The sequence below is a fragment of the Balaenoptera musculus genome, chromosome 4 (assembly GCF_009873245.2).
Source record: "Balaenoptera musculus isolate JJ_BM4_2016_0621 chromosome 4, mBalMus1.pri.v3, whole genome shotgun sequence".
Lineage (NCBI taxonomy): Eukaryota > Metazoa > Chordata > Mammalia > Artiodactyla > Balaenopteridae > Balaenoptera > Balaenoptera musculus.
Genome location: NC_045788.1, coordinates 64,308,029 through 64,452,207, shown reverse-complemented (window position 1 = coordinate 64,452,207; position 144,179 = coordinate 64,308,029). Strand labels below are relative to the sequence as shown.

Below are 144,179 nucleotides of genomic sequence, written 5' to 3'. Positions count from 1 at the left end.
TCATCGCGGTGCGCGGGCCTCTCACTGTCGCGGCCTCTCTTGTTGCGGAGCACAGCCTCCAGACGCGCAGGCTCAGTAGTTGTGGCTCACAGGCCTAGTTGCTCCGCGGCATGTGGGATCTTCCCAGACCAGGGCTCGAACCCGTGTCCCCTGCATTGGCAGGCAGACTCTCAACCACTGCGCCACCAGGGAAGCCCTAAGCAACAGTTTTTGAGCAACGTCAGAGCTAGCAGGGAGCCTTCAGTTCACCTTATCTCTTTGCTTTACAAATGAAGAAACTGAGACCCAGGGGAAGGGAAAGGCTAGATCATCCAAGGTCAGCAACCTACATGCCTGGATATTGGCTAAGCCAGGGCTGAAACCCAGGTTTCCAGCCCTCAGGCCAATGAGATTTCTATACCGCAACCACCAACCCACCAGGCCTCACAAGGCCCTGTCACAAAAGAGCCATACAGCAGGCGGATTTCACTTCCCTGATGCATGTGGCAGTACCCACGCAATGCCGAAAATGATCCCAAAGGAAATTTCTTAGCTGGGAGTCCTGCAGAGAACCAGAATGGGACTTGGAAAAGAACTAAATTCCTTCTGGGATATTCAGCCAATGGGAATGGAGCCCAGAAATCACTGATGTTTTCTGTTTGGGGAGATTTTTTAAATACCTATCTTTGAAGAATGAAAAGTGGCTACCATGCTGCTGGGAAAATGAAGTCATTGTTTTGCAAGATATATGAGGAGAAGAAAAGAAACGATGCTACATATATTAAAATAAACTAGTTCTAACTCTTGGGCTGGGAAGTTAACCCTTGCCTTCCATTTTTTTCCTAAAGTATTTACCAACAGAACTGAAATCACAAAGAGAAAGCCCTTCAGGACTCAAAGGGGAGGCTGCCAATTGAAAGGAAAAGGAGAAGAAAGAAGAGGATGAGCATTCAATCTCATCAGAAAGAAGAGAATGAATATGGGCTTTGTATCTGGAACGTCGCAGATAGTGTATTATTTATTCCTTACAATAGCCCTCCGTGGCAGATCGATTATTCCCATTTCAACGAGGAGGAAAACTGGGGCTCAAGGAGCTTAGCTAATTTGCCTAAGGCCATACAGCTAGTAAGTAGCAAAACTAGGACTCAAGTCTTTCTTAACCCCAGATTTCATGATCTTGCCTTACTCCACGCTGTACAGTGCAGCTCAACTTTCGTACTTTCTCTAGTACTTCAGTTTCTTCTCCATAAAATAAGGGCATCAATCAAGACATCTCTAATCTGTCTCACAGCAAATCATCCTTAGTTGGTGATCTTCTGGGTTTGCAGGACTCCTGAGCCCCAAGAAGAGTTCTCCCATTGAGCTGTTCCTCCGTCCTGCTGAGTTTGAAGGAAGTGATCAAGGCAACACTTCTTGCTGACCCTACACTAAGGATTGCAGCCTCTGGAACACCAATTCAGTGCCTGTAGGTCTCCTCCTGGCTTGAACGTCAAGACCAATACACAGAAGCACCAGTGGGAGAGGCCTGGGATCCTGGAATGTCCCTGAGGAGTTTATTTATAAAACCTAGGGTACATCTAACAAGTTCATCATGTGGCATGTGGCCATGTGTACAAAGAAAGAACTGCCCTAGAGAAGCCTCTGCCAAGACAAGGGCTAAGCTGTGAGCAAGCCTAGCAAGTATAAGGGACAATAAGGGAGACGGAGGAGGTGTTTGTAGATCGTAGACATCTTCCTACAGAGCAGGAAGAGGCTTAATGCTTTAGGAAAGAGTTCCGGAGTAAACCCAGTCGAGGGTTGGACCCTTGCTCTACCACTACCTGGCAGTGGGGACTGGAGTAAGTCACTTCCAAGCCGTAATCACACTCTAGCAGGGAGTATAGCTATAGACAAGTAATTACAACCAAGCTTGATAAGCAACTGGCAAGGGTGGCGGAGCTCAAAATTGGAGATTCTCAGAATAGGATAAAGCCATGCAGCAGGTGGTCAGGCAGGAGCAGGGAGGTTTGAGGGAGGGTCAAGTCCCCAGGGAGTGAGTGGGAAGCTGTGCCCAAGTCCTAGAGAATCCAAGGCAGGTCATCAAGGAAGATCTCTGGGTTCATTATTAGAAGCCTGGGTGCAGAAGGAAGCCTATTCCTCAGTTAGGAGGCATTACACCAGGCAGCTCAGGTGGATCACCTGGGGGTCTTATTCTAATTTCAGATGCTCAGGCCCCACACCCAGAAATTCTGATTCTGCTGGTCTGAGGTGGTGGTTGGGCACTGACATTTCTTTAAAGGCTCCCCAGGATTTCTAAAGTACAGCCAAGGCTGAGAATATCTGAAGTAAGCAGAGATCTCTGAGAGACACGGCCTACCCCTTAGTGCCCGCTGGATCCCAGCACCCAAATCAGGCCTTGCCAGAGAGGAGGCACTCAGGATATGCCTCCTGGATAAAGGAATGAATACTTGTGTACATGAAGCAAAGGAAGTCACCAGCCAGTTACTAGAATCAGAGCGAGGGCAAGAGTAAGACTAATCTTATGCTGAGTCCCCTGGATGGCTGACCAAGGGCTGCCTGAATCCCTCCTGACTGTGTGCACGGTTGGCTCAGACCTTGAAGCTGGAGCTAGATCAAGCTGTATATGGGGACCCCAGAAAGGGGAGAGAGGGGATGGGAGGGGTGTCCAGCAGCCCATTACAGATCAGGGACACTGGTGAATCCCAAGCACACAGTTATGACTACTAAGCCTGATTGAAGAAATCCCATCTTTATTAAAGTACTCTGTCTTTATATAAGTGGCCCTCCTCCCTCCACCACTACAGATGGTGGGTGGTGACTTTCCATTAGAAAGGGGAGCAGTGGGGGAAGGAGGAGGAGTCAAGTTATTAACAAAGGTGAGGTGAACGAGGACCCTCAAAAGTACAGGGTGGCGTCCCACTTCCTGCTTTCTGCCTCCCCTCCCCAAATCACACTCTGTACCCCTACCATCAGAAAGTCTCCTCTCCTCCCTTTCTAAACCATATGGCATCCCATTTGAAGGCGATTAGGATTCTCCCACATATCTATGCACTTCTCTAGGGCAAAACACTTCACGTCTTTCATGCTCCCTCTGTTGCTAATGGCCCTCCATCCCTGTGGTTCTAGGTGGACAGCTGATCTTTGGTGAGAGGGCCCATGCCTGGCCCATATGGGAAAGCCTCTCAACAAGGGTTTCAACAAATAGCCCAAGAAGCCAGGCCCCTCCTCCTGTATTCTGACCATCAGAACCACTGAGAATCAGTCCGACTTGGTCTCTGAACTCTGAAGACTCTTCATTATAATGGAGAGTCATTATATTTGTTTCCTAGGGATTTTGTGCTTTTCTTCTAACATTCTACCTTCTGAACCTCTCCTAAATTCTCTGATGGTTCATATGCAGTGGGTGGGAAGACTAGCTCTATGGCACTCCACCCCAAGCACCATCTCTGCACCAGACAGGCCCCAGAATCCACCCTGAGTGGAAGGAAGCTGGAAACTGGGAGTGTGGAAAACAGAAGCAAGGGACCCCGCGTACCCAGGAACAAAGGGGCAGCCTAGTGCCTCCATCTCTCTCCCTTCAAGAGGAACCTCTGCTGTGTGCATGGAGATGGAGCTATGGATGAGACACACACTAGGCAGAGGCTAATAATGTAAGGCTGCAGCTCCAGATGTGGGCAATAATGAGGGGTAGGGCTGGGTTAATGAGAAAACAAGGAGGAGCTCATTGCTGTGGAAAGGCCCCTTGAGATCACACCTAGTCCTGTAATTTTCAAACTTTTTAAACGCAGTTGGACCTTTTTCATACAAAACTCTTAAATAAACTCCATCTAACGTGGAGCTGCTCTAGAGGAGGAGGTAGGAGGTGGGGATGGGCGGTTTGACCACGATGGGAAACCCACTCGCTCACCCCTTCCAAATCCAAAAGCCCCGAGGCACCTATGCAGAACGTTGGGGTCCTGGGCCTCACTTTGAAAAGCCAATGATCTAGCCCAAACCCTTACTTTTATAGATGGAAAAGCAAGGTGATTTATCCTGGGTCCCCACTGAGTCAGTGGTGGCACCGGCGCTAGAACTTATCCCCACTCCCAACCCAGGTCTCTCTTCACCCCCTCCCACCAGTTGGCTGGCCTCTCAGGCCTTGGGCCCCTAAGCATCTGCCTGGGCCCAACCAGGGAATCTTAGACGGAGCTGTGGAAGGAGAACTGCAGGTAGATGATCAGCAGCAGGACCGTGGCCCAAAACAAGCACCAGGGGATGGAGCAGAAATTGCAGCCAGAACCCGCCTCGGCCCGCGACTTGGTGGGGCTGGGAGCCCGGGAGAAGGTGTAGGTTGTCGCCTCCTCCTCCAGCAGCTTCTCGCTGGGCTTCCAGTGCACGATGCCCTCCTGGCAGGCCTCGCAGAACTCGCCGCGGTGACGCCGGTTGTCTTGGCGGCTGGCCACGTGGATGCGGTACTGGCCGCCGCGCTCCCCGTAGCACTGCTCGCGCAGGCTGGTGATGAGGTTGTCCACCAGGCTCTCGATGTTCTCCTCCAGCATGCTCCACTCGTCCGGCCGCGCCGCGCCGCACTCGTAGCACAGCTGCTTGAAGACGCGCATGCGCACCGAGCCCGCCCGCTGGGCGCGGTCCAGGTGCATGTGGAAGAGGATGACCACATGGGGCGACTGCCAGGTGTGCCAGCACCAGGAGCAGTGGAACCTGTGGAGACGAGGAGAGGCAGGAGGAGAGGACGGAGTGGAGGCGGTGGAAACAGATCCAGGAAGGAGGTAAGGGGCGGTAGGCAGAGCCTGGAGGTAGAGGTGTTGTGTTTACGGCCCCCTGGGTTCATTAGCTTTCCCCAGGCGGCTTCCCAGCCCGCCCACTTGTGTGCTCTGCTAGAAACAGAGTAGGTGCCTCAGGAGGCAGCTGGCATCCAGCAGCGCTCTGCCATCACTGGGCCCCCCTCTGTGCTCTGCAGGAGCCTCCGTGCCCTCCATTTCAACGCCCTCAGGCCTTGCCTTTGGGCCTTTGGCTCTGGGCACCTTTCCTCATCTGTAAAATGTGCACGTTGCACTAAAAGAGTCCTTCCTGCTCAAATATCCTTTGAATCTGATAGCAGGGATGGCCCGCACCACAGAGAAAACGCAAGCTCCATCCACACACTCTTACCTGTCAACGCTGACTATGAACTGGCTAGACCCAAATCCAGAGAAAATGACACCATTATCAATTCTCAGCCTCTGGGCCGGTGCCAGGATTAACGTATCTGAAGGCCTGGAAGTGGAGGCAGTTCACGCCCAGAGTGAGCTAACTGGGCTCTCAGGTCATCAGCCAGGTCGGGAGGATGCACAAGCCCTCCCCACTCAGCCCCACGCACCTTCCAGGCCTTTGAGAAGCTCCTGGGCCCTCACAGCGAGTGTCCAGTCCTTCACATCCCTCCCATCAGCTGGTGAAGGGGTTCCACATTTCCATTCTCATCTCTTCTCGTTTACTCACACCCTCTGGGGACTGTTTCCCCTCTCCCAAACTAGACTACAAAACTTGGAATGGAAAATGTCAAAACTGGAGGGACCTTAGAAATCACCTAATTAAGCTTTGTTTTACTCTGAGGCAAAGAGAGTAAGAAAGCTGTATACACAGTGAGTTAGAGGCAAAGCCAGTATCCAACACCTAACAGGGGCCCAGTAGATGTTTCTTGTTGAATAAATTGAACTAGGGAAGGAAGGAAGGCCTTGCTTCTGACCCCCAGGCTGCACCACTCAGCCTCCGAATCTTATGTCCCAGAGGTCTTTACATAATCCACCCACGGACAAGAGTGCTGGAAAGTCATCTCAGACATTACTGTGCATATGAATCACCTAGGGACCTTGCTGAAATGCAGATTCCGATTCAGCAGGTCTAGAATGGGGCCCAAGATTCTGCATCTTTAACAAGTTCCAGGTGCTGCTGCTGACGCTGGTCATGAACCGAGAGGCAAGGATCTATGCTAACCCCTCCTTCCGCAAGTGGGGAAAGTGAGGTCCAAGAAGGAAGAGGAATTTCTCAAAGGTCATAAAGAGTAGAGCTAGTTTCCAGCACACCTCACGTGTTCAATATTTTATATTAAGTCAAGCTGAATTAAATAGATTGAAACTGAACTGTTCCAGGACCGGAACATAGGTCTCTTGACCCACAAGCCCCCCCTTCTCTTGGCTTTCAATTGTGTTAAGAGGTTATTAAAATATAAAAATATGTAAAATACCAGCGTTTAGAACTAATAAAAATATTCCACCTCTTTCTCCAGAAGGGGAGACTATGACTCAGAGAGGGAAAGTTACCAGGTGCTCAGCGGAAGAGCTGGAATCAAACTTAGATGTCCCAACTCCCAGTAGCTACTCTTTCTCTGCCTCCCAGTCTGCACTGGGCCAACAGCGAGACTGACCCCTAGCACCTGGGTTCCCCATGTTTCTGTCTTTTCTTGGAAGGTGTCCCAGGGGCTGCCTGCAGGGCCCCTACTTCCTGGGCTACTCACCTGCCTGAGGCATGCAATTCCAGGTACTGCTTCCAGCCTGGGGCTAGCACATTGTGCTTGAGGTTGGGATCGATGATGAGGTCCCAGCTGTCAGCCGGCTTTGCCTCCTCCATCTTCTCGTAGAAGATTTTCTTCCATTCACCTGTGGTCACACTTTTACACATGGTCTTGTCAGTGGCGAGGGAGGGCAAGCTCCACTTGAGTGAGAACACGGGAAGTGAGGGCAGGTGCAAGGCAGGGCAGCGCAGTCTCCACGGTCTAAAAATCCTCATCAGTAGGACCGGGAGGAAGCAGGACCGAGCTCCCTCCTTTGTCCGCAGTGGAACCTGTTTCCACGGCAACCAGGCAGGGAGCCAAGAGGCAGAGGTTGGGAAGGAGGGAGTCTCTGAAGGGGTGTTTCAGGGCCCCCAAACTGAGGCTGCAGAGGCAGGGTTTTTGGATCTGAGTGACCCTAGTCAGGGTGGGGTGCCTGAAAGGAGGCTGAGCTTCAGACCATCTCACTCTGGCCTGCCAAGGGCATGCACGAGGACCTGGGAACTGGCTCAGCTTTACCTTACTGCCCCTGGAGGTATCATCAGCATCTGGCTGCTATGGTAACCATGATGCCTTAGGGAGCCAAAGAGAAATAAGGGATGGGAAGATGTAGACCTGTTAATAGATGCAGCAATAATAATAAACCCTCTTTCTGCACCCTCACTCATCTTGTGACCAGCACTTTGCCATTTACGAAAACTACTGGAGGTCTCTTGACCCACAGTTGTTACTGTCACTGTACAGATCAAGAGACTGGGACTCACCTAGCTTATAAATGGCAGAGCTCGTAGCCAAATGCAAGCTACTGAGGCCCTACCGATTCATTAATTCATTTGTGTCAAACATACCCGTGTGCCAGGCTCTATATAGGCCAGATGGTTGTAACTGGGTATGTACCCAGTAACCAGAATGCAATAGGATCCATGCTGTGACAGCCATGTATAAGAGCAGCCACCTGTGCACAAAGGTGGGAGCCATTGCATCAGCCTGGAAGGAATAGAAAAGATAATTTTCAACTTGATTATAGAAGAGGAACATAATATCCATGGGAAAAACAACCTTTACTATTGGTGCCTCTTTGGCTATTTTTTAATACATTATTTTTCCTTTATAAAAGTCATACAGGTTTATTTTAGAAAACTTGGAAAATATAGATAAAATAAGACAAAAGTAAGACTCTTCCTAATACCCATGCTCAAGATAGTCACTGTTAATATTATGATGTACACACCCTGCCTGCTATTTTCTGTACATGTGTGTATATATATATATATATATGTGTGTGTGTGTATGCATGTTTGTGTATATATACACACACATTCTACATAGTACACTGTGATCTATTTTTTAAATAACAATATATCACAAATATTTTTCTAGATCATTTTCTAGGTCTAGGTCATTAATTATTCCAACTTGGAGGCTGCCTATATGCTGTTATATGGTTGGGCATAATTTATTTAGGCAACCTTCTATTTGGGAGCATTAATTTTTTTCAGTCTCTCACAGTTACACTCTTGCTTCCTATTTGAGTAAAACCTATTGCTGAAGCTCATGGACCTGCATTTCAGGCATCAGAGATGATGCTTCCTGCAGTTGGAAAACACACTCTTGACTCTACTCCCTGCAGAAGCCTGGTGCGGCTAGCAGAATCTGAGCAGCCTCTTCAAACAGTATTCACTTGCAGACAGCCTACAGATTCTGAGGTTTAGGGATGAAAAAGAAGGGCCTAAATCTCCCATCTCATTCTGGAGACTATCTTCCAAGTTCTCCTCCTGCCTCTGCATGAATGCTTGATGCCTTAGCATCCTTTATTATAGCCTCAGTTTATTCAGATTGGCAGTGGGATAAAAAAGAGGCAGTGTCTCTAGTGATTAAATGCAGGAGCTCTGGAATTACTTGCCTGGGTTCTTTTTTTTGGAATGCTCTTATATCCTCATAGGTAGCTATTCTAATATATTTAATATGTATCATTTCAAAATGTATGTTGATGTTTTATGTGAATATTTTAATTTGCATAGTAACAGCAATCACTACATAGCACATACTGGGTATCAGGCATTTTTCTAAGTGCCGTATACATATTAATTGAGTTCATCTTAATAATAATCTCTATACATAGGTAATATCAGCAGCAGCTCCATTTTGCAAATACGTAAGCTAAAGCAGAGAGATTAGATAACTTGCCCAAGGTTCAACAGCTAATAATGAATGGAACTGGGATTTGAACCTAAATGATTGTTTCCAAAGCCCCAGCTTAATCACTACACTGCTCAGCATAGAACATCAAAACAAAACATTTGCTAAATAAATGTGTCTTTCTACCTTCTCATCACTGGATATGGTCATTCCAGACTCAGAGAATTGAAATTCATATCCTTTCGGCAAATAGTTCAGTAGGCCACGCTGAGGCCATAGCCCCTCGAAAGAGAAGTGAGTGTATTTAACCCACCAGGTTCCCTGTTATCACTGCGGATGGCTCCTTTTCTGCTGACCTTTGTGGAGCAAGTGTCCACAGACCCCTGATGCCCAGTGTAAAGATTTTAGAGCTGAAAGAAAAATGCAGCTTGAAATCTTACCAAAGGAAATACAGTGCAGAAAGCCATTTCTAGGAGCACCATTCCTGTGAAGCTGTAATCATTTGATGACAGGCACCCAGGTTCAGTGGAGAGAACACTGAACTGGAAGGCAGGATATGTCAATATATATCCCAACCCTGCTACTGGCTGGCTTTGTGACCATGGGCAAGTCACTTCTCTTGGCCTCAGTTTGTTCGTTTGTTCAATGAAGAATTAGACTAGATGGCAAGGCTGAGGTCCCCTCTGGCTGTAGCCATGTATGAATTGAAAGAGCTTTATACTTAGAAACCTGAATCCTTGGAGGGCAGGAGGTCGGATGGAGGCCACTGGATGGAAGAGGGATGCTTCTAATGAGGCATTGCAGGTAGTGCCTGGAGTCAGGGTCTGTCTCCTTGGGGGCTGCTACATAGTTGAAGATCTCTGGGGAGGTGTCACTCCACTAGCTTTGTACCGGACACAGTAAGGACAGAAAATAAATCGGAGCCACTGAACGTTAACACTAGAAGGGATTTTAAAGTTCATTAAACTTTTTATCCTTCAAGTCAGTATTCTTGCTTCTGAATTAAGGCAGTCAATACTCAGAGACGTAAACTGACTTAACCAGTCTCAGAGGTGTGATGTGAGCTGTCTTACATTGCAGCCACAGGCAAGGAGAGACTGGAAACTGAGGACATTTCCAGAAAGTATGTAAAGCTGATAGAAGCTTTTAGAACTTGCCCTGGAGCCAAAGTGTATTACCCAACACCAGGAACAAATTCTCTAGAAATATTTTGCAGTCGTTGCTACAATAAACATCATGATGAAAAACAAGAACACAGAAGGTAAGAATCACCAGAGGGGTGTGTGTGTGTGTGCGTGCGCACGTGTGAGCGCACATGTGTGTGCATAACCAGCTGATGCAATTCCCACTGGCACAAATTAAGTTTAATTTAGAACCTGAGCTTACTATGCAGAGAGCAATGTAATACATCCTTCTGTATAGCAGAATGTCTTCTCTAATAAAATCATATTTTTATCAAGACAAATAACCCTATGGTATTGCAACTTGCTCTCTATCAAATGAACCCTGATGTCATGATATCCACAATTTAGAGATTGCCAATCTGTTATTGACAGGGTTCTTAGACTCTTTAGTCAATAGAAATTGATAAGAGGCCAAATGAGAAATTCAGGCAAGGCTTTACTGGGACTTGTGCTGTAGCAGGAGCGAGTGAAACAAGTAACAGTTTCCCTTGCTCACTCCCCGAGGGGGTTGATGAGCTGGTTCCTTATATGGGGCGAGGGTAGGGGTGCATCCAGGGGTCACGCCAGAGGGGTAGCTTAGGTGGTTTGCCCACCCCTTTGGTGGTGTTGAGTGCAGGGGGCATGAGCAGTGCCCTGCTTTTGCTCTGGACTCCTCAGAAGTGGCAGTTGGGTTTTTAGTCTTTTTGTATCTTGTTGTTCATAATTTGCCCCAACTGCCCATGCACGCAGTTATTTTTAGTCCCTTATAGTTTCTTCATATTTTGTTGCTTGAGGAGACATTTGTCCAGGTGCAAACACTGCAGCAGAGGGTCCCAGGTCCCAGCCTGTCTCAAATCTAGACATCTTTAAAGCCAATGGCCTCACCTTGGCCAGTTTCTTAAAGTTTGTGATCACAATTTAAATCCATAAAATGGTTTAAAACTAAATCCCCAACTAGAACATAGAGTGGTAGGGGAAAAAAGAGAGAAGAGAAAGAAAACCATGTCTCTAATTTGTTATTTGGCTCAATAAGAAATATTTTATGAAGTTTATTATTCTATTATTGCTTATCAAAATGTTATAAAAAATAAGCATTGTCACTCTTGAAACAATGCACTAGTGACAAGTGATTCTCAACCAGGGACAATTCCATATCCCTAAAGGGCATTTGGGAAGGAAGGGTATGTTTGGGGGTTGGATCAATGACTAGAAGTGTCTGCTGGCGCACAGTGCCTGGAGACCTAGGATCTAAATGTACCTGACAGCTCCACAACAAACAATTTTCCTTCCCAGAAAGACCTACCTTTGCTGAACCCAAACAGTAAGCCCCTCCATGATCTGTTGATTTACTGGTATAAAGAGCCCAGGTAGTAGTCTCAACTTCCAATTTAATGAAACCATTGTTTTCTTCCTTGGTGGAAACATTCCTCCCTTGGGAACCAAGACCTCTACACCAGCAGAGTCCAAAGTTGTCGGGGATAGGAAACAAAGAATAAACCAAAAAAAGAAAAAAAGTAAAATCACTACCATCAGAGGTAATTTTGAGAGAGCTTTTCCACCTCTGAATTCTTGGAGCTGAGGAAAACAGCACCAAACCTTGGCTGCTAATTCAGAGTTATATGCCACATCCTGGAGAACAATACCCCGGCCCTGCAAGGTGCTGTCACCTAGATGGCTGCATAACTGAGTCTTCCAGAGGCCTCCCCACTGTTCATTGGGGCCAGCTGCTTCAGCGTGACGGGAGATAGAGTAAAACAAATGAACTCCATGAGTATGAACCCATTGCCAGATTTCATTCGCTTTAAAATCAGCTCCTGGTCAGAAGGAATGCTATACAGAATCTCACAGTGGCAAATAAGTTATTCTCCAAGTTCACTGCTGAGTGTCCAAATGACAATAGCAGAGATCGACAGTGACCCCTTGACTGGGACATGATTCCATGGGGAACCAGCCAACCACCTGGTAGCAGTTTGATTTTATCGGACCATTTCCATGAAGGAAATGGAAATGGGCAGAACTTTGTCCTCACTGGAATAGAAAATTATTATGGATCTAGATTTCCCTTCCTTCTTCACAATGCTCTGTCATTTGCGGACTTTCAAAACGCCTTTTTCACTATTATGGTATTCCTCAGCTGCTGAGGCTGCCTCACTGCATGGTGGATGGTTTCCAAGAAGGAGCATTCCAAGAGGAAGGAAATGGAAGCCATCAGTCCACTTAGGGCTGGGTCAGAAATCCTGGAACATCACTCCCATCATGTTCCATTGGTCAAAGCAATCACAGGGCCAGAGTTAAGGAGCTGGAAAATAAACTCCACCTTTTTTTTTTTAATTGAAGTATAGCTGATTTACAATGTTGTGTTATTTCAGGTGTACAGCAAAGTGATTCAGTTATATATATATTATATATATATATATATGATATATATATGCACATTCTTTTTCAGATTATTTTCCATTATAGGTTATTACAAGATATTAAATATAGTTCCCTGTGCTATACAGTAGGTTTTTGTTGTTTATCTGTTTTATATATAGTAGTGTGTATCTGTCAATCCCAAACTCCTAAATTATCCCTCCCCCACCCCTGCTCTTCCCTTTGGTAACCATAAATTTGTTTTCTATTCTGTGAGTCTGTTTCTGTTTTGTAAATAAGTTCATTTGTATCATTTTTTTAGATTCCACATATAAGTGATATCATATGATATTTGTCTTTCTCTGATTTACTTCACTTAGTATGATAATCTCTAGGTCCATCCATGTTGCTTCAAATAAAGCCAATAATGCTGGAATTATTTCATTCTCTTTTATGGCTGAGTGATACTCCATTGTATATATATATATATACCACATCTTCTTTATCCACTCATCTGTCGATGGATACTTAGGTTGCTTCCATTTCTTGGCTATTCTAAATAGTGCTGCTATGAACATTGGGGTGCATGTGTCTTTTCAAATTAGAGTTTTCATTTTTTCCAGATATATGCCCAGAAGTGGGATTGCTGGATCATATGGCAACTCTATTCTTAGTTTTTTTTTGTTTTTTTTTTTTAATTTATTTATTTATTTTTGGCTGTGTTGGGTCTTCGTTTCTGTGCAAGGGCTTTCTCTAGTTGCAGCAAGCGGGGGCCACTCTTCATCGCGGTGCGCGGGCCTCTCACTATCGCGGCCTCTCTTGTTGCGGAGCACAGGCTCCAGATGCACAGGGTCAGTAGTTGTGGCTCACGGGCCTAGTTGCTCCGCGGCATGTGGGATCTTCCCAGACCAGGGCTCGAACCCGTGTCCCCTGCATTGGCAGGCAGATTCTCAACCACTGCGCCACCAGGGAAGCTATTCTTAGTTTTTTAAGGAACCTCCATACTGTTCTCCATAGTGGCTGCACCAATTTACATTCCCACCAACAGTGTAGGAGGGTTCCCTTTTCTCCATAACCTCTCCAGCATTTATTATTTGTAGACTTTTTGATGATGGCCATTCTGACTGGTGTGAGGTAATAACTCACTGTAGTTTTGATTTTCATTTCTCTAATAGTTAGCGATGTTGAGCATCTTTTCATGTGCCTGTTGCCCATCTGTATATCTTCTTTGGAGAAATGTCTATTTAGGTCTTCTGCCCATTTTTTGATTGGGTTGCTTGTTTTTTTGATACTGAGCTGTATGAGCTATATGTATATTTTGAAAATTAAGCCCTTGTTGGTCATACTGTTTGCAAGTATTTTCTCCCCTTCTGTGGTTGTCATTTTGTTTTGGTTTTGTTTATGGTTTTGTTTTGTTTATGGTTTCCTTTTCTGTGCAAAAGCCTATAATAAACTCCACCTCTTGAAGGGGAAGTGGCGTATACCTACAGGGAGGACAGGAATTGGTAGTGGCCACCTTTGCAGACTATCCACCAAAGTGCCCAATCGTTTGTTCTTATCCTCCAAAGCTTAGTGTCTTGAAAAAGCTATGTCAAATTCTATGATGTAAGTAGAGGTTGACATTATTTTGCAAAAAAGGAAACTAAAGATCAGAGAGGCAAAGCAGTCAAATAGTAAACTAAATCCAGCAAGCCCAACCTCAAAACATAACCAGAAAGGGACAGTAGGGCTGCTCACCTTGAAACCCAGTAAAGGAAACCATCGCAAATACTCAGCCCACTACTACCACCCACCCCTGCCTGCCCTATCACGATGTATAGGAATCCTTTCCTCTCCTTCCCCTCCTGCCCTCACTACCACCACTGAGCTTCCCTTCTAAGCTCTTGCTCAATTTTGTGAGTCCTATGTGCCACTATCCTCCAGGGCACTATCAGAGGACAGGGTACAACTTTCTTTTACTTTTCCGTGAAGTCACCCATCAGTCCACTGAAAATCCATCTAGGATGCATGTCTAGAACTTTCCCTTCTCTCTCTGATCTCCCTTCTGATGAGATCAGGCACTTTCAGGGTGGTATGGCCATAGAATCTGATCTCCCTTCTGTCTTCTCCTCTTCTGCTTTCTCTTCAGGGACCTGATTCAGTCTTTAGCATGAAGCATCTACAAGCAAATAAATGTTCCTCCTACTAATAGTGACTACTTACCATTGCATAACTTTGATTCATTAGCAAGGTTTCTGTCCCTTCATTCTCTTATATCAAAGATCCTCTACTCAGCAAGGTAAAGGAAGAAGGAATGGAGGGAGTGGAGGAGAAAGAAAATTCCATCATACCACATACTATCCTCCCTCCAAACATGACCTTTCCAAGAAAAGCCATGAAAAGAGAAAATATGGTTCTCTCCTTTGGAAGCGATGGGAAACTGCTCTGGACAGCGAATGTGTATTTCACGGCAGCCACAGAATAAACCTGGATCAGAGTTACATTCAATTACTTTGGCTCAGCCTCTACCACATGACCTGAAAAGACAGAAGTGTATATAGAACAGAGTCAAGGAGTGGAAGAGGTCTGGGAGTTTATCTAGTCCAACCCTGATCAGATGTACCAGTGACTCTGATTTATCACATGTGAGGCTTTACACAGACATAAGATGATCAGTTTTTAATTTAGTGTGAAGGCAACTCTTAGCCCAGAGTGAGGAGACCATTCACTGTCTGTCTTCAGACAGACCCAGTGATCCAGGATTAGGGTTACTACTGAAATCCAAGTAATCACAGAAGCCCATTGACTGTCACGCAGTCACCCAGCCTGACATGAACACCCCCAGTGCCACGGAGCACACTCTCTCCAGAGGCAGCAGATCTAGCTAAGCTCTGGCTGTTGGAAAGCTCTTCTTGACTGTATGCCAACCTCTCACTCCCCGAAACCTCAATTCACTGCCCCTTGCAATGTGGAGCGCTTAACAAAGTCCTAGCCCACAATAAGCAGTCGATAAATTAACTACTTTTAGAGGGGGGGGAAATGTGTTATAGTTTTTCTGCTGGAAGCCTCTATTTAAATAATTTGTAAAAATCTATATTGTCAGAGCACCACTGCTTTTTTTTATTCTTTAAACTTGAAAGCTTTTATTAAGAATACCTTATATTGAAGCTGAAACACAACTTTAGGGGTAAGAGTATTATTTATTCTATTCTCTGACATAATTTTCTGTAATGGCAAAAGCAAAACAGTTCCTATTTTTTCATCGGTGTATCACGGAAACTTTCAAGCACATATAAAAGTGAAAAACAACAACAAAAAATGGAACTCCATGTTCCCATCACCCAGCTTCAACAACCAGCAGGCTTCTGCCATTCTAAAGCATTTTCTTTCACATAATATTTGAGATTTCCTTCAAAATATTATGGGTGGCGGTATAGATGAAACATGATTAACCACGAGTTGATCATTTTTGACTCTGTGGGTACATGTGCATTTATTATACCATTCTCTCTACTTTTTTATGTCGAACCTTTCCATAATAGAAAGTAAATAAGCATTTTTTCTTTTGCTCATCGTCCTCTTCTAATTTTTTGCTTTGAAACCATGAACCCATGCTTCTTGTAACTTGTAACTGTAGGCGTCTAGTTTAAGCCTTTGTGGTCTGAATTTTTCCATACATCTTCCTATCACTATAATGACAACCTTATATGTACAAAAATAGTCTAAACATGTTCCTCTTGTAGCCTCAGATGCACTCACCAACGAATGTCTATGTTTGAAATACATGGTGTATACATAACATGCAGGTAATTAGCAGTTCTGTTATCCAGAGGCCTAGCTTCTCAGGACAAAAGACTTTTCTGTTAAAGGAGTTAAACAGTCTTGATGAACCATAAAAGTTAAAGTTCCCTTCATTCAACATCCATCCATTGAGTAACTCTTATATGCTAGATGCTCTAGCATGTAGGTAATGTAACATGGCTGTGGGACACAAAGACAAATTATTCTTTACTCTCTTAGACCAGTGTTCAGGTGAATTTTATAGTGTTGATCAAAATAAAAGACCACAGGGATCCCCAGCATCTAGAATACTGCTCGACATGTAGTAGATGTTCAATGTCTGTTGAGTGAGTGATGTATGAGTGCATTGCTGGATATCAGGTTATAATCCCAGCCACTTAACAATGACTTGATTATTGAGAGAAGACCATTGACCTCAGTGGAAAAAATAGGAAGGATTTACTCTCCCATATTCATCTTTCTAGGTCCTCAGTTTTTGATTGGCTTTGATTTGGAGGTGAATTTGGAAGTTTATATGTAACTTTTGGTTGCAATATTTGATTTAGGTGAATGGAATTGGAGAGTTATGTGCAGCCTGCAAACAGGACAAAGGAACAGTGAAAAACCCAGGTGCATCCTTCATAGCAAGTCACATTGGTTAAGTCTACTGTCTTACCAAAAATTGCTCTCATTTTCTCTTAGAAGCCAGTATTGATCTTTCAAGGGTCTAAGTTAATTCCTTTGTAGATCTGATTCAGGAGCAGAAGAGTAAAGGGGTCCTCACTTCTTAGCCACTTGGGAGCTGAAAATCTTCAGACTCCAGATTCTCTCTTCAGTGTCCCAGAGGAGTTATTTTCTTCCCTGGGACCAAAATCTAGGCCCAGACTGACTCCTCGAAAAGAGTGTGACTCCCGTATGAATGAGAGAGAGAAAAGTTCCAGGGAGAGAGAGCCCTTTGCCTGAGATGGGAACAAGCTATGCTTTTCTCTGGGTTGGGTGGCAGGATGTTTAGTACCAGACACAGATAAGAAGAGAAGTAGGAAAGGGAAGCCTGAGGCAATAGACCGGGACTGGGAGACTGGCCCACAAGGCAGGTGTGAGGCCAGCCTTCCTGCCAGCTGTCTGGGGCACCAGCTCCGGAAGCTGCATTTCTCCTCTATGAGCTTCCAGGAGCCAAGACCTGCTCTAGGAGCCCTGACAAGCCCCACCAGAAGGAAGATGGCTTTCACACCAGACAGAATACCAAAGAGCCTGAAGCCCCTTTTCTGAGTACCCGTGGGGAACAGGTCCAGAAGACTCAAATAGATGAACAACTCAGCCCAGAACTAGCCAAGTCTGCACCAGAGTAAGCTCATGGGTCATAGTGACCTGGGCATCGCCCAGGCAACTTGTGCCTGACTAGTCTTAAGACTTTGGCATCCATAGCCTTTACGATTTAAGTAGTACCTTTACTATATATTTTCTTTGGACTCTTTGCCATTGTTTGACTGAATTGCACGTTAAACATCTGTGACCCATGCTTCTGGAAGCAACTGGCATCTGGTCTGATTATGTGGTGCCACCTACCCCTGCATTTATATAAGGCCTGTCTTAGGTGTAAATATGATACTCAGTACATGTCTACATATATAAACTCTCAGAAACTACAAGAGAGAGAGAGAATTAGCAAGAACTGTGGAATGAATGAGAGCAAGGAAAAATAAGGGGTCTGCATTCTGTCACTGACTTGCTGTGTGATCCAGAGAAGCTGGTCTCTGGGTCCTACATTTCTGTGACCTTAAAACTGGTAGATCTATACCACATGTCTATAAGTTTCTTCTTTGTGCTAACAGTTTATGGGCCCACAATTATATGAAGCACCTATAGCTTTGGCAAAGGCAGGATTTCTCTCTTCAAACCACCCCCGCCCCCGCCAGATACTCAGAAACATACATAAGGAGCTACTTTCTATTTTCCCAATGAATAGATATGGCTATGCCAAAATTTTTCTTTATGAAATATTTTCTGAAGAAATAAGGACTGATGGTTATTTAGAAAACCCGTCAAATTTTTAAATAACCAAAGTTATTAAGTAAGCACCCCGTCATCCAGATAGCTCAAGGTTATATCTTTACCTGAATTGGTGTATCTTCCAGGTTTTTTCTGATTCCAAGCAAATTCAGCAGAGTCTACAAAATAAGGGTATACAAGTATGGAAATCATCCCCCGCCTCACACTTGAGGGCCACATCCCAGGGTTAATTACTCAGCGTGGCACTCAGGTTCACCCATGACCTGCTCTCTATCTAACTCACCAGACACAGCTCCCACCACATTATCCCTGCTCAACCCACCTGGCCAATGCCTCTCTTCCCAGAACAGGACCTGGAATCCCCCCTCCTCTTTTGTTCTCGCTGTTTCTTCTGTCTGAAATGCCTTGTTCTCAGAGCACCATCTTACCCAGCCTGGTATGCTTGCTCCCCTATACTGCGGCAGGGGCGGGAGTTCCTATGTTCTCCGTCGCAGCCCACATTTTCCCTACTGCAACATTTATAAGGATTGCTAGCATTTACTGAGCACTTACTGTATGCCAAGCAGGCACCCTGCTAAAGGTTTACATTTTACTCTCATATCAGTCCTATAAAGTAAGCTCTTGTTTTTCTGCCTTTCATGGATGACTCAAATAAGCCTTGAAATGGTTCAACATCTTGCCCTGAGTCACTTGGCCAGCAGGTGGTGAAGAGGAGATTTGAAGTCTGATGGCAGTGCCATCACAGTCTCGTAACCACTGTGCTGGGTAATGGCAGGATGATCTGTCTTCCCCAAGAAAAGAGGAGCTCTCTGAGAACAAGTTCCTCCTCTGACTTACTCACTGACATGTAAAGTACAGCATCTAAGAAAGTTGGTGTTGAATGAATGAGTTAAAATCCTGCCTGCCCTGGGAAGATTCCCCACTGTTCCCTGTGAGAATACGCTCGCTGTCTTCTAAGCCACTGCAAACCCTTTCTGGTGCCTCTGTTCCACTTGCCATGTTATTTTGAGTGTGAGCGAGCTGTGACTGTGACAGCAATTCTGATAGTTCACAAGCCCCTTAAGGGCATGGCTGTGTCCGCCAGAACCACATGGGCTCAGTGCTCTTGTCTGGGAATCCAGGCTGACTCGCAAGAGGCGAGAAGGGATCTGCTGGGCCCCAAGAAATATGTCTACACTTCGTGCCCTCAAGGACCTCCACTCCGATAGGAAAACTAGGACACACATTCTTGGTCCCCCTCTAACCTCACAAGAGAAGCAAAGAAACACATTGCAAACTTACTCTCCACTTGCTGAGTAACCCATCACTTAGAGACTGTCAAGGGCTTGATTATCTCATTCCTGCCTGAGGTAAGAAGCAGTGATGTGTCCCTTGGGTAACATTATTTGTAGACATTTTATAGATTACTGAGCTAAGTAACTCACCAAGTGGAGGGGACATTTGCTAACACATCAGAGTCTATCACTGTTGTTCTGGGCTCTGACTACTGACTGTCTCTGCATCACGTGGGCTGGGCAATGATGCCACAGGTTCTGACATCCCAGTCTCACAGGAGATGAAGACCAGATTCTGGAGTCAGCCTGTTTGCATTCAAATCTCAGCATCACCTCTTCCTAGCCGGGTGACAATTGGCTAAATGACTTGATCTCCCTAGTCTCAATTTTCTATCTATAAAATGAACAGAATAATAGTGCCCACTTTATAAACTTGTGAGGAATAAATGAGGTAATATGTTCACAGTGCTTGGAATAGTATTTGGTACATAGTAAATGTTGAATAAATGTTAGGCATTATTATATCACCTCTGAGCTGGAATGGGCTTAAAGTTCATCTAGGTCAACTGTCAATTCCAAAGAATCTTCTCTCTAATCTTGTTTCTATCTTCTTCTTGAATACCTCCTCCTATAGTCAACTCACTACTTCATAACCTGCCTAATTTTGAAAAAGCACTGTCTTCCATTAAACTCTTTCTTTCAATGAGCTGAACCATCTGTTTTCCTGTTTCATCCATATAGTGACCTTAGGTTTGCCTTCTGAACCCACATTGACACCCACTCTCCCCCACTTCATGGCACCCTTCAGATATTTAAAGGCAGCAACAGTTATGATTCTTGGAGCTTTCCCAACCCTCACTTCAAGACTCAAGCCTCAGAAAATGGCTCTGTGAATAAACTTCTACTAAATACAAGATACTAAAAGTCTTTGGGGAACACCTCCACACCTGTAGCTTCCTGATATCTTCGAGGTGTTAATATATGAAAACATCTCCAGGTCAAGGTCCCTTGGGCTTCTCTTCCATTCCATTCTATCCACTCTATGCTTTATCCAAAGTAAATGTCTTTAAAAGACACTTACTGTGAGAAATTAGATCTTCTTTATTCACAATCACATGGGACTTGAAGACCTGCAAAGACTTAAAGTGCTTCCAAATAACTCCCTGCCTACATTCTTGCTACCTACCCCTCATCTCTACCTATCAAAATCTGGCCTATTTCTCAGGCCCAGTTCAGTGCTGCCTCCTGCAGGGAACCTTCCCACATCATCCCCCAAAGATGATATCTCCCTTTCTTGGTCTTTTTCTTACTCCTTTGTTATTTTGGTCATTATCTCTTTGTACCTTGAATGAAGACCAAACCCACGTCTGATAACCCTCTGTCTCATTCATCACTGTGGCTGCAGAAGAAGGAGTGTATTGGATGGCTGAAGGTAAAACAGCCATATTGTGTCTGTCCCCAGGATATCACTCCAGCTCTCCACCCAAATTCCCAACTCTCTGCCGATGCCCCCATCCCTCAACTAGGAATACTGGAAATGCTGATGACTCACTGGGACTTGCCCTTCACAGTAGGCTCCCAAAGGCCAATGACTAGCTGATTCAAGGATCCAAAGACCTGCCCCTCCCCCCGGCCTGATTTGAGACAACTCCAAAGGGCTATCTCACTTCCAGAGTCCCCCATAGGGTAGACTGAGGCTCAGTGGCAACCATATCACATGTTCCTTTCTTGTCTATCCAATTCTTCCTTCCTAACCTCCCTACAGGTGTAACTCCTGAGAGCACTTCCCAATAAACTCTGCACACAACTCTCCATCTCAGAGCTTGTTTCCAGGAAACTCAATCCAAGGCACGCTTGGACTCTACATAGGGCATCACCACTGCCACACACCTGATGCATCTTGGCTTCCTTAACAAGTGAACATAGAGCTAACGGAATCTGATGTAAGACATGCACTTAAACTCTGCAAAGGAGGGAGCCACAGGAAGAGAGATTTCCCCCATCCCAGGTGGCTCAGGGACTGAGAGGACCTGGAAGTTCAGATCCCAACACGCCTCCCATGACACAGGATGGAGAATGAGGGGGAGATTTAAAGATGCCCACCATGTCATCCTTAGCAAGGGCTATGGAAACTCAAAAGGATAACTGGAAAATAGGGAAAATGAGATGCAGAGGGAGGAAGAAAGGGAGAGAGGACATGTGGAGAGGGGTAAAGAGAAGAGAAAAAGTATGCAACAGTGAAAGACTGGGAGAAACAAGGGAGCCACAGGAGGAAAGAAACAGAGTTGGAGGAAAAAGAAGGAAAGCAGATTGCTCTAAAGCATGCTTTTGCTTCCTATAGTAACTTCTCTTAAATTTGTACTTCCTTTGCAGCTGTAGAGTATTACTATGCTTTTTTGTGGCTTAATTGTTTTTATAGATTCCATTTGGATTGTGTTTTTATTTTTATTTGGCTTGATTTGGGGTTTGTTCATTTGTTCGCCTATTTGCTCAAATTTGAAAGAAGATCCATGAAGGCTCAACGTTTTCCAGCAAACAGGTGGCATGGATGCCCTCTTTCTATGCCTGCCTGGGTTCCCCTCGTTCAGGTCACACCCTGGAGGGAGGTGATTGTCCTATAGACAGGCATCAGGAGTGACTCATTCAGACTAAGAAGGAATCTTTCAATTCTTCCACTGCCCATTTGTCTGACTGTGAAGGGGAGATAACTTTGGACCACCTTAACAGTCATTCATTAAACAGCGCTACAACCGAAAGAAGCACAATCCAAAAAGGCAATGGAAAATTATTTATATTTTTATTGACATTTCTCACAAAGGTGCCAGATGGGGAATTACATTGTATAACACAAAGCAACATGTCCTAAACTTTCTTTTCACCCATCCATTTCCCATTTCCCATAGCACATCCCTCTAAAATCTTTTTCTTTTTCTTTCTCTGAAGCAACATAGAAGCCTGTCCCTTACTGGCTGTCCTGAGTGCCTCCTTCAACAAAACCTGGTAACTTACCCCCTCCTCCTGCCTAGATCTGTTGAGTTCCTTCCCAACTGGCCCTATGCCCAATTTTTTTCCAATTCTCCCCATCTATTACTTCTCTTGGCACAAGAAAGGCATGTGTGGGGAGGGAGGGACAGGGCAGTGCTGTCTCAGGAAACAAAGCCCCGGAGTGCACTGCCCCCAAGGCTCTGCTTCTACGTCTGGTTGATTTTATATTTTGTGCCAGGAAGAAACTAACACAGACACTTCCTCTGTTTCCCTCCCACCCAGGGAATTGCTGTCCAGTGGATGTGATGACTTAGAGATGAAGGGTTGTTATGGCCTGGAGAGAGGAACTGCGGGAGGGGAGTGTCAAATCTGCTTTCCAGCATTATCATGGCTAGTCCTGCCGTACTGTTTCACAGGTCAAAGTGAAAAGTTTGTCATTTTAAGCCCCTCCACATCTCACTTAGTGGTAAATTTCCCAGACACTAGCAAATAGTCCATCACCATCCTTAATTCCCAGTGCTTTTGCAATTGTGTCCTTTGTGGTTTTTTGTACATTTTGGTGGGAAATATGGAGATGGCATGTCAAGGATGGTTAGACTGGTGCTGTCTTAGCCATGTTCCAAAACGGACAGTTGGTGGGCAGCACGAAGGGTGGATTGCCATGAAGAGAAACAGCAGAGTGGCTGCTTGAAGGCCATGGTCCTAGTCCCCCCCCAGGAGGAGTTGGCAGGAAGCAGAGTGGTTAAGAGCATGCATTTTGTAGTCAAAGAGACAAGGCTGAAATCAAGGCTCTGCCACTTACTACGAGTGTAACTTGGGAAAAGTTTATATCCTCTAAAGCCTGTTTCCTCACTCGGCTGATTTGGGGTGGGAGGTGGGGACAGGATAATGATTCCTACCTCACAGAGTGCTTGGGAGCATGAATGAGATAAAATACATGGAAATTTTACATTCACTTTTAAAACGTTGAGCTGAAACTGGTGGTAGGCAGAAAAAGGGAGAGTTGCCTTCAGGGTAAATGCCAATATCAGTGCAATAATCCAGAGCTAAACTTTGAGCAAAAGTAAAGCAGAATGAACCCAGGTTCCCAGATGAAGCTTGGGACAAGGAAAGAGGCTAAAGCAATCGCAGATCTGTGACTTCCCCAGCCTGCTGCAAATAGTAGTTTAAAAACTAAACTCTCTTTTTTTGTTTTTTTGTTTTTTAAACTAAAAATAGAACTACCATATGACCCAGCAATCCCAGTACTGGACATATACCCTAAGAAAACCATAATTCAAAAAGATACATGTACCTCATTGTTCATTGCAGCACTGTTTACAATAACTAGGACATGGAAGCAACCTAAATGCCCATCAACAGACGGACAAATGGATAAAGAAGATGTGGCATATGTATACAATGGAATATTACTCAGCCATAAAAAGGAATGAAATTGAGTTATTTGTAATGAGGTGGATGGACCTAGAGTCTGTCATACAGAGTGAAGTCAGAAAGAGAAAAACAAATACCTTATGCTAGTGCACATATATGGAATCTAAAAAAACTGTACTGATGAACCTAGTGGCAGGACAGGAATAAAGACGCAGGCATAGAGAACGAGCTTGAGGACACAGGGGGAGAAGGGGAAGCTGGGACGAAGTGAGAGTGTAGCATTGACATATATACACTACCAAATGTAAAATAGATAGCTAGTGGGAAGCAGCCGCACAGCACAGGGAGATCAGCTCGGTGCTTTGTGACGACCTAGAGGGGTGGGATAGGGAGGGTGGGAGGGAGACACAAGAGGGAGGGGATATGGGGATATATGTATATGTATAGCTGATTCACTTTGTTATACAGCAGAAACTAACACAACATTGTAGAGCAATTATACTCCAATAAAGACAAAACAAAAAACAAAACAAAACACTAAACTCTCTGGAAGAAAGAATCCTGAATTCGGACCCCAGGTTTTCCACAAATGGAGATCAACTAAATAGAGGATTACAAGAATGCTACCCTCAGGGAATGGGTTCCAGTCAGCCCTCAAGGCCATCAGGGACAGACCCAGAAGGCTCATTTTCCATGAAGGAATCCTGTGCAGGGCAGATGTGACAGCTCCTCGGGCATTGATCATGGACAACCTGACTTCAGGTGCTTTTTAGATGACAGCCACACTTGCCAACGTTATGACAACCTGGCCTATCCTGTTTAGCTAATACACTGGCTGTGCTTAGAGTCAGGCTTTATTTTCTGTTGCTATGGTTTTTTTCTTCTTTTTTAGAAATTTTGCCAGTGATTCATATAGTTTCATTCCAGAAGAACTGGATTCAAGCATTAGGATGTAAGTGGACATCTGGTGTCTGGTAGGACTCGGCCTTGCTTTATAGGTCTGCTCGTAATTAGAAAGAGACATACCTACATTGCAAGTATGTGGATGGGTTTCAATTAGTACATAGCTGGTCCATATATATTAATTCATACATAACTGATTTCACACTGACAGCCAACTAAATCTCAATCTAGTGTTATCTGTAAACACATTAGGTGTTTACATTATGAAGACTTGGTGCTATAGTCCATAAAGGTCCATCTCTACATGGCATTGTGTTCAAGATGCATATTATGAGAGCCAAATAAGAAATTATAGAAGAATTTTATTCACTTGCTTTTCCAAAAGGAGACAAAGTGGTCAAGTTCACAAACTTAAGCAACACTTCTCATATACCTATTTCATCCCTTCCACTTAATCTTTGTGTCCTCTAGCACCTCTCATTTGCTACCCCCATCTTTCCACCACATTGCCCATCTCCAGCCTCTATAGCCTCAGTTTTCTTATGTCCCATCCTTCTACTTTTCTCCCTAGGTCATTTCTTTCTGCCGTAAAATCCTTCTTGACCCATCCTCACAAAAGTGTAGAAGCTGGACTGGCAATGCCAAGTTTACAGTGCAAGGGATGGGGAAATCTGGGGGAGTAGGGAAAGATTGGCCTGGTAGTTATGAGGTTGGCTTTGGTGGACTGGGGGGAAGAGGGAAGTATATAGATAATTCCTGGTTAATATCAATTTTCACAACAGAAAATTATGCCTATAAATGATCGATATACATACAATCATAAATTTATTGCCTCAAAAAGTATTATTATAATAATGAAAATAAAAATTAATTTATGCCCCCAAGTTCTTGAAAAAAAGTTTAAAATAGCATTCAAAGATGTACAAAATATTACAATATTTTCTATATTTTAAAACAGCCAAAAATATATAACAGAATAATATATGCATTTCCCTTCAACCCAGCAATCCAAAGTTTAGAAATCTAGGCCTAAAATATAATGGCAAAAATAGAAAATGGTATACACAAAAAGTTATTCACTGCAACATTATTTTTAGTAGCCAAATATTGAAAACAACCTAAATACTTACTAGTAGAGTGCTAGATGAATAAATATGGAACATCCACCCAATGGAGAACTATGGAGCTGAACAAAGGAATGAGGATTGTCTCTATAGACTGTTATAATCTCCAGGATATACTCTTAAAAAAAGAAGAAAAGAAAAAACCAAGGGGCAGAGCTACATATAGAGTTTGATCTACCTTTGGTCTAAGAATGAGAGATAAATATTTGCATATATTAAAAATAAATGGAATAATATACAAATAACCAAAGAAAGTTCTTGCCTATCAGGGAAAAAGGGAACAGGATGAATCAGTCACAAAAAGAAAGACAACCAGGTGTTATGTGCCTCTTGATATAATGCTAGAGGAATTGTACCACAGTAATCATGAAATATTCATGTCAAAAAATTAAATCTGAAATGGATCAGGCCTCAAGATAGTGTAGAGGAAATGTAAGGTATGGGGGAATATCTCAAACATCACTACAGAGATGCTATCAGCAAAGTCCAAAATGTGGGAAATCTTACAAGACACATGATTTTTTTCCCCCAAATAAATAGCAAAGGAAAAGTGAGGAAGGGGTAACTATTATAAATTAAAAGAGAATTGAGATGTACAACCAAATGTGATATGTGGACCTTCTTTGGATACTGATTGAATTAAATAGACTATTAAATATATTTGAGATAACGTGAGAAATTTGATTATAGATTGAATCCAAAATTTTTAGAGATGCATACTGAAGTATTTAAGCTTGAAATGACAAGGTACTTGGGTCTTGCTTCAGAATTCTCCAGGCATGAACCAATAATGCAAATGTGACAAAATCTTGAGCACTTTAGTCTGGGGGATGGACGTGTGGAAGCTTATTATACTATTCTCTCTACTCTTAAGTGTGTTTGGAAATTTCATACTAAAACATTTTTAAATCAGTAAAAACAAAACGGGGTAAAAGAGAGTAAACTGTAAGAAGGATCCAGGGCTGGAGTTGGTGCAGAAATGAATTCCATGTACTCCTACACACGTGTTACAGGTGTGGCCACAAATCTGGCTCAATGTTTGTAGCCAACACTGTAAAAAGGAAATAGGAAGAGTGGGAAGGTTCTCAGTGTCTACACAGCAAAAACAAACCAGATATTCCGGTAGAGCACCATCCTCGCTGCTGAGTCCTAAGCAAAACCTCTCCTATGGGTCTTCATTAGAGAGCCACTGAGAAGTGCCATGAAAAGCACCATCCTCAACAACACATTCAAAACAAACCCAGGAAGGATTCCCTGGGGCTGTGACTGACCTCCCGGGCCACGCTTCCCTTCACAATCGAGCTCTCTTAGTTCTGTTAGACTGTGACTCTCAGAAACAGCTAGAGCTCAGGCCAGAGAAGCAGTGTAGGCGTATCACCCACGCTTGCACTCTGCTTTCTCTGAAATGTTCTGGACAGAGGATGGCTCTCTGATCTTCTCCTTTGGGAAGTCTCTGCAGAGCTGGGAGTTGGCCCTTTGTAATACTCTCTGAATGAAAAAATGAGGACCAGGTTATTAAGAAGCCTCCTCAAGGACTCACATGCTCTGAGCTATTGATTTCTCAGTGGTTTCCAAACTAAGCCCCGTTTTACGTTGAACATGATCTATACCCAGAGTAATGTGTCCAGCCATATTTTCTGTCTTTAAAAATACAATTAAGATTCTGTCTCTTACGAGATACTACAGAATTCAAATCTAAGTGGACAAATTTTCACCGAACTTAGATAGTATACTTGAAATAGTCCGATCTAAATTCGAGGCTGTGTGGTATATATAAAAGTTACAAAGTTTCCTGAGTGATAAAGGGAAGAAACAGTCATCCTCCAGGGTGGCTGAAACAGAAGTATAATAAAAAGTCATGATGAACACTAATCTGGAGAAGCACACCGTGCATACAAAGACTCGACTCAGAGAAAACATTAGTGTCACTCAGAAATATGACAGTAATTTGGAATCAAAGGTACATTTACTTAAGGATGATTGAGGATGTTTCCAAGAAACGCTGGACAGGTCAGCCAGATCCAAACTCTTCACTTCCTGAACATGACCTCTAAATCCACACCATGCCTTTGACTGTGCTCTTCCCTTCCCCCAATTTTTCCTTAGGTGAGGAAACTGGCATCCTGGCATTTTTCCTTAAGTGAGGAAACTGGCACCAAGCAACTAACCAAGGTCACAGAGCTATTACAAGGCAGAACTAAGATTCAGACCCTAGATCACCTGACTCTGAGCACAACACTCTTTACACAAAACCAAGACAATTCTGGAAGGAGAGGGCTTGAGGGAGAATGAAGACAGGAGGGTGAGAAATGCTGTACAAGGTAAAAGGGGCTGAAGAGAGAGTCAAAGGGCATCAAATATTTTGCCAAGTCCCAAGTTATGAAAAAGCCTCAGCAGCATTCCCCATGAGTCAGGACCAGGGATGCTTCCTGAGGGAGTAGGAAAGAGGGCTGGAGAGAAGAGTAACACAAGCCTACTCCAACTCCCTAAGTTGGACCCAGTGATGTGGCCTCCCTTGTCCACTTTTTCCCATATCAGTTCCGGAGTCCACCTGTCACTGGCCGTTGAGGGGTTGGAGCTCTGATATATCTGCCCGCATAGAATCGACCCAGAGCTTTCCTATCCTCTGTAGTGGAGTGGGGGCTCTGGAGGGTGAAATCAGGAGCGAGAAGCCTGGGTAGACTCTATTTGCCCTGTCTGCTTTCCAAAGACTACAGCCAGGCCCTTTCTGATGTCAGCCAGGCTTTCTGAGAACTTCCCTCCCCCTCCAAACACTGAGGACTCCCTCTTTCATGGTTTCCAGACATGGCCCCTCTGCTCTTCAGTTGCTCAGCAGTTTTCAATCTGTGTCCTGTAGCTGGGCCCCTATTACCCACCAACTGGACATTCAGCCCTGCCTCTGCTTCTAGAATCAATCTTTTGCTCTTTAGGAGGCAGGGCAAGGTTGGCGGGGGGGGAAATTTATAGAGGCTTCTACATTATTTCAAGTAATAGAAATTCTATTACTCAATATAGTATAAGCAATTAAAGGAATTTACTTAAAAGTCAATCTTTTAGGTACCTTCAACCAGGGGTAGGTTGAGTTTCAAGAAGGCTTGACCACGTGGCTCAACAGAATCACTGAAATCCATTTTATTTTGTTTTTTCCCTTTCATCTTTCTGTTCTATCTTTTGGGGCAGGAACTTAAACTAAGTCTGGCTGCCCTGGTAGTTGCAAGATGCCTGCCAGCATGAACCAGACAATGTATGTTTCTTTTTTCACATCCAGTGGAAGAAAAAAAGCTTCTTTCCCCCATCTTAGAATAATGGTCCTGGCCCCCACTTTGATTAGACCAACTAAGGCAATCACCTACATGATCCAATCACTGTGCAAAGGGGCTGAAATTACACCACTGGGAATTTCAGTGGTGTAAACTTTTGTTTGGCCCAATCATGGCCCAGCTCTGGAGCTGTGGGAGATAAGAGATGTCAATCCTGCTCAAACAGCATGACTGCTACCGAAGAAGGAATGGAGGGATGCTTAGAAAGAACCTGACAATGTACACAACAGTCTTCACAACTGGCTGGGCCACAGTCAAGTCCTTCTGTTTTATCTCCGATCTTTACTCCATAGCCACAAAACCTCTCCTTTTGATATACCCCAAGAGATATCTGTTGGGCCTTTATATCATCTGGCTGCAGGACCAAAATTCTCCAGGCTACAGATTTCCTCCCAGGGCTGAGGTTTGTAGTTCAGTGGTGGGGTCAGTAGGGGGTTTGTTATGCCTTCCTCTCTCCTTGTGTTCCAAAGTTACTCGCTCCCTCCTTAGGGAAGTGTTACAGACATTTCAATAACTACATGGGTCAGCTAAGAAATTATTACTTCCCTTATTCCAAAAAAATATTAAAGCAGTTTTTAAAAATAAATAATGCAACAATTAAGCTGTAAAAAATTACATTAAGTAGGTGAGAAAATGTGGTCAAAGAAAAATGTCAGAAAGTGTTGGGGTGGTGGTGGTGGTATGAATTGAGAGATTGGGATTGACATATATACACTAATATGTATAAAATGCATAAATAATAATAACCCACTGTATAAAAAAATAAATAAAATAGAATTCAAAAATTAAAAAAAAAAAGAAAGAAAATGACCTTACAAAGTTACAAAGCAGACTACTGCTAGATTCCAACAGTAAGAAACAGTATGTTAAAGTACTTTGATCAATAAAGGCACAGTAAAATTTCTCTTGTCAATGTTGAGATTAAGGATATAGCTATACCCCCCTATTTTTCCAGATAGTCACAACATAGTTCCTTTTAAGTTGAGAAAAAGTGTTATGGAACTAAGAAAGCAGAAAAATAAAGTTGTGAAGAACAAAGTCAAAAAAAAAAATTAAGAATGAAAAAATAAGATGAAACAAATCTATAAGGTTATTAATTTTGTGTTTTAAAGGAGATTGTATGCGAAATCACAGCCATTAATTGGTGCCCCCTTCTGAGCCAAGCCATCACCTAAGCAGATGATGTCACATATCTGGTCAGTACTCTGTCTCCTAGTGATGCAAAATCTAGGGTGACTGTGTTTCCACTTAACTTTTAAGCCACTTTGATGCAAAAGAGAAGATTTCTTTAAAACTTTTCAGTGATTTTCCTGCCAGCAAACCATGGAGACTTTTTTTTAAACTTTTTTTCTCTTTGCCTACCTATAGTGTAGCAGATATAAATTCAAAAGACACAGACGCCTTCTGAAATATTCATTAATCTTTAGTAAGCTCAGCTTCTTATAAGCATGGATTGCATTTCTTAAAAACATCTTGAATGTCATCGTTCAAAATCTCTACATCTCCCCTTTCTGGGCTTAAGTCAGTTCTTCCCAACCAAGCTTCCATCCCATCACCCCTACTGAGGTCATCCTTGCCAAAGTCACCAATGACTTCCCTCTCGGAAAAACCAGGTGTCAATTCTCAATTCTCGTTTTACTTGACCTCTCAATAGCATTTTGGGGGGTGGGGGAGGGCAACGTATTACTTTCCTTTTTAAACTACTTTTAAAAATTGACTTCTGGGATATTAAACTCTCTTGCTTTCCCTTCTTCCTCACTGCCCGTTCCTGCTCAGTTTCCTTTGCTGACCTCACCTCGCTTCCAGCTGTCTAAATGTTGAGTGCCCCAGAGTTTAGTCCTCAGCGCTCTTTTCTTCTACTCTCACTCCTTATGTAATCTCATTCAGTCCCATTTATTCCAATGATGACTCCCACATGTATACCTCTGGCCCTAATCTCAATCCAAGACTTACGTACCACCTGTCTACTGGACATGTCCCCTTGGATGTGTAGTAAGCATCTCAAAGTTAATGCACCCCAGTAGAACTTTAGATGTGTCTCTCCCCATGACCACTCTGATCTCCACCCCTCCACTACCAGCTGAGCCCAAACTGGGAGTCATCCTGAACTCCTGTTGCCCTCATTCCCCACATCCAGTTCATCAGCATGTCCTGTGGGGTCTGTGTTCAAAATACACCCTAAATATGACCACTTCTCACAATGTCCACCATTTCACCCAGTCCAAAGCTATCCCATTTCTGGCCAGGATTTTTGTAATAGTTTTCTTTTTTACCACCCTGCTTCCACTTTTATCCCCTTAGAATCAATTTTCTGCCCAGCAGCCAGAGTGATCATTTCAAAACGTTAATTAAATGATATCACTCCCTGCTTAAACTCTCCAATGGATTTCCATCACTCTCAGAGTAAAATCCAATTTTCTTACCACTACACCTACAATGTCCTACCTGTCTCTCCACCTCATCTCCTGCTAATCTCAACTTCCCTCCTCTGCTTTCATCAAACTGACCTTCTCACTATTCTGCAAGCATAACTAGTTCTTTCCCTCCTCAACGCGTTTGCCTTTACAATTCCCTTTACTTAACGCTCTTCCCCTGGACCCTCACATGGCTTGCTCTGTTACATCACTCACATTTCTGCATGTCACCTTCTCTGAGTGGCTTTCCAAGAATCAGCCCGTTACCCTCTATTTCCTTACCATTAATTTGTTTTCTTTTTAATACTTGTCACTAACTGGTGATAAAATAACTATTTCATAGTTATATGCCTGTTTGTTTACTGTTTTTGTTTAGTTTTGTATTCTAGAGCCTAGATCAATGTCTGGCACTCAGTAAACATCAGGTAAATAAAAGAATAAAATATCTGTTGAAATGAATTTCCCCAGCCTGCTTTCAGAGTAAGACTTGGTATCTGAGTTAATAACACTGTAAAAGATATCTTTTTGAAAAACATTCTTTTAGACGCCTGAGCACATCCCAACTATATTTGGCAAATCTATTTATGCCAAATTCTTTTCAGTCTTGGTGACTCAAACCTCAGTAGAGTCAGCACTGAGCTTGGTGCTGGTGGTAATAAAAGCCTCTCCCTCGGTGGATCTCTTTGCAGCTTAAAGGTGTGGTCTCCTCAGCCCCCAGGTGTAATTTGAGCAAGCTGGCCTGGTGAAACTCTTTATGGTTTTTGGAGCTCTTTGTTTGCTTGTAAGGAGTAAGAAAGGATATATACAATGTTGTTGTTATAGTTGTTGAAAGACACCAGAGGGCAGCAATTCCAGCTCTTATTTTTTTCTTTTTTAATTTTTATTTATTTATTTATTTATTTTTGGCTGTGTTGGGTCTTCCTTTCTGTGCGAGGGCTTTCTCTAGTTGTGGTAAGCGGGGGCCACTCTTCATCGCGGTGCGTGGGCCTCTCACTATCGCCGCCTCTCTTGTTGCGGAGCACAGGCTATAGTCACGCAGGCTCAGTAGTTGTGGCTCACGGGCCTAGTTGCTCTGCAGCATATGGGATCTTCCCAGACCAGGGCTCGAACCCGTGTCCCCTGCATCGGCAGGCAGACTCTCAACCACTGCGCCACCAGTGAAGCCCCCAGCTCTTATTTTTAAAGGCAAAACAAGTATCCTGATAACTACAATTTGATGTCAGATAGTTGGATAAATTTCAGTATGTCCATCCAATGAGTAATAGGCAGCAATGAAATGAATGAACTATAGCTACAAGCAGCAACACTGATAAATCTTACAAACGTAATGTGAAAGAAGCAAGACATGAAAGAATATATATGGTATGATTCCATGTGCATAACATTCAAAAATAGGCAAAACTAAAACTACATTGTTTAGAAGGCATACATAGGTGGTCAAACTATAAAGAAAAGCAAGGAAATGATAGTCACAAAAGTGAGGCTTGTGAAGACTGAGGTGCTCATGGTCAGGATGGTACATACTGGAGGCTATGAATCCTAGAATTAATCTATTTTTCACCTTTGCAGAAGTTACATAGGTGCCCAATTTATAATTACTTGCTAAACTTTACACTAATGGTTTGTGTCCTTCTTTGTACATATGTTTACATTTCACATTAAGGGTTTTTTTTTTTCAGCAAAAGGAAAAGGAAAGAAAGAGGTTAAGAATGTGAGCAAGAAGAGAGAAACACAGAGACAGGTAGAAAGAAACAGAGATTAAGAAATAAAGTAGCAAAGAAAAGCTTGAAGTTATAGAAGAAGACAGACACTGAGAGAGGGGATAAAAAGAGAGAAAGAGAAAAAGAACCAGGAAAGTCCAGAAAGAAATTTTTAAAGGAAGTGGTGTGAGGGAGAGTTAGTAACAAAGGTCAGTAGGAGAGGGGGAAAAAAAAAAGAAAGGAGGGAGAAAAGATGAAGGGAAAAACAGAAAGAGGTGAAGAGGGTTGAAGACAGAAAGAGTGTAAAAGAGGAAAACACAGAGTTCCTGGGAAGAAATCGTGAATCCAGAAGAACAAGGGGAATTGCCCTTGGCCAGGTGAGGGGTTGGGCAGTCAGCCCTGAGACCTCAGGGGGGCTCAGTCTTGTAGTGGGCTGCAACTAGAATGTGATGGTGGAAAAGAAAGATACCAAGAGACACTCGATGTCAGGAGAGAAATTTTTACCTGTAGATCTGTGGACAGACAGGGCTGTGAAAGGCAGGGCTGGGGCCAAAGCAGGGATGATGACCCTCAACGTCCATCAGAGATATGGACTCAAGACTTCACAACTGCCCATCTTATTAGAGACGTTTACGTAAACCCTATTCTCTCTCTTTGCCAACTTTCAGATTTAGTCTAACTTCCATTCCTCTCCTCCCCCACCATCCCTGCACCCCTGGTTACTTGGCAAGAATCCTGGGCTTCAGTGAACCTTCCAGACATACTGCTAATGCCCTAGAGACATCCATGGTCTCCATGTTGGGGAAACAGGTGGGACAGTCTAGGGCACAATCTACCCTGTTACTCAGAGAAAGATGTTCACTCAAAATTATGCCATAAAAGCAACCTAAGTGTCCATCGAGAGATGAATGGATAAAGAAGATGTGGCACATATATACAATGGAATATTACTCAGCCATAAAAAGAAATGAAATTGAGTTATTTGTAGTGAGGTGGATGGACCTAGAGTCTGTCATACAGAGTGAAGTAAGTCAGAAAGAAAAACATACTGTATGCTAACACATGTATATGGAATCTTAAAAAAAAAAAAAAAAGTCATGAAGAACCTAGGGACAGGACAGGAATAGAGATGCAGACCTACTAGAGAATGGACTTGAGGACACAGGGAGGGGGAAGGGTAAGCTGGGACAGGGTGGGAGAGTGGCATGGACATATATACACTACCAAATGTAAAATAGATGGCTAGTGGGAAGCAGCCGCATAGCACAGGGAGATCAGCTTGGTGCTTTGTGACCACCTAGAGGGGTGGGATAGAGAGGGTCGGAGGAGGGAGACGCAAGAGGGAAGAGATATGGGGATATATGTATATGTACAGCTGATTCACTTTGTTGTAAAGCAGAAACTAACACACCAGTGTAAAGCAATTATACTCCAATAAAGATGTTAAAAAAAATTATGCCATAAGCAGGTCAGTTGATCAGTTAAGCAGAAACTTTAGTTACCCTTGTTAAAAAAAAAAAAAAAACATTCAACTGAGTAAACTTGGAGATCTAAATTTGGAGATCTAAATGAGCCTTATTAAATGACTCAGCATCTCATCCGGCAAGTGGAGAGATACTCTGAGGAGTTATACAAAATGAAAGACTGTTTATAGAAAGGAAGGTGGGACAAGGAACTATCAGCAAGAGAAAAATGAAAGTTCATTGGAAGGAAGGAAGAGTTCAGGGTAATGATGGCTCCTCATTGGCTGAGCTCTGGTGTTTTCCGTTGGCTGGGCTTGTTGCTAGGTGTGAAGAAAATCTTCCTCCCTCCTGCCAGGGTAGTAAAGTAATGTCACTTCCTGCTGAAGATGTAACTTCCTGTTGGGGTCTGTAATTGAGGACAAGTGGTAGGGCATGAGAGCTCCCTCTCCAGGTCTTCCTGACTCCAATTTTAGTTAAGGTCTTCATTATTAATTTTCACACCCTCCTCAGCACCTTATCACTGCTCGCTTTCTCAGCCACAAAGGTTGCTATCGTTTGGAAAAATTCCAAGTGTTATCAGGAGTTGGAGTCTAAAAAAATGCCATTTTTACTTCTTCTCTAACTCTGCCTCTTTCTCCTGGCCAAATGGTGCCTTCCCCACATAAGATATTTATCTAAAGGCACAACTCTGGAGATCTGAATCCCAACTTTGATTTGTTTTGAGAGACCTTTCTCCTAGAGGAATCTAATAATTAGTCTAGCTAAAATTCAAACTTTGGCCCGAGTCATCACGGGCAGATTGGCCAAGGAATGACGGCATAGGTGCTCCCAGAGGAATACAGCCCCTGTGCTCTCCAGGGCCATCCAGACCTTTGTGTGAGGGGGACATGCTTCCCTGAGCAGGGAGTAGGGCTTCTGTTGGAATCAGAACTGTGAGAAACAAACCCATCCTCCATCCCCTGGGGCTGGCACACAGGGGCTGGGGATCTGCCAAGGTATCCTTGCCAAGATGCTTTCTGGAGTCCATACTCTTAGTACCCCTTCCACCCAAACTTCATAAAAACACAGTAAAGAATATAAATATTGAGTAATCATCTGTAACAGCCCTGGACCACAAGGAACAGTATCATCAGTGAACCAGAAACTTGAAGACATTTTTTCAGGGAATGATGCGGAAAGGGTGAGATTGAGAAACGTCTTGCCCAACTAGTTGTATATGAAAAGAGGGCCTGAGAGAAAAGTGTGTAAGAGCCCTGCCAGAATCTGCAAAAATCCACCAAATGGAGCAAGAATGCTAAGGGTAAGGGCAGGTCCTGCAGGGTTTGGGGGGGGAGGGGTTGGTTGGAATCCAGCAAAGGAGAAAGGAAAGATGGGATAGAAGGGAAGTTGTGGTAAACAGTGGAGGTAATCACTGTAAACATAGTTATGAAACAATGTAAAGGTATAAAATCATTCTTGAGAGATAAGATACACAGTGCAAAAATGTAATAATCTGTATAACTTAATGATACTAGATGAGTTTTGTTGAGTAGCTATGTGCAGACTCTTCACATGCATTATCTCATTTAATCCTGATATAATACCAATGTAGTAGATCCCATAGTTATATGCACTTAAAGGATGAAGAAACCTAGGCCCAAAGAGAACTTGACCAAAACCACACAGCACCAAAATGTTACCCAAGTTGGTCTGACTCTGAAGCCCAGGCTTTTAATAATTACAGTATGTTTCCTCTTACGTGATTCCAACAAAAACCAAGGGGTTCATGAGATGAGCAGAGAATTAGGTGTTAGGAAACTTGTATTTTCAGAACTACTGTACACACCATGTGATATTATTCTCAGTTTTCCCACACAAAAATGAAAGTGTAATGTGATTAGAGCACTTCTTTAAAATCTATCCCAACTCAGATAGTTTGTGAAGTTGACCCCCAGTAGACTCTTTCAGGAATGATATTTCCAGGGTTTATTGTTTTGTTGTTTTTTTAAAGGTTTGCACTTGATGGATGATGGTGAACAGGTGCTATCAGGTTCTAACCACATTTAATTCTCACTTAATATTTTCCGGGGTCAGGGTGCAAGTACAGTTGAAAAAGTGCCCTTGAAAATTGTTGCCCCCTCCCATCCAACAATTCCAGATGAACCTCCACCCTCTCCTGTGGCATCTCCCTGGCATCTCAGTTAAAGGGAAGATGCAGAGGGATGTGATGCAAATCAAGTGACAAAGCCCTTGGAAGGTGTCCACCTCAGGACTCTCATGGTCCTTGGAGTGTTGCAGATCAGCCCCACCATTCACATGCCAGCCCCAGGGCTGTGTGTTCAAGGCTAGGAGGCAGCTGGAAGCTCAGAGGGCTTATGGACAAGCCATGACCTCACCAGCAAGGAAAGCAGCAAACACCTACAGATTCCTTACTTCAAGTCATAAGCCCAGAGAACCCCCTTGTACTTCACCCCTACCTCATTCTGTCCACCTATTCTATTTCAGAGATCTAAATTTTTTCTATTCACTAAGACATTTTAAATCCAGTGCCTAGGGTCTACAGATCAGCTTTAAAGTAATCACCAAAAGAGTTTCATTGCTCCTCTCCAGCTCCTCCTGTTAAAGCAAATCCAGTTTTTAGAGCCTAATTCAAATGCCACCTTTTCCAAAACTTTCCCTGATTCTCCCAGTCACAATTTCTCTCTCCTCTGACCGCAAGGGTCACTTCGTGGTTTTCTGAAGTACCATAGTCACTTAATGATTCTTTTTATCTTGTGGGTTATAGTTACAATGCCAACAATGAACTAAGTTTCAGGAAAAACAGGACCTTGTTTTACTCACCTTTATATACCCACCACCTAACACATGCCCTGGCACATAGCATGCTTATAATGTGTTCAAATGAAGTGAACAAAGACAGAGAAGGGAAGATACAGAATTCTTAGCAGCAAAGAAGATAGACATAAGGAAAGAGAAATGCAGGCAAGAGAGAGACAAGGAAGCAAAGAAATAAGTTTAAAAAGAGAAAAAAATATTGGAAATGGATCAATGTAGAGGAAGGAGAAAGAAGGAGCAAAGAACTTCCCCTTGGTGACACCCAGGCAGCTCAGGTGAACAGCCTCTGCTCAGCAGTGAGACCTGTATTCCATGGACCTCACAGGAGGTGAGCTGCTAGACTGACACTTCTGGGTGAGATGTGGAGCTGCAATGAGTGACGGAGCAGGAGGAGGATCACAGGGCTGTGCTGAGGGTTGAAGAGCTCACAACCATCTGTCACCTTTGAGGATTTAATGAAAACCCTCTTGAGCCCAGCCTGACTTCTTCAAGCTTCATCTAATTTCAGCACCTTATTCCTAAGCAATAAACACTGGTTGTCACAACCATACCACTATACTGCTGGGGCACTAGCCATCTCAGCCCATGGCTACCTTCAGCAGATTGAAATTTTAAAAGTTAGTGAGGGGTCAGTATTTATCACATTAGATAAAGAAGTTTGCCTCAAGGTACAGTAGAAGTAGGTAGGATGGATAAATGAATGCATCAACCAACCAGTTCCCTTACGCCCTTCCTGCTGCACACCTGAGCATTATTTCCTCTGAAGGGATCTCTCGGGAGTCCATTGCCTTGATGCACTAAAAATGGGAGTTTGAGATCAAAATCTATCTGGATAAATGGTGAATTGGCTAAACTAGCTCATTAAAAGCAGTGAGCATGGAAAATGGGGGAAAAGTTTGGACAGAATGACTTGCTTACCCAGTAATATCAGATGGAGAGGGACCATTTCGAGTATAACTCACTGCTGAGTGGTTTGTCATATGTTCTGGGGGATGGAGATGAAGTGGAAGGTGGAATGAAATAAAAGCACTAGTTCATTAATCATTGTGTTGAACACTGAGGCACAGTATCATGGTTGCAGTGCCCAGTGACCAAATATAAAACACAAAGAAGAAGGGTGTTCTCCCCCACGGAATGCCATGGAGCTTTGGCACATGATAGCACCACTGCATCATGATCACCAATCCCAGTGGAAACTGTGGTACCCAGGAGAGTATCAGCAATGCCCAGTGGGACAAGGTGGTACCTGATGGGAGATGGTGGTTCCTGAGAAAAGATAGTAGTGTCCAAAAGAAAGCAAGTAGCAAAAGGGTCCAGCAATGAGGATGGTATGCAGCTGAAAAGTGACAACGCAGAATCGTGAACAGCAGAATTCAGTGAAATGAACAGAACGAGTTTCAGCAGAGCCTGTGGTTGGCAGATAGAGCAATGCCCCGCAGTAGAGTGCCAGGACAGAAGCAGGAAAACCACAGCTGCCCTGATAACTCCCAAGGATGATTGTTGAGGAAGTGGTTCCTTTATTAAACTGATACTGCAGTCCCCCAAACTGTCGGGGGTGGAAGAATCTCCTCTTTGGGAGACACTGTTGAACCTAACAGTCTCTGGTTCTCATTCCTTGAGATCCACCCTCTGTATTGGTCAGGAACTAGCAGCCAACTTGCAACCATGAGAAAAAGGTCAAAAACATTAGATGGTTGCTTATACTGACATTTCTGACTTATGTGAGGAAAATAAACTCCATTTTATTTAAGCCAGTGCTGGACAAGTTTATATTACAATTATACTATTTCCAACCTTAAAAATAAGGTCACTATCAGGACTTGCCCCAAACTTACATTTAATCAAATTAGACTTCTGGTTAGAAATGGCAGCAACCTAAATGCTTGCCTTTATTTCCACTCCCTTCCCACACCACATAAAGACAAGATTAAAGAATTTTTTAATTCAAATTTATTAGGACAGACAGAATGGAAAGCGAGACTACAGACATCAGGAGAATTTAAAACAATTTTGGAAAATAGAATTGGTTGTATGAGTATTTTTAAAAAGTAAATCATTAGTAGCCAGAAAACTGGAAGTGAAGTGCCTGCAGGTAAAAGCAGAATGCATCACTCACCTGAGGCATCAGCATCACCTGGAAGCTTGCTAGTACTGCAAATACTCTGGCCCACCGCAGACCTAGTGAATAACAATCTCTGGGAGGGGGTGTCCAGATATCTGTGGTTCAACCGCCTCTCCAGGTGATTTTTATACATGCTAAGTTTGAAAAGCACTGCAATAAATAAGGTGTCAAAACCCAGAATTTGGGGAATTATAAGCCTCTGGTATCTCTGAGGACATGGGTTCTGAGTGAGGCTAAACCTCAAAAGAACTGGCTGGAAGCTTGTTTGAAGAGTAGTTAGAATCCCAGATTTCTTCTTTCAGTTAAAGCAGCCAGATAACCATACAAACAAGAAGTTTACTTTCAGAAAATGATGAAGTGGGTAGACTGAGGCAGAAGGACCAGAAATGGCTAAGAGTAAAAATGAGTCAACACACTCAAAACAGGAAGATTAGAGAAAAACCTGCTTGTTTAAAGTGCCTTCTTTTCTCTCTTGGCCTCCAAAATGTTGAAAATCAAGTGTGTTGTTATCTCCTTCCCCAGGCAGGACTTGGGAGGACTCCTCTGTAGGTAGACTGAGTAGCCTACAAATACTGACATGATGGGGTAATCCCCCCCCCAAACACAAAAAAGGCTGGGTCTTTTGCTATCCAGCTACCCTACAGTGAGGCCCACCAACCTGCAAGCCCCACCAATACACTTCCAATCAGCATTTAGCGCCTCTCTTAAATATGAAAAGGCAGCCAAAGGTCACAAGACATTTGAAGAAAGAATATAATGTGAAAGCCACAGAAGTAGACCAAAGGAAAAAAAAATGGAACTGAAGAAAGAAAGACAATGCAAGAAGCAGAGAAAAATGACTCAAAACTATAATCAATGCCCTCTGGAAAAAGAAAAGAGATATTGCATACATGAAACAAGAACAGAAAACTCTAAAAAGAGTACTCAAATCAAAAATCGTTCTTAGAAATTTTAAGAGCCTTTAGGAGAAATTAAAATTGTAAGAAAAGAATTGGAAAGTAAAGTTGAGTAGATTTCTAAGAAATCAGAACAACAACAACAAAAAAGAGAACATAGGAGAGAAGAAATAAGGAAATTAGAGGATCAATCCACGAGATTCAACTTTTTGAGAAACCTCCATCCTACTTTTCATAGCAGCTACACCATTTTGCATTCCCACCAATAGTGTACAAGGGTTCCAGTTTCTCTACATCCTCATCAACGCTTGTGGGTTTTTTCACTAATAGCCATCCTGACAGGTATGAGATGATATCACATTGTCATTTTGATTTGCATTTCCCTGATGATTAATCATGTTGAGCATTTTTAAGTATATCTGTTGGCCAATTGTATGTCTTCTTTGGCAAAATATATAGTCAAGTCATTAGCCCATTTTTTAATTGGGTTATTAGTTTTTTTTGCTAATTGAGTTGTAGGAATTCCTTATATATTTTGAAGATCAACCCCTTAACTACTATGTGATCCACCAATCCTACTTCTGGGTATTTATCCTCAAGAATTGAAATCAGAATCTCAAAGACATATTAGCATTTTCATGTTCTTTGCTACACTATTCACAATAGCCAAGTTGAAGAAACAACCCAAATGTCCATTGATGAATGGATAAAGAAAATGTGGTATATACATACAAGGGAATACCATTCAGCCTTAAAAAAAGAAGGGAATTCTGCAATGTGTGACAACATGGAAGAACCTTGAGGAAATTATGCTAATGGAAATAAGCCAGTCATGGAAATGGTGCATGATTCCACTTATTTGAGGTAACTAAAGTAATCAAATTCATAAAGTCAAAGAGTAGAATGGTGGTTGCCAGGGACTAAGAGGAGGGAGAAATGGGGAGTTACTAATCAACGGGCATAAAGTTTCAGTTAAGCAAGATGAATAAGCTCTAGAGATTGCTGTACAACATTGCACCTGTAGTCAACAACCATGAATTATATTCTTAACAATTTGTTAAGAGGGTAGCTCTCATGTTAAGTGTCCTGACCACAGTAAAGTATTTTTTTTGTAAATCTAGGATTCAACATTCAAATAGTAAAATTTCCAGAAAAAGAAAATTATAGAAAGAAATAATTTTCCAAAACTGAAAAACACAGATTTCTTGATTTAAGGGAACCAACAGGGGTGTGGCACATTAACTACAAAAGGAACCACAATAAGACATTATTATGAAATTTCAGAATAGTAGTAATAAAGAAAATATCCTAAAATTTTCCAGAGATGGGGAAAAGAGGTTACATACACAAGTTCAAGAATCAGTTAGTCATTGGATTTTTCCACAATCCTAGAAGCTAGCAAATGGAGTAAGGCCTCCAACATTCTAAGATAATATTATTTCCAACATAGAAGTTTATACCCAACAAATTTTTTAATTAAAATGAGGGAGGAATAGATATCTTCAGACATATGATGTCTCAAAATATTCTTTTCCTCCCATGGTCTCATTCTCAGCAAGCTATCAGAAGAGGTGTTACAACCAAAAAAAAAAAAAAAAAAAAAAAACAGAGAGAGAGAGAGGGGAAGAGGGGAAGATTTGAACATACAGGAAACAGAGGATCTGACTCAGGAGGAGAAAGAGGAAGGGAATTTTTAGTGTGATGATTTGGGGAAATCTGTTACCCTAAAAAGCAACCGAGGAAGGATTCCAAAGAGGAGCAATCCCTTCATGACAAGCAGATTGTAAGGCTTTGCTTCCAGTGTCACAATCTAAAGTGTCCTTGTGTGGTTTCCTTTCAGGTGTTTCCAGGAGGTAGGAAACATTGAAGTCCATTATTGGGAGAAGATATGAGGTACATCAAGTTCATTTCTTAGGGCAGGGTTATTTTCAGGTGGCTCACAAATGAGATGGGAACTAGGGAGACAACAAAGATTGAGATAACATGTATCACACAGGCAACAGGGAACCTTAAAAAATCATCCTGTATGTAGGTTATGAACTAAGACCATTTCTCTGGCTAAAAAAGGCTCATTGATAAGACAAAGATCAGGGAAGATTCACCATATAGATATTCAAAAGGAAATAGGCAGTAAGATAAATATCCACCATTGGAAATTTCTCACTGGCCACATTTCCCTCACATACTCCTGTCTCTAATGCATCCAAAAAATCTCCAGCAAGTTATCATGGCTGGAAGTTGGAAACTGCAATTGACTAAACTTCAGCAAAGTAAGAATTTAGTTTGAGGACTTCTGGTTTGACAATGGGGCATAAGGTTTCCATTTTTTCCTTTCCTTGGAAATCAACCTAAAGCAACCAGTAGGATGAGAAGCAGAAATGCAAACTCTTCCTTCAAAGAAACTAGGAGGTTGCTAAAACCACTAGTCACAAAACTAGAGGAAACAGGATGGGTTAGGGAGAACATTGGAATTCTATGAGGAGTATATGAGAAAGAGGAGAAGAGGATGCCCACAGCTACAGATCTCAGAAAGAGATCATAAAGTACATAAAGTACACTTTTTAAGGACAGGTGCACACTCTGAGTTGCAAAATCTAATTTTTTTTGTAACTGAAGGGATATAGTATACAGACAATGTCAGGTTCCCTGGACCTGGTTTTGATGTAAAAAGTGTAGAAGGCAAGGTTGAATTACACTAGCAAGACATAATTTCAGATATCAGTCTACCTATGTGGTTGAGGGAGAAGAGAGACTTGCAAAGTGAAAACCCCCATAGCTGCCCTTTTCCGTTATTGGGAAGAACTAAAGGCTGTAAAAACTCATTAAACCCCCTTAAAATCCAGAATCAAAAGAAAACTTCTGCTCACTTAAAATGTAGGCCTGGACCCACCTGCATATGAATCTCCTGGAAATAAATATCTGATGCAGAAAAAACTCATCTCTGTCAAAAATGAGGTCACCAAAAGGAACTGCAAAGATCTATACAAAGATCATATTAAAAACAAGTAAGGAAGGGACTTCCCTGGTGGCGCAGTGGTAAAGAATCTGCCTGCCAATGCAAGGAACACAGGTTTGATGAAGCCCGCGCATCGCAATGAAGACCCAATGCAGCCAAAAACAAATAAATAAATAAATAAATAAATAAATTTATTTTAAAAAGAAAAAAAAAACAATTGAGGAAAAGAAAAAACAAACAGGATGTGAAAGACATCTATCAGGGAAAAATGTTGCTTTGGACAATTTGAATACTGTGACTATTTCACCATGAAATTAAAAAAAAAAAAAGATTTGATTGCAAAATTGCAAGGACACACAATGTCCCAGGAAAAAGTAACACAGAGACATACTATAAACCAATGCAACTGAACTTCAAAGACAAAAAATTCTTTGGGGAACTATGCAAAAATACTAAATCATTTTCAAAAGAGAAATATAAGGCTGATCTCAGATTTCCAAAGAGCAAATTTTCCACAACAGAAAATAGTGGAGCAATGCTTATAAATCCTCAAGAGAAATTGTAAACAAAGAATATTTAAAACACTCAAAATGTCACTCAAGTGCAAAGGCAAAAAATAAACATTTTGAACATCTGATGAGCCCTTCTTGTAGAAAATACTAGACGATGAACTTCCTTCAGCCAACAGATAAATGAGAAAGACAACAATAAGACTGGCATTGGGACTGATCCACTTTACTATAGGACAAAGATTAAAGCAAATGCAGGGATTATGGTAACAACGCAAAATGTAAATGTAATAATCCTGACTATATGGGAACAACATATATAACAGATTTGAGAAAAGATTTGGGAGAATAAATAGGTACTAATATTTGCTGAATTCACTCATACTTTATAGCAAGAGGTCAAAAGATATCATTGGAAGCTGATAAATCAAGTAAAAATAATGGAAGTTTATTTAGCAATACAAAGGTAAATGCTAAGAAAAATGGCAACTAAAATTGAATGGAGGAGTAAAAGGGAAGCAAAAGGAAAATACTAATTTGTGATTGCTCACAGTGTGGAGTTAGATTCTGTCTAGACAGACATAGGATTAAAGGTTTTAAGTTACAGTTATAACAATAACCTTTAGATCAAAAAGAAATAATTTTCAAAGTATTAGAATAAACACACACATTCAAGAAAATTACAAAACACATTGCATGGTAGAAATTAAAATACTAAAACACAAAATTAAATAATATGACAGAACTAAGCTAAAACGTTTGCTCTGTGAAAGACTGTAAGAGGATGAAAAGACAGCTCAGAATGAGAGAAAAATATTTGCAAAACACGTATTGACAAAGAGCTACTATTTAGAATATATTTTAAAAACTCTCAAAATGCAACAGTAAAATAAGGACAGGTTGGTAAAAGGGAACCAACTTTCAGTTATAAGATGAATAAGGTCTGAGGATCTGATGTATAACATGGTGTCTATAGTTGATAACACTGTGTTGTATCATTGAAATTTGCTCAGAGAGTAGAACTTAAATATTCCCACCCCCTCCCCCCAAAAAAGGTAAATATGTGATGGATGTGTTAATTAATTCAATGAGAGGGAAACTTTCACAATGTATATGTATATTAAACCATTTTGTTGTACACCTTAAATATCTTACAATTTCATACCTATCAGAATAACTAAAATTAAAAATTGGTGACAACACCAACTGCTGGTGAGAATGCAGAGAAACTGGATGACTTGTAACTTGCTGGTGGGAATATAAAATGGTAGGACCACTCTGGAAAGCAGTTTTTCAGTTTCTAAAAAACTGAACATGCATTTACCATGCAATTCAGCAATTGCATTTCTGGGCATTAATCACACAGAAACCTGTACACAAATGTACACAGCAATTTCATTCATAAAGGCCAAAAACTGGAATCAGCCCAGATGTCCTTCAGCTGGTGAATAGTTAAATAAATTGTGGTATATCCATCATGGAATACTACTCAGCAACAAAAAGGCACAAGCTACTGATACAGGAAACAATGGGGATGAATCTCCAGAGAATTATGACGGGTAAAAAAATGCCAATCCCAAAAGGTTACATACTGTTTCCGTTTATATTACAGTCCTGAAATTACATGATTATATATAGAAATGGAGAACAGATTAGTAGTTATCGTGGATTAAAGATGGAGTGGGGATAGGTGGAAAGTGGGTGTGACCATTAAGGAGCAACAGAAGGGATTCTTCTGGTGATGGAAACGTTCTGTATCTTGACTACATCAATCTCAATATCCTGGTTGTGATATTATAGTATACTTTTGTAAGATGTTACCTTTGGGAAAAACTGGGTAAAGAGCACAGAGGACCTCTGTGTATTATTTCTTACAACTGCACATGAATGTATGTACAATTATGTCAAAATATAAAATTTAATTGTTAAAAAGCTGATAGAAGGTATTTTTTTGCCTTCAGAATTACTGACAATGGATACAATGGAGTTGTTAACATTTGATACACAAGTTATTTCAAGGGAACAATTTATAAAACCACATTTTGATGGCATCATTTGAGTATCAGCTGCAGTTGGTTAGTAATATGTAGCATCAACTGGTCGCATCATTTATCAACAGTAAGTCACCAAGACTCTTAAAAAAACATCACAACCCATAAGCGTTATAGAATTCATTACTAAAACTAAGAGAATTACTTGGAATGGTATTTTTAAATCTCACATTAACAACAAATAAGGTTTTGTTTTTTTTAACATCTTTATTGGAGTATAATTGCTTTCCAATGGTGTGTTAGTTTCTGCTTTACAACAAAGTGAATCAGCTATACATATGCATATATCCCCATATCTCCTCCCTCTTGCATTTCCCTCCCACCTTCCCTGTCCCACCCCTCTAGGTGGTCACAAAGCACCAAGCTGATCTCCCTGTGCTATGCGGCTGCTTCCCACTAGCTATCGATTTTACATTTGGTAGTGTATATATGTCCATGCCACTCTCTCACTTCATCCCAGCTTACCCTTCCCCCTCCCCATGTCCTCAAGGCCATTCTCTACTAGGTCTGTGTCTTTATTCCCTTCCTGCCGCTAGGTTCTTCATGACCATTTTTTTTTTTTAGATTCCATATATATGTCCTAGCGTACGGTATTTGTTTTTCTCTTTCTGACTTACTTCACTCTGTATGACAAGACTCTAGGTCCATCCACCTCACTACAAATAACTCAATTTCATTTCTTTTTATGGCTGAGTAATATTCCATTGTATATATGTGCCACATCTTCTTTATCCATTCATCTGTCGATGGACACTTAGGTTGCTTCCATGTCCTGGCTATTGTAAATAGAGCTGCAATGAACATTGTAGTACATGACTCTTTTTGAAACAAATAAGGGTTTGCATGTCGTAGCCTGCACAAGGAAATCAGGTCTATAATGAAAAAATTTTTTTAAATATTTTGTTCACTATTTGAAGTGACTGGAATGCTTTATTTCAATCAAAAAAAGTAAAAGTAGAATATTGACATATCTTTTAAATACATTTAAAAGTTAAAGTCCTTAAACTGCAAGAAAATAAGATCAATCTCGTTAAATGAAGGAGATTTAACAACAAAGTTAAATCATGTTAATCTCATTTACTAACACCTTTCAAAATTTCTATCTTCGGTGAGTTAAATAAGGATAGGCTTTTTTTTTTAATCTGATGAATTCTGACAACCTAAAACGATGATCCTCAAACTCAGAATTGTCTACTCGCATGATTACTAAAATGCAGATTCTTAGGCACCCAGTCCGCCCCTGAGATTCAGAGTCATGGGTTTTTTGGTTTGTTTGCTTTTTTTCTTTTTAACAACTATCCTAGGGGATTTTGATTAAGTGGTGTAAACTTTTTAAAGAAATATAATTTAGTAAAATTCAACCCTTATGTATTGGATTGGGCTCACAATTCTTTTATGAGTCAAGTTGGGGGTATGTACTTATTAACCATATCTTCTTAATCAATAGGAAAGTGACTTTTTAAAAATTAATAGACTTTTTTTTTTAGCAGTTGTAGCTTTACAGAAAAATTGAGGGTAAAATGTCCCTATATCCCAGTTTCCTCTATTATTAACATGTTGCATTCACGTGGTACATTTGTTACAACTGATGAGCCAGTACTGGAAAGTGACTTTGAAATGACATGTCCAAGGCCACAAGTGTCTGGGCTTCTGCTGGGAACCAAGCCACACCCACACCCTCACTTGAACAAGCTGCCTGGTACTTTCCCTTGAAAGATGTTCTATACAGATTAACATCATAATGACTGTAATTGTTCTGTGCCAGTATCTGAACACAGGTGGCAGCAGGACTCATTCGACTAAGCACTTCGGTTGGTGCCTGGGGTGGTTGGTATTTATCCTGGCTCCATCTGATATTTCCAGATTTGTGTGATGATTAGATTTAAAGATCTATGTGATTAATCCACTTGTGATTATGTAAAAACAACATCAGACAACATTTGCAGGATACCTGTTCTACTGCTGTATGATGTAATCGGTGTAATTAGGAAGGGTTTTATATCTACAATTCAAACTTTCATATCCACTTGTTTGGAAAGAAGATACACTTTTTAGAATAGCATCTTCAACTACAAATATGTTTGAAAAAGGTTTCGATGTATCATTGCAGTTACTGCAGAGATGAGCAAGAGGTAAACTGCTAACATGTAACAGAGGAGATTTGACGTTCCTTTAAATAGAACTAAATTAGCATAGATATTGCATTACCAGGAATCTTATTTATTTTGTCACTACTATTTTTAAATAAAGTGCGTTTAAAATTTAGTTGCCTGAGAAATCTGTGATGTGAGCATATCATCTTGACTCCCGGCATTGTGATCGAGGAAGAGGCTGACGAGAGGAATCGCTGATGAGAGCCGGGCGGTTGCTCAGCGGACGAGAGGGCGCCTTCTCGCTGGTCGGGGGCTTCTGGCCCTCACCTGCCAAAGTGTGAGAATCTTTTACTGGTTTATCTAACACATGAGTACTAGTCCCTGTCGTGTGCCAAGCGCCCTGGCCGGGCAGCGGACTGGCACTGCGGCCAAACTGAAAACAAACGAAGAATAGGTGCCCCGCGGCGTCCCAAAGCGCACGACACCCCGGAATCCCCCCGCCCTCCGGCTGCTCCTCAGAGGGGCGTGGCCGAACGCGCGGGCGGGGGCGGGGCCTGTCGCCCGGGAAACCACGGGCAGAGCCTCCCTGCTTTTCCAGGCCACAGTTTCGGTTGAACTGTTTCAGGTGGACGCCCTGGGCCATTGCTGCCCCCGGACGCCAGTAGGGGAAGAAGGGTCTCCGAGGCTCAAGTGCACCAAGGCCCCAGCCGCCCTTTGCGACGCCGCCGCGGGCTTCGGGAACAATAGATGTGGTTTGGGTTGGTTTCGCCCAGACCTGGTGGTGCCTCGGTCAGGGTGGCCAACAGGCCCGGCCCTAATCTCCTACGTCTCGAAGTCTGCGTGCCCCTCGCCTGGAGAAGCAGAAGCGCGGACGCCGGAAAGAGCCGCTGCTGGCCGTGGGGAAGAAAGTTCCCTACTCACCCTCGGCCTCGGCCTGGGCCGCCCAAGTAGGGTAGGTTGCTACAAACCACGCCACAGCTCAAACTCCCATACTAGTGGTAGCTTCTGGAGGGCATTCATCGTCACCACCTGTTTCTGGCTTGGAGCGTTGGAACGTTGACTATGACGTAGCTTTGAAGGGATTCCTGCTCAGGCCCGCAGGTCACCTTTGTAGATGTCAGTCTGTTGTTGCCCAACTAGGGTCCACAGAAGCTTGACCTTATGAACATCCGGCATGTGAGTGACACTGATTAATCAGTGGTTTAATCAACGAAGGCACGTGTATTACCTACCTACTTTATCCCTTCACTACCTCTTCCCAAGGGGTTCTCACGGGCTCAAAAACTCTTCCACAGGGAGATCAGCTCCATGCTTTGCGACCACCTAGAGGTGGGATAAGGAAGGTAGGTGGGAGGGAGACGCAAGAGGGAGGGGATATGGGGATATACGTATGCATATAGCCGATTCCCTTTGTTTTACAGCAAAAACTAACACAACACTGTAAAGCAATTATATGCCAATGAAGATATTAAAAAAAAAACAAAAAACTTCCCCAGTGAATTCCAGTAGATAATGATTTTGGAGTCTCTTTTAAGGTCCAGTTCCTCAAGGACAGTCCAGGGAATCTCACCACTTCCCTGCTTCCTCCAAAGACATAAGCCTCAACCAGGACCAGCTTCGTAAAGGGTCAACCGGTGCAGTCACAGGGCTCCAGGCTCAGAAGGACACCGTGATGAGAGGGCCCTGTGCTTGCTTTAATGCTCTGTAGTCGAAATCTTAGAATTCTTCATTTTTGAACAAAGGGCCCCCTATTTTCATTTTTCACTGGGCCCAGCCAAATATGCACCAACTCTCCTCTTTTCCCAAAGGCTTTCTTTGGTGACATTCAATTATACAAAAATATAATTACAAGGGTTCTTCTCTAGACCTCTCAGTAGCTACTGAGACATCCAGAGATAGAGGAGGGATGATTATACTGACTAAACTGAGAGTTGTTGAAATATTGAGACCTTTGTGATCCAGTGCTCACCCCCCACTCCTCTTCATATTTTAGGGTCTTTGAAGAATGTGCAAAATGTGGAAATGCAACACCTCTGAGGGCAACAACGTTTGGCTCCTTGCCTAAGGAGAGAAACAGGTAAGGAATCAGCTAATCGTGTATCGACGGGTGGGTGCTCTGGGACTGTTTTTACAGGTGCCCTGGAAGGGCTGGTGCAGGTGGGTGTGGGGGAATGCAGAGAGCAGAGGCGGCATTGACATGGTTCAGAGGAAGTAAGAGTCTCGGAGAAGGAGATTCTAAATCTGGGCCGTCCAATTCTGTAGCCACAAACTACAGGTGGCTCCTGAGCACTTGAAGTGTGGCTGTCTGAAATACGATGTGCTCTAAATGTGCAAAGAACTCCAGATTTCAAAGTCTCACTTTTTATAGTAAAATATTATATTTTTTAAAATAAATTGCATGTTGATATTTTGGATATATTAAGCATTAACATGAATTGCACTTGTTTATTTTTTAACGTGACTAGTGGAGAATTTCATATGTGTGCTCACGTTACGTTTCTTTTGGAGAGCTCTCTTCTAAAGGTTTTGGAGTATTGGAAACTGTTTACTTTAAAAGTTCAGAAAATGCTGCCTCTCCTCAAGAAACTCACATTTCCCTTCATCCCCCAGAAAGTACCCCTACCTGCCATTGCCCTGTCACCCACATCACCTGCAACCTTACTAACCCAGTAGCCTCGAACTAAAGGCCTCAGCATTTAAAAAACTACAGCCTAACCATAAGTAATCTGGAATTTCAGAATCATAGTCACTTTTACAGGAAAGAAAGGGTCAAACTTCTGTCAGCTGTTGCCACTAGAATCAATTCAGGTGCTTGTAGAGCTATGTCTGCTACTTTGGCTCTTTAACTGTTCAGATTGGCAGAAGCAAATTATTGAAAACCTGTGGAGAAGGGAAGGAAGAAGTAAGAGGGGGAAGGTAGTCACCTCCCCAGCCTTCACTCCAAGTCATTATGTTGTTACAAATTGCGGGATTACAGCAGCCTTGGCCTGACTTCTTTTTGTCTGTCATACCACCTTAAAAAGCAACTAGCTCTGGTGAAGAAATTACCTGGTGCTCTGGTCTGAAGTATAGATAAGAATGGAAGGTTATCTGTAATTTAAGCTCTCACTTGAGCAACTCCCTTTAGTTAGGAAATGTACAATGGGTGGACTCCAATATCTTAATCTCCACTGTTTTGAATGGCTCTTAAAAGCAGTGTGGTGAGTGAAGATGTTAGCTCTGAACCAACGTGTATTAGATGCTGGTCTTAACCCAGTCTTTCTAGAGCCTCTCGTTCACTGGAAAGTAGCTCCAAATGTGTACGTAAGAGAGCTGAGGCCCAGGCCTCAGCTCAGATTGAGCTTCTCAATATCACTGGATTGCCTCAATCTTCTGTGAAAGGGGTCTGCCCAACAGCTGTGGTGGTAGCAGAGCATTTGCTGACATTCTCCCATCCTTTGGTGTGCCTTCCATGGCATGGTTCAGTTTGTTTTCATATTGCCCACATTTTCCAGAGTGATTCAGTTTTAGGTTTGTGTCTTCCACTGAATGATTTGGCTTCATTTGTGAGCTACTTGACCCAAGAGTTTGCTTTGCCCACCCACTGCTTACCCCTTCACCTATGAGCCTTACTCTCAGCTGTCCTCTTGAAGTACTTTGCCTCATGAGCTACACTATCTGACCAAAGCCCAGAACCTGGATTCCACAACCTTAGACACCTGTGGATGACTGAAATGAAACTCTGTCCCATCAGTGCGGGAGGACCTACCATCACATGGACATGTCTAGACAAGAGATGAAGCTCTAAGCAGAAAAAGCCTTGGCAAATTGAGTTGGTGAGAATCTAGCTCAAAATACTGCCTGAGCTTAATGAGGCTTCCATGATCTCACCCAACTTTCAAAGGCCAAACTTCTGTGCACCTTTCAACCGTGATCAAGTCAGCACTGCAAGATAGGATTGAGATGTCTTCATCAAAGAATGTGAAATATTTGGGAATCTCTGGAAGTGATGCCTTGGAGAGAATAACTTGGAATTCTGGACTTTTTACAATTTCCAGGAGGTTGAAGCCCGAGTGTTGCCCCTGGTACCAAGTAAGATATCTATCAAATAGATGTGTACTAAGAAGAGCTTAGTCTTGTCCTGATCTTTGACTTTTGGCAGTGAAGTTATCTTGGCTTATAGTTTTCTTTGTTAGAAATTTTTAACTACAAATTCAATGTTTTCAATAGATATAGGACTATTTAGGTTATGTGCTTAAGTGAGCCTTGGTAGCTTCTGCCTTGAAAGGAATTTGTTTCATCCAAGTTTTTGAGTTTGGCATGAGCATGCATTGTTGATGATGTCGTCTTATTCTTTTATTTTTTTGATCTGTCTTAAAAAGTCAATTTTTCCTTCATATCTGAAAGACATTTTCCCTGGGCATGGTATTCTGGGTTAACAGTATTTTTCCTTCAGTGTTTTAAATATGTCACTCCATTGTATTCTGGGTTGCATGGTCTCTAAGTCACCCCCACTGTAATTCTTAATTTTGTTCCTGTGTATCGTATCTTTTTTCTGTGGCCACCTTCAATATTTTTTTTTTAACTTTGGTTTTCCAGCAGTTTGAGTATGATGTGTCAGGGTGTGTATTTTTTAATATTTATTATGCTTGAAAATATTTGGGTTTCTTGGACCTGTGGTTTGGTGTATATTGTTGTTTTTTTTTGAAGATTCAGCCATTCTTTCTTCAAATATTACTTCTGCTATTCTCTCTCTTCTTCTGGAGTTCCAGATCTCTGCTGAAATTTCCTATCTGTTCAGCCATGTTTCCCACTAGAACCTTTAGTATATGTGATTATTAATGTGTTAAAGTTATTTTAAATTTCCTCTCTCATAGTTCCAACACTTAAGTTCTCTCTGAATCTGGTTCTGTTAATTGCTTTCTCTCTTGCCCTTGGGTTTTTGGGGGTTTTTTTCCTCCTTTTTATATGTCTCATATACCAGGCATCTTGTGTAGAAGAGTAAAGATTATGGTAAAGAGAACGTATGCCTCAAAATAAGCATGTTTCTTCTGCTAGGTCAGTAATGTGGTGTGTTGAATCAATCTAACCAGTAGTTAAGGTGGGTTTGGTTTTTATTGTTCCACCTTCAGTACATGACTAGTTTTGATTTCCTCTAGTGTTACCTTATGCTTAGGGTGTGGGCTGCAGAGTTAGAGGGATTTTCTCCATGTTCCTGTTTCACTCGCAGCTTCCAGCCTTTCCTCTGAATCTGCATCTCGAAGAGATCTCTCTCCATGCTTTTGCCTTTCCTCTTGCTTGTTGCCTGATGCTTGCTAGCTTGGGAGTGGGGGCCAGAGGACTCTTAGTCATTCTGGCCCAGCCTCTCTTAGGCAAGCCTTGTATTCTTAGGCCTTGAGAGTGGGGCTTTCTCAGACTTTCAGTCTCCCTGTGACAGACAAAATTTCTGCCTTGCATCTTTGGTGAGTCTTGAGAAGATGAGAGTCTCCTGACCCTCTTGCAGTGTAGGAGCCCTCTAACTGTAATGGTATGGGATCCTGGGCCAAGACGTTTCCTTCCCCTCCTTACCCAGAAGTAGGAGTTGTTTGTTTGTCCTCCCCTACTCCTACCCTTACTCAGAATCAAAGGTCCCTGGAGGCAATAGGCCTTGCTGTCCCTACCCCAGTGGCTATTATTTATAGGTAAGGAAGGGTCTGGGCAGGACTTTTACCTTTCTACAGTGGGAGCTTTCTGCCCTCCAACAGGCCTTCACCTCCAAGAGAGACTCTCTCTGCTCTCTTGCTTTGTCTTAAATCTTTCTCATCAGTACCCAGTAGAGAGCATGGAGAAGAGACTGAAATTGGGAGCAAACTCACTTTTTGTCTGAGGCTCCCAGGGGTTCTATACTCTCATGCTAGTCCACACTTGGCCTTTAGCAATTTATTAACAATTTTAGCTGACTTCTTAGCACCTTGTGTTGTACTTGATGTTTCTTCTTTTGTGCCTACAGCTTGTCTGTCCGTGGTGGGGCCAGTCTTTCCCTGAATTTCAGGCTACTTGATTAGTCTGCAACCCTAGCTAGGGTGACCAACCATCCCAGATTTCCTGGGACTGAGAAGTTTCCCAGGACAGGAGACTTTCACTACTAAACCCGGGAAAGTCCACTTGGTCACCCTAACCTCAGATCTCTGATAGGTTTAAGAAAAGTTATTTTGTAATATTTCTAGTTGTTAAGGTGAGACCAATGTTCCTTCTAGATTTCTGCATCTTCGGCAGAAGCCAAATTACTGAAATATTTATGTGTGTTGAATCTGAACAAAAATGGTTCTTGAGGTAGTAAGAAGCCATATGGGGAAACATCTGTTTCTTACTAAGGCAGAGGGGTTCTTGTGAAATCTTCCCTAAAATAGAGAATAAGAAAAATAAGTTTAGTCTCTGCCATTCTTTTGTTTGCCAGGAGCAGATTTATCTGATTACTTAAATGAACTCTAGTTGAAGAGGTAGATTCACATCTGTTCTTTCCACAAACTCTATTCATCATTTAGCTAGCACCGTATTTGGACTTTACTCCCCTTCAGGCAAGCATCTCCTATAGATTTTTGAGTGAAACTTAAAAAAAAAACTTTATGGTCTTTTGTTGATGAGGAAGAAGGCTGAGTATAACAATAAGCTTTCTACAAGAAGAATATTGACCATCTCTGGGTAAACGTGTATGTGTGCATGCACATGCGTGTGGAACTTTGCTATCAAATGTCTGGGGACATATTTGATTTACATTGCTATGGGTGGTACATCTGGGTTTGGCGTTTTTGTTTCAGATAACATGGGAGCCAGGAGTGTTTATGATCCCTACAGCCAGCATTAATGGTTATATGGTACACAGCTTCAAGGCAATGCTCTGTATTTTGTGTAATAAGGAAGGCTCTATCATTTTCTCAGTTAATCTTTTGAGTATCCTTGAGCATCCAGGAGAAATACTTATGGCCTCTTGATGAGCTTGTAAGCTCTGTATGTGATATCTTCCTATTAAATGGTCAAGATAGTTTGATTAGTATAGTAAAAACACAAATCATAAGACTAGGAACATATATAATATCAACAACTATGTGGTTTATATGGCTATAGATATAATTATTATTATAATAGTAATAGCTAAGACTTGCATAATGTTTATTATATGTCAGGCATTATTCTGAGAGTTTTACATTCATTAACGTATTGAATCCTCACACAGAAAAAATTCATAATGATAACTTCATAATTATGATGCCAGCTATTACTATCCACATATTACAGATTAGTAAAATGAGAAACAAAGGGGTTTAATAGTGTGTTCAAGATCACGCTGATAGCAAGTGGTGGCATTGGGACTTGAGCCCACGCAGTCTGTTTCCAGGGTTCTTTTAACCACTAGGACAGTGATCAAAGACACATAAAAACAAACAAGGAAACAAACAAATAAATAAAAGAACCATAAAATAAACCAAACTGAAGAAAAACAAACACAGATACAGAGAACAGAGTAGTGTTTACAAGAAAGGGGAAGGGGGAAAGGGTGAAATGGGTAAAAGGGGTCAACTGTATGGTGGCAAATGGAAACTGAACTTTTGATGGTGAGCAAGCTGTAGTGTATACAGAAGTTGACATGTAATTTTGTACATATGAAACCTGTATTATAAACCAATGTTACCTCAATAATTTTTTAAATTATTTTTTAAAAAGACACAGAAGAGGTAAATATTTCAACCTGCAGGAGGGTGTATGGGGGTGGGAGTTGTGTATATGTGAGAAAAGGCTTTTAAATAACATTTTGATTTTAGGTTACGTACCAAACAAAGATGCGCAGAAAACTAAAAGAGGACATGCTAAGTAAGGAAAAGGATTCAGCAAATTTTACAATGGTGCCTTGAACTTACTACAAGTCAGTGGAATATGAGTTACACAGACCACTGTGATCAAATATTTGGTGGAAACTTCCTGTTTTGCAGATAACCTGGTAATGGTGGAAATGTGGAAAAAACAACTTGCAGGGAGATTGCTACTTCTGTGTCAAGTATTTTCTGTATAAAATACTTGAATACTTTCAGTTTCAAAATTGAAGGTTACTCAGAAGCTACTTGCCATATAGAAAAAAATTGAGGCTGAAAAATTTTATCAGTACCATTTATGATAAAGTGAGAATAAAACAAATGAATGGTATGTATAAAGAACTTTGGTTTGAAAGTGACAAGGACATCATCAACTCACAAGAAACACAATAAGATTCACAAATGACTAGAAAATCCTGCAATCTTTGGAATCTTCCAAACCAGTTCTGGTAATCCAGAGGGCACATAGTAGGACAGTCAACAGGTATATCCACAGCTTTTGATGAGTCTGTAGCAGGGACTCTGACTTTCTTTCAAGAGTAGGATGCTTTGAGGACTTATGATTGGTTTTCAAACCAAGTGATTATTATAACAAAGAATAGTTTAAAACTATGGATGGGATGAAGTCTTAACCTAGCCTGACAGTAATCACTGATATCCTCTTTATACCTACGGGGTGAGCTAGATGACGTTATATAGCTCTTAAGTGGCACTCATTTATATATGAACCTGATATTCTCACAAAGGCAAAAAGTGATTGTATTTGCATCTTTTCCTCTTTGAAGTAGGAAGTTCCCCCTTTCTTTTCACTTAGGGAAAAAAGCAGTAATTTCTTATATTGTACACTTGTTCTTGTTAAAAGTTTGATAGTTGTTTTTTTAGTTTTGTAGGAATTTAATTTTGTGAGCTAATTACACTAGGAACTAAAGTTGAGGAATTTACGTCTCACAACTTTATTAACTTTTTACACTTTCTACTTTAGAAATTGATTTTAAATGAGGGTGGCAGGATGATGGTGGGTAAGATTAGTGCATTGGCATTTGATATATATGACTGAATGGAAGAAGGACAGTCAGTGATCTCACTGTGCATTCAACTATAAACATATAATTTAATGATTACACCGTGTAATCACCACTGACATCAAGAAATAGAAAGTTGCCGGCATTCCAGGAAATTTCTGCATGTTGCTTCCAAACCTATTCCTGTGTAATAATTCCTTTTTTCTATACCAGTGGTTCTCATAGTATGGTCTGGCATCAGCATCATCTGGGAATTTGTTAGAAATGCAAATTCTTGGGCCCTTCCCCAGACCTAATACACTTATACATTTTTTTGTAGGATGCATATTTATATGATTAAAGTATAAAGCATTGATTCTCAAACTTTAGCATATATCAGAAAAACCTGGGTGGTCTATTAAGACACAGATCCTGAGCCCTACATCTAGAGTTTCTGATGCTCTCTTTCTGTTGTCTGCTTGATTCACTAATTTTAATTTTCCTATATCCTGGGTATATTTGACTCTGTGCTAGTCATTGCACTTGAAAGGTTATTTTGTAGGAATAATTGTGAGGCCTATAATGAAAATACTTTGCTCCAAAGACTATTTGCATTTACTTCTGCCAGGCACCCACGGGCACTACCAGTCTGGGACCACCTGTTCAAAATTTGCTAGTTCCTAGAATACTCAAGGGATTGTTATTCTGTTTTAATTCTCCTCAGGTTATTCCAATTCTATTCACCTTCACTCTGAGATCCTGGAACCCAGATTGTTGTAGGGGAAGGTCTCCTGTCAGATTCCCCAACGTGCATGGACCCAGAGTTTTGTTTTCTGTCCCCTTCTGCACCCTGAAAGGCCATCAGAATGGAGTTTCTCATTTTCTGGGATTAGCTTCAGGTGTGTCTACTTCTCTAGATTCTTGACTTCTCTTTACTTTTTGCTGATAATTTCTTACTATTTTATAATCTCTTAGGTGCTTTTATAAAGATTATTTTAAATATATTTTATCCAGTTTTTTAGTTGTTTTCAGCTGTAGACCTGAAGTGAACAACCTAAACGACCATTAGCAGAAACGGGAAATCTGCAAAATACATTATTAATGCACAGCAGGTTTTCAAAATACTGTGGTTTTTCAAAACATTAAAAATACATGGATGTTGATATCCTTAAAAAAAACACCTTCTGTTTTTAGCTTATACCTTTATCCAGACATGAGACACACAAGATGATTTTGATACAAAAACTCTCCTTGTGAAAAGATTCCCAGGGTTGCATATTTATGACATTTAATCACTCCAAAATGCTCTGATTTTTACTAGTGGGATCCAAGGAATGCTTCCCACAGTTTCAGAAAGCCTCACAAAATGCAGAGATGTGCCTAGTACAGGATCCATTTCACAGTTTGTGGCACTTTCTATGAGGTTTAGTTTTTCCATAGCTGTCACAAGTCCGGAGACATGAAATTTAGGAAGCATAAATGGTTTACTCTTATCCCTATTAAGGTTTCTGTCTGGGATAGCACATGGAGTGCCCCAAACTTTATTTACTGTCAAGTTCTAAGCATTTGATGGATATTTTAACCACCTCTCTCCCCTGCCCCCAAAGTATATCACATCCCCTTTTTTCCCTATGTCAGGTTGATCCCTTGAGGTAGGCAAGATTCTCAAAGAGGAAATGCCCCTTCCCAGCTTGTTCCTGACAAGGTAGAACACATTGTTTCTGGGTAAGGATGAGTCTGTTATATTAATCTTCATGTGTCTTATGAAGGGGATTGGAAACAGAAATGCACTAATCCTGCACTTGACCATTCGGAAGGTAAACTGGTAGGCATTTTAGAGGTCAGAGGTTGTTAGGATGTGGTGAGATGCTTCATCTTGAGTACTCTAATTAGTGCTTAACAATTTGGATTTATAACAATCCCTGTAGGCTAGGCTTGGGGTAGGAATGAACACACTCTGACAGCTATTTCTAGAGAATTTTAAGGACGTTTGACAGTCACTTGATGATGTCAGGATTCCCTGAAAGGGGGAAGGGTTGGTTGTGGTAAGAGCCCATGACCCCTGGAAGCTTGTGGGTCAGGATTTAACCCTGGTGGTAGCAAGAATTAGCTTATCTCAGATGAAGGCTATAACTCAGCTAGTTAGAGCGGAGTATGCCTTAAGGTAGTACAACAGGTGCTGCTCCCAGTGCCTTTCTTTTCTCTCCCTGAGATGTGCCCTGAATCTGTGGGTTTATGGGACTAATGCAGGATGGGAGTCCCGCCAGATTAGAGGGGCACTGAGTCTCCTCAGTCTGTTTTTTTTTGTCAGTTTAGAGGGTGATGTCATTGATAGGTAAACCAGTAAATCTAAACTCTAGCTATCTTGTCCCTGGACCTAAAGCTCATGTTTTGAATACAGACCTTCAAACTGAAACACAGAATGTAGGAACTCTCCAGTTCAGAGCTACAAATAACAAGGGGCCTTTCCATAGGGCCTTTGAAGCCACGGACTTTTGAAATTACAAGTCATGACCCACCACAGTCCACCCCTTAGTTGACAACTTGTGTCTAGACCAATATGATGACTCCAGACCAACACGATGCCATCATTATTTTCATATATCTCATCACCTAAAAATAGAAATATTTAGTTCACAAATAATAAACTTCCTTAATATAAATTCCCACTTTATCACAAAGTATGGAAAACCAGGACCACATGAAATTCACTCAGCTTAGCCACTTCCTTATGGATATATCTTATTGAATCCCATGTGTTTTGGGAATTGTCTGGGATATAGGTATTTTTCCTTTTTAATAGCACATAGTCCTCCTTCCTAGCTAGAATATAATATTAAGGACATGTGGTTTTAGAGCACTGTATATCTTTTGACTACCATTTCTTCAGCATTACTGTTGCATATATATAGTAGCTGTATCACAGATCTCTGAGTTACTTTGTCAATCTAAACTGTGGAAATTATAAATTCTGGATCCCAATAAGGATTTTAGGGAGCCATTTAGTGGCTCCCAGTGCTGGTCTAGTTAGTCCCAAATAGCAGCACCTACTGTATTTTTCATGCAGCCATTGAATTGGTCCTCATATCCAATAGGTAGGAGAATTAGGAGTGGGTGTACACTTTTTGCCAAAACCCAGAGTCCAATTTTTGGTACTTAATATGGGTGTTATAGGATAAGATCTTTATGAGCATCCTTGATGTTACAAGTACTGGTGCCTATTCCCTTCAGCTCAGACTCAAGAGACGCATATATAGATAGGATTGGGGACTGTGCTTAGGACAGGGACAGCAGAGTCCAGGAAGTGTCTCAGGGTTTGGGGAATGGGTCATTTCTCTGACAGCTCCAGTTAAATGGCCAGCTACAGTTAACCCTGTTCCAGCTGATAGAGATTTCATAAGTTTAATGTGCTCCCATCCCCACATGTATCTTTTCTTATAACTGCAATAGGGCCTCCATTATCACTTTTAAATTTAGCCTTTGCATAAACTATCCAGGTTCTGAAATTTGCCTGGATTTTTACTTGGTACCATGATTTCACACCCTTTAATTGTTCTGGAATGAAGTATGTATCTTCACAGTTGAGATCTGTATTATTCTATATATGCAGCCTCTAGACTAATTAGATAACTTGGCATATGGCCAAATATATGCAATTTAGTCTTTTATTGAGAAAAGCCAATTATTACAGGTGTTCTGAATTACCTGAAATGTCTAGTGTGATCATTCCTTCAAGACAGAACTGCTATTATAACCAGTGCTGTTGTATTATACTAGAATGAGGACCTCTAGCTTATTGGCTATAACCTTATTTATACTGGTATTATAGCCAGACCTTCTAGAATTTATCTTCACTATCTTCAATGTGGGTACCAGATATCTCTTTGAATTTCTTTCCAAGTTTCCATGCAGAGTTAGCTCCAGCTAACAGCTGTATGTGTTGGCATTGAAATTTTGGGCAACACTGGGTAAGAGCTCCTAGCCCAAGAGCCCCTGGAGGAGAGCCCTGTACTCATTCACTTTACTGGGAACTAATACCTGGAATAGTACAATAAATCAATAAATATTTTTGTCCTACTGCACATCTTTGTCTTACTACAGTGAAGTCTTCATTGAGAAGACTTTCAAATGAGAGTGATTTCAAGAACTCTAGCCAGTAAAACCAGTGTTCTCAGAGGGAGGGGATGGTCCTCTCATTGGGTTTGGTGGCAGCCCAGTCGATTTCTTCCCTTGCATCCTTCCAAGCTTTTTCTGAGTAGAAATTGTTATAGAAGAAATGGTAAAATCATCCAAAGAGTAGATCCAGGTCCGCTACATGCTTTCTATAGCTGTCCAAAGTCATCATTTGGTCAACCTAGGGTGAACTTGATAGGTAGCTAAAGGTTCTTTTTTTATATGGGGAGAAGAGGAGAGGATGGGGCAGAGATAGTAGTTATGTCTTTCCTTTCTTTATTACCCATTCAGTGTTTCCAGACCTGTCCGTTGTTATGTCTGTTAGCCTATAGACTCCTGCAGAGATCCCTGTGGCTTGGTTTCCATGGAACATTTGTGTCTCAACCACACCCCACTCTGTACCCCACGCTATGTACCTACTAGTCTGTTACCTGTACATAAAGCCTCCTGTTCCCAAGTGTTCCCAATGAGGAAAGTGTCCTAGTCTGAGGACATTGGCCTCCCCACTAGGGCATTTGTTTCAGGACTGTCTGAAGTTTGGGTATTAGGGTTGAAGAGCAGACAGTAAGGTTGGCAATCGCTATTAGTTTTCTTGGTATTTCCTTACCATAACATTTATGGATTGCCCGTCAATTTGGGCTTTTTGTACCCTATCTTTTAGTAGCCAGACCGGTAGGTCTTTCTACTGAGAACTTCTTTACATTTCCCCCCATTTTGCTTTGGTTATTTTGGGAACTGAAATTCCCAGAAGTCTCCTTAAGCCATCTTTTCCAAAACTGTGTATAAGAGAGACTGCTAGTTAACTACCTCTTTTATTTTATTTTATTTTATTTTATTTTATTTATTTATTTTTGGCTGTGTTGGGTCTTCGTTTCTGTGCGAGGGCTTTCTCCAGTTGTGGCAAGCGGGGGCCACTCTTCATTGCAGTGCGCGGGCCTCTCACTATCACGGCCTCTCTTGTTGCGGAGCACAGGCTCCACACGCGCAGGCTCAGTAGTTGTGGCTCACAGGCCCAGTTGCTCCGCGGCATGTGGGATCTTCCCAGACCAGGGCTCGAACCCGTGTCCCCTGCATTGGCAGGCAGATTCTCAACCACTGCGCCACCAGGGAAGCCCCTTTTTTTTTTTTTTTTTTAAAGCTACAAATATATCACTTATTTTATTTATTTATTTATTTATTTATTTATTTATTTATTTTTGGCTGTGTTGGGTCTTCATATCTGTGCGAGGGCTTTCTCTAGTTGTGACAAGTGGGGGCCACTCTTCATCGCGGAGCACGGGCCTCTCACTATCATGGCCTCTCTTGTTGCGGAGCACAGGCTCCAGACACGCAGGCTTAGTAGTTGTGGCTCTCGGGCCTAGTTGCTCCGCAGCACGTGGGATCTTCTCGGACCAGGGCTCAAACCCGTGTCCCCTGCATTGGCAGGCAGATTCTCAACCACTGCGCCACCAGGGAAGCCCTTAACTACTTCTTTATTCTTTTCTTCTTCTTTATTAACAGAATCCTGATTTGCATGGAGGTGGCAATGTTCTCAGCTAATAAACTACATTGTCCAGCCTTCACTACTGATAAGGATGACAGTGCGACAGGGTTCTTATCAATGAGGTGTAATTAAAGGTGTGGAAGGGTTTCTAGTAAAGCCCCTTAAAAGGGGATAGCCTCAGGGCATACGCCCTTTTGCCCTAGTTTCTTCCCCTTCTTTCTGCCTGCACCTTAGAGGAGATGGTGGGCATAGAATAGACACCTAGCAACAAGATGACCATGGGAGGAAAGCCAAGAGAATAGCTTGGGTCACATGTGAAAAGGCTGGGTTAACAGGCAGATAGGCGCTATGTGTGAACTCAGACAGACTCCATAATTTTTCCACACTACCACTACCCCTGCCACCTTAGGGTTGGGGGAAAAAAGTTTCCTGTGTCACAACACATCCATACTGCTCACGTATCTCTAGCACTGTTTACAGTAGGAGTGTGCTGCCATAATTTACTTTCACTATCTGAGACCTAGACTTTTTTTGCATCTAAATCCATTAAAAATAATTATTTGGCCTCTTAACCCTAAGTTCAGAAGTTAACATTTCTTATTAATGGGAGGTCTAAGATCCTCCAGTGGAATGGTGGCACACAATTTGAAAGAAGTTCAGAAGACAGCAAGTTAGACAATTTTGACGATTAGATTTTTTTTAAATTAATATCCACAGGTACTGGTTTTTAAAATAGTAGTAATATAAATATACCATGAGGTGGTTTTACAACACATTACCAGTTTAAATGTATATGTTCATATTTTAAGTTTTGTGGAAGTGAATTACTTTCTTTTTAGATTCCTATTTATTTTCAGCCAGCTGTTTCTGTTTTGTATTATTTGTAATAGTGTAACACTGGAACAGATTTAAGATCTCCAAATATAAAGGGTTATTGTGACAACTTATAAAGTTCCAAGAAAATATGTGTATTAAGAATAGAAGTTACAAAATTGTATCTGTAAATGTCTCAGTTTATAGGAAGGTAATTTCTGTGTGTACATATGTATTCTCCAGAAGGCTTTTATATCAAGCTGTTATTTTCTTTCTAGATAAATGGGATAATAGCTTTTTAGTGTTCTTTTTTCTTTAATTTTTCTTTAATGAGTTAACTTTTTTCATAAGAACAATTTTTTTAAGATTAAAATAACTTCCTCATGATGGATAGTTAACAAGAGAAACAGAAGAGTGGTGCTGAGAAATGAATAGCAGGAAGAAGTCAGGAACTGCAGGAACCAAGGGGCGCTTACTTTTGTTGCTGAGACACCGTCATAGCTGCTGGATGACTCAGATTACTGCGGCTCAAGAACTGATCCTGAGCTGCTGTGGGATCTGAATGGCAATGAGATGAGCCCTGGCTGTAATGCCAGGGATGCTCTTTCTTGTCTGCTTTTACTTCTTACTTCCTCATGTTACCTTCCCCCATCCCATGTTAACATGTCTCTGTGATCCTTAAAACCTGTACTTTCATTTATTCAATATAACACTAGAATCCAGGTTATATGCCAAACCCCTAAGTAATGCTGAGGATATACCAGCGAGCCAAACAGACCTTCGTGGAATTACTGTCCACAGGTAGAGATAGATGCTAATCAGATCATACAGATGTATAGATTGGGACAGAATGGGATAAGAACTATGGAAGAAAAGAATTGGCTGCTAGGAAGTAGAGTTAGTGGGCGAGAGGGGAGACCTACATTATATTATGCACTCAGTATGCCAATCAGAACTCGATTTAAGCTAAGAACTGTAGGAGAGGCAAGAGTCAGGTAAGTGGCGATTGTGGTGGGAGGAAGAAGAATTTTAGACAGAGGAAACAGCACGTGTGAATGCCCTGAGCAGCAGTGAGCCTCGTAGGCCTAAGGAAGTGAAAGGATGGTGGCCAGAGCATAGAAAGTAAAGAGAATGACTCGAGATGAGCGTGCAGAGGTAAGTAGAGGCCAAATCACATAGGGCTTTGTAAAGCATGATAGAATTTTATCTTTTTTCCTAAGCAAGAAAGACATTGAAAGATTTTGAACTGAAAAATACATTAATCAGGTTAGGTTTCATACTGGCTGTGGTATGGCAAATGGATTGGAGGAAGACACAAGAATGGGATTAGAAAAAACAGGAGGTAACTGATAAATTGTAAATATCACAGTGGTCCATTAAGAGCCAGTCACAGATTCAGTCATTTATACTGCGACTCTAGTTAAATGAGAGAGTATTCAGAAGCAATTGTAGGTGCTAGCCCAGAATTTGTAAGCTTAGCTAGCTATTACAGTTAGCAGTCTCTGCTTTTGAATTGGCTGCCCATCTTCACTCTTCTCTGTAATGGTCCCCATGTTTGCCATAGATAAACTTTTGAGCAGTGGCCATGTCTGAGTTATAAAGTAAACTTTCTGCTTTGCCCAAAGAATTGAAGCCACAGTTATAAAAAGGATTGAAGAAATAATGAGTGCTTAGTATTGTACCAGGCACTGGCATATGGAGTGAGTAAAAACAGAGTTCCTACCCTCATGGGACTAATTAAATAGACTGGGGAGAATATTAAATCTTGCAGATGTAATTACAGACTGTGAGATGACCATGTCTACTTGGCTTGTCAGCCACTAAACAAAATCTCAAGGTATATTCTTCATGGATCCCAGACCGAGGGCTACCTGGTATGATTGTGCAGTTGGGGTGTTACACAAAGATGCCTAGCCAAGGAAGTTAGTGGGGACTAAAGCTCTGTCAGAATTTCCCTTGCCAAGCCATGCCCTTGTGCAAGGCTACATCTTTACAAAGGAAGGGTATGTTTTTCTTTGTACTAAGGTGTCAGTAGCATCTTTTCCTCTGATATTAGAAGGGAATTCCCTATTCTCAAAATTGAATGGGAGGCTCTACCTTGTAAATGTGTAGCTGACTTGAGCACAGAAATGTATCTGAGGTGAATGTAAAAGACATGAGTGGGTATAATTGTAGACTTAGAAAAAATGGAAAATAAAACTGGAAAATGAAAAGGCCTAGGACATTGATGTTTTTAGGGCATAAATTTTTGAAAAATAGATCCTATGTCTGCAGGAATTACAGCAATATTAAAGACCTAAGACAAAGTAGATAAAGACAACCCAGTGGTGGGACAGTGGAGGAAAGAGCTGGACTATGCATTACAGGAGTGGTTATACTGGGTTGAATGGATTTGTAGGCATCACGTTGGGAAAAGCTGTGGTGGAGGAAAAAGGGATCCATGTATAAAATTATGTATTTCTGTATCCTGAGCCTAGCTAATTGAACAAATCTTTACTCCCAAATTTTAAAATGTCAGACTTCGTTCTGAAATCATGGACTCTGTTTGTAGAAATGGTCTTGCTTCTGGGAAGAATCTTGTCAGAATATATCCAGAAACAAAAAGCAGAGAACAAGGAGCCTGGTACCTTGAAGTCATGGCTCTTCCCAACAGTTGTATCATATCGGACAACTGGAGCAGACCTCTCTGAGCCTTAGTATTTCATCTGAAAATTAGAGGCTACTTTCCTTGGTGGGTTATGAATCTTGAAAGGTATTGAGAAAAAAACTCTGTAAACTGTGAGGCAATAAGAAGGTAAGTTTTTCATTAAATGCTGAGTTTCAGTGGCCTGACTCTGCTGTGGGTTTAGTTAGCTGGGTCAGCAGAATCTGTATCTTGGACCAGTCTCTTTCTGAGTGGAGGTCTGGGCTGACTTCTGGCAGCACCAAGGGCTTTGACTACACTCTAGCACTGATAATTGAAAAAAATTTTAGTCGTACAGATTCAAGACAATAAGTTTCCTAACTCAGGTTATGTTTTGAGCACAGGCCATATGTCTTCTAATGGAATCTGTGGTCAAATAGGATCTTCTCTCCTTTTGATGAGGCCCCTAAAATCAAGGTAACTGTCATGCACCAGCACCAACCGTAACAGAAGCATTAGAGAGCTCCGTCCCCCTCGGCTGCTGGTTTGTGGGACATCTGCAGCCTGCACAGGACTGGTCCACGGCTCCTCAGGCTCAGTCCCTCACTTGCCTTCTTTCTCTTGACAGATATTTTGAGCTAGTGAGGATCATAGAAAAGAGTGGGAAGATAAGTAAAAGTATCTATCAGCTTTTTTTTCCTCTTGTGCTCATTGCTAAAACAATAGTAGCCAAAATGAAGTTTAATCCCTGTGTAACTTCTGACTAGAGCAAGAACCCTAAAAATAAAAGGCAATTCAATGTGTCTTCCCACATTTATAGGAAGATTGCCTTCCCCACTTTCTAAGTTGCTGAGACAGAAGTACAATGTTCGATTCATGCCCATCTGAAAGGATGTTGAAGTTCAGTTTGTGTGAGGACACTGGATTGGACACTAGAAGGTCAGCAGATTGGCAAGGTGGTCCAGGTGATAGGAAGATGTGTCATCCACATTGAACATGTGCAGCAGGAGAAAGCTTATGTCCGTGTGGGTATTCACCCCAGCAAAGTGGTTATCACTAGGACAAAACTGAACTAAAACTGCAAAAAGACCCTTGAACATAAAGCCAAATGTCACCCAATAAGGAAGTAAAAGGACAACTGTAAGGAAGAAACAATTGAAGTGTTGCAGGAATAAAATAATCTTATCTACAACTTCCATTAAGAAATGCTAAAATTAGTATGTGTATGTATATATATCAATCAACAGATAGATTTGTTTAATATAATTCATTTATGTACATAAATATAAATATATATTCATGTGTATATATTCATAAACATATGTCTAATATCTTTATGAAGACCCATGGGGAGATTTCCTTATCTCCACATTAAAAATAATTTTGCTTCTCATGAATGACAGATTTGTCTAATTTTTGGAGACCCTGATCTTGTAACGGATCAAGTTCCTCATTTTCATGGAGTGTTCTGATGCCCAGAGCACACATATGACAGAAAAATGGGCAAAAGGTTTTAACAGACCACATATATACACAAGAGAGTTATAAAAAAATGGCTCTTAAAACATATAAAAAATATCTAGCCTTACTCAGAGAAATGCAAAGTAAAATTACAATGAAATACTATTTCTCATCTATCAGATGAGGGAAAGTTGGATAATATGATACCCCTTGAGCATTTAGCTCTGGTGACCAGAGGGGAGTGTGCTGCAGGGCCCCATAGGATGTCTCCTACATAAGGCCACTTCTCCAAGATCAAGGAAATGTAACTGACCTACCTAATACATAGAAATAAACATAGAGAATTAGGCAAAATGAGGAGATAGAGAAATATGTTTCAAACAAGATAAAACCCTGGAAAAAGAATTAAGTGAAGTAAAGATACCCAATAAGAGTTCAACGTACTGATCATAAAGATAATCACCAAACTTAAGAGAAGAATAGATAGACACAAGATTTTAATAAAGAGTTAGAAAATATAAATAAGAACCAAACACAGCTGAAGAATACAATAACTGAAATTAAAAATACACTAGAGGGACTTCCCTGGTGGCGCAGTGGTTAAGAATCCACCTACCAATGCAGGGGACATGGGTTCGAGCCCTGGTCTGGGAAGATCCCACATGCCTCGGAGCAACTGAGCCCATGAGCCACAAGTACTGAGCCTGCACTCTAGAGCCTGTGCGCCACAACTACTGAACCTGTGTGCCACAACTACTGGAGCCCACGTGCCTAGAGTTCGTGCTCCACAACAAGAGAAGCCACCGCAACGAGAAGCTTGCACACTGCAATGAAGAGTAGCCCTCGCTCACCGCAGCTAGAGAAAGCCTGCACACAGCAACGAAGACCCAATGCAGCCAAAAATAAGTAAATAAATAAATATTAATTTATTTAAATAAATAAATAAATAAAAATACACTAGAAGGAATCAACAATAGATAAAATCATGCAGAGGAATGGATCAGCAAACTGAAAGGCAGAGTAGTAGATATCACCCAAGCTGAACAGAAGAAAGAAAAAATCCAATGAGATATCACATCACATCTGTAAGAAGGGCTATTATCAAAGAGACAAATAAGTGTTGATGAAGATGTGGAGAAAAGAGAACACTAATGCACTGTTGGTGGGAATGAAAATTGGTGCAGCCACTATGGAAAACAGTATGGAGTTTCCTCAAAAAATTAAAAATAGAATTATCGTATGTTTCAGCAATTTCTGGATATTTATCTGAAGAAAATAAAAATGAAAACTCTAATTTGAAAAGATACATGCACCCCAATGTTCATAGCAACACTATTTACAATAGCCAAAACATGGAAGCTTTTTATTTTATACATAGTAATTTCTACCTCTTAATCCCCTGCCCCTATCTTGCCCCTCCCCCTACTGGTAACCACTAGTTTTTTCTCTGTATCTGTGAGTCTGCTTCTTTTTTGTTTTATTCACTAGTTTATTTTTTAGATTCTACATACGTGATATCATTCAGTATTTGTCTTTCTCTGACATTTCACTTTGCATAATATTATCCATGTCCATCCATGTTGATGCAAATGACAAAATTTCATTCTTTTTTATAGCTGGGTAATACCCATATATATATATATATATATATGTGTGTGTGTGTGTGTGTGTGTGTGTGTGTGTATATGTGTATATATATATATATATATATATATATATTATCCATTCATCTGTTGATGAATACTTGGGATGCTTCCACATCTTGACTATTGTATATAATGCTGCTATGAACATTGGGGTGCATGTATCTTTTTGAATTAGTGTTCTTGTTTTTCTGGATATATACCCAGGAGTGGAATTGTTGGGTCATATGGTAGTTGTATTTTTAGTTTTTTGAGAAACCTCCATACTGTTTTCCACAGTGGCTGCACCAATTTATATTCCCAACAGCAGCGTAGGAGGGTTCCCTTTTCTCCACATCCTCTCCAATATTCATTATTTGTGTTCTTTCTGATGATAGCCATTCTGACAGGTGTGAGGTGAATATCTCATTGTGGTTTTGATTTGCATTTCCCTGATTATTAGTGATGTCGAGCATCTTTTCATGTGCCTATTGGCCATCTGCATTTCCTCTTCAGAAAAAATGTCTGTTCAGTTCTTCTGTCCATTTTTTAATCAGGTTGTTTGTTTTATGTTGAGTTGTATGAGCTATTTATATATTTTGGCTATTAACTCCTTATCAGTCATATCATTTGCAAATATTTTCTCACATTCAGTAGGTTGTCTTCAATGGTTTCCGCTGTGCAAAAGCTTTTAAGTTTAATTAGGTCCCATTTGTTCATTTTTGCTTTTAGTTCCTTTGCTTTAGGAGACAGATCCAAAAAAAATATTGCTGCAATTTATGTCAAAGAGTGTCCTGCCTATGTTTTCCTCTAGGATTTTTATGGTTTCCGGTCTCACATTTAGGTCTTTAATCCATTTTGAGTTTATTTTTGTGTATAGTGTTAAGAGAATGTTCTAACTTCATTATTTTACATGTAGCTATCCAGTTTTCCTACCACCACTTATTGAAGAGACTGTGTTTTCTCCATTGTATATTCTTGCCTCCTTTGTTGTAGATTAATTGACCATGACTGTGTGTGATTATTTCTGGGCTTTCTATCCTGTTCCATTGATCTATGTGTCCATTTTTGTGACAGTACCATACTGTTTTGATTACTGTAGCTTTGTAGTATAATCTTAAGTCAGGGAGCTTGATTCCTACAGCTCTGTTCTTTCTCAAGATTGTTTTGGCTATTCAGGGTCTTTTGTGTTTCCATACAAATTTTAAAATTTTTTGTTCTAGTTCTGTGAAAAATGCCATTGGCATTTTGATAAAAATTGCATTGAATCTATAGATTGCCTTGGGTAGTATGGTCATTTTAACAATTTTAATTCTTCCAGTCCAAGAACATGGTATATCTTTCCATCTGTTTGTGTCATCCTCCATTTCTTTCATCAGTGTCTTAGAGTTTTCCAAGTACAGGCCTTTTACCTCCTAAGGTAGGTTTATTCCTAGGTATTTTATTCTTTTGACCTGATGGTAAGTGGAATTGTTTCCTTAATTTCTCTTTCTGTTAGTTTGTTGTTAGTACATAGAAATGAAACAGATTTCTGTATGTTAATTTGGTATCCTGCAACCTTACTGAGTTCATTGATGAGCTCTAGTAGTTTTCTGGTGGTGTCTTTAGGATTTTCCAAGTATAGTATCATGTCATCTGCAAACAGTGGCAGCCTTACCTCCTCCCTTCCAATTCGGGTTCCTTCCTTTTCTATTTCTTGTCCAATCACTGTGGCCAGGATTTCCAATACTATTTTGAATAAAAGTAGCAAGAGTGGGCATCCTTGTCCTGTTCCCAATCCTAGAGGAAATGCTTTCAGCTTTTCACTATTGAGTATGATGTTAGCTGTGGTTTTATTTAACTTTTTACCTTCCAGTGTTCCTTTTCAGTAGTACCTCTGAACTCCTACACAGTGTTTGTGTAATAGGTAGGATCTACTTTCATCTTTACCTCTTCTTGAAACTTCCATTTTTAAATGCATTATTTCTAATTTGTCAAAACATATATTATTATTCCCAACTCAAACTTTAAATCCTAGATCTACAATTAAATATATTAAAAACTCACAGAATTCTGGTCCCAGCTGTGTAATAATGAGCTTGGAAGTCGCCACTTTGTCCCAACAATAAGCAAAAAGCTTAACATACTGAAAAATTAACAACTCCTCTTGGATCTATAAGAGGTGGGTGGACACAGGGCAAATGGTTGCTCCCAGGATTGGACAGACAGATGAATACAGGGAGTCATGGCTTGCCTAAGCAGAAACCTCCCACAAGTGGAAAACACCATGGCAACTAGTACAAGAGTAGGAATATATGAACTGTAATTTGACAAATTACTAGAGGCTCATTGTGGATAACTCTGAGAGTTAAACACCAGAGATACCTAGTCTTGGGAGAGGGTGGATGGTTAGGGGTGGGCACAATTTTGTGAGTTTACATCTAGGAGCTTGACCAGATTTTCACAATAAATATTGGAGAAAAATCTCCTTACACTTCCCTCAGGAGAAGGGGAAAGAAATCATTTCAAAATATGCCAGAGCACTCTGTTCTTTGTAACAAGGCCTACCCTCAGAAGAAACTAGTTAACCAGAGCCTAGCCAGCTAGGGTTTTATCAGAGCCTGACTATCTCAGGGGAAGGGAAGTGTACTATTCCAGCCCACTCTAGCCTTCTTGTTCCACCTAAAGGGGGGGAGAAGAGAAACTGAGAAACCTCGCCAAGTTCTCAGTCCAGAGGTATAGGCCCACTAAACAACTGAGACCTAATCATAGGACTATAAATGCTTCCCCTTCCCCTACAGCTTATCACCACATTTCTAAAGGCCTATTTATAGCAGTTCCTTTTAACCAGTATATCACATTCAGCTATTGAGAAAAATTACAAGGTATATTAAAATGCAAAAAACACAATTTAAAGAAACAGAGCAAACATCAGACCCAGTCATGGCAGGAATGTTGGAATTATCAGCCCAGGGAATTTAAAATAATTATGAATAATATGCTAAGGGCTCTAAAGGATAAAGTAGACAGCATGTAAGAAGAGATGGGCAGGGACTTACCTGGTGGCACAGTGGTTAAGAGTCTGTCTGTCAATGCAGGGTACACGGGTTCAAGCCCTGGTCTGGGAAGATCCCACATGCCACGGAGCAACTAAGCCTCTGCGCCACAACTACTGAGGCTGTGCTCTAGAGCCCATGAGCCACAACTACTGAAGCCCGCGTGCCTAGAACCTGTGCTCGGCAACAAGAGAAGCTACCACAATGAGAAGTCTGCGCACTGCAACAAAGACCCAATGCAGCCAAAAATAAATAAGTAAATTTATTAAAAGAAAACAGAAACAAGTTTGGTAGCTATCTTATAAACACGGTAATTTAGAAGACAATTGTATCATGTTTTTACAAAAAAAAAAAAAAAAGAGATGGGCAATGTAGCAAAGAGATGGAAACTCTAAGAAATAAATGCTAACAATCAAAAACACTGTGACAGAAATGAAGAATGCTTTTGATGGGCTTATTAGTAAACTGGACACAGCTAAGGAAAGAATCTCTGAGCTTGAATATATATCAAAAGAAAACTCCAAAACTGAAAAGCAAAAAGACAAAAAATAAAACTAGAACAGAATATCCAAGGACTGTGGGACAACTATAAAAGCTGTACATGTAATGAGAATATCAGAAGAAGAAAAAGAAAAAACGAACAGAAAAAAATATATGAAATAATAATGATTGAGAATTTCCCCCAAATTAATGTCAGGCACCAAACCACAGATCCAGGAAGCCTAGGGAATACCACCAAGTAGGATAGATGCAAAAAATACTATACCTAGGCATATCATTTTCAAACTATACAAAATCAAAGATAAAGAAAAAACCCTGAAAGAGGCCGGAGGAAAAAATACTTTTTTAAATTTTGGCCACAGCATGCGGCATGTGGGATCCCTGACCAGGGATCGAACCTGCACCCCCTGCAGTGGAAGCATAGAGTCTTAACCACTGGACTGCCAGGGAAGTCCCAAAAATACTTTATTTATAGAGGAATAAAAATAAGAATTACATTCAACTTCTCAGAAACCATGCAAACAAGAGTATGGAGTGAAATATTTATTGTTGAGAGAAGAAAACCACCACCCTAAAATTCTGTACCTTAGAATTCTGACCCAGTGGAATTACTCTTGAAAAGTAAAGGAGAAACAAAGACTTTCTCAAGCAAACAAAAATTGAGGGAATTTGTTTCCAGTACATCTGCCTTGTAAGAAATGTTAAAAGAAGTTCTTTAGTGAGAAGGAAAATGTAGGTCAGAAACTTGGATCTATATACAGAAAGGAAGAGCACTGAAGAAGCAGGAAGTGGAGGTAAAAGAAAAACTTTCATTTTTCTTATTCTGAATTGACCTTACAGATAACAGTTTGTTTAAAATAATAATATAGCAACAATGTAGTAAATTATGTATGCTTACAGATATATCATACATAATATATGCACACACATATATGCTTAGTTGTGCTTATATATAAGTGAAATGAATGACAACAATGATACAAACAACCAGAGGGAGGAATTAGGATTATTCTGCTGTTATAAGGTACTGACACTACTGTTAAGTGATATTCAAAAGTAGATTTGCATTAGTCATAAATGTATATTGCAAACTCTGAGGCAGCCTCTTAAAAAGTTAAAAAAGAAGTATAGCTGGATGACAAAAATAGGAACAAAGAACAAGGGCAACAAATAGGAAACAGTAACAAATATGGTAGATATTAATCCAACTATTATCAATAATCACTCTGAATGTCAATGGTCTAAATGCACCAATTAAAAGACAGAGATTGCCAGAGTATATTATTAAAAAACAAGACCCAACTATATGTTTTCTACAAGAAACCCACTTTAGATATAAAGACACATATAGATTAAAAGTAAATGGATGGAAAAAATATAACATGCTAACATTAATCAAAAGAAAGCAGGAGAAGCTATATTAATTTCAGACACAGACTTCAAAGCAAAGAAAACTATCAGAAATAGAGCAGGGCAATACATATGGATAAAGGGGTCAATTCTCCAAGAAGACGTAACAGTCCTTAATGTGTATGCACCTAACAACAGAGCATCAAACTATGTAAGGCAAAAACTGATAGATGAGAAATAGATGAATCAACTATCATAGTTGGAGACTTTAACACTCCTCCATGAGAAATGGATAGATCCAGCAGGCAGAAAATCAGTAAGAATATAGTTGAATTCAACAGCATCATCATACTGGATATAATTGACATCTATAGACTACTTCATCCAACAACAGCAGAATACACATTTATCTCAAGCTCATATGGAACATTCACCGAGATAAACTACATTCTGGGCCATAAAATACACTTTAACAAATTAAAAATAATAAAAATCATACAATGTCTGCTTTCAGACTACAGTGGAATTAAACTAAAAGTCAGTAACAGATTAGTGAATATCCCAAAATATATGGAGATTAAACAACACACTTCTAAATAACACATAGGTTAAAAAAGAAGTCACAAGAAAAAATTTTAAATGTTTGGAACTAAATGAATATGACAACAGTTTATCAAAATTTGTCGGATTCAGCAAAAGCGGTGCTTAGAGGAAGTTTTGTAGCATCGAATGCATATATTAAAAAGGAAGAAATACCTAAACTCAATAATCTAAGTTTCCACCTTAGAAAACCAGAAAAAGAAGAGCAAATTAAATCCAAAGTAAGCAGAATAAAAGAAAGAATAAGATTTTGAGCAGAAATCAATGAAATTGATTGAAACAGAAAATCAATAGAAAAAATCAACAAAACCAAAAACTAGGTGTTTTGTTTTTAACTATTTACTGTTTTTTTGCTTTTTTAAAAAATTTTTTATTGAAGTATAGTTGATTTACAATGTTGTGTTAGTTTCTGGTGTACAGCAAAGTGATTCAGTTATGCATATATATATTCTTTTTCATATTCTTTTCCATTATGGTTTATTACAGGATATTGAATGTAGTTCCCTGTGCTATACAGTAGGACCTTGTTGTTTATCTATTTTATATATAGTAGTTCGTATCTGCTAATCCCAAATTCCTAACTTATCCCTCCCGCACCCCCTTTCCCCTTTGGTAAGCATAAATTTGTTTTCTTTTTCTTTTTAAAATTTTTTTATTGAAGTATAGTTGATTTACAATGTTGTGTTAGTTTCAGGTGTACAGCAAAGTGATTCAGTTCTATATGTATATATTTTTTTCTTTTTCAGATTCTTTTCCCTTATAGGTTATTACAGAATATTGAGTGTAGTTCCCTGTGCTATACAGTAGATCCTTGTTGGTTATCTATTTTATATACAGTAGTGTGTATATGTTAATTCCAAACTCCTAATTTATCCCTCCCACCCCTTTCCCCTTTGGTAACCATAAGTTTGTTTTCTATGTCTGTGGGTCTATTTCTGCTTTGTAATAAGTACATTTGTATCACTTTTTTTAGAGTCCACATAGAAGAGATACCATTTAATATTTGTCTTTCTCTGACTTACTTCACTTAGTATGATAATCTCTAGGTCCATCCATGTTGCTGTAAATGGCATTATTTCATTCTTTTTTATGGCTAATATTCCATTGTGTGTGTGTGTATCCCACATCTTCTTTATTCATTCATCTGTCAATGGACATTTAGGTTGTTTCCATGCCTTGGAACAATAGTCTTGGAAACTATTACTATTGTAATAGTACTGCTATGAACATTGGGGTGCATGTATCTTTTCAAATTAGAGTGTTCTGCAGATATATGCCCAGGAATGGAATTGCTAGATCATATGGCAACTCTATTTTTAGCTTTTTAAGGAACCCTCCATACTGTTAAAAACTAGTTTTTTGAAAGATCAATAGAATTGTTAAGCCTTTAGCCAGGTTAACTAACGAAAAGCTTACCAACATCTGCTTAGGATATAGAAATATGAAAATAAAAATCACTTTCATTATTACAGTTAGAAAATGCAGGACAGTGTACAAAATTGCAGCTTTTCTTGAACTCATTAGATAACCAAGGTTACAGAATGACTGGTTATCTTAACTCTAAGGAAATACAGGAGTTTCTAAAGAGACACAAGACACAAACACTGACTCAGTTGTGGCAAAGCACAGGAAGAAAATGAGGCCACATCATAAGTAGAGGAGAAAAATTCAGCTAACATTTTTAACTAATTGCTAAAGTCTGAATATGACTGTAGGATAATCTGAGAGAATAGTATCCCTAGGGGCCATAGAAATAAGTGAGTTTGTCCCTACTTGGAAGCTTTTCTCAGTGGGCTCCCAGAAGGTATTTATTCACAAAAAAGACTGATTGGCAGGGCAGGAGATTAGAGGAGACAGCATCCCTTGAGGTACAAGCCTGAAGGAAAGGAGCAGTCACTACTACAGGAAAGGCAGATAGCCCTGCCTGGAAACTTATCCCCTTCAGAACAAAAGAGTTAAACTGCTAAGGGCAGGAAAACTGTGGCTGGAAGGCGGGGAAAGAAAAAAAATCCTGGGCTCAGACTACTATAGGTCTCCTACCACTGGGGGAGGGCAGGATCACTGAGAAGGTCTCACCTCCAAAACCCAGGGACATAGGGCCTACCTAAGACTGAGGTGGGAGCGAGACAAGAGAAAATCATCCTGCCCCAACCAGGCTACCAAGCGCTGGTAGTAAGTAAGAAGCGATGCAACTACTGCTGAGGGTGGAGAGACATCCTCTCTGAAATACAGGCAAAGGCAAACAGTAAAGGCCTAAAGCTGAGAGTGGAGCAGGAACATTGAGGGAAACTCTCAGGTAAACCTGTCTCTCCATAAGAACAAAGTTACACTAGAATTGGATGCCAGTGGTGAACTGAAAGTGAATATAGAACAACCAAACCCAAACCCAGCTCAATTCCTGACTACATTGACTCGACCCCTCCTATATGTATGGCTTAGTGGAAGAAGATCACCCAATTCCAGGCATAAATACCACTTACCTTAATCTTTACTGTCCTACTCACAATGTATGGCTTTCAACCAAAATACATAAAACACAAAAAGCAAAAACAAAAAGAAACAAAAATATAATTCATAGTCAAGAAACAAAGTAATCAACAGAACTGGACTCATATATGACTCAGATTTTGGAACTTGGACTTAAATAACTATAATATACTAAAGGGTCTAGCAGACAAGGTGGACAACGTGTATGAACAGAGGGAGAATTTCAGCATAAAAATGAAAACTATAAAAAAGAGTCAAAAATGATAAAAATAAAAACATGGTAACAGAGAAAATATTATATGCATTTGTGATAAAAAAATACTCAGCATATTTCTATTCCCTCTGTGATAGAGAAGTCTACAAAAACCCTACAATCTTATACTTAACTGGTGAAAGATCGACTGCTTTGCTGCTAAGATCAGAAACAAAGCAAGGATGTCTACTCCCAAAACTCCTATTTAACATCAAACTAGAGTTCAGTAAGGCAAGAAAAAGTAATTCCATACATATTGGAAAAGAAGAAATAAAACATTTCTATTCATGGATGAAATGATTTTCCATATAGAAAATCCCAAAGATTCTATGAAATGTCCTACAAAACAGATACTAGAAACTAATAAGAGAAGTTGTCAAGCCACAAGATACAATTGAATATATATATTGTAGAAATGATTAGAAATTAAATTTTTTAAATAGTACCAGTTATACCAAAACATGAAAAATTTACATATAAATCTCAAAATATGTGCAGGATTGTATGCTGAAAGTTACAAAACACCAATGAAAGAAAGCAAAGCCCTAAATAAATGGAGATATACACTGTATTCATAGATTAGAAAATTCAATATTGTTAAATTGTCATTTTGAAATTGATCTATAATTTCAACACAATTCCAATCAGAAACATAATAGGCTCTCTTGTAGAAGTAGACAAGTCGATTCTAAAATTTATATGGAAATACAAAGGACCTAGAATACCTAAAACAACTTTGAAAAAACAGCAATGTTGAAGAACTCTGTACTACCTGATTTTGATACTTATGATAAAGCTATAGTAATCAAGCCAGTGGGGGCTTGGTGAAAGATTAGACATGTACAATGAAGGAATGAGATCGTTTTATTAGGTTATCTTGGAGTTGACCATTTCAGATTAACTTTCTTATCTATATAGCAAATCCTTTCAATTTGTAGATTCATGTTTTATTTCTGGGACGTTTTCTTCAACTATAATTTTAAATAATAGTTCCATTGTTTTATAATTCCTCTTCAAGGGCTCCAGTTATATCTAAATTGCATTGCCTGTCTTCTGTGTCAATCATTTCCTTCCTGACTCTTTTTACTTTATCTTATTTCCTTTTCTTGGCTGATTGTTTGTCTTTCTTCGGTGCTGCTTATTAAATTTCCATTTGAGTCCATTCTCCCTTGCGTGCTGTAGTGAGTTAAATGTCGGCCTCCCAAAAGATATGTCCACTTCAAACCCATTAATGTGACTTTATTTGGAAAAGGGGGTTTTGCAAATGTAATTAATTTAAGGATCTTGAGATGAGATCATCCTAGTTTAGCTGGGTGGGCCCGAATTCCAATGGCAATTGTCCCTAGAAAAGAAGAGAAGGGAAGGGGGCGAAGACATTTAGAAAAGAGGGCAATATGAAGATGGAGGTGGAGATTAGAATAATGCATATAGAAACAAAGAACATCAAGGATTTCTGGCAGTCACCAGAAGCTAGGAGAGAGGGATGAAAACTAGGAGAGTGCCTCCAGAAGAAACCAGCCCTGCCGACACCTTGATTTCAGACGTCTGGCCTCCAGAACTGTGACAGAACCAATTTCTATTGTTTTAAGTCACCCAGTTTGTGCTAATTTGTTAAGGCAGCCTTAGGAAACAAATGCTTAAAATTTACTTTTCAATTTTGAGATAATTTTTCTTCTTGTTCTGTTTATTCCTTGAGTTCAAGTAACTTTTTAAAATATCTTCCTATTTTTTTCCAAATCCATTTATGTTTTTAATTTCTGATTGAAGATAGCTTTTCTTATTTCCAAATACTCGTTTTGGGGTTATTTAGAAAATTGCATGGTGTTGCAGTTTTCTTTCACTTCATGGTTGTTTGGGTTTTTTGTGTTGTTTTGTTTTTTATCTTTCTTGGAATGGTGGAGGAGTTTCATCGCTTGAGATGTTTGATTCTCTCTCTCTGTCTTTCTAAGTAGCTTCGCATAGATTTATTCCATTTTCTTCAATTCTTTTTGCAGGTTTGTGATAGTTTACAAGATTCTTAGTTTAATGATGCCCTCTTCTGTCAATATGGCAAAGTACAATTTCTTTAATGCTTGTTTTTTGTATGTTCTATATTTGAGATCTAAGCCCATTATGTGCATGGAAGAATGTAAAGATTTATCTTAAGACCCTCACCTTTCCAGTTCAGTATGATTGAAGCTTATTGCTGTCTCAGGAATAGCAGAAGCACACAGTATTCTTGCATTACCCCACGGTGCTATCTTCACATTTCCTTATGGGGATGCTTTCTCTAAGCCATCCCCAACTTTACTCCCTACTTCCTTCTCTCCTTCCATGTGCCCTCTGCCTCTGGAAACCACTGTTTAGGTATATCTCGCAAAAGCAAGGAGGCTTAAACCAACAATAAAGCACTCATAGGGAAAAAAAGGGACAGAATTAAGAGAGAAGAAAGGCAAAGGGAATTCCTGAGATGATGATGATGAAATGAAATTCTATGGCAACACCTTGTTTAGTGTAGGATTAGAGATCACCAGCTCAGGAGGAATGACTCCCTCACAACCCCTCCTCAAAAAATGAAAGTAATAGAATGGCTAATATTTATAAATAAATATACTGAGAAAAGTTTTACAGGTCTGTCAGAATTTGAGGATAAACTGGTTATACTACCAAAAAAAAAAAAAAAACCCCACTAAGCAAGCAAAAATGTAATCATTAACTCTTGGGAGGGGGATAGGTTTGTTTCTTTTTTTCTTTGAATTTTATTATTTTTTTATACAGCAAGTTCTTATTAGTTATCCATTTTATACATATTAGTGTATACATGTCAATCCCAATCTCCCAATTCATCACACCACCACCCCTACCCCACCACTTTCCCCCCTTGGTGTCCATAGTTTGTTCTCTACATCTGTGTCTCTATTTCTGCCCTGCAAACCTGTTCATCTGTACCATTTTTCTAGGTTCCACATATACGTGTTAATATACGATATTTGTTTTTCTCTTTCTCACTTAGTTCACTCTGTATGACAGTCTCTAGATCCATCCACATCCCTGCAAATGACCCAATTTCATTCCTTTCTATGGCTGAGTAATATTCCATTGTATATATGTACCACATCTTCTTTATCCATTCCTCTGTCGATGGGCATTTAGGTTGCTTTCATGTCCTGGCTATTGTAAATAGTGCTGCAATGAACACTGGGGTGCATGTGTCTCTCTGAATTATGCTTTTCTCTGGGTATATGCCCAGTAGTGGGACTGCTGGATCATATGGTAGTTCTATTTTTAGTTTTTTAAGGAACCTCCATTCTGTTCTCCATAGTGGCTGTACCAATTTACATTCCCACCAACAGTGCAAGAGGGTTCCCTTTTCTCCATACCCTCTCCAGCATTTGTTGTTTGTAGATTTTCTGATGATGCCCATTCTAACTGGTGTGAGGTGATACCTCACTGTAGTTTTGATTTGCATTTCTCTAATACTTAGTGATGTTGAGCATCTTTTCATGTGCTTCTTGGCCATCTGTATGTCTTCTTGGGAGAAATGTCTATTTAGGTCTTCTACCCATCTTTTGATTGGGTTGTTTGTTTTTTTAATGTTGAGCTGCATGAGCTGTTTATATATTTTGGAGATTAATCCTTTGTCCGTTGATTCGTTTGCAAATATTTTCTCCCATTCTGAGGGTTGTCTTTTCGTCTTGTTTGTAGTTTCCTTTGCTTTGCAAAAGCTTTTAAGTTTAATTAGGTCCCATTTGTTTATTTTTGTTTTCACTTCCATTACTCTAGGAGGTGGATCAAAAAATATCTTGCTGTGATTTATGTCAAACAGTATTCTTCCTATGTTTTCCTCTAAGAGTTTTATAGTGTCCGGTCTTACATTTAGGTCTCTAATCCATTTTGAGTTTATTTTTGTGTATGGTGTTAGGGAGTGTTCTAATTTCATTCTTTTCCATGTAACTGTCCAGTTTTCCCAGCACCACTTATTGAAGAGACTGTCTTTCCTCCATTGTATATCTTTGCCTCCTTTGTCATAGATTAGTTGACCATAGGTACATGGGTTTATCTCTGGGCTTTCTATATTGTTCCATTGATCTATGTTTCTGGTTTTGTGCCAGTACCATGTTGTCTTGATTACTGTAGCTTTGTAGTGTAGTCTGAAGTCAGGGAGTCTGATTCCTCCAGCTCCGTTTTTTTCCCTCAAGACTGCTTTGGCTATTCGGGGTCTTTTGTGTCTCCATACAAATTTTAAGATGATTTGTTCTAGTTCTGTAAAAAATGCCATTGGTAATTTGATAGGGATTGCATTGAATATGTAGATTGCTTTGGGTAGTATAGTCATTTTCACAATATTGATTCTTCCAATCCAAGAACATGGTATATCTCTCCATCTGTTGGTATCATCTTTAATTTCTTTCATCAGTGTCTTATAGTTTTCTGCATATGGGTCTTTTGTCTCCTTAGGTAGGTTTATTCCTAGGTATTTTATCCTTTTTGTTGCAATGGTAAATGGGAGTGTTTCCTTAATTTCTCTTTCAGATTTTTCATCGTTAGTGTACAGGGATGCAAGAGATTTCTGTGCATTAATTTTGTATCCTGCTACTTTACCAACTTCATTAATTAGCGCTAGCAGTTTTCTGGTAGCATCTTTAGGATTCTCTATGTATAGTATCATGTCATCTGCAAACAGTGACAGTTTCGCTTCTTTTCTGATTTGGATTCCTTTTATTGCTTTTTCTTCTCTGATTTCCATGGCTAAAACTTCCAAAACTATGTTGAATAATAGCAGTGAGACTGGGCAACCTTGTCTTCTTCCGGATCTTAGTGGAAATGGTTTCAGTTTTTCACCATTGAGAACGATGTTGGCTGTGGGTTTGTCATATATGGCCTTTATTATGTTGAGGTAAGTTCCCTCTATGCCTGCTTTCTGGAGAGTTTTTATCATAAATGGGACTTGAATTTTGTCGACAGCTTTTTCTGCATCTATTGAGATTATGATCTGGTTTTTATCTTTCAGTTTGTTAATATGGTGTATCACATTGATTGATTTGCATATATTGAAGAATCCTTGCATTCCTGGGATAAACCCACTTGATCATGGTGTATGATCCTTTTAATGTGCTGTTGGATTCTGTTTGCTAGTATTTTGTTGAGGATTTTTACATCTCTGTTCATCAGTGATATTGGCCTGTAGTTTTGTTTTTTTTTTTTTGTCACATCTTTGTCTGGTTTTGGTATCAGGGTGATGGTGGCCTCGTAGAATGAGTTTGGGAGTGTTCCTCCTTTGCTATATTTTGGAAGAGTTTGAGAAGGATAGGTGTTAGCTCTTCTGTAAATGTTTGATAGAATTTGCCTGTGAAGCCATCTGGTCCTGGGCTTTTGTTTGTTGGAAGATTTTAAGTCACAGTTTCAATTTCAGTGCTTGTGATTGGTCTGTTTATATTTTCTATTTCTTCCTGGTTCAGTCTCGGGAGGTTGTGCTTTTCTAAGAATTTGTCCATTTCTTCCAGGTTGTCCATTTTATTGGCATAGAGTTGCTTGTAGTAATCTCTCATGATCCTTTCTGTTTCTGCAGTGTCAGTTGTTACGTGTCCTTTTACATTTCTAATTCTGTTGATTTGAGTCTTCCTTTTTTTCTTGATGAGTCTGGCTAATGGTTTATCAATTTTGTTTATCTTCTCAAAGAACCAGCTTTTAGTTTTATTGATCTTTGCTGTTGTTTCCTTCATTTCTTTTTCATTTATTTCTGATCTGATCTTTATGATTTCTTTCCTTCTGCTAACTTTGGTGGGTTTTTTGTTCTTCTTTGTCTAATTGCTTTAGGTGTAAGGTTAGGTTGTTTATTTGAGATGTTTCTTGTTTCTTGAGGTAGGATTGTATTGCTATAAACTTCCCTCTTAGGACTGCTTTTGCTGCATCCCATAGGTTTTGGGTTGTCGTGTTTTCATTGTCATTTGTTTCTATGTATTTTTTGATTTCCTCTTTGATTTCTTCAGTGATCTCTTGGTTATTTAGTAGCATATTGTTTAGCCTCCATGTGTTTGTATTTTTTATGGTTTTTTCCTGTAATTGATATCTAGTCTCATAATGTTGTGGTCGGAAAAGATGCTTGTTACGATTTCAGTTTTCTTAAATTTACCAAGGCTTGATTTGTGACCCAAGATATGATCTATCCTGGAGAATGTTCCATGAGCACCTGAGAAGAATGTGTATTCTGTTGTTTTTGGATGGAATGTCCTATAAATATCAATTAAATCCATTTTCTTTAATGCATTATTTAAAGCTTGTTTCCTTATTTTTTCATTTTGGTTGATCTGTCCATTGGTGAAAGTGGGGTGTTAAAGTCCCCTACTATTATTGTGTTACTGTCGATTTCCCCTTTTATGGCTGTTAGCATTTGCCTTATGTATTGAGGTGCTCCTATGTTGGGTGCATAAATATTTACAATTATTATATCTTCTTCTTGGATTGATCCCTATGATCAATCCATATTGATCATTATGTAGTGTCCTTCTTTGTCTCTTGTAATAGTCCTTATTTTAAAGTCTATTTTGTCTGATATGAGAATTGCCACTTCAGCTTTCTTTTGATTTCCATTTGCATGGAATATCTTTTTCCATCCCCTCACTTTCAGTCTGCATGTGTCCCTAGGTCTGAAGTGGGTCTCTTGTAGACAGCATATATACAGGTCTTGTTTTGGTACCCATTCAGCCAGTCTATTTCTTTTGGATGGAGCATTTAATCCATTTACATTTAAGGTAATTATCGATATGTATGTTCCCATTTTCTTAATTGTTTTGGGTTTGTTTTTGTAGGTCTTTTCCTTCTCTTGTGTTTCCTGCCTAAAGAAGTTCCTTTAGCATTTGTTGTAAAGCTGGCTTGGTGGTGCTGAATTCTCTTAGCTCTTGCTTGTCTGTAAAGGTTTTAAATTCTCCGTTGAATCTGAATGAGATCCTTGCTGGGTAGAGTAATCTTCGTTATAGGTTTTTCCCTTTCATCATTTTAAATATATCCTGCCACTCCCTTCTGGCTTGCAGAGTTTCTGCTGAAAGATCAGCCATTAACATTATGGGGATTCTCTTGTATGTTATTTGTTGCTTTTCCCTTGCTGCTTTTATTATTTTTTCTTTGTATTTAATTTTTGATAGTTTGATTAATATGTGTCTTGGCATGTTTCTCCTTGGATTTATCCTGTATGGGACTCTCTGCACTTCCTGGACTTGATTGACTATTTCCTTTTCCATATTAGGGAAGTTTCCAACTATAATCTCTTCAAATATTTTTTCAGTCCCTTTCTTTTTCTCTCCTTCTGGGACCCCTATAATTCGAATGTTGGTGCATTTAATGTTGTCCCAGAGCTCTCTGAGACTGTCCTCAATTCTTTTCATTCATTTTTCTTTATTCTGCTCTGCAGTAGTTATTTCCACTATTTTATCTTCCAGGTCACTTATCCGTTCTTCTGCCTCAGTTATTCTTCTATTGATTCCTTCTAGAGAATTTTTAATTTCATTTATTGTGTTGTTCATCTTCATTGTTTGTATGCTGTTTAGTTCTTCTCGGTCCTTGTTAAACATTTCTTGTATTTTCTCCATTCTATTTCCAAGATTTTGGATCAACTTTATTATCATTACTCTGAATTCTTTTTCACGTAGACTGCCTATTTCCTCTTCATTTGTTTGGTTTGGTGGGTGTTTACCTTGCTCCTTCATCTGCTGTGTGTTTCTCTGTCTTCTCATTTTGCTTAACTTAATGTGTTTGGGGTCTCCTTTTCACAGGCTGCGTGTTCGTAGTTCCCGTTGTTTTTGGTGTCTGCCCGCAGTGCGTAAGGTTGGTTCAGTGGGTTGTGTAGGCTTCCTGGAAGAAGGGACTGTGCCTGTGTTCTGGTGGGTGAGGCTGGATCTGGTTTTTCTGGTGGGCAGGACTGAGTCTGGTGGTGTGTTTTGGGGTGTCTGTGAACTTATGATTTTAGGCTACCTCTCTGCTAATGGGTGGGGTTGTGTTCCTGTCTTGCTAGTTGTTTGGCATGGGGTGTCCAGCACTGGAGCTTGCTGGTCGTTGAGTGGAGCTGGGTCTTAGCATTAAGACGGAGATCTCTGGGAGAGCTCTCGTCAACTGATATTACTTGGGGCTGGGAGGTCTCTGGTGGTCCAATGTCCTGAACTCAGCTCTCCCACCTCAGAGGCTCAGACCTGACACCTGGCTGGAACACCGAGACCCTGTCAGCCACATGGCTCAGAAGAAAAGAGAGAAAAAAAAAGAAAGAAAAAATAAATAAGTAAAGTTATTAAAATAAATTTTAAAATTATTAAAATAAAAATATAAGAAAGTATTAAAAAAAAAGAACAGAGCAACTGAACCAATAAACAAATCCACCAATGATAACAAGCGCTAAAAACTAAACTAAGATAAACATATAAATTAGAAACTAGTCAGTTGCATACAGCAAACCCCAAGTCTACAGTTGCTCCCAAAGTCCACTGCCTCAATTTTGGGATGATTCATTGTCTATTCAGGTATTCCGCAGATGCAGGGTACATCAAGTTGATTGTGGAGATTTAATCCGCTGCTCCTGAGGCTGCTGGGAGAGATTCCCCTTTCTCTTCTTTGTTTGCACAGCTCTGGGGTTCAGCTTTGGATTTGGACCCGCCCCTGCATGTAGGTCACCTGAGGGCGTCTGTTCTTCGCTCAGACAGGACGGGGTTAAAGGAGCAGCTGATTAGGGGGCTCTTTTCAGGCCGGGGGGGAGGGAGGGGTACAGAATGCAGGGTGAGCCTGTGGCGGCAGAGGCTGGTGTGACATTGCAACAGCCTGAGGCATGCCATGTGTTCTCCCAGGGAAGTTGTCCCTGGATCACAGGATCCTGGCAGTGGCGGGCTGCACAGGCTCCTGGGAGGGGAGGTGTGGATAGTGCCCTGCACTTGCACACAGGCTGCTTGGTGGCTGCAGCAGCAGTCTTAGCGTCTCATGCCCATCTCTGGTGTGCACGGTGACAGCCGGGGCTCGCGCCCGACTCTGGAGCTCGTGTAGGCGGTACTCTGAATCCCCTCTCCTCGTGCACCCCTAAACAATGGTCTCTTGCCTCTTAGGCAGGTCCAGAGTTTTTCCCAGGATCCCTCCCGGCTAGCAGTGGCACACTAGCCCCCTTCAGGCTGTGCTCACACAGCCAACCCCAGTCCTCTCCCTGGGATCTGACCTCCAAAGCCCGAGCCTCAGCTCCCAGCCCCCGCCCGCCCCGGCGGGTGAGCAGACAAGCCTCTCGGGCTGGTGAGCACTGCTCGGCGCCGAGCCTCTGTGCGGGAATCTCTCCACTTTGCCCTCCGCACCCCTGTTGCTGCGCTCTCCTCCGTGGCTCCGAAGCTTCCCGTCTCTGCCACCCGCAGTCTCTGCCCGTGAAGGGGCTTCCTGGTGTGTGGAAACCTTTCCTCCTTCACAGCTCCCTCCCAGAGGGGCAGGTCCCGTCCCTATTCTTTTGTCTCTGTTTTTTCTTTTTTCTTTTGCCCTACCCAGGTACGTGGGGAGTTTCTTGCCTTTTGGGAAGTCTGAAGTCTTCTGCCAGCATTCAGTAGGTGTTCTGTAGGAGTTGTTCCACATGTAGATGTATTTCTGATGTATTTGTGGGGAGGAAGGTGATCTCCGTGTCTTACTCCTCTGCCATCTTGAAGGTCCTCCCCTATCATTAAATTTTTAATCCATGTTCTCTTTTGACTCGTTGAGCATCTGTAGAAATATTATTTTGAATTCTTCATCAGACAATTCCTGGAACTCCATCTCTTTGGGGCCAGTTACTGTAGGTTTACTATATTCCTTTGATGGAGTCATGTTTTTCTGAGTCTTCATAATTCTGGTAGCCTTGTTTAGGTGTCTGTGCATTTAAAGAAGCAGTTGCCTCTTCCAAACTTTGTGGACTGACTTTGGTAAGGGAAGACCTTCACCTGTGGGTGGGTGCACACTAGAGCATGCTGTGATGTCAGGTCTAGTGGTGCAGGGTGCCAAGTTTGGTGGCATGTGGCAGCACAGAGGTCCATCAGGGGCATCATGTCTCTTCAGCTCAGGCCACTGGGGTTCCCAGCGTCAACAACTGTATGTCCTTGGCAAGGACTGTGGGGAGTCTGCAGTGGTTGCAAGAGCTGCTGGGGTCCTCAGTGGTGTCTGCAGGTCCAGCAGCTAGGGGCCAGGGCAGGCAGTGGCGATAGTATGCACACACTTGGCTGTAGGGGCCAGCTGCAGGTGCCTATATCATGGCAGGTGCCAGTTGCAGGCACACACAACATGCTGGGGGCCAGTGTAGGCAGCAAGGGCCAGGGACAACTGTAAGCTCACTGGCAGCTACTGGAGCCCTGGCTATCAGCATGCTCTCCCATGGCTGTACAGTCCTCCCCTGGCTGTGTGAACTTCACGGTGAGGGGGATTGGGCTGGAGGTGCACAGGTGCACAGCTGGAGGAACTCTAGCTATAGGGAAGTACAGTCGTTCAGGCAAGTGACATAACACAGGGCCTGATCTGGGCCCACAAGGAGCTATAGGAGCCCTGGCTGTCAGCATGCTCTCCTAGTGGCTGTACATTCTCCCCCAAGGTGTGCCGCTGGGTGAAGGCTAGTGATGGATGTCAGGCTGGCAGCATAAAGGTGAGCTGGAGGGGCTAGCTGTGAGTGCACGCACAGCAGTAGGGGTCATCCGCAGGGGTCTAAGCTGGTGTTTCACACTGGTGCAGCCTCAGAGGCCTGAGCTAGCTGCCAGTGCAGTTCCTAGGCTCTGGAGGGAGACGGGATATGGGGGGTGGGGAAGGTGATGGATCAGGGAGGGACTCAGGCAGCTGGCCTCAGCGAGCACAAGTACCTATAGGGCAAAAGCTGGTGAAATCTGCAGGGGGTCTGTGGCAGCTGTGTTAGCCATTGATTCTTCTTCAGTGGCAAAGGCTGCTGGGTTTGTCTATAGAGCAGGTCACTGTGAACTGTGATGGCTCCCACTCTATGACCGCTTTTCTTTTTGTTCCTAGCCATCTCTGTACATCTCAGCTTTTCCTGTCTGTGGGGTGAAACCTAAGCAGATCCTTTGTGTGGCGCCCAGAAAGGCTGGAGAAGCTGCTCACCTGACTGTTTCTTTCCTAGAAAGGAGAATTCTTTCTAGCTGGGAAGTTCCCTCTTGGCACTAAGAAGTGCCAGCTTGAGGGCTGGGATGATGCAGGCATGATGAAACTAATTTTCTTCTCTTCTTGTGCACTTATTCTCAGGGGTTTTGTTCCACTATGTGCTAAAATTTCGTAAGTGGAATCCAGAGCTCTCCCAGAGCTATTTTTCTTCATGACTAGCTGTCTAATTATCGGTCTTTGTGCAGGGAAAGAGCTTGGGGTCTCCTATATTGTCATTTTGGTGCCAATCACTCTCCTTGTCACTGTTGTCGTCAATGTTATCATTGTAACTCCATCACAGAACTGGACCCATTGTAGGCACCAATATTCATCAGTTGAATGGATGAGTGGATGGGTGGATGGATAGATGAATGAAGGAACAAATTTACTGTTTTTTTAAGTTCTAGAAGAAGAGGGTGCAAAGAGATAGCCGGCAGGATCGGTGGGCCCTAGGCTCAAAGAGTTTTAAGTGAACTTTAGCTCCGGACTAGAGAGTTTGTCCTAAGTGAAGCTTGCTGAGTTAGGCCATAGTAGAAACTTCAGTGTAAAGGTAAATTTAGAAAGTGTTACCACTCTTGAGTAGTGGGCTAGCACTGTTGGTGTTCTTCTAGCTGGTAAACATGAAATACTGCTGTGTGGCTTCTGATGGAATTTACCGTGGTCTGGTGAGAAATAACTCGCATGAGTGAAACTGAAGGGAAGAAAGCTGAGATTACTAACTGCTAGCCAAGTATGGCAGACAGTGAGATCAGCATGGTCACCACAGGCCAAACCACTAACTCCCTTCTCTTGGTAAGCGCTGCCTGGAGCATTATGGTCTACTACAGTTGGATTATTTTATTGTAAAAGTGGCTACTCAGGGTTTCTCTAAGTTTTTACTTTCACCTAGAACTCTCAGTTGAATACTACTTTATTACTCAGTGCTGCTCAGGGCCACCCACTTTTGCTGTGCAATATGTTCCAAGAATGGGATATTTCCTATTTGGAAAAACGGTATTCATGTAAAGACCTAGCACACATTTCCCTTTTGATCTACTTCCACAGACATTCAAGAAGGTTCACAGCCTTTGTCTCAACCTAAGCTGCAGAATTTAACAGACTTTCAGCTATTTTTGTGCTGTGCCTAAGACTGGTCCTTTTCCATTTTTTTAATTTTGCCTTGGGATAGACCTTTGACAAGTGGGTTTCAGAGCTTCCCGATAAAGAACTTAATGTAAGTTTTTTCCACCTGTTTTAAGACTCCTTCAATCGTTTTTGGCAAGTGGTAAAAACAAACCTCTGAGGAAGCACAGTGAGAGCTTTGGGCTTTCTGCCCTGACCCTGTTTATTCCGCTGGAGAGGCCCACCTGTAGGCTGCCCAGGGCAAAGATGTAGTCATAGAGACAAACACAGACCTCAGCACCACAGAAAGATAGACCACATCTCATGTCTGGAAAGAGTGGGTCACTTTTGTAGCTAAAGTCTTTGAAAATGCACTTACTCAAAGCAACCACACTACTCTGCGGTTCCCACGATCATGTTGCCCCCCACCCCTCTCCTGGTTGACCTGAGTATGTACACACACACTTATGTGGAACTTTTCTGTCAGAGGCCATTTTTGCTTCCCAAAATCTCGCTTCATGCTTTGACCTTGGCCCTTTAATAGAAGCTCCAGCTACCACAAATCTCTACCGAAACAGGGCTGAGAGGAAGTGGATGTCTTCATGACAGCCATCACTGTCCTCTTCTTTTTTCTTCTGCGAGCACCAGTGCCAGGCACCAGCCATTCTGGCTGCTTCTCCTTACTTGCTCACGCCACACTGCGTTTTCAGTATCCCATAGATATTTTGGGGAGTATGAACTTACAAGGTCTTCTCATACTTTCACTACAGTCCTCTCTTCCTATTCCATGGGACAGGGCTATAGAACAATCAGCATCCAACCCCCTCCTACTGTGGCCCCTTGACCTTAAGCCAGGCAGGTTCACCTCAGCTCCGTCCCCTTCCCTTTGGATGAGGCCCTTTTCTGGAGGCTCTTTACCAATGAGGAAAATAGAGGCCCATAGTATCCCTTCTCCAGTCTCTGAGACAGAGCCAAATGGTTGAATGAGTCCAGATTCAGCTTAAGTATAACTCTTATAACATTTATTCACTTCAACTTTTAATGAAGAGATGTTTCAATTTCTGGCCAAGATAAAGAGACTTGATTTACCCTCCTGCATGAAACAGCTAAAGAACTACAAAAAATGTAAAATACAGTTTTGAAGACATTGGAAATCAGGTAACAAAGAACAGTGATCCCTGAGAAATGAGAAACAACAGAGCTTAGGAGCAGTACCTAAAAAGAACCAATGGTTACCAGGAAGCTTACTTGCACCCCAGAACAAAACTCAAGAATATTTATTAGACTACAGAAGTATCTAACACCCAAAAAGAAAATATTTATATCTGGCATCCAGTCTAAAATTACCAGGACATTCAAAAAAGCTGGAAAAAGCTACCCATAATGAGGAGCAAAATCTATCAAAACTGACCCAGAAATAAAAGTTGATATTATTAGTAGATAAGAACATTAAAAGTTGCTAAAAGTATATTTTATATTTTCAAGAAAGTAGCAGAAAGATGAAAACTGCAATATCTCAGATGAAAAATACTCTGGATAGGATTAACGGCAGATTTGACATTGCAGAAGAAAAGTTTAGTGAACCTGAAGATGTAACACCAGAAACTATACAAAATGAAACAGAAAAAATTAGAATTATAAAAAATGGAAAGAGCATCAGTGAGCATTAAGCAATCTGTTACTGTATTAGAGTTTCCAAAGGAACAAAGAGAGAGGAAGTGAAAAAAGGTTTGAGGATAATGGCCAAAAATTTTCCAAATTTGATTAAAACTATAAACTTACATATCCAAAAAGCTCAAATAACCCCAAGCATAGGAAACATAAAACTGACTACTGTTGGTAGTCTGTTAGGTGTGGCTGGTCCCCGGTCCAGTTGGTTGCCAGGCCCTACCTTGTGCCCTGGCTGCCGGCCACTGGTAGGTGGGACCAGGTCATGAGCTGGCTGGTTGCAGAACCTCAGGGGGTCCCAGGGCTAGTGCTGGCCCCCTAGTGGGCAGAGCCGGGTTCTGGGGTAGATGGTTGCAGGGCCAGGGGGTCCTGGATCTAGTGTTTATCTGCTGGTGGATGGGACTGATTCCTGACACAGCTGGCTGCCTAAATGATCTGGAGGCATTTTTATGATATATTTTTAAATTAAAAAAAAAAAGTGGGATATGGTCTTTTTCTTGCATTTTCTACATATATATGTGTGTGTGTATGTATGTATTTTTAAATTTTACTGGAGTATAGTTGATTTACAATGCTGTTAGTTTCAGATGCACAACAAAGTGATTCAGTTATACATATACATATATTAACTCCTTTTTAGATTCTTTTCTCATATAGGTTATCACAGAATATTGAGTAGAGTTCCCTGTGCTATACAGTAGGTCCTTGTTGGTTATCTATCTTATATATTGTAGTGTATGCATGTTCATGCCAAGCTCCTGATTTATCCCTCCCCACCATGTTTCCCCTTTGGTAACCATAAGTTTGTTTTAGATATCTGCAAGTCTGTTTCAGTATTGTAAGTAAGTGCATTTGTATCATTTTTTAAAATTAGATTGCACATATGAGAGAGATGATATTTGTCTTTCTCTGTCTGATTTACTTCACTTAGTAAGATAATCTCTAGGTCCATCCATGTTGCTGCAAATGGCATTATTTCATTCCTTTTTGTGGCTGAGTAATATTACATTGTTTATATGTACCACATCTTCTTTATCCATTCCTCTGTTGATGGACATTTAGGTTGCTTCCTTGTCTTGGCTATTGTAAATAGTGCTTCAGTGAACATTGGGGTGCATGTATCTTTTTGGATTATGGTTTTCTCCAGATATATGCCCAGGAGTGGGATTGCTGGATCATATGGTAGCTCTATTTTTAGTTTTTTAAGGAACCTCCATACTGTTCTCCATCATAGTTGTACCACTTTACATTCCCACCAACAGTGTAGGAGGGTTCCCTTTTCTCCACACTCTCTCCAGCATTTATCATTTGTGGACTTTTTGATGATGATCATTCTGACCGGTGTGAGGTGATACCTCATTGTAGTTCTGATTTGCATTTCTCTGATAATTTGTGATGTTGAGCTTCTTTTCATGTGCTTTTTGGCCATCTATATGTCTTGTTTGGAGAGATGTCTATTTAGATCTTCTGTCCATTTTTTGATTGGGTTTTTTTTGACATAGAGCTGCATGAGCTGTTTGTATATCTGGGAGATGAAGCCCTTGTTGGTCACTTCGTTTGCAAATATTTTCTCCCATTCTGTGGGTTGTCTTTCATTTTGTTTATGGTTTCCTTTGCTGTGCAGAAGCTTTTAAGTTTAATTAGGTCCCATTTGTTTATTTTTGTTTTTATTTTCATTACTCTAGGAGGTGGATCAAAAAAATATTGCTGCAATTTGTGTCAAAGAGTGTTCTTCCTATGTTTTCCTCTGAGAGTTTTATAGTGTCTGGTCTTACATTTAGGTCTCTAATCCATTTTGAGTTCATTTTTGTATATGGTGTTATTTTTGTATATGGTTAATTTCATTCTTTTACATGTAGCTGTCCAGTTTTCCCAGCACTACTTATTGAAGAGACTGTCTTTTCTCCATTGTGTATTCTTGCCTCCTTTGTTGTAGATTAATTGACCATAGGTGTGTGGGTTTATTTCTGGGCTTTCTATTCTGTTCCATTGATCTGTATTTCTGTTTTTGTGCCAGTACCATACTGTTTTGACTACTGTAGCTTTGGGAACTGCTAGTAGGGATTATCTTTGGATGGAGATGGACTTTTTCCTCTTCATGATTTTGTGTTTTGACAGTAAATATGTGTAACTTTTATAATCAAGAAAAGCATTTTCCTTAAAGAGAAAAGGGGGAATCCTGCCTGTCCCTCAAGACTGTCACCCACTAAGACTCCCCAGATCCCAGCCAAAATGAATCTTTCTTCTATAACTTCATTATTGTGCTTTTACCTTGTATGATCATATTCCTTCATATTTGGCATTTGCATAGTATTTTTCTTCTATGCAGTTATAAATTCATGCCTAACAACAATAACCATACTTTCCAGGCTTAGCTTTTCAGAAAATGGCAGCTCTCTTCTCTCACTTGAACCTGATACTACTACACACAGACAGGGCAGGTCTAGTCTCCCAGGCTCTGATTTCTTGGAGGGCAGGTGCTGGGAGTCTTTGTCACTGTCTCCCAATGCCAGCCACAGTGGGTGCTCACTGTGCACTTGCTGGACTGAATAGAATACCTCTCCCCATTTTAAACTTGTTTTCCAGTCAATCCTGAGAAGGACTGGATGGCAGCATAAACGCATTGGGTGATGGGATTTCATGGGTGCAGGTGAGGCCTTTTCCTCTCTCCTGAAACTGATGCCATTACCCAAGCCCATAAGGATGAATATTCTGGGTTAGGGTGTTCCTGCCCCAGTTAGAGTGGAAAGTGTCCCTGGGGCCATAATGCACTCCCCATCACATCACAGAACATCCTCGAAGGCTGCCGTGAGAGTCACAGACGAAGCAGAAACCAAAGCCACACAGGGAGCTGGGAATAGGGTGGGGGTGGCAGTCCCAGAGTCCCAGTGCACTGCTTCTCCGCCTCCTGCTTGTGGCTGTGGAGCCATTACTGGTGTGGGTAAAGCACACTTGCCAAGGTGTGAAGCGTTCTGCAAGAACAAAGAGCCTGGAGTCGGGCTTCAGTCAGTAAGGGGATCTATGGGTGGGGTGGGCATGGAGGATGCAGGTACGAATCTCTCTATTGGTCTTTCTCTTTGTGACTTGTGTCTTTCTCTTTGTGACTTGTGTCTTTCTTCTCCTTAAGTGGCTGGTGAAGAAAAGAGAAGCCTGGGTCCCATTTTTCCTCCTTCACCCCTAACATACACACCTTAAAATAACCAGCAGATACCAAAGTAGGAACCAGGGGAAAGGCAGCCTGGGGAGGTTGCAGAAGCTCCCCCCAAGACCCAAACGGAGAAGCCTAGTGCCACCCCAAGGCCCAGCTCACCAGTTGAAAGGACCTTATAGAGATTTAAGGCCACTGTAAATTTGGCAAGCACAAATCTCAATTTCCAAACTAATTGAAATCTATTTTTCTTTCACTCCTCTTTTGAGCTCCCATTCTCCTGAGATTAAGGCAGAAACCCAATCTCAGTCGAGATGGTGTTACATCTGAGTTCCAGGGAACTTGCAACGCTAAGGCATTAGGTGCAGGGGTCGGGGAGTAGTCTTCCGTGTTAGCTGACCTCTCAACACTACTCAGGGGTCCCTCATTCACGGTCTCATCACTCAGCTGCTTCTTCGCCTCTCCAGGCATGGGAGCTCTTCAAGGCCGCCTAAGGTCCAATCTGCCTGGACTAGAGACCCGTGAAAGCCTCACTCTCCAAGGATTTGCTGGTCCTTGCTAGAGCTTTGGCTGGGGACACGGCACAGGGCCCTCTCTCCAGGTCCTGAGACAGCCTGGTGCCTCTCAGTGTTCTTTCCAGCCCCACTCCAGGGGACTCTGTTGTAGGTAAGGAGTTATAAGCAGGGGCGGGGAAATATTTGTTTGCTAGGGCTGCCATAACAAAGCACCACAAACCGGGTGATTTCAACAGTAGAGATTTTTGTCTCACAGTCCTGGAGACTGGAAGTCCGAGATCAAGGTGTCAGCAGGGTTGGTTCTTTCTGAGGGCTGTGAGGGAAAATCTTCCATGCCTCTCCTCTAGTTTCTCGTGGTTCACTGGCAACCTTTGGCTTGTAGAAGCATCACCCTGATTTCTGCCTTTATCTTCACGTGGCGTTCTCCCTGTGTGCATGTCTACCTCTAAATTTCCCCTTTTGTAAGCACACCAGTCATACTGGATTAGAGGCTCACCCAGCTCCAGTATGACCTCATCTTAACCAATTGTCTATTTCCAAATAAGGTCACATTCTGAGGTACTGGGGGTTAAGACTTCAACATACGAATTTTAGGAGGACATATCCAGCCCATAACAGGAGGTGGGCAGTTCATGGGGAAGAGGAATTATGTTTTTCTCCACTTACTCCTGCTCCTCCTCAGGATTTGTGTGTAAACAATTTGGCTATTCCCTTGGGACATCATTCCTTTAAGGGTTTTAGGCTTTTGAAACCAACCTTCTTTTCATTCGCTTTCTGCCCTACTGCAGCCCTTCCCTGAGGTGTTGGATGAACGACAGCGTCATCATTTGAATCCCAGCAAGAGCAAAAGGAAGAAAATAAACCAGTCACTATCTCAAAGATGCTGTCCTGCCATGTAAGTAAGCATTCCTTTTCCTGGAGTGTTGAAAAGAGAGGCTAAAAGGCCAGAGGAGCTTGTGGGGGAGGATTTGGGGGTTTGGAATTCCAGTTGTGTCCTCTTTGGAGACAAGAATTGACAATGAGCAGTTGTTCCCTTAGCAAGTAAGAAAAGAGGGACAAGCTTTTTAAAAAACATTTATTTTAAAATTTTACATAATCTTTGGGTAATTCAGAATTAGCTTAGTCATGATTCAGAAGTTTCTGAGATTGATGTCTCAACTCCAAACCAATATCAATAGCTTATCTGATTGATAGAAGGATTTGAGGACCTCATGATATAGAATGAACAGATGGCTACTGAAGAAGACAGAACACCTTAGAGACAGTGGCTTTCCTACAGGACTCGGTCATAATTTTTAAATTACCTGTCACAAATATTAAACATCTTATCAGACTAATGATAATATCCACATCTTATTTGCATTCTACCAGTTTCCATGTAGAGAAAGCACAGAATGAAATTAATTTGATCCCTTAATAATAACAATTAAAAGCTAGCATCTACCCAGTGTAGTCTTAATGTCCACACCATCTCTCTCCTGATGATGGAATGCCACCTTCCTCTGCACTCAGTGCTCATGATTCAAAGATTGTGAGGAATTCATGGGCCCAGAGACATGGAAAAGACTCATGTTACACAGCAGCCAGTGGCCCAAGTGCTCTGCCCATCCCCGAGCAGATCAGGCCTAAGCTGCAGGCAGGGAGAAGGAGGGGCACGTTCTGCACCCTCCATTCCCTCGGATGGTTTCCAGGGTGTTCTAAGCAGGGTAGGTGTAGCCTCCCAATAGGACATCAACTTCCCTCAGGACAAGGCCCCCTCTGTGGCCTTCAAAGCAGGGTCCTGCCCAGATGTGAGCACAGAGCAGGTCCTTAGTAAAGGAAGGGAGGAATCCAGCATGTACTGAGCACCTGCAATATGCCAGGTAACCCTCACAGCACCTGTGAGGCAGGCTTATCACCCATTTTACAGATGTGGAAACAGAGGCTCAGAGAGGAGAATTTGCCCATGGTGGCATAGCGAGTAATAGGGGAACATCACTTTGAAAACCCAGGGCTTCTCACTCCAGAGCTCTTTCTACTGCCTACTCAAGCCAATGGTTTGGCAGCGAATGAGGACTCCAGCTCCAAAACAGCTGGTCTGGAGCTCAAACATTCGAGGCCCTTGAGCACACAGGGCTAGCTTTGGGAGTCCAGAAGCCTGGTCCAGCCCAGTGTGGCTCCCCATCAGGGCAGGGGACTTAGCACAATGGTCCAGGAAGTGTGTAGACAGACCACAGCGGGTAGGCCTCTGCCTGGAGACTCTGGTGTTGCTCCCTTGCAGGGAGGGGTGGAGGGTACAGCAATCTGATACACCTGGTGAGAATCAGTCATGATCTCCAAGGTTCTGACCTCTGAGAGCTACTTTAAGTCCTAGGAAACCACATTCCCAGTCCCTGAGAGACCTTTCACAAAAAGGCCCATGAAGGTCAAAAAAAATGGGTGAGGACATTTTAAAGTGGAAAATGATTAAAAGTAATTTTGGAGGAGGAAGACTAAAGGGAAAAACAAGATTGCAGGAGGTTTGGGGGTAGGCATGAAACAGGAAGGCTGCGATTTGGTGTGCACACCCAGCTGGTAGGCTAGGCTCAGACCAGGCGAGCCTGGGGAAATCAGGGTTTTGGCATCTGGCTTGCCTGGCATCTGTCATGGGGCTGCACTTGCACTTGCTGCCTCAGATATGAGGAAGGGGGCTTCCTCAAAAAATAACTTGAACCTGTAAATTCAGGCAGATCTTAGCGAATAAATATGGGTAATAAAGGCAGAAAGGAAAACACATCTCAGATGACTCAGACAGAATCTGCTTGACATGTTTTTCCTCTTCTAAAATCCACTCCACAGCCTCCAGCTCTGTGAAGCCCTCTGCGACCCACTGACACAGGAAGTGTGTGGCCCCTCCTGGTGCAAAGATAACAGCACAGCAAGCCCACCACCCTACAAGCCCACAGGGCACCGGGCACCGGGCACACTGAATCCATTCTGTCACTCGCACTGAGCTGTAAGCAACTTGAGGATGGAGACAGTACCTTTTTTTCTGTACTCTCATCTCCTCACATATGGAGAGGGCTGTGGGTTCATCAAGACCCTTTGCTCACCAGCACCAAGGCCAAGGGCCGCCAAACCAGCCGGAGGGATAGGAACACTGCCTCTCCCAGGGCATGGACCTTAGGAGCAGCTTAGTTCTGGAGGAACTGACTGTGTTTCCTATGCCTTGTGACACGTACTTGCCCCTCAGAGGCACCTTGTAATGGGCACAATCATAATATGGGAGAGTTTGTTTAAAACATGAAATCAGTGTCTAGGTATAGATTTCAAGCATGACAGAGCACCGGTTTGCAAGAATAACATCATTCCAGTGGGGAAAGCAGCCCAGCTTTGGCAGCCCTGCTGGCAAAGGTGGATCTTGCATTTACCTGTGCAGGGGAGGGGCAGAGAGGACTCTGGAAGGAATCCTGGGCGTGTGTGCATGAGTGTGGCGGGAAGCTCTCGATTCACACACCCCCATGACAAAAGGGCAGGCTGGGCCTGGATCCCTGCCCTTGGGTTCCTGAAGGTTCTTGCTGCCTGGAGTGCAGGCAGTGATCATTCAGGAACAGCCTTCCTGGGCCCAGGGTGGCCAGGAGACCAGCTGTAAAATGCCCGATGGAGAAGGGTGAGGGGGCCTGGCCAGGCAGCTTACGCTCCGCAGCGAATGCTCCGGAAGCCAGGCAGCGTGGCTTTTCCAAGCAGGTAAATGTCGTCGTCCGTGCCCCGGTTGAGGTGCTTCACCATGTTCTTCTCAAAGAGGAGTGGGTGGTAGGCGCCCATCGTGCAGGCGCTGTCGAAGAACTTCTGGTAGTAGTAGCACACGTCAGTCTTGCGCTTGGATGGGAGAAACTCGTAAATATCCACCTGGTCACACAGTGTCATCATGATGACGATGCCTGGAGAGGCGAGCAGAGGTGAGTCCTGCCCGACAACCCACCCCAGCTCCCCAGGGTTCTGCCCGGGGAGCCCAGCAGCTCGCGCCCCCAGATCTGGGGAGGTGTCTGTCTGGAGTTGCTGAGTGCGATTCCCAGTCTGAGTTGTTCTGGGAAGCCAGTCCAGCAGGCTGTTCCTCTGGGTGCAGGGCCCTATGCACCTTCGTAGGGCTCGTGCTGCCCTGCTTAGCGCCCAGGTCAGGGCCTGGTGCACAGCAGGTCCTCCCTAAACGCTAACGGGTCGAAGGGCTCCATCATCAGTCAGTGAACTGATCACTGTCCAAAAGCTATACGAAGAGAGAGGACAGCGTGACTGAGGAGACAGAACCATTCCCTGCAGATGTGACTTTCTAGCATCTCTGTATCTTGGATCAGCCTCTTAGATGGTAATTTGGGAGGCGTTTCTTACCTCAGTATCTGGAGAAACAGCATGGGGAGGGAAGGCTTCATGCCTCAGGTGGGAGGAGGGACAGTTGGCACGGGAGCATGCCATGGTCTGTACTGATGCGCTCTGCTCAGTCAGGCGGGAGACAGGAGCCGAGAGGGTGTGGCCAGGTTGTGCTCTCAGGGAGGGGTACAGAACACTCGGGGTGCAGACCCAGCAAGAGGCGGGAGACGCCTGCCACCACCCACGCTTGTCCCCACCTGGCTTGGTCATCTCCTGCTGGACACGTCCTGCTTGGGGCCTCAGGTTCTTCATCTGCCCCAAGGGGGTGATCTACCCACTCTTCCTACCACATAGGCTATTGTTAGGATGCAATAACATCATGGCTCTAGACTGCTTTTGTCAACCGTAAATATAGGGAATCTTTATGATGAACAGTTCTCACTAACAGCAAAACTGTAAACTGCTAGCAGCAACTCTGTTCTAGAAGAATCAGACATGGGAGAAGCCCCACCTCTGCCCTCTGGCTGCCTCCTGGTTCAATGCGGGAGAAAAGACACCTCTGCAACTAACTGATGAAGGCACAGCAGAAGTGCTTCTGGAGATGATGGGAGGGAGCCCTCTATGAGAGAGGGTTCTGGTACACCTCCCGGAGCACTGGTATGGGGCCTGGCAGGGGCCCTGGCCATGAGGGGTGGGCAAGGGGGAAAGCCTGGTGGTGGCGGGAATAGCATGGGCAAAGGCAGGCAGTAGGGCGATGAAAAAGTGTCCCAGGAAGCTCTCCATCTACTTCTGCTCAAAAGGGGTCCACGGAGAGCCCCCTAATGCACCCATCCAAAAGTGGAAGGGAAAGGTATGAAGACGGTGGGATGCTGAAAGCACCTCCATCTCTTTCTATCAGGAAATGCCTCTGATAGTAAACATTTATTTGTTCGTTTGCTCAAGGAACATTTAGCTCAGGGCTATCCTGCGCCAGACCCACAAGGATGAGGCAAACACAGTCCCCGCCTTGAGGGACTTTGCAGTCCAGTAGGGAAGGTGGGCGGGCCGGGGACCGCGGGGTGGGCGGGGGGCGGGGAGCCGTAGGCAGCCCTGGAGGCTCGTGGAAAGCGCCCCTGGTCCAGCTGAACTCAAAGTGAAAGGGAGGGAAGGGCAGACGGGCCGTGAGGGTGGAGAGGTGTGCAGTAGGTCCAAGAAGAAAGTCTGTAGCCAGCGTGCAGGGCCCCCAGCACTCTGACCCCAGCCCACCCCCGTGTTGGCACCCACAGCTCCATTTGTGGCCCCCAAACCTGGCTAAGCCTCACCACTCAGGCTTCTCTCAGGGCCACGACTAGGGTAGTCACTAGGGTGAACAGATTTTTGAAATTCTGAATAAAATATTATTGACTCTTCCTTTTTCCACAGATTCTAATATGGCTCAGGACAATAATGACATTATTATTGACCCTGTCTTTATCTAAAATTTTGATATTTTGTCTATCATAAAATTTTGCATTAATTGTGATTTTTTTTAAAGATACTGTATTAAGATATCATTTGTTTCTGAATTTCTTGGCACCTCCTTGAATCGTACACCTGAAGCAAGTGCTTCGCTGTCCTCATCCGAGTCTCAGCCCTGCTCCTCCTGTTTTCTTGCCTCCTCTTGTCTGTGCTTCCCATTTCTCCATCTCCACCTGCCAGATCCTCCCCTCTCCCAGGCCTGGGCCAAGTTCTCGAAGTTCTCAGACTGTCCCTCTAGAAGGGGTCCTCTCTCTCTCCTATGGCAACGGGCTGGTCACTCTTTCCCGGCACAAATCGAATGTTGCCGCAGGCACCTGACTGAACTCTCCCACTGGACACCCTGAAATTAAGGAGGTGGAGTCTATCTTACTGATCTCTGTGTCTTAGCTGGAACTTGCCTCCGTGTACAAACACAGCAAAAACCTAGCAACTGTTTGGTGAACGAACAAACGAATGAACGAATGAGACCCCAGTAGAAGGCTAATCTATTCTAGAAACAAGCACAAGAGGTCCTTCCCCAGACATGGACTCACCGAGCATCCCAGAAGACGGGGGGTTTGGCTGAATCTGCTCGGGGGAGATTTCTTGAATGATGTCCCACAGCTCCCAAGGCATCTGGGGCTTGAGGATGTAAAAGGGCTGATGAGGATGCAGCTTACGATAACTCTTGAAGTTATCGAAGAAACTGTAGTCGGGATTCTTGTACCACTGAAAAAGAAGGAAGAGGTCTTCTCAAGGAGAGCAACGTGCCAATGCCACTGCTGCCCCCAGGGGGTCATCCTCGTCTGAGGACTTGAGGGGAGGTGGGGAAGGACCAAGGCAGACTCCTGAGGCACAGCCCCTTCGTCAGAACAGATTCCAGCCTTCTCCTCCACATCACAGCTCTCACTTGATTGATAGTGGGGGACCCAGCACACAGCCTGTGCTCACCAAGCTTTGAGCTTGTTGACCCTGGAATGGCTTCAGACTTCAGGATCATAGAATCCGGGAAGGATATCAGAGCTGAGAGGGCCTCTTGGCCCTATCTATCTAACCCCACCTCTCTTTTTTAAAGGGGTGAAAACTGGGGCACAGCTTGTCACATCTGTGGATTCACAGTCCTTGACCTGACCCAGGCAAATTTCAGTTCTAAGTGAGATCAGTACAAAACTGGAAACTGAGGTAGTGAGAGGACGGTGCCAGGGATCACCAGAGCCCATCAGCTATTGGTGCGTCCCACATAAGAATGAAGTGTCCCAAGCACAGTGCTCTCTGTCCCTCCTCCCTAAAGCCACTCTCCTGTGGCCACTGCAGCCCATATCAGGGAGAGGCCAACTGACGTGTGTAACAGTGAGAGGGCCGTTCTGGAGAAGCTAGACACCAGCAGGACTGAGACTCTTTCTCCTTCCCTGGAAAAGCTGATGTTGCAGATCTGGGCCCTCTGCTTAGCAAATCAAGTCCCAGGGCAGGTGGCCCCCCCACCCCGACACGCACACATATTCTGTTTTCCTCCTCTGTAAAATGGGAATAACCATGCTTCTATCTACTTCTTTATGTAGTTATGAGAGTGAAATGAGAAGCATCCGGAAATTGGAAGTGTGGGGCGAGTGTGGTAATATTACGTATAGAAGTGATAGTAACCACTGTCTATTCCTGCTGGTGCCCATCAGGAATAATTGTATTACATGAACACAATCCACCCCAGACAGTGGGAAATGCAGCCACTGTTACACCTGGTACAGACCACAATTGGGAGACAAATACATGGCAATGCAGGGTGGGCATGGAGAGCACTGGTGTAGGACAGGGGTCCTTCTGAACCGCTAGTCCAGAAGTGGGGTGCCCTAAAATGGAAATAGCCAGCCCTCAGGGTGGTCCAGGTCAGCCATGACTTTAAAACCCAGGACCTCGGGGAAATCTATAGACAAACAGGTGACTCAATCCCAATTTCCCACGGACACCCACTTACCTTTGGGATATCTGAATGGTAAACAGACGGGTCCCATACAATTAGGATTCCTTCATTGTACAAACTGTCTTTGAGGAAGCGCCCTTCTGTGGTGACCAACTGCAGGAAGAAACAGACAAGCTGTCACCTAGACATTTACATGTGAATGTTGGCTTGTAGTAATACCTGACACATCGTAAGTACCACCTGAGGCCCCAGAGCCCCATGAAGCTTCTGAGTTTTGGTGCAGCACTTAACTTGAGTTAAGAAGAAGGCAAAGATGCCAGCCAGAACCTTGTGGACCTGAAAGGACATTTTGTCATAATTCATCAGCCATAGAGCAGAAAGGGTTCCACTCAGACTTTTGAGGTTGTTGGAGCAAGGGTACAGTGAATATGGCTCTGGGTATAGTCCCCTGCAGTCATACCTTATATGGGGGTCAGGGGAGTGAGGTTTAAAGTCAGAATCTCATATAACCAAAATGATCTCTGAAAAGCCCTTCAGTCACCTATAAAAAGCCAGCACGTAGTTATTACAAAGCATGATGGAGACGGACACAGGACATCTCAGAATCTAATACAGGCCATGGTTTCTGCAGCACTGGACCAGATGGCAGTATCTGTGGTTGAGCACCAAATGAAGTAGTCGGCTCGTGTGGAGGGACCATGGCATATGCAAAAACATACGCTTAAACGTGAGAATCTCACCAGGCTGGGGCAATGCTCGCGTGCACCCTGCTGGGGAACCAGCCACTGCTCCACTCCTCCCCACACTCCCAGGCTCCCCTGCTCTCAGGCTGGCCTGGGCAAAATGTGACTGTGATAAGACTCCATGGGATGGATCAGTTTTGCAAAATCCATTAACAGCTTTTTAAAAAAGTATTTACTGTATACCCTTTGACTCAGTAATTTTACATTTTGGCATTTATCCTAAGAGAAGCTAACTTTGGGGAAAAATTATGAACAGAAATGTTAATTAAAGTACTTATCAAAATATGAAAAGTGTGGCAGCAGAAGGTGAAAACTACTAGACTTATTACAGAAAGACCTGGCTCAGTTCTTGGCTTTGCCACTTGTCTGATGACCGTGAGCAAGTCAGACAGTCGCCCTAGGCCTAGTGCAGGTAACACTGCCCTGCTCTCTCAAACAGGAGGTGTCTTGAGGATCAAATGCGGTACAGGAGTGAGTGAGAAAGAGACAGAAGGGGCCCCGAAGGCTTAGCAATGAAAGAAGCTGTGTCCCTCTTAAGGGACAAAGTTGTTTCGCGTGATCAGCTGTCAGTCACCTTAAAAAGCAGGTGGGAGATGATGTTGCCCAGGTGTAAAATGAACAAACGGCAGAAATCCAATCAAGAATGGACTGGAATTGAAAGCAAGAATCACAACAATAATCCCTCCCCAGGAATTCCCTGGCAGTCCAGTGGTTAGGGCTCGGCGTACTCACTGCCTGGGGGCCCAGGTTCAATCCCTGGTTGGGGAACTAAAGATCCTGCAAGCCGCACAGCATGGCTCCCCCCCAAAAAAATTCCCTCGCCACCTCGATCACTCACCATCACGAAGGCTGAGACCTAATCAATGTCCCTGCAGTATCTGAAGAATGACTGTGGGAAGATGGGTGGTCTGTACAACCAAGAATGGCAATTTGCCAAGAGCCTCTAAGGTCATTCAGCTACCCCGTCCCCATACCTTCCCCCAGATGTAGGAAGGTCCTGGGAGCCTGAAGAATATAATCTCATTTCCTCAGTGTATCTTTGAAACAAGAACTATGGGTGGTGGGCCCACCCTGGCCAGAGGTTGTGCAGCTGCAATGGGTGCTAAGGAGCCCCTAGGCAGTCACAGGGTGCCAGAGTGAGGATGGCCATGAGGTAAGTGAATGTTAAGGGACAAATCAGACTAGGCCAAGTCAAGGGAGTGAGGAGGGAGAGGGAAGAGGACCTGGACAGAAGAAACGATGTGTGCAAATCCCTAGATGTGAGAATACATGGCACAGACTGCTAGGTGTCACCCCATACCCATCCTCTCTTTCCTCCTTGGTAACAGATACCTCAACACATGGCTACCTAAAATAAAGACTACCTGAAATAAAAATTTCCCAGCCTCTCTTACAGCTAAGTATGGCCATGTGACAAAATGTTGGCCAATGGTGTGTAAGCAAGTGTGACTTCCAGGAACTGTTCTTAGAGGCAGGGTTATGCCCTTCCTTGTTCATTCCTCCTTCCTGCTGGCAAAAAGTGGATGTGATGGCTGGAGCTTGAGCAGCCATTTTGGACCGTGAAGTGAAAGTCACGTGTTAGAACGGCAGATGCACAAGGGAGTAGAAGCTTGAGTTCCTGACTCTCTGGAACACCATACCAACTCTAGACTTCTTTTACATGAAAAATACTTTTTTATCTTGTTAAGCTAGTGTTGAGAGGTGGGCAGAGTATTCCTGTCACTAGCAGCCAAACCTAATTCTAATTAGTAGAGTGAATAGATTTTTTGGGAATTGCAGTTTGTCCAGTGTGGCTTAGATGCAAAAGGAGAGCCAGAAGGAGTCAGAGAAGCTCCCACACCAGGGAGCTTAGGGTTTCCTCAGTAGATTACAGGACCAGTGAAGGCTTGTAAGTGAGAAGAATCCAAACAGACCAGTGTTCTGGACTAGAGTTTTTACAGAAAAGGAGATCACATAGAAGCTGCTGCTATAGCCTAAGTAAAAAATGATGGGGAAATGAAGAAAAAGAGTTACAACTGTCAGCTGTAGACTTGCAGACTAACTGGTTGTTGAAAGTGAAGAAAAAAGGGGTCAAGGTGACTCCTGGACCTCAGGCCATTTCCTAAAATGAGAACATGGAAAGAAGAGCAGCTGGTATGTGCCTTTGGGAGTGGAGTGGGGATTTGAAGTTCAAGGATGAGGCAACTGACCTAGAGTCCCACAGGTGAGAGGCCATAGGAACTGGGAGGGGCCCCACACCTTCCAACATTAAGCACTGTCCTCTTTCTGTGGAGAACACGGTAACTCACAGGACAGGAATTCAGCGCTATAGTCCAAAGGCAGACTGCGCATCCTGGCAGACAGGGCTTTGCAAGGTAGACATGTTTGAGCGGGTGACAGGGAGGCCCCAGGGGGAAGCAGGACACCCTCACACTATTTTATACATGACTTTCAAGACTGAACTCTACAATTTCACTCCCTGTCCCATCCCACTCCACCCCCCACTCAAAAAAAAATCTGCCGGTATATTGAAAGTCTAAGCCTTAAACTATGCTTCTTTCTGTGCAGAGGACCTGACACCAGGTGATTTATCCCTACTCATGAGTTGATTTATCCCTACTCACTTACCTTCTCTGGGCCCCAGGTGCCTTATTTATAGGACATGACCATCCTGTAAGTCCCTGCCTGGGTGACCAGCCATGTCTGGACAACATCTCAGTCATTTGTCCAACTGCAGCACAAGTGACTTAAAAATAAAGCTCTTCTCAAATGCTCCTGTACTCACCCACATGCACAGTATGACCTGAGTTCAGGGATCCCCAGGGCCTCATGATGAGGAAAGCAAGTCATTGCCAGAGCAAAGGAGCCCCCAAGGAGCACATGCCAGGAAAAGACTACACTTGGGAGATGGACTGTTGCTGTTTAGAAACCTGTTTAAAGTAAACTTTCCAGTCATAAAGTAAGAAATAGTCACTGCAGAAAGTTAGAAAATACAGGAATCCACGCACACACACACACACGCACACACGCACACACACACATCTATCTACGTACATATAGAAGAAAATAATCATGCATAACTGCATTCTTCAGATATTCCCACTGTGACTATGTGAGTCTTTTTTCTTACCAGATCTTTCTTCCCCTCTGTTATGAACTGAATTATGTCCCCCCCAAAATTCATATGTTGAAGCCCTAACCCCCAGTGTAACTATATTGGAGATAGGGCCTTTGGGGAGGTAATTAAGGTTAAACAAGGTCATAAGGATGGGGCCCTAATCTAATAAAACTGATGTCCTTATAAGAAAAGGAAGAGACAGCAGAGATCTCTCTCTCTCCCCCCAACCCACGTGCACATGTGATGGCATAGAGAGAAGGTGGCCATCCATAAGCCAGGAAGAGCCCTTGTCAGAAACCAACCTTGATGACACCTTGATCTAGTACTTCTGGGCTCCAGAACTGAGAAAATAAATCTCTCTGTTTCAGCCACCCCATCTGTGGCGCTTTGGCATGGCAGGCCTAGGAAACTAATACACCGTGTGTGTGTGTGTGTATGTGTAGATATTGATATATCTTAACTATAGAGTTTAGACTTAGTGGTTTTGTTAAACTCAGACAACAGTCCAGTTCGATGTCTTCTCGTTTACCCCTCAAAATATTTCCAAGCCCCAAACAGGGCTTGAAAAGGAAGCTCTGAGAGGTTATGAAACTGGCCCAAGATCACACAGCTAGGAAGGGATGGAGCTGGGTTGCAAATCAAGGTATGTCTGACCTCCCACTGTCCTAGGCAATCTTTCAAAAATGTTGAGGGACGATAAAATAAAGTTCGTGTTCTGGCTGCCAGATTTGCAAATTTGCCACGGTTGCAAAGCTAGCTAGTGCTCTAGGAAGACAAAGAGGTCTTCAAGGTCTTCTGTAGACCTGAAAAATGATATGAAGGCTCTGGGCCTTAAGGGAAGGCCTGACCATTGTAAACTGGACCTGGACAGGGAAGTGCTAAACAGAAGGGCACCACAAATTGAAACCCACCACAAACCCCAAATCAGAGGGGCCCGTAATTCTACCTGGAATCACAGGAAAGGTCATCCAAAGAACCATAATATATTAGAGGAAGTAAATGTTGGAAAGTACTTAAATGTTCAAGCAAAGGAGATTGAAAGAATAAGCTGTGAAACTCCCCCACAAAGGAGTACTATGCAGCTGCAACAAAGAATGAGGAAGATTTCTAAGAACTGATATGGAGCAGTTTCCAGAAGGTACTGGGAAAAAGCAGAGTGTAAAAGAGCATATATAGTCCACTACATTTTTGTAAGGAGTAAGGTGAATTAAAACATATATATATATATATATATATATATATATATATAATATATTTGTCTTTACAAATAGAAACATAGAAGTATAAATCACACAACAGTAGTCAGTTACCTACAAAGAGTGGTGGTGAAACAGGGTGGAAGGAATTCAGGAGTGAGTAAGACTTTTCCGAGTATACCTTTTTGGATAGTTTTGAATTTTGGAAGCATGTTAATATTCTGTGTATTTTTTTTAAAGTAAGGAAAAGAAAAACCTACAACTGGAACAAAATGAATACAGTTGAATTTCAAATGAATTCATAATCGAAGTGAAGAGAAACAGAAGGACTAATCGAGGTAACTTAGGGTTACCTCATTATTTGGCCATATACCCTCAGTCTTGGGCGGGGTGTGAAAGAGAACTGCAAACAAATCCTAAGCTTTGATAGGTTTGTTTTATGTAGAGATATGCAAAACAATTTTCAAATTACTTTAGATGTACTATAGATATGAGCAAATAAATCAGTGTGCTGATGTTGTTAGAAGGGGGATTCTCACTTTGAAAGAAGCGGGGGTTACAAATACACAATGGGGAAGGCAAGGAATACCTTCATGTGCAAAGACTGAGGTATCAATCTGAGTCTGTCATTTCTAAAATAGGTATCTTTGCATGTATATGCATGTGCCTATGTAGATGTGTATACATACACACAGGTATGCATATATATAAATGAATGAATACACATGTATGTGTATTGTGTGTGTACATGCATATATTTCCTCTACCTGCTGAAAGGGCCAAGAAGCAAAGACAACCTCGTTAGGCATGAACATATCTAGTACCTAGATCTTGGTTTCTAATACCATTTTTCACTTAAAGGAACCAGGGCTCCTTGGGAGAAACTGGCATATCCCAGAACTAGGGTAGGATAGTATGGGGAAATAAAACTTCCCAGGATCTCTCAGCACTCCTGCAAAAAGCCCCAGACTCCTGAGACTCTTTATAGACAATGAGAATAAAATCGATAGCTATTTGTCTAGTTAATTGCTCTTCTCTGACTCAAAACATAATAAAACTTCGCTTGTCTCCTCAAGAAGCTAAATGGTTATAGCTCAGACTATATCTCTAGGTTAATACAAAGATATTCTAAGAGACCAGGAAGACCGGAGCAGGAGGAAAGAGCCCAGGAACTTAGGGACAGCTCTAAGTAAGTTTATTTATATTCCAAGGGGCTGGAGTAAGAAGGGGACTCTTTTTCAGGAGGGGAAGAGGACAGCTACCTCCTGCCTTTTATAAGCAAGGGAAAAAAATCACTTATTTTTTGTCCCTTGCTTATAGGGTACCTGGCTACTCATGTAGGATAATTGGCCTGGCTCTTATTGCATTGCACTAGGAATAAGAACTTAAGCAGAGACTAATGCACTTCTTACTTACTCTAAGGTATTTAAATAAGAAATCTGTCTCTGATCCAGAACACTTGGTGTGTGCATTCAGGATAAAATTAATAAAGATGAAATATTAAAAACCCAACAGATGATAGGTTACAAAATGAACTGGAACATCTTGTTATGCCAGAAAGTATAGAAGTATTTTAAAAAATGATGAGGGCATGCATGTCATGGGGAAACAAGAGCCAGCTTGAAGGAACTCCCACTAGCCAGAGCTGGGACAAGTTGAACACCTAAGTAGTTCAGAACAGTAATGAATTAGAAACCATTGAAAATACAGGAATCTCTGAGTTCTTACCAATAACAAATACAAAAAGAAAAGAAAGAAGGAAGAAAGGGAGGGAGGAAAGGAGGGAGGGAGGGAAGAAGGAAATATATGGAGGAGGAGAAGGGAGGCTTCTTGCTTATAATAAAATTCTGAGTGCCAGCTGGATGACATGGAGAAGGGAGAGCTGAAGTTAAAAGACCCATCATTTTTCAGCCATCATAGTAAAGACTGGCTCAGGCAAAAGTGATCAATGAATGTTAAACATAGGAGGGAATTTTGATCTGGAGCAGAATAATGGCACAGTATTAAAGTGTTCACTCATAAACCGCAAGGGAAAAATGTAATTATACAGTGGCCACATCAAACAACACCATATCCAGGCTGAAGGGCAGGTGGACACTGGATGCCTCCTGATGCGGTGCTCTTAGGAGGATACAGTGTCATTTGTGTAGTTTTCCAGCCAGGAGTGCAGAAACTGAATTTAATACTGAGAAAGCATCAGATAAACCCTAAATTTTAAAAAACTTTAAAGAAGGACTTTATTCTTCAAAAATGTCAGTGTCTTAAACGACAAAGGATATGGAGATATTCTAGGTTGAAGGAGACTAAAGAGGCGTAACAACTAGATGCAACACGTGACCCTAATCTGGATCTCGTGCTAGAAGAAAAAATATGCCATAAAAGACATTATGGGGTCAATTAACAGAACTGCAGTGCAGCCAGATTAAAGTATGGTATCAGTGTAAATGTATGAAGTTGATAACTATATTTTGGTTACATAAGACAATACTCTTATTCTTAGGAAGTACACATTAAAGTATTATCTTGGTCAGTTCAGGCTACTACAACAAAATACCACAGACTGGATGCCTTAAACAACAGACATTTACTTCTCACAGCTCTGGAGGCTGGGAAGTCCAAGGTCAAGGTACCAGCAGATTCAGTTACCAGGTGAGGGCCCACTTCCTGGCTTGCAGATGGCTGCTTTCTCCCTGTGTCCTCACGTGGTAAAAAGACAGCAAGCTCTATAGTCTCTCTCCTTTTTTTTTATGAGGACAGCAATCCCATCGCGGAAGCCCCTCCCTCAAGACCTCTTCTATACCTAATTATTTCCCATATGCCCCATCTGCAAATACCATCACATTGGGGGTTAGGAAGGACTTCAACATATGAATTTGGGGGAGAAACATTCAGTCCATAACGTTCTACCCCTGCATCCCCCCAAATCATGTCCTTCTCACATACAAAACACATTAATTCCATCCCAACATCCCCAAAATTTTAACTCATTCCAGCATCAACTCTAAAGGCTGAAGTCCGAAGTCTTATCTAAATATTATCTAAACCAGAAGAGAGCGAAACGATTCAACCTGAAGTAAAACTCTTCTGCTGTGAACCTGCGAAACTGGATAAATTATGTGCTTCCTAAATACAGTGGTGGAACAGGCATAGGGTAGAGAGTCTCATTCCAAAAGGGAGAAATTAGAAGGAAGAAAGAAGTGACAGGTTCCAAGAAAGTCTAAGCCTAGAAAAGTACATACCATTAGATCTTAAGGCTTGAAAATAATCCTCTCTGGTTTGATGCTCTGCCTTATGGACGTGGTGGGGCATCAGTCCCACCTGCGTGGCTCTGCCGGGCAGGAGTCACTCCCCCAAGGCCCTGGGCAGCTGCCATATGGCCTACTGAGGTCAAGGCAGTGCCCTGCCCCCTTTGAAACCAAGGAGGCAGCCCTGATGGTCTCTGAATCACCATTGGGTTCATTCTTCCCTTGTCTTGAAGAATGGTATATGTTTGCGGGCAAAGAGCTCTATAGTTTGGTCCTGTAGAATGTAAGTCTGACAGCCTGCCTTCATTTTGCCCTGTATCCACGCTCGTTCAGTTCACACTAGCAGTGTTTCTGCTGGGGTGGCTGATTAGGTCTGTGGTTCACTCCCACACTGACCTTTTTATCAAATGCTTGTTGGGCCATCCTCTTACTGTTTTTTTTCAGAACAAGCTTTCTCATTTTTTGCAATATAGATAAGCTGAGAATTTTCCAAATCTTTAAGTTCTGTTTCCTTTTTGCTAAACAACTCCTTCTTCAATTCATTTCTCTCCTCTCACATTTTACTAAAAGCAGTCGTGAGGAACCAAGCCACTCCTTCAATGCTTTCCCTAAGGCAATTTCTAAAAATTGCCTCAGCTAAATATCCAGTTTCTTCACTCACAAGTTCTACCTTCCACGAAACATTAGAACACAGTTCAGCCAAGTTCTTTGCCACTTTATAACAAGGATCACTTTTTCTCCATTGGTCAATAACGTGTTCCTCATGTTATTTCCATCTGAGAGCCCACACCAGAATGGCCTTTATCGTCCATATTTCTGCCAGCGTTCTGTTCATGATTATTTGTCTTCTCTAAAAAGAGGCGTTCTCTCCAGCTCTCCTCTTTTCTTTCTGAGTCCTCACCAGGACTTCCCTCTGTCTGTATTTCTAGCATGCCCTTCAGAACTCCTCCAGCTTCTACCAGTTACCCAGTTCCAAAGCCACTCGCACGCTTCCAGGTATTTGTTACAGCAGCACTCTGTTTCTCGGTACCAAAAAATCATAGTCTGCTCAGGCTGCTATAACAAAATACCATAGACTGGGTAGCTTAAACAACAGATATTTATTTCTCGTAGTTCTGGAGGCTGGGAAGTCCAAGGTCAAGGTGCCAGCAGATTTGGTTCCTGGTGAGGGCCCTCATCCTGGCTTGCAGATGGCCACCTTCTCATTGTGTCCTTACATGGCGGAGAGCAAGCGAGCTCTGGTCTCTCTTCCTCTTCTTATAAGGATCCTAATCCCTTCGTCATGGGGGCCCCACCCTCAGGACCTCATCTAAACATATTTCTCTCCCAAAAGCCCCACCTCCCTCCAAATACTATCATATTGGATAGTTAGGGCTTCAACATACAAATCTGTGGGAGAGCTGTAAACGTTCAGTCTGTAACATATTTAGGGCTTGATGTCTGTAATGTATCCAACTTACTCTCAAATGAAAAAAAAATATTATGAAAGATGGATAGACCAGATGATATAGCAATGGGGTAAAATGAAAAAATAATAAGTGAATCTGGATAAATGGTATATAGGCATTCTTTGTATTTGTCATATTATTGCAACTTTTCTGGAAGTTTTCAAGTATTTTCAAATAAAAAGTTCAAAAAACAAAAAAAACGAGGAAGTTTGGAGGCAATCCACTGAGTGAGCAGGAGGTTCTTTGGACTATACTTCATTCAACAAATATTTCTTGCACATCTACTACATAATGGGCACTATCCTGGGCACCTGGGCATTGGGCATCAATGAACAAAACAGGCCAAAAATGCCTCCTCTCATAGTGGGAGAGCTAGGCGATAAATGAGATGGATAAATTACATGATGGGAGTGAGAAAACATGGACTTAGAACGTGTCACCAGAGAGCCAGGAAAGAGCCCTGGAGAGGCTGTTAGGAAGGCTTCAGCGTACATGGGCCTGCCATTGTGCAATTGTACAGCTCACCTTCTCCTCGCAGGCCTCAGTTATCTCATTTGTAAAATGAAACAATCAGGCAAGACCCTGGGCTTCACAAGGGCAGGGAGCATGTCTGTTTCTGTTTTGCTGCTGTTGTTGGCAGCTGAGTTCTAGCCCTGTTCACAAAGTCTGGCATGCAGCAGGTGATCAATAATTCATTCTGAAATGAATGAATGGCTAGTTGATCTCCGAAGTCCTTTTCGGCTCTGGGATTTCCATTACCATTTGGATCACCTTAAAGGATGTCATGTGACGTCAGACATCACATCTTATTCCACAGATATTAGAAGGATAATGAGGAAATATTATGAACAACTTTATGCTAACAAAGTCAATAACGTAGAAGAAATGAACAAATTCCTTGAAAGATATAGACTAACAAAGCTCAAGAAGTCAAGAAGAAACAAGTAACATGAATAACCCTGTATCTATTAAAGAAATATGAATTTGTAGCTAAAAACCTTCCCACAAGGTAAATTCTAGGCCCAGATGACTTTACTGGTGAACTCTACCCAACATTCAGGAAAAAAGTAACACCAGTTGTACACAAACCCTTACAGAAAATTTTAGACGAACAATTCCCAGCTCACTCTACAATGACAGCATTACTCTGATATCAAAAATACAGACAGACATAACAAGAAAGGAAAATTACAAACCTATATCCCTCATGAACACAGATGCAAACATTCCTAGCAAATGACGTCAAAGTGTAGACATTTTATGATTGAGTGAGATTCCGATGTAAGCACTGGTTGTGCATGGTGACTGAGCTGAAATGCGGTGTGAGGTCAGATAGCAGGTTATTTTAAAGATAGCTATTTTCCACAAACTAAATATAGGTTTTGAATGTTCCCTTCAAGATTCAGTAATGCCCTCACAGAAGGAACTCCATGCCAAAGATTTGCCTGGTCTAAACTTCCAGGCCTTGGGTACCAACCCCACACTGGAGTACACCCTGCTTTTTTTCATTGCAGTAAGGACACTTAACATGAGATCTACCCTCTTAACAAATTTTTAAGTGCAAAATATAGTATTGTTAACTATAGGCACAAGGTAGAGCAGATCTCTAAGAACTTATTTATCTTGCACAACTGAAACTTTATACCCATTGAATAGCAACTCCCCATCTGTCCCTCACCCCAGCCCCTGGCAACCACCATTCAACAATCTGTTTCTATAGAGTATTACTCAGCATCAAAAAAGAAGGAAATTCTACCAAATATGACAATATGGATGAACCTGGAGGACATTATACTGAGTGAAGTAAACCAGACACAGAAGGACAAATACTGCACGATTCCACTTATATGAGGTATCTAAAATAGTCAAACTCATGCAAAAAGAATATACTCTGCTTCTGCACTGCACCTTTACTGGCTTTGTGTGTGTGTATGTTGGGGAGCGGGGTGTGTCTTTTTCTCTTCACCTAAATGGAAGCCCTTATGAGGAGGAGAGCATTGCATTCTCCTGCTCTTCCCCCATACTAGGCAGGGTCTTGTGGGAGCTTATTCGATTGACTGAATGGAACCTAGGTAGCTGGCTGCACACCAGATGGATGGGCTACACAAGGAAGAGAAGACCAAGGGCAGCTCTGGCATGTGGAAAACCACTTATGACCTGGAGGTTTGGAGTAAGAAGGCATCCTGTGTCCAATATCATCAAGTCGAGCCCCCTTCTCTGTTTCTGAAAAATATCAGCGACCTAGAAAAGCTTAAAGAAAGCTTAGGGGAGTTAATGTGCCGCCAGCAAACAAACCTAGATCCAAATCCACCTCTATGGCTTAGTTTCTGAGCTACCCAGAGCAACTCACTTCAACTCTTTGAACCTTAGTGTCCCCATGTAAAATGGTGTTTGGTGACCACACCTCATAGAGTTGTCATGAAATATTATAAGACAGGTATGGCCCTTAGACAACAGAAGTATTTAGTAAGTGGTACCAGCTAATATCTCAAGATAAGCCCCATTGAGTGATCTGGGCATGCCCTGGGTGAAGTCCAGTCAGCGCATGTACCACTATGCACAGGGTGTAGGTTTTCTCTTCCCAAACCTGTACAGGAGCTTCTAAGGAACCCACTGGGCCCAGCAGGGGCTCAGCTGAGTCTCACGAAACCTTTACACTTAGAGTCACAATTGAATTTGTTTAAAGACCCACATTTAGCTATATGTGCTTTCCCTATTGAATCTCATAACAACACCTGGCACATACGTGCCTGCGTAGAGCTGCTGAAACTTCACGGTATGACGCCGTTCTCTTTAAAAAGCCATCTTCTCAATAAGAAACCACCTCTCTGTTTTCCGTGGCTTTGTCACAGGCCAGATGCACAAAAGGCTGTCCTCTGCATGTGAGGAGGCTGGGAGCTGAACAAACAAAACTGGCCCCAGCTGCCGTCCAGAGGAGCTCTCCCTCTGGGAGGAAAATGAGCTGCTCAAAGGCACAATTTACCAAACCCACAGCTATTCCCCCAGGAACTTTGGGGTGCCAGGTGCTGTCTGGGTGCGATGGTGGGGACTCAGTTTGCCCAGAAACGGACACAAAACAGCTGGGATAACCAACTGGGACAAAAGATAGAGGAGACAGACTGCCAGCTTCCTAGGATACCAAGATGAGAAAGGGCCACAACAGAAGGGCATCAGTCACATGTCAGTATCACAAGGAGCAAGGTCACGCGGCTGCCCGTGACCAGTGTTAAAGCTACAGGCTTGATGTTTAGTGCCACTTACAGAAAGAGAGGAAGGAGGGTCAGCGTGCCTGAAGAGGATGGGAAGGGCTTTCCTGAGAGTGGATAGGGCACCCTGGGAAGTCGGCCACCCCCTCTCAGCCCGGGCAAAGGGACCACAGCCACCCAGAAGCGCAGGGAAAACGCTGTACCTCAGTGGAAAACTGTGCATTGTCTGCAGCAGTCCCGTCCTCCTCACCAGATTCTGATCCTATGACAGCTGTTTTGCAGCGCTTTGTAAGTTGTAGCGAACTACAGACACGCTTATGCAACCTTGCCCAGTAGAGTTTCAGTTAAATTCCCTCTTCCTCCTGCCCACCTCGTGACAAAAGACAGTTGCATTCCTTTATTCAAACTTTGTACTGTTTTGACTTTTCCTCTGAACCGGTTATAACATCAGCCTGGTTCCCTCCTCATATGAATAAAATAGACACTGTCTGTATGATAGTCATGAGCTTACATTTTCCTGAAAATTATCCTTTAATTTTCTCCCTTCTGCTGGGCACCTCTGAAGCGGCCCCAAGCTGGCTGACATCCCTGCTGGGAGCCAAGATGCCCACTTGCCTGGGAAATGGGAGGGCACGGTGACTGCCCAGCAGACACAGGCAGGCCTTCATGCTGCACTAGTGACGACGGCCACCCTTTACGGAGCCTTTGCTTCAGCATGTGGGCCTCTGAGTGACATGCTCCACGCTCAGTAATCTCACTGGAGCCTACAAAGACCCAGCAGGGTAACTTTTCGTATTTCCCTTTACAAATAAGGGAACTGAGGCTCAGAAAGATAAGGCAACTTGCTCAAGTCACTCATGCAGTAAGTACTGAGGGAGAAATTTGATCAAGGTCTGTCTCTTAATTCCCAGGCAACCTTACCTTGGCTTTATTTTCTTTTATTGAGATAACAGTTGGTGAACAATATTATATGTTTCAGTCACAATATAGTGACTATGTTTAAAGGTTATACTCCATTTAAAGTTATTATAAAATATATTCCCTGTGCTGTACAATATATCCTTGTAGCTTTTTATTTTGTACCTAGTAGTTTTCTACCCCTTAATCCCCTGGCCCTATCTTGCCCCTCCCCACTGGTAACCACTAGTTTATTCTTTGTATCTGTGAGTCTGTTTTTTTGTTGTTGTTGTTGTTACATTCACTAGTTTGTTTTATTTTTTAGATTCCACATATAAGTGATATCATACAACATTTATCTTTCTCTGACTTATTTCACTTAGCATAATACCATCCAAGTCCATCCATGTTGTTGCAAATGGCAAAATTTCATTCTTTTTTATGGCTGAGTAATATTCCATTGTATATATGTACCACATCTTTTTTATCCATTCATCTGTTGATGGACACTTAGGTTTCTTCCATGTCTTGGCTATTGTAAATAGTGCTGCAGTGAACATTGGGGTGCATGTCTCTTTTCTCAGCATCGTTTTTGTTTTCTTTGGATATATACCCAGGAGAGCAATTGCTAGAAATTAAAGTTTCAGAATCTTTGAGGACTGAGGGTTAGTTCTTCACTAAACACCTGGAAGAGATGCCCGAGAAGGGAGTAGCCTCCCGAATCCGAGAGAATTTTCAGGCCTCCTCCGTGCTCCCTCTCTTGCTTGCAGTTTCCTACTGATCTGCAGATCATACCACCCCTGAGCAAACAGAGCTGGATTTCTCTCTGAATCCACGCTCCCCAACCTCAAAGTGGCTAGCATGGCCTGGAGACCCTACTCCATTCCTCTGGTTTACTCTTTCCTCAATGACAATTTCAAACCTTCTTGGCTCAAACCTCCTCTACTGAAACCTCTCTTCCCCTCAGCCTCCCTACGAAAAGCCTCCTTTTCTCTGTACCCTACTTTGCAGAGAAAATCGAAGCCCCTTCATCCTTCCACTAGAGACTGCCTCCAGCTATTCCCCCTGCATCCTTCTTCCCTTCTGACCCCTCCTGCTGGGGTTAATCCTCCACTAGGCTTTGGATCCACCACTCCCACCACTGACTTAATTATCTCCTCTTTTTAGTATATTCAATTTCTCTATCAACTGGTTTTCTCCTCATTAAATTTGTGTGTGTGTGTGTGACAAAATATGTATAACATAAAATGCACTCTTTCATCCATTTTTGAGTGTACAGTTCAGTGGCATTAAGTACATTCATGCTGTTACACAGCCATCACCACCATCCATCTCTAGAACTCTTTCATCTTCTGAAACTGAAACTCTAGATCCATTAAACAACTATTCCTCTTTCCTCCCAGGCCCTGGTAACCACCATTCTACTTCCTGTCTCTAGGAGCTTGACCACTCCAGGGACCTCATATAAGTGGAATCATACAGTGATTGTCCTTTTGTGACTGTCTTCCCACTGACTTTTAAACATACTCAATTCTCTGCAATCTAAAAAATGAAAAGAACAAAAACTGGCCCTGGAACCCTCAACTCTCTACAGCTATTGCCCTATTTCTCTCTGCCTGCCGGAGCCAGCCTTCTTGCAAGAACTCTCCACATTTTCCTCCCTCCCCACTCCTCCACACTCTCCAATCTGGCTTCTGGCTTCACCGCTCTCCCCAACGGCTGTCGCTGAGGCCAACGGTGGCCTCCATTTTGCTAAGGAGAGAACGATGCTTCTCGATCTTCATCTAAATTGGCCTCTCAGCAGCGTCTGATGGCTCTGACCTCTTTCTCGCTGCTCTCATTGCCCAAACCCCCTGCATGGACTTTTCCTCTCTCTGCTCTCCCTCTAGTGCCCTCATTTGGTCCCACTGTTTCACTGCCACATAGATAGAGGCGATTCACAAATCCTCATCTGCAGCCCAGACCTTTGCACCGAACTCCAGTCCCATCTCTATAACCGCCTACTGGACCTCTCTCCACAGACACGTAAAAGGCAGCTCAGACCAACCACATGCAGAACCACAGTTTTTATCCCTGCCGCCCCTCTCTGACCCTACCCCTCACAACCCAAATCATCTCCCAGTACTCCTTTCGGTCTCAGTGACTAGCTGGCCAGTTACACAAGCCAGAAACCCAGGCGCACCTGTGGCCACCCCTCCCTTCACCTCTCACACCCAACCGCACACTGGAGCCTGATGGCTGCACACGCTGAGTAGCTCTCAAATCCATTCTTTTCTCACAGTCACCTTCGTTTCCACTCTGGCGCAACTGCCAGCATTGCTAGTCCAGACGAGTGCAAGAGCCCCCGAAGTGTGTCTGTCCATCCACCGCCCCCACTGCACTGATCAGATGGAAGCCAGAGGGGTTTACAAAATGCAAGTCTGGCCATGCCTCGGAGAAGAAAACAAGCACCGTGGCCTGGCTCCTTCTCACCCTCAGCCTCGTCCCTCTCTACATCCCCACCAGCCAGACTCACCTCTTCCCGGGCCCTGGTGCGTCCCAGCTCCCTTCCACACAGGCCTCACCCACGCTGCTGCCTCTTCCCGCACTTCTCGCCGTCTACCCTTACTCCTCGCGCGCAGTGAAGACTCACCTCCTCACTTCTTCCTGACTTGCCTGTCTAGGGAAGATTCCCCTCTATGGGCTCTGGGAGCAGCTTAACCCTCTCCTTTGTCTGTTGTGACTTTATATTTGTCTGTATGACTGTTGGATGGTATCGCGAGAACAGGGCTGGGTCTGTCTCGCTCACCAGCGCACCCTCCACACCCACCTCAGTTCCGCACTCGTAAATATCAGAGCAGGTAACGCGTATGCATGAGTGCCGGCCGCTAAATGCTTTGCGCGGATCTTCTCACTTCTTCCTCACCGCCACCCTGTGAGGAGGTACTGTTATTCTCCCCTCTTTACAGAGGCATAAGGAGCTTAGGCGTGATCGTTTAGCTAAGGGAGGCAGAACTGGTCTCCACGGCGGTCAGGCTAGTTGCAGTCTCCGTACTGACCACTGCGCTCTACGCAGCACCGTCCCTGTTTGTGTTAGGAAGCAAGGGTAAATAAACCTTTCTCCTGGGTATTTAGGTACCATCTTATACAGAAGCGGAAGTTAGGCATTAGCATTCCCTGGGGAGCCCTCCAGCTCCAGGTTTCTGTGACTGCAGCACAAGAAGGGACAGGAGAAAGAAGGGAAAGCTCATCCCAACCCCTCTGCCTGATTTTCTAGACTTGCCAGAGTCTGAGCAGCCATGAAGCTCCAGCCTCACCTCCCTCTGTGGTGCAACACGAATCCAGACCCCATCCCCACCCTGCCAGGGCTGTTTGAGTGCCCCCTCGTCTGCTGTGCAGCTCTGTCCTGCCAATCCCCCTGTTTGGATGCCTTCCTAGTACTGTTTCTCTAGATCCTGCCCATCTCTCAAAGTCTAGCTCAAGTGCCACTTGCTCCAGAGAGTTTCTTGCCGACCAATCTATTTCTTTTAACCTGCCCTCTTATAGCTTATCATAAAAGTAATGTAAAAACCCCAAACACAAGGTTGAACAGAAACAGGTATTAGAAGCACAGAGAGGCTGCTGGAGGATGTTACAGTGTTAGAAAGTGACAACATCCATCATCATCATCCAAATAATAATAGAAGTATTAGAAGAAGAATCGAAAACAAGATGGTGGCCTCTTGCAAAGGAGTTAAGTCCCATCATAAAAAGGTTCCTAGGACTGTGGGCCTCAGATGGAAAGCAGGCCATGCAGGAAGCAGCTTCTGCCCAGATGGTGAGTTCCTGAAGGTCAGGCAGTGAAGGGATTGCTGAGAGAAACAGGGAAGTGGAGGCCTGGCAGAGGGGAGGAGAAATGCATATTCTGCTGGGACGGTGCTGAAAGAGCACTTAGGGTCACTTCCAGGACCCAATCCACACCCACGAGCCCTAGGAAAGTGTACAGAGTCTAAACACTGACATAAAACCCCCCAAGGCTTACACGTATACTCAGAAAAAAGACAAACATTGGTGGTCGGGAGTGAGGTGAATGGGTTTATAGCCCTATCATGCTATTTTTGATGTATGTGCAATCCATTTTTTTCCACTAATTCAATCCATTAGCAGAACTTTGTGGCAAGAGTACGTCTCAAGTTCCCATTAGTATAGAGAAATCAGCATATGCTACCTGGAAATACTTCAGGAAATGAATAGTCTAGGGGGATTCATGAGGTAATACCTGAATTGTAATGCTGTATTACACATAATTACACTGTGATACTGTCTTAGAATACTTCGATAAGGTTTTACAGCATATAAAGCACACCCACGTGCATTTGTTCATTTACTTTTCACGACACTCCTCTCTCTCCCTGGATATCCTCTGCTGTCCCTCGGGCAACACTCTGGATGTGACCTGCGGCCACAGGGACAGCAGAACTCGGCTTTCTCTGGACACTGGACACCTCCAGTAATGCAGACTAATGCCACAGGGGCTTTCCCATGACCACAGTACCAGGCTGGATCATGGAATCACTGTCTTCTCTTTCTCCATGAGGAATCCGGGACGCAGGAAGGGCAAGGGACTTAATTAAGCCAGTGGCTTTGATGTGCTCCTAGTAAATACATTCTACTTCAGAGCCCATAGATTTTCTCGTGTATTCCTCACAACAACCCTGTGAGGAAGGTACTGTTATTCTCCCCTCTTTACAGATGAGTAAACAGAGGCATGAGTAACTTAGGCATGATCTTTTAGCTAAGAGAGGCAAAGCTGGTTTAGATGGCAGGCAAGCTAACTGCAGAGTCTCTGTACTGACCACTGCACTCTACTCAGCACCATCCATGATTGTGTTAGGAAGGAAACTTCTCTCACTATACTTCTGCACAGAAGAAATTTTACCTGAGAGTTCATCAGGCGAATGGTGGTTTTCGTGCCCACATCTTGTTGGAAGTTGGCTGTGGGTGCCCCATTAAACCTCAGGACTGCATCGTGATCATCTATAAACCACAAGGAAACAGAACACGTCAGCAGTGATGATGATGTGAGCATCAGCAATATGCAGAGAGAGCAGTCTGGAGGGAGAGAGGGCAGGAGGAAGGGGAGGGGCAAGAGAATAACACATCCTAATCTTTATCTCCTCCTGGTACACAGGAGACAATGATCATATTTGTATAGTGCAATCAGGTAAAGTTTCCAGACAGAGGTGACCAACTCTCTGTCCAACCACTGCGAAGGCTAAAGAGGTCCACCCCTATGGTGGTGTTCCCGAAATCCACTCAATGATGCCAGTGTGCCCGGGCACAGGGGCAATGTGGACAGGGCCAGTGCACTACTCATAGTGGAATCACTATTCCAGTTACCAAAGAAGCAAATCAGATTCTCTTGGTATTACCAGTAGGTCATACTTCTATCCCTGTCAGTTAAATGAAGATCCTACCATAAGCTTGGTCTAACCCACAAGTGCAAAGTGCCCCATGGCATTCTGAAAAGGTTGCATTGCACAGCAAATGAAAGAGATTCACTCTGGCATCCAAGACAGCTCCTGAAGTGTTCCATTTAGGAACACGAGCGCCAGGAAGGGTCACAAACCTGGGTGGTGGCAGAGGTGGAAAAGAGGTCATAGAGCTAGACTAAACCCCATATTTTCTATTAAAAATTTAAAAAGCTCTTTGTCAGAAACAATGTCTTAAATCCAGCCAAGATCAAACAGACCATCTTTTTAAAGATCTATGCACTCCCCAGCTCTGGTTCTCTGTCCTTCTAGCTGTTTAAGCAGGGTTTGGAAGACTTGGAGAAGATTCTCTGCCTGGCAATGACCAATCTGATGGGGGAAGGAACTGATGACTTCTAAGATCCATCCTAACCCTGAGCCTCTGTGATCCTATGAGAGCTCATCTCAAGCTTATTTGATCAAACAAGTTTCGGTTCACCACTGAAATCTGCACAAGATTTGGAGGTCAGCCCAAACCTCTGTTGTTCTGTTTCTCTCTGTGCGGGTTTATTTTGGGTGGTTCTTCATGCACAAAGGTGGCATCAGGAGAAGAGGGGTAGGAGTGGATTTTGGCTCAATGTAAGAGGATCTAATGGAAAATACCCACAGAATTAAGGGAAGAAAGCCTCCCTCTTTATTTCAATTCTAACGTATATACCAAACCTCAGGAATCTAGACATCTCATTCACAAAAACAACCCTATCCTCAATCCCAGGATAAAATTTTTATCAAAATGGTTTAAAAGTTACCTGAGATGCTCATAGTCCAAACATTATCAGATAACAGGACAGCACACCGAACTGCAAATCGAGCAGGAAGTTTATCTTTACACAACTCAGATTGCAACACGTTTTGTCAGAATCAGTCACTGATTTCAAAAGTGACCAGTAGTAACCACACTAGAAATGTTGATTTATCAGAAACTCCACTTGGTCAACTTTCCCATTTCACAGGTGAATAAACCTGAGAGTCCCAGTAGACAAGAATGACAAGCTCAAATGGAGTCATTGAGAGTCGAATAAAAGGACTATGTACAAAGTTGTAGGTCGAGTTTAACAAGGTAGAGATGGACAAGGAAAGGGATCATACCCCAGGGTTGGCCACAGCAGGGAACCAATCCCACCCCTACACCTAAGGCAGCAGGAGGAGCAGAGACCCCATCTGAGGAAGCCCACCTGGTGGGAACTGCGAAGGGAATCATTACCCCAGCCTCTTCTCCTCCCCTCTGACTTCCAGGCCTGGAGGGAAAAGGGGAGACACAGGGCCACCTGAAAGGGGCTGAAACTTATAGTCAAGGGAGAGAAGGAGCCTGTGGTTACAGGTTTCTTCTGCGAGGGCGGGGAGGAGGGGGACAGACACCCTGGCCTCACTCTCCTTCTTCTTCTCAGTTTTGTACCAGCGTTACTACTGTCCAGTCCCAAATCAAAGCCAGAGAGCAAGGACACCCAGTTGACACAGTCCAGATTTCTATTTCCCCGGGCACAGAGTCATAGGAAAGCATGGAGAGTGAATTTGGTGGGGGGCAGATGGAGAACGCCCAGCACAGGAGGCTTGAGATAGGTCCTTGATGTTGACCATGAGAAAGGAGAATGCTTTTATTCCTTCAATAAATACTGATTAAGCTCGTACTCTCTGCCAGACGCAGTTCTAGGTGCTGGAGACAATGGTTGTGAGCATGAAATCAGGGTCCTTGCCCTTAGAGACCTCGAAATCTACTGCAAGGAGTCAGACAATAGATAAGCACAACAACCCACATTCGAGATAATTACAGATTGTGATTAATACTATGGCACAGAATAATAACCTATAATGGAAAAGAATCTGAAAAAGAATACACACACACATATATATATATATATATATACACACACGCGTAAAACTGAATCACTTTGCTGTACATCTGAAACATTGTAAATCAACTATACTTCCATAAAAAAATAAAAATTAACAAAAAATACTATGACACGAATAAACTGAGCTGTGTAACAGAGACCCCGAGGGAATCTCCTTTAGATAGAGGGATTGTTCAGGCACTGCGCCTGAGCTGAGACCCACAGGGCATGGGAAGGGCCCAGGAAAGTAAATTCCAGCCAAAGGACACAGCAGTGTCAAGACCCCAAGGAAGGTAAGGACTTGGCTGGGGACAAGTGAGTGAAGGAAAGAAAAAATAAAAAGTACAATGAAAGAGGTTGGCAGGAAGCAGATCATGCAGGCTGTGGAGGCCAGGTATGAAGTTTGGATTTTATTCTAAGATTTTAAAAAAATCAATCAAAGAAGAGAACTTTAAAACAGACCACTAAATTTGAGCTCATAAAAAAAGGGATCAGATCCTTGTTTGCCAAACTGTCCTTTGCTATTGCTATTGAAAACTAAAAGACTTTCAACCTCAAATAGGTCTCCAGGAAATGTCTAGGAAAAATCCACAGCTACTGGGATCCCAGAAAACAAGCCTTGAAGGGGGAAGGCTGTAGAAAACAGGGGCCTCCATTTCTCTGTAACTTAGAATTAGAGAGCAGAGATGCAAATTAGAAAAGGAAGAAATAAATGCACCACGATATGCACGTGATATAACTGCATGCCTAGAAAATTCAATAGAATCAGCTTGTTAGTAAATTCATAAATACATCAAAATCTACTGTGTCCAGGTATAAGAACTCTAAATAGCTAGAAATTGTGGTGAAAGAAATTTTATCATTATTTGGACCAAACATTTCTTATATTTTCCAGTCAGCTTAATGAATCATATAACCATCTATGGAAGACTACATTCTGATTCTGGTTAGGAAAACTAGATATGATACAGATCAGGTTTGGCAAACTATGGCCCACAGGCCAAATCTGACCTGCCTTGTTTTTGTAAATAAAGTTCTATTGGAACTTAGCCAGGTACATTCATTTATTACTGTCTATGGTTGATTTTGCACTGAAATAGCAGAGTCATTGTCAGAGACACTGTATGTCCTCAAAAGCAAAAATATTTACTATCTGGCCCTTTATAGGAAAAGTTTGCTCACCCCTGATATAAACAGTCATGCTCTCTGAGCTGCTCAACCCAGTCTTCACTCTGCCCAAGAACTCCATCTGCCCCCAAATATGCCCAAATTCCATCCCCCACCCTTGCCTTCCATCATATGGTACCTGCCTACTTCTCTTCCAGCCCTTCTCACTGGCCCTTCAGAATTTGTATGTATGTATGTATGTATGTATTTATTTATCTATCTTGTCCCTGTTCTTTCCTTGTCCTTCAAATGTAAACTTCTTTTCTAGGTTTTCTCATCAGTCCTCTTTCCTGGACTACCACTATCACCTTGATACAAATGACTCCTAAATCTCATCTCCCACCTTGACACTTTCCTGGAAGAAAATACCCAACTGCATAGATATCTATGAAGGGAAATCCACAAACACTTCAGACTCAGCACGTCCAAGATGGAACCTGTCCTCCTCCCGATGCACGCTCCCCTGTGATACGATATAGCGTGCTCCCAAGCCAGAGACCCTGGTTCCTGCCTCTCACTCGAGGTCATTTCTAGTTAGAACCAAGTTCTGTCTCTTCTACCTCATGATGCCTCTCATGTCAGACCATTTCATCCCACCTCCACTACCACCGTTCAACAGGCCTGGCGCTTCTCACTTGGATAAGACGATAGTCCCTAACAGCAGAGAGGCTATACAGCAGTCCCTATGGAGAAGGGGACTCAGAGAAATGAGAAATCTCTCCAAAACCCACATGATCCCATCACTCGCTTGCTCAAAAACCTTCTAGGGCTCTTCGTGGCTTAAAGAATGAAATCCAAAGTCCTTAAGACCATCAACATTCTCTAAGAACTTACCCCCGGCTACCTTTCTGACCTCATTGCTCAGCCCTCTTCACCCTGTGGGGCCCTACGTCCCAGGCAAACAGGATTATCTGTGATGCTTAAACGTACTCTGCACATTTTTCCATGCAGCCTTTGCTTCTTGCTTTTGCCTCAGTTCAGAATGCTCTTCTCCTCTCTTCCAGGGGAGCAAGTCAGGAAGAGTATCAAGGGATTATTTTAACCTGAAAAGGGATTCATTCATTGTTATAAAGCTACAATCACCATGAGGCGCAAGAGCAGAGATGAGGCTACGTGTGGGCCCCTTGGAGTCAAACACCCCATTTTCAAGTCCCAGTCTACCGTTAACCAGCTGCGTAAACTCTCTGAGTGTCCACACTTAGCTCCTGACTAAAATGGGAGCAATAATCGTACCTACCGCGTAGGATTACTGGGAGGATTAAAAGAGCAAGGCTTGTTATGCACACAGCAGGTGCACCATACATGTTACTCCTATTAATTCTAATATTTTTTAAATGTGCTATTGCTTGAAATGAATATTCAAACAAATCTAAGACACTTTACATGTATGCGTATCAAAAACAATTGAAAATGACTGTGCCCAGCATTGGCTGGTTTGTGGGGCTGCCGGAGGCACAACACATTGTTTCAGTCCCTCTGGTAAACAATTTTGTAATGGACCAAAAAAAAAAGAGCCATAAAACATATCTTACTTTGGTCTTCTACCGCCACTCCAGAGGATACTTCCCCTTTGGAGGGCAGCAGTAGTCACTTAAGGTGTCTTCCCCAAAACCTCCTTAGCAGTACTATTTATAAGAGCAAACAGTTTGAAACCATTTGATATGTTCAACAGTTGGGACTAAGCTGGACAAATTCCAGGTGTAGTGGGAAGGCTGGGGCCTGTCGAGCTCAGAGGCCTTTAACAAAGGGCCTTTCCTTTCCCTCTCCTCTTTGTATTCTAAGTTCCTATTTGGTATTGTTGATGAGTCCATGGCCGAATAAAAGAATACATGAATGAATTCCTTAAAATATTTGTTAGACTAAATGCCCAAAGGAAATAACCCTATAAAAGGCAGGACATTTGAAGTGTAGCACGCAATTTTTGTTAGATCTCAGGATCAAAGTCCTTCCATGGAAATACATATTTGAAATTATAACTCCAGTCTATAGAAAAAGGTTATTTTAATTAATGTTTAGTTAAATCCATAAAACTCCAACGTTTTATGGAGTCCATAAAAATAAAGATTATAGTTCCAATTCATGGGAGTATTAGGCTCTGCCTGAAACTGCAACATGATTCCAGCCAGGCAGACTATAATGACTTGGGAAGAAAGAAAGAAATGTAGTTCCATTATGGATGAACAAAAACCAATTACATTTAGTTTCTAGAAAACAAAGTCCAAAAGAAACCAAAAAAAGCAAAAGCAGGAGCAGAAGTTGGGGTGGGACTGGTTATCTTGGCAGCTTTTCTTCCAAAGTGCTGCCTATTTGGAGAGTTATGAAATATGACCTCACCACTTCTTTCTGCTCTAGAGAATCCAATTTGCTTCTCCTTTTCTTCTTTTGAGAGCCTGTGCTTGGTTTCAGACCATTTTTCCTGGCAGTCATATAAAGGAAATAAAAAAAGGAGACACATGACCTCACCTGCTCCAGTACCTTCCAGAGCCTGACAGAAGAGCTAGGCTTCCTTTGCTCTGCTTTCTTTAGCCTGATTCATTTCGCAATCATGGAAAACACATTCTCTCAAAATAAGGGAACTAAGGAGCTTTAGGCAAATCCATAGCTCTGTGTTGTACACAGGTTTACAAATCTGGATAAACTTTGTCTTTTTTTTGGTTTATTTTTACTGAAGTATAGTTGATTTACAATGTTGTGTTCGTTTCAGGTGTACAGCACAGTGATTCAGTGAATCTTTTTCATATTCTTTTCCCTTAGAGGTTATTACAAAATATTTAGTATAGTTCCCTGTGCTATACAGGAGGTCCTTGTTGGCTATCTGTTTTATATATAATACTGTGTATATGTTAATCCCAAGCTCCTAATTTATCCCTAAATCTTTATTAACTGTGAAGAATTTCAAGAAAAGCAAATTGATATATCCTGACCAGTGATTTTTTAACCTTTTTTGGGGTCACAACTGAAAGCTATGGACTCTCTCTTTGGAAAAATGCAGACTGATTTACACATATACACACATGTTATACACTCCTAATCAGCACATATTTTTGCACATGATTTTAGGGATTCATGGACCTCCTGAAGTTGGTCCAGAGTCCCCAATTAATTCTTTTCAAAGAGAAAAACTAAAAATTACCCAGGTAGTTGAGGCCAAAAGAGACAATTAGTCGCTAATTAATCAGTAAATTACAGAATTTCAGGACCTGAAGGAAAAGTAGAGATCTATGCTTTAAATATTTTTAAATGTCAATGTAGTGTTTTGCTTATTGGTAGCAGTGGAACTTTCTTTTCAAACAAAATCTTCTGTAGAACACCAATATTTAAGACAGATCAAAATAAAGCCATTCTAGTTGATAAAGGTGCTGGAAGACTGGATCCCCACCCTCTCCACTGCCCCCGTGCCACCTCTGACTCATGAAGGACGGTTGAGAAACACTGATCTGGGCCCGCTCCGCCAGCGCATGGAGCCATACTGGGACTCCTAGCCTCCAGTACTGTCCACATGCCCAGATGCTCCAAATGAGTGAGCACTGGCTGCTCAGACAACAGTCTTAACAGCCCAGAACCCACCTATTTCTTGACCCAGTTGGGAGGACTTCAGAGATCCCGCTGATGAGACGACAGCACACCTGCCCCACGGCCCAGCCTTGGTCCTAATGTTCTCCTGAGGCAGGTAACCCTCCCATTCAGAGGTGTTGAAGGGAAAATCTGTGGCCTCTACCATTGAAACGTTCACGTGGTCCCGAAGGCGGCAAAGCAGGGCCTCTGCACCACACTTAACGCCAGGCCCTGGCCCCTTGTAGGACACTTTGTACTTGTTCATGCTCAGATAATTCTTCCAGATCTTCTGCAGCCTGGGGGTAAGGTTTTTGGTGGAGCTGTCCTTGTTCCACACCTGGAAGGTTGCCTCTGGCTTGGCCTTGGGACCACTGAGGGCCCGGCTGCCGCTCTGGGGGCTGTGGGTGCCACTTGAAGACACAGATTGGGAACCAGACCTCAACACCTGGAATTCCTTGGTTTGCAGTTTAAGGGACTCATAGTAACTCCCTTTCTTCTTTTCCTTCCATACACAGATGATTGCAAACAGGAGAAAGACCAGCACACAGCAGCTGAATTTTTTCTTCAAGTTAGTGTGAATCATAATGAAAGACATGTTCAAGGAAGCCACGCTGTCCTGAGCAGGAAAACAGGCCTAAAAAAAAAAAGTGAGACAAGGCAGAAAATGATGTAAAGAATATCTAAAAGTAATGACGGGCTGAGCAATGGCTTTAGAGTGACAAGAATTGAATTCCAGCCCAGGTCTATCTCCCACCAGGTCTGCAACCTTCAGCAAGTCTTAAAAAAAAAAAAAAAAATCACCCTCAGTTTGGGCTTGAAGTGTAGAAAGTAGTGCTCAGACACTCCTGTCTTCCTCTCTGAGCCGTGAGCACGTTATGGACTCTCCCACCACTCCTTTGTACTTGCTGAATCTTAGTTTCCTGTTGTCTTGGTCTAGCTTCCCGACTGCTCTCTGAGCTTCTTGAGGTCAGGAATCACATTTTACACATTCGGTTTGTAGGGCCTTACACTATTTGTTCAAGGAAGGCATACATGCTTGAAAAACTAAAAGAAAAAGGCAGAGCAGGCTGAGGGGTCTACATCACAAGAAGCCAAACTCCCTGAAAAGGCCCAGCCTCCTTTTAAAATTGCCAGAAAGAGACCTCTTGCCATAGACAGTGTCATAGGTTTGTGATGCATCTCTCTAAGGCAGGGGTCCCCAACCCCCGGGCCGAGGACCGCTACTAGGAACCGGCCACACAGCAGGAGGTGAGTGGCGGGCAAGCGAGCGAAACTTCATCTCCCCATCGCTCCCCGTGGCTCGCATTACCGCCTGAACCAAACATCCCCCGACACCCCGCCCTCCCCCTCCCATCCATGGAAAAATTGTCTTCCACGAAACCGGTCCCTGGTGCCAAAAAGGTCAGGGACCACTGCTCTAAGGGCTCTGGTGCTAGACTCCTGCATGAGAAGAAAGCCAAGGGTCAGCTTCACAATATAACATTCAGGTTTATGGAGTTCTGCATGAGTACTAGCAAGTGGCAGAAAACTGACTCACCTCACAGTGGAAGATGGGAACTCCTGGTAAAATAGCAGATAAGTGACCAATTAAGGAAATGAAAACAAAAATGCATTAAGCACACAAGAGATTATTTCATTCAATTTCATCATAAACCGGGGGCACTGTGATGTACAACTTCAGTTCGCACTGTGTTTATAATAATCTAATATGAAGGGCATCTCCTGAGCTGTGCAGAAAGGCCCTGACCATTACCACCCATGAAGGTGCTATAATCTCGATTTTTATAGATAAGTCACCTGAGGCTCTGAGAAATTAAGAGAAATGCCTAGGATCATAGAGCTGAGTGAATGGTAGAATTGAGATTCAAATCCAAGTGCACTTGATTCCCTAAATCCATGACCCTTTCACTGTATCATGTACAGAACTGCTGGAAGTTCTGGAAAATTTCACTAAGCTAATAGAGCCTGAATAGGCCCCTTTATATCTGAGTAAAGACCTACTTAGTTTTCCCAGAATTTATTGTGAAACTGAACGGAAAATGGAAGTACTCTGAACTCAAACAATGTCTGTATCTTCTGGAAAACATTAAATTCTTCCCAAGTATCTAGGTTTATTTACCGTAATGAGTCTAAGCAATCACCCCCAGGGTTTTGCTAACTGATTAGGAATCTATACAACAGTAATTAATACAACATTGTAAATCAACTATACTTCAATTAAAAAAAAAATTCAGGAAAAAGAAAGAATCTATAGTCCATTTCAATGAAGGCTGCTCCTAAGCATATCAAGGATAAGGTGGTAGGAGTACTGAACTGGGTATCACAAAACCTGGCTTCTTGTCCCCATTCTTGGTGACCCTAGGCAAGCCTCTTAACCTCTCTGTACCTAAGTTTCTGTGTAGTAACCATCTCTGCCCTGGCTCATTCGCTGAGTGCTGGGAAGACCAAACGAGAATGGTGTTCATGGGCTTTGAACTAGGTAAATGTAAAGGCACAGAAGGTTAGAGCAGCCCCTAGGCATGAGGGCCACGTTGAGGCAATGTGGGACAGCAAACGATGGCGGAGTGGAGCACTGGCCATGGCTCATCAACCTGAACATCAGGTCTTTCATCAAGTATAACTAAAGTACAATTATAATTGAAGTATAGTTCAGTTATAATATTAGTTACAGGTGTGAAACATAGTGATTCAATATTTTTATAGATTATGTACCACCATTACAATATTATTGACTATAATCTCTGTGCAGTACATTACATTCCTGTGACTTATTTATTTTATAACTGGTAATTTGTACCTCAAATATCCTTTACCTATTTCTCCCATCCCCCCCATTGCCCTTCCCTCTGGCAACCACTAGATTGTTCTCTGTATCTGTGAGTCTGTTTCTGTTTTGTTTGGTTGGTTTTTTAGATTCCACATATACGTGAAAACATACAGTATTTGTCTTTCTCTGTCTGACTTATTTCACTTAGCATAATATCCCTTAGGCCCATCCATATCTGAAAATGCAAGATTTCATTCTTTTTTATGGCTGAGTAATATTCATTGTGTGTATATATGTATGTATATATCACATATTCTTTATCCATTCACTCAGGATGCTTCCATATCTTGGCAATTGCAAATTATAAATAATTCTGCAGTGAACATTGGAGTGCATAAATCTTTTGAATTAGTGTTTTTGTCTTCTAGGATAAATACCCAGGAGTGGAATTGCTGGACTGTATGGTGGCCCTATTTTTAATTTTTTAAGAAAACTCCATACTGTTTTCTGTAGTGGATGCACAAATTTACATCCCCACCAATAGTGTACAAGGGTTTCCTTTTTCCACATCCTTGCCAACACTTATTTCTTGTCCTTTTGATGATAGCCATTCTGACAGGTGTGAGGTGCTATCTCATTGTGGTTTTGATTTGCATTTCCCTGATGTTTAGTGATAGTGAGCACTTGTCTTCTTTGTCTGAGATTAACTGACCATATGTGCGTGGGTTTATTTCAGTCTCTCAATTCTGTTCCATTGATCTATGTGTCTGATTTTTTTTTTTTGCCAGTACCATACTGTTTTGATTACTGCAGCTTTGTAGTATAGTTTGAAGTCAGGGAGCCTACCACCTCCAGCTCTGTTCTTTCTCAAAATTATTTTGGCTATTTGGGTTCTTTTGTGGTTCAATACAAATTTTAGGATTACTTGTCCTAGATATGTGAAAAATGTCATGGGTATTCTGATAAGGATTACATTGAATCTGTAGATTGCTTTGGGTAGCATGGACATTTTAACAATATTAATTCTTCTGATCCATGAGCAAGCACAATATATCTTTCCATTTGTTTGTGCTGTCTTCAATTTCTTTTATCAATGTCATAGTTTTCAGAGTATAGGTCTTCGCCCTCTTAGTTAAATTTATTCCTGGGTGTTTTATTCTTGTGATATGATTGTAAGTGGGATTCTTTTCTTGATTTCTCTTTCTGATAATTTATTATTAGTGTATAGAAATGCAAGAAATTTCTGTATATTAATTTTGTAGCCTGCAACTTTACTGAACTCATTGATTAGTTCTAAGTTTTTTGGTGGCATCTTTAGGGTTTCCTATACATAAAATCATGTCACCTGCCAATAGTGATAGTTTTACTTCTTCCCCTCCCATTTAGATTCCTTTTATTTCTTTTCCTTTTCTGATTGCAGTGGCTAAGACTTCCAGTACTATGCTGAATAAAAGAGATGAGAGTGGGGATCACAGAGGAAATGCTTTCAGCTTTTCACTGTTGAGTATGATATTAGCTGTGGGTTTGTCATAAATGGCCTTTATCATAATAATAATTATTATTATAAATGGTATGCTCCCTCTATACCCACTTTGTTGAGAGTTTTTATCATGAATGGATGTTAAATTTTGTCAAATGCTTTTTCTGCATCTATTGAGATAATCATGTGATTTTTAGCCTTCATTTTGTTCATGTGGTGTATCACATTGATTTGTGGATATTGAACCATACTTGAATCCCTGGAATAAATCTCACTAGATCATGATGTATGATTCTTCTAATGTATTGTTAAATTTGGCTTCTAATATTTTGAAGAAGACTTTCGCATCTATGCATCAGGGATATTGGCCTGTATTTTTCTTTTTTTGTAGTGTCTTTTTTGGTTTGTGTATCAGGGTAAAGTTGGCCTCATAGAAGGAATTTGGAAGTGTTCCCTCCTCTTCTATTTTTTTTTTTTTTTTTTTGCATAGTTTGAGAAGGATAGGTATTAACTCTTCTTTAAATGTTTGGTAATTCCCCTGTGACGCTGTCGGGTCCTGAACTTCTGTTTGTTGGGTTTTTTGGGGGATTTTTTTGTTTGTTTGATTGATTTCTGATTCAATTTCATTGCTAGAAATTGAACTGTTCAGATTTTCTATTTCTTCGTGATTCAGTCTTGGAATACTATATGTTTCTAGGAATTTATACATCTCCTATAGGTTGTCCAATTTGTTGGTATATAACTGTTCAAAGTATTCTGATTGTTTGTATTTGTGATATTGGTTGTAACTTGTCTATCATTTCTGATTTTATTCAATTGGGACCTCTCTCTTTTTTCTTAATAAGCCTAGCTCAAGTTTTGTCAATTATATTTATCTTTTCAAAGGACCAGCTCTTAGTTTCATTGATCATTTCTATGATTTTTGAGTCTCTATTTCATTTACTTTTCCTCTGATCTTTATTATTTCCTTCCTTCTACTAACCTTGAGCTTTGTTTGTTCTTCTTTTTGTAATTCCTCCGGGTGTAAAGTTAGGTTGTTTACTTGAGATGTTTCTTATTTCTTGAGGTATGCCTGTATCACTATAAACTTCCCTCTTAGAACTCCTTTTGCTGCATCCCATAGATTTTGGATTATTATGTTTCTATTGACACTCATCTCAAGGTACCTTTTTATTTCTTCTTTGATTTCTTCATTGACCCATTGGTTTTTAGTAGCATGTTGTTCAGTCTTTACATATTTGTGTTTTTCCAGTCTTCTTGCTGCAATTGATTTCCAGTTTCATACCACTGTTTGAAAAGATGTTTGATATGATTTCAGTCTTCTTAAATTCATTGAAATTTGTTCTGTGGACTAGCATGTAATCTATCCTGGAGAATGTTCCATGTGCACTTTAAAAGAATGTGTATTCTGCTGTTTTGGGATGGAATGTTCTATTGATATCTATTAAGCCCGTTTGGTCTAATGTGTTTTAAGGCCAATGTTTCTTTATTGATTCTCTATCTGGATAATCTATCCATTGATGTAAGTGGGGTATTAAAGCCCCCTACTATTATTGTGTTACTGTCAATTTCTCCCTTTATGCTTATTGATATTTGCTTTAAAAATTTAGGTGTTCTTATCTTTACAAATGATATGTCCTCTTCTTAGACTGACCCCTTTATCATTATGTAAAGCCTTTCTTTGTCTTTTGTTATAATTTTTGTTTTAAAGTCTATTTTGTCTGATATGAGTATTGCTACCCCAGATTTCTTTCCATTTCCTTTTGCATGGAATATTGTTTTCCATCCTTTCATTTTCGGTCTGTGTGTCTTTAGTTCTGAAGTGAGTCTCTTGTAGGCAGCACATATAGGGCTTTTTTAAAAAATCCATTTGGCTTCCCTATGTCTTTTGATTGAGGTATTTAGTCCATTTACACTTAAAGTGATTATTGATAGGTGTGTACTTATTTCCATTGTTACTGTTCCATTGTTATTGTTCCAAGTTGTTTTTGTAGTTCTTCTCTGTTCTTTTCTTCTTCTTTTAGTCTCTTCTCTTGTGGTTTGATGCTTTTCTTTGGTGCTGTTTCTTTTTTTTCTCTCTTTTTTTTTTTCATGTGTGTGTGTGGTGTGTGTGTGTGTGTATCTATTGTAAGTTTTGTTTTATGGTTACCATGAAGTTCACATATATTTATATACAGATAGATACATAGATATAGATTTGTTTTAATCTGGTAGTCGTTTAATTTTCAATATATTCTAAAAGCACTATGTTTTTTATGGTCCAATATTTCATATTTTTGACATCATATTTTACATCTTTTGTGTATCCCTTAACTATTATTGCAGTTACAGTTGATTTTACAAATTTTGTCTTTTAACTTTTATACTAGATTTTCAAGTAGTTGATCCATTGCCTTTTCCATATATTGCCTTTACCAGTGAGATTTTCTTCCTTCATATATTTTTTTATTTCTTGCTATAACCTTACTTTTTCACTCAAAGAAGGTGTTCACTTAACATACCTTGTAAGGCCAGTTTAGTGGTGATGACCCCTTTTAGATTTTTGTTTGTCTGGGAAACTCTTTATCTCTTCTCCAATTCTGAATGACAAGCTTGCTGGGTAGAGTATCTTTGGTTGTAGGGTTTTTTCTTTCAGCACTTTACATATATCATGCCACTCCCTTCTAGCCTGCAAAGTTTCTGCTGAAAAATCAGTTGATAGCATTAAGGGGGTTCCCTTGTATGTTACTCTTTGTTTTCCTCTTGCTGCCTTCAAAATTCTCTCTTTGTCTTTAATTTTTCCCTTTTAATTATGACCTCTTGATATGTAACCTATAATGGAATAAAATCTGAAAAAAATTAACTAAATCACTTTGCTATACACTTGATTTACAATATTGTATTAGTTTCAACTATATTTCAATTAAAAATTTAAAAAAGTAATAAATCTCTATTGCAGTGTGAAAAAAATATATGTTGTGATATGGATCTTTTTGGGTTCATTTTGTTTGGGACTCTATGCTTCCTGGACCTGGATATCTGTTTCTTTCCCCAGGTCAGTAAAGTTTTCAGCCATTATTTCATCAAATATGGTTTTTTTTCTACCCCTTTTTCCCTCTCTTATCCTTCTGGGACCCTTATAATGCAAATGTTAGTATGCTTGATGTTGTCCCGGAGCTACAGTAAACAATTCTCAATTTTTTAAATTCTTTTTTCTTTTTGATGCTCTGATTGGGTGATTTCCACTCTTCTGTCTTCCAGGTCACTTACGTGTTCTGTATCACCTAATCTGCTGCTGATTCCCTCTAGTGTATTTTTTTCATTTCAGTTATTGTATTCTTCATCTGTGACTGGTTATTTTTTATATTTTCTAATTCTTTGTTGAAGCTCTCATATTCCTCTATTCTTCTCCTGAGTTTGGTGAGCATATTTATGACCCTTGCTTTGAACTCTGTATGGTGTATGAGGTAAATTACAATTACTTATGTCAGTTTCATTGTTTTGTTTTGTTTTTCTGGGGTTTTATTTTGTTTTTCATTTGGAACATATTACTCTGTCCCCAGGATGCACCAGCGGCCGCCATCTTGGGAAGTGCTGGAACTGCAGGGGCTAGAGTTACAGCCTGGTGTGGGCCAGGACTTCTCCCAGGGTGCACCAGGGGCTGCTACCTCGGCAAATGGGGGACAGTTGGAGGAGCCACGTACAGGCTGAAGGGTAGGCTGGGGTGTGCTGGTGTGGTCTTGGCTGGCTGGCTAGAATGTCAAGTGCTTTTCAATCCACTGCCTCTGCACTGGGACTGGGAGCAAGTAAGTTTGTGCACAAGCTCTTTAAGAGCATAGTCTCGGGCTTCCCTGGTGGCACAGTGGTTGAGAGTCTGCCTGCCTGTACAGGGGACGCAGGTTCGAGCCCTGGTCTGGGAAGATCCCACATGCCGCGGAGCAACTAGGCCCGTGAGCCACAACTACTGAGCCTGCGCATCTGGAGCCTGTGCCCCGCAACTAGAGAGGCCGCAACAGTGAAAGGCCCGCGCACTGCAACGAAGAGTGGCCCCTGCTCACCGCAACTAGAGAAAGCCCTTGCACAGAAACGAAGACCCAACACAGCCAAAAATTAATTAATTAATTAATTAATTAATTAATTAATTTAAAAAAAAAGAAACTATGAAATCAGGTCTTTCATTAACAAAAAAAAAAAAAAAGAGCATAGTCTCAGTTTCCTATAGCCCTCCAGCTCGCCCAGTCATAAGTTTGAAAACCTGTTAAGGGGGCTTATCTTCCTGATGCTGGTCCCCAGGGCTGGGGCCCCCAATGTGGGGCTTGAACCCTTTGCTCTTAGGAAGGACCTCCAAGTTTGTGATATCCTCTTCCTCTGTGGGTCATTTGCCAGAGGTGTGGGTCCTGACTGGATCGTGTCTCTACCCCCTCCTACCCATCTTGATGTGTTTTTTTCTTTATATCCTTAATTGTATAAGAGCTATTCTGCTAGTCTTCAGGTCATTCTCAGAGAAAGTTGTTCTATATGTAGTTGTAGTTTTGCTGTGTCTGTGGGAGGAGGTGAGCTCAGGGTCCTCCTACTCCACCATCTTGATCCCACCTCACTGAGACTCTAATTTAAGCACCAAACAGTGCTTCCTACCACCACAGACCTCAGGAACCAGTGACTCTAGGGAGGATGGGTGCTTACCTTGGGCTGCCAAAGTTTTGGAAGTGATGAAATGTACACAGAGGGAGAATTCAAGCATGAGATCGTGAAATGGGGGAGGCGCTTGTTGCATCATCAGAAAACTAAGCAATTCAATTTCCCCAGACACCCAACACAGCTAATCATAGGACACTAAGACAGCTGAGGAAAAACTAGAAAAGAAGGGAAAGTAGCATTTGAGAAGCACCTACTATATGGTAGGCACTTTACCTGCTTTATCTCATTTAATTTTTACTATACCACTATGGGATAGGTATTAACAACCCCTCTTGAGAAAATGAGGAAACAGGCTTAGCAAGGATACAGGGCTTCTCCGAAGTCAATAGCTAATCAGTGCTAGAACCAGGATTCCAACCCAGGTCTATCTGACTAAAAGTCCATGGTCGTTGGACTAAAGAACAGGCATTGTGAAAAAGCACAGTGAATAGTCAGTGTTGACCAACTAGGACTCAGAAATCAGGATCTCTAGTGACACAACTGCTGGAAAGTCACAGAATAAACACCCTCACTATCAGCACTGACACTACTCATGTGTACTGTTTTACCAGTCAGGCAACCCTTTCACAGCAATTAGGTTTATGAGACCCAGTATAACCCTGTGAGATGAGCATAGCAAATTTTATTAGTTCCATTTACAACTGAAGAAACTACGGTTTTGTAAATACAAATAATTTTCAAAGCTGCATGAGTGATTTGGAAATGATGGAGTTGGGACTTAACTTTTATGTGTATGAGTGAAATAAGACAGGAGTTAAGGAGGTGGAGCCTAAGGGTTTGTGTTCAACTGCCTGCCAGCACCTACTCTCCAAGGTTGAGTTTCCCAGGAAAGAAGAATTCCCCAAACCTTCAACCATAACACAGTCTTACAACTTTAAGAAAGCCTCAGCCTTCAAGGCCAGTGCTCTGTCGTGAGTGCCTCAGGGCACTCATGTGAAACCTCATGTCAGGGCTCCCAATTCTCTTGACCACCACCCTCTGTTGAGGTTCCAAGTCTACCAGCTGGCTGGAGCTTCTGATCATAGGCACTTAGAGCTTCACTCTCATCTCTCAAGCTGCTCTAGAGAGACAGGACTTGAAGAAGTTTCATCTAAGAAGCCCAAACTGAAGGAAAGGAGTAGTAAATATTTCTCCCCAGATTCTTTGGGAAATCAGTCCAAGTTTTTAATTTCCCAATCACATCCCAGATTGCCTTCTTAAGCCTCTAGGGCTCTGCACTGCTGTAATCTCTCCCCTTGTCCATTTGCCTGGCAACCGGACAGCATTACCTTTCTGCTTCTGGCCTCCTGTGCAGCCCACCTCCCCTTCTTGCTCTCCCAGCGAGAACAGCAGCACTGTTCTTGCTCCCTGCTGCTTGCCTCTCCTGTTTAGTAATGCTTGCTTTTCATGCTGACCCCCTGCTAGAGGGAAACTCCTCCTGGCTCATTTCTGACACTCCAGTGCCCGGCACCATGCCTGGAACACAGTGGGTATTCAATAAAGGGTTCTTGAATTGATGGGCCCGTATCAACGAACACTTACGAGCCCACCAGGCGTCTAGAGGAATAAGTAACAACTCGCATTATCACCTACAGAGAACAAGCCAACACTGAACCAACAGAAAGAAAAGTCCCAGCCAAGGTAGGGCTCCCGCCCTAGGCTACTCATCACTGGATGCCCAGTAGCAAATGCAGGGCTTGGCCATAGTAGGTGCTTTAAAAAGGTAGACTGAATTACAGAATAACTTTAAATCTTATATTTATAGTTTATAGAAATAGGCAAAATAGGCAAATCACTTATCTCCACACCTCATTGACTAAGGACTAAAAAAAAAAAGAAGACGAAAACAGCAAAGCTGTAGCCAGACCTTCAGCCCCTCTGTGGCTCTCACCAGCGCACTCTGCCTGCCGATCCCGAATAGAAAATGGACCCCAGTGCTGCCTCCATATCCCACGCCTCCAGGTGTTCCTTACCTGCTTCTGGCTAATCCCCCTGGGGCTGCAGGCCCTCCAGGTCCTCAGGAACCAGCACTATTCCCCATGGGAGGAATGTTTGCTTTATTGGGTCTGGAGGCCAAGGCTCATTTTTCTCAGGATGATGAAAAAGCATCTACAAAGGAGAAAAAAAAAAAAAAAAGACGAGTTAAGTGCCGTTTTCCAGCAGGGGCAGAGTTAAAGATTAACAAGACAGACAGGGACGTCTGCTAGACTCCAGTGCGGGCCCTGGAAGCCCCAAGGGCTCAGAAAAAGAGAGACAAAAGCCAATTACAGGTGTAGTGCTCTGGGTCCATAAACAGCACAGAGAGCCTAGAAATAGTCCGATACTAGATAAGAACATGAGCAAGCACCACAGACCAATCTGGGAAGAAAGGATTGTTTAGTCACTGGTTTGGGCATACATAAACAGCAATTTGGGGAAGAGAGGATTCAGTTCATCCCCAAATGAACTCTAAACAAACTTTAAAAAAATTATTTTCAAAGAATATTTAATGATACATGAAAGTTCTATCAGTATAATGTTAACTGAAATTCAGAAAAAATACATTTTTTAGAATTCACATGTGAGAAAGAGAAAGGACAAAAAAAAAAAATACACCCTGGATGGTAGAATAAGGAGTAATGAGAGTTTTCATTTTTTATAATTTTTTTGTATATTCCAAAATTTCTAAAGTGTACACGTGTTACTCTTAGAGTTGGAAAAAAATTATTAAAATATAATTTTTAAAAGCTAAAACTAGAACTCTATATTTGTTAGCTCTCTTCTTTCTGATGGAATGTAGAAAAATAACAAAGGAAAACTTTAATAGTCAGTTGCATGAAAATTCCAACTTGTATACAATAAAATTACTGTAGTAAAAAGGAAGATAAACTCAAGGTGTGCAAAGGGTTCAAACAGTAAAAGCCTCTAGAAATGAACAGGCAATCAACATGAACAGACAAATCACAAAACAGAAAATACAATTAATGAGCATATGAAATTATGACTACTGTTGAGAGAAACTCAAAAGAGGCAACTGAACATTAAGATACCAGTTTGTAAAATTAACATTAACCAGCAGTTTTCAAAATGATTAATACTCATTGCCAGGTAGATTGTAATAAAGTTGGTATATTTCAAGAGAGCAGTAGAAATTAATTTAACTTTTTTAGAAAGTAATCATGCCATAGAATTAATTAAGAGCTCATGACTATGAACCAAGTTATTATACTTCCAGGAAAAAAAAAAACTGAATAAATAATTCAAAGGGAGAAAAGGTTATATATTTCAGTTTCCTCATACGTAAAATAATTCCTTACCTTACACGGCTGTGGTGAGAAATGGAAGAAGATTCATGAAGTAAAGAATGAGTTTTATAAAGCAATATGCATGTGCAAAAAGAAAAATAGCTTTCAGTTTCAAAATGATTTATAATGGTGAAAAATCTACGGTTAAGGGACTTCCCTGGCGATCCCGTGGTCAGACAGAACTTCGCCTTCCAATGCAGGGGGGTGCAGGTTCAATCCCTGGTCAGGAAGCTGAGATCCTGCATGCCTCATGGCCAAAACACTAAAACATAAAACAGAAGTAATATTATAACCAATTCAATATCCCCAACAGTTTTGCCTAAATTACTCAACATAAAGAAAGTCAAACTGAAAGATGAGAATTTATCTCTTCTCAGTTTGCTCAACACCTGTTTTCAGGTCTCAACCATGTACATTTTTTCTAGATATTTGGACATGCATAACTTTTAGTCACAATGTGACTAAATATGTACAGGTAACATTCTGTGTTTCACTTTTTTGTTATAATATTTTAAGCATTTTATTTCATGTCACTACTTAAATTCACACACCATTGTGTATATATTCTATCTGGTGGATGTAGCATATTATTTCCCTACTGCTGGAAGCTTAATTATTAACCTTTTCTCCCTTTGAATTATTTATTCAGTTTTATTTCCTGGAAGTACAATAACTTGGTTCATAGTCATGAGCTCTTGATTCTATGGCATGATTACTTTCTTAAAAAGTTAAATTAATTTCTACTGGCTCCCTAGCAGCTTCCTGGTAGAGTCCAAAAAAAAAAAAAAAAATGTCTCTGAAAGCTATCCCTCTTTTCATGTCATGCAACTTTCCTTTGAGGCAGGGGGGTTTGTGATTATGCAAGCAGGATTACTATTTGTCTCCTCCTACCAAAAATGTAAACTCTGTAAGTGTTGGCCTTTCTTCACTACTACCCTCAGCGGCTAGATGCATGTCTGGCATATGGCAGGTACTCAATAGCTATTGGTTGAATGAATGAATGAGGGAAGTGTTGCCAGCCCTTAAGAGGTCTATGCTTATCTCAGGCACCATGGATGGACAGCGTTCTTTCTCAGCACCCTCACTGAGAACACTTGGGGCAGTCATCGGCACTTTGGATGCCGCCTCTTGCCTGTAAATGCCGCTTCACTGCCATTCCCTCAATGCATGAGCTGCTGGGGCGTGAGACTTTTATTAGGGTTCAGTGCACAGACATCAGAGGAGTGCAGCAAACCCGTATCTTCCTCCCACGCATCACATCTGCTCGGAACAACTTGCCCTCTAAGGAGATTAAAAATCACTCCCCACTGTTGATTTCCAAAAATCAACCAATTGAAACAAGTGGTATAACTGTTGATCTACATCTGTTGTAGATGATGAGGGCCTTCCAAAAATAGTCACTGCTGCTCATGAGATAGTAGCAGTGGTGATCTTCAACCAGCTACACAAGTGGTAACAGAATCCTCAACTCTCTGGGGGAGAAACTTTAGCACTCACGACAATAACAGCTACCAGGTATTTAATACTAGCTATGTTCAAAGCACTGACTATAGCTTAGGGGTTAAGAGTAAGAACTCTGGAATTAGACTGAGCTGGGCAAGAGTCCAAACTCTGCCTTTCCCCAGTTACATGACCTTGGACAAGCTACTCAATCCCCTAGGACTCAGCTTCTTTAACTGTAAAATGGGAATAATAATAACAGAGCCCATCTCATGGGATTATTTAAATAATCAAGTTAGATAATACACCCAAAGGGATTGCAATAGGAACTGTGACAAAAATTATCCACGTCACTTCATTTACCCCTCCCCATCCCCTACTGTGTGGATACCACTACTATCCCCATTTTTACAAATGGGAGACTGAGACAGGTGTGATGAGTAATTTGCCCAGAGTAACTCACCCATGACACTCCAAATGTCCCATGCTCTTTCATGCCTTTGTAGCCCTGCACATAGAGTCCCTTCTGCTTGAAATGTCCTTTCCTGCCCTGTTCACACGGGGCCATGACCACTCAGCCTCCTATACCAGTTCAAGTGCCCCTGGACTCTGAAGCCTTTCTTGACCCCCACGGAGATCGTCACAGCTCTGCTGTGCCTGTGCTGGCTCTCATCAGACCACATGACACTTACTCGTTTGCAGGTCTGTCCCAACCTTTAAGATTTATCTCTGGTCCCCTGCATCCAGCCAGGCTCTGCGCCATAACTGGGAAGTGCTCAGTCATGTTTGAACGAAAGAATGAGGCTAGCTCGGACACCACTCCTCCCTGTCCCCATGTCCTTCAGTTGTCAGAATCACCCCCACCACCTACCCACCCATCATCTTCAATTGCCGGAGTCCCCTTTACAGCACTGCCATGGCAGGTATTCATTCCGTCTGGTAAGTACACTGAGTGACAGGAAATTCACCACCTCCCCAGGTTGCACATGGCTATGTGAGCAGCTGTGCCTCTTAGAAAGGTCTTAAAATGAAAAGAAATCAACCTCCCTGTAAAAATAAACCCAGCAGTTTAAGCTCAGCTCTCTGGAGCCATATAGACTCAGAATGAAAACCAGTAACACTTGCTGAGCCCGTGCTCAGCCCATGCTCAGTGCTGGGAACTCCACGTGCACCCACTCATTTCATCCTTGTGGCAACCCTGTGCAGACCACCTTGCTGCTGTATCTTCTCCTCCACCCAGGACAATCTTCCTCATTCCTTGAATATGTTAGCTCCCGGCTCACTAGAATTCTCTCCAACACTATTTCTGTCATAACTCTTGGTGGCATTAACAATCACTTATAGAATTAGTCTAGCCAACTCCAATGACTGTGACCTCAGCAACTCACCCCCAAGGTCATAGCTTTGATCTTGTCATTTCCAAAAAATATACTCCCTTCAAGGGATACTCCCTTCAATATACTCATCAAGGGATGCCTCGATTTCAGGCATCCTTCTCTAATCACCACTCCTATCTCTGCAGCTTAGTCCATCCAGTACCCAACTCTAACAATCTTCTGTGTTTGATCCTACTACCTTCCCACTGTCTCTCACTTCCTCCCTGCCATCCTTTCCCTTCCTATCCAGCTTAAATTCCACGGTCAGTCATTCAGTTGACCTCTCTCATCACACATGTTTGGATAAACCCCAATCCTGGTTAAATCCAACTCTCTGTCCTACTCCACACCTGCAAGCAGGCAGCTGAACATGGCTAGAGAAAATCATGCAACGATGCTTAATGATGTCACTTCAAGTTCATGATCACTAACTGCAAATAGCTCCTTAATGCTCCACAGCAATGATATGCTACTTTTCCAGTAAATTCATCTGCCACTGTCCTAGAGGACTGTATGACTTCCTCCCCACTAAAAACTCCTCTTATCCTCACCCTCGCCTGATGAACTTGCCACTTACTCATAGAAAAAAAGGAAGCTACCAGAGTAGAACTTCCACACACATGCTTTTGTACCACCGCTACTCACCTTACCTGCACTTATGCCCAAATGATCTCATTACTATGAATTAATTGGCTGCATCCAACACTTGCAATATCCAACATTTTTCCGTAAATCCTACACACTCTTGTCTACTTAAGGACATTCTTAAAAATCCCCCTTTTTTCTTCCGCATCAATAGGTATCTTTCTCTCCAAGATCATGCTCATCAGCATATAGGTATGCTATTATTTCTCCTATCTTTAAAAACAAAAACAAAAAAACTCTCCTGATTGAGGCAGTC

The 144,179-nt window shown here is 42.1% G+C and overlaps 2 protein-coding genes and 1 pseudogene across 2 annotated transcripts; 1 reads left to right on the top strand and 2 right to left on the bottom strand.

The window, feature by feature from the left end:
- Window positions 1-4,157: 4,157 nt before the first annotated feature.
- RTP1 (receptor transporter protein 1) lies at window positions 4,158-6,741 on the bottom strand. The gene is made up of 2 exons (XM_036850093.1): window positions 6,470-6,741; window positions 4,158-4,677 (listed from the first exon to the last, which is right to left on the bottom strand). Exons 1-2 carry the CDS (start codon window positions 6,739-6,741, stop codon window positions 4,158-4,160), a joined length of 792 nt encoding a protein of 263 aa, XP_036705988.1.
- Window positions 6,742-66,579: 59,838 nt separating this feature from the next.
- Window positions 66,580-67,020, top strand: LOC118894674 (annotated as a pseudogene).
- Window positions 67,021-95,742: 28,722 nt separating this feature from the next.
- ST6GAL1 (ST6 beta-galactoside alpha-2,6-sialyltransferase 1) lies at window positions 95,743-140,619 on the bottom strand. The gene is made up of 7 exons (XM_036850654.1): window positions 140,475-140,619; window positions 139,152-139,287; window positions 128,288-128,909; window positions 121,130-121,227; window positions 102,455-102,553; window positions 101,040-101,214; window positions 95,743-98,585 (listed from the first exon to the last, which is right to left on the bottom strand). The coding sequence occupies exons 3-7, from the start codon at window positions 128,868-128,870 to the stop codon at window positions 98,338-98,340; spliced, it is 1,203 nt and encodes a 400-aa protein (XP_036706549.1). The 5' UTR covers window positions 128,871-128,909; window positions 139,152-139,287; window positions 140,475-140,619; the 3' UTR covers window positions 95,743-98,337.
- Between the last annotated feature and the right edge of the window lie 3,560 nt (window positions 140,620-144,179).

Bases quoted from the DNA above. Each gene is read 5' to 3' on its own strand.
- RTP1 (XM_036850093.1), bottom strand. From the start codon at position 6,741: ATGAGGATTTTTAGACCGTGGAGACTGCGCTGCCCTGCCTTGCACCTG. The intron at 4,678-6,469 runs GTGAGTAGCCCA...TCGTCTCCACAG, and splicing joins GAATTGCATGCCTCAGGCAG to GTTCCACTGCTCCTGGTGCT.
- ST6GAL1 (XM_036850654.1), bottom strand. From the start codon at position 128,870: ATGTCTTTCATTATGATTCACACTAACTTGAAGAAAAAATTCAGCTGC. The intron at 121,228-128,287 runs GTGGGTTCTGGG...TGTGGTTTATAG, and splicing joins CCAACTGGGTCAAGAAATAG to ATGATCACGATGCAGTCCTG. The intron at 102,554-121,129 runs GTAAAATTTCTT...TTCTTCCTGCAG, and splicing joins TTCGCCTGATGAACTCTCAG to TTGGTCACCACAGAAGGGCG.